General features: G+C 56.4%; 5 protein-coding genes across 5 annotated transcripts; 1 reads left to right on the top strand and 4 right to left on the bottom strand.

The window, feature by feature from the left end:
* Positions 1-8,302: 8,302 nt before the first annotated feature.
* On the bottom strand, positions 8,303-13,400 carry ATP6V0E2 (ATPase H+ transporting V0 subunit e2). The gene is made up of 4 exons (XM_052638803.1): positions 13,250-13,400; positions 11,794-11,841; positions 10,291-10,405; positions 8,303-9,935 (listed from the first exon to the last, which is right to left on the bottom strand). The coding sequence occupies exons 1-3, from the start codon at positions 13,351-13,353 to the stop codon at positions 10,312-10,314; spliced, it is 246 nt and encodes an 81-aa protein (XP_052494763.1). The 5' UTR covers positions 13,354-13,400; the 3' UTR covers positions 8,303-9,935; positions 10,291-10,311.
* Positions 13,401-15,691: 2,291 nt separating this feature from the next.
* On the bottom strand, positions 15,692-19,584 carry LOC128046825 (zinc finger protein 862-like). Its single transcript, XM_052639035.1, has 2 exons — positions 18,215-19,584; positions 15,692-16,593 (listed from the first exon to the last, which is right to left on the bottom strand). The coding sequence occupies exons 1-2, from the start codon at positions 19,575-19,577 to the stop codon at positions 16,406-16,408; spliced, it is 1,551 nt and encodes a 516-aa protein (XP_052494995.1). The 5' UTR covers positions 19,578-19,584; the 3' UTR covers positions 15,692-16,405.
* A 7-nt stretch (positions 19,585-19,591) lies between these two features.
* Positions 19,592-49,706, bottom strand: LOC128046350 (zinc finger protein 862-like). The gene is made up of 8 exons (XM_052638431.1): positions 49,638-49,706; positions 40,959-41,070; positions 39,191-39,295; positions 37,032-37,729; positions 35,428-35,584; positions 21,301-21,408; positions 19,639-20,323; positions 19,592-19,604 (listed from the first exon to the last, which is right to left on the bottom strand). The coding sequence occupies exons 1-8, from the start codon at positions 49,659-49,661 to the stop codon at positions 19,592-19,594; spliced, it is 1,902 nt and encodes a 633-aa protein (XP_052494391.1). The 5' UTR covers positions 49,662-49,706.
* A 4,350-nt stretch (positions 49,707-54,056) lies between these two features.
* LOC128046812 (SCO-spondin-like) lies at positions 54,057-105,423 on the bottom strand. The gene is given in 104 exon segments (XM_052639020.1): positions 54,057-54,079; positions 54,701-54,851; positions 56,234-56,364; positions 56,601-56,661; positions 56,797-56,892; positions 57,203-57,420; positions 57,711-57,757; positions 57,863-58,005; positions 58,106-58,233; positions 58,332-58,534; positions 58,686-58,824; positions 59,194-59,310; positions 59,455-59,613; positions 59,904-60,182; positions 60,489-60,535; positions 60,788-60,912; positions 61,158-61,288; positions 62,242-62,409; positions 63,010-63,354; positions 63,542-63,588; positions 63,678-63,830; positions 64,102-64,348; positions 64,447-64,578; positions 65,433-65,600; positions 65,770-65,979; positions 66,477-66,632; positions 66,778-66,819; positions 67,375-67,598; positions 67,851-68,011; positions 68,565-68,731; positions 69,060-69,259; positions 69,342-69,438; positions 69,685-69,888; positions 70,191-70,361; positions 70,454-70,645; positions 70,758-70,804; positions 71,330-71,499; positions 72,479-72,558; positions 72,722-72,892; positions 72,979-73,185; positions 73,403-73,455; positions 73,975-74,069; positions 74,467-74,612; positions 74,817-74,948; positions 75,237-75,407; positions 75,578-75,624; positions 76,744-76,996; positions 77,247-77,411; positions 77,736-77,909; positions 78,782-78,873; positions 79,004-79,129; positions 79,237-79,366; positions 79,496-79,618; positions 79,751-79,930; positions 80,614-80,778; positions 80,882-81,061; positions 81,716-81,859; positions 82,157-82,327; positions 83,617-83,680; positions 84,426-84,498; positions 84,989-85,127; positions 85,228-85,396; positions 86,368-86,477; positions 86,585-86,794; positions 87,088-87,192; positions 88,061-88,115; positions 88,268-88,421; positions 88,998-89,148; positions 89,240-89,422; positions 89,510-89,650; positions 89,752-89,904; positions 90,046-90,277; positions 90,367-90,458; positions 91,624-91,873; positions 92,312-92,347; positions 92,349-92,533; positions 92,712-92,945; positions 93,146-93,315; positions 93,400-93,493; positions 93,613-93,762; positions 94,078-94,187; positions 94,274-94,401; positions 94,527-94,723; positions 95,600-95,734; positions 96,078-96,334; positions 96,584-96,678; positions 96,799-96,988; positions 97,927-98,161; positions 98,343-98,508; positions 98,692-98,919; positions 99,004-99,179; positions 99,795-99,912; positions 100,819-100,963; positions 101,315-101,555; positions 101,734-101,905; positions 102,189-102,341; positions 102,636-102,715; positions 102,806-102,964; positions 103,556-103,655; positions 103,765-104,009; positions 104,240-104,419; positions 104,542-104,624; positions 105,013-105,171; positions 105,374-105,423. Coding segments are annotated over 104 exon segments (15,456 nt in total).
* Positions 105,424-110,625: 5,202 nt separating this feature from the next.
* ZNF467 (zinc finger protein 467) lies at positions 110,626-116,935 on the top strand. Its single transcript, XM_052639189.1, has 4 exons — positions 110,626-110,659; positions 111,460-111,576; positions 112,559-112,672; positions 115,428-116,935. Exons 1-4 carry the CDS (start codon positions 110,626-110,628, stop codon positions 116,933-116,935), a joined length of 1,773 nt encoding a protein of 590 aa, XP_052495149.1.
* The last annotated feature ends 1,635 nt before the right edge of the window (positions 116,936-118,570 follow it).

Raw genomic sequence — 118,570 nt, 5'->3', positions numbered from 1 at the left:
CACAAAGCTTGCAGAAATAAGAGCAATGGCTATCACAGAATCATCCATTTACTCAAGACATATTTGTGTTCTACTTGATGCCAGACACAGGAGAGACCGAGCTCATCAGGAACTGTCTGTGGTGAGCAAGGGAATCAAATGAAGAAATGGTCAACTGAATGTAAGGATAACTAGACAAAAGAAGAGGGTGCTAAATTAAAAGAAAAGCGGGGGAAAAGGGGGAAAAAGAAAAGAAAAGGACTTCAGTAACTAGAAATATACTGGTTGAGAGTTGCTTGGACTGCAAGGAAATCAAACCAGTCAATCCTGAAGGAAATCAGTCCTGAATATTCATTGGAAGGACTGATGCTGAAGCTGAAGCTCCAATACTTTGGCCACCTGATGTGAAGAGCTGATTCATTGGAAAAGACCCTGATGCTGGGAAAGATTGAAGGCAGGAGGAGAAGGGGGTGACAGAGGATGAAATGGTTGGATGGCACCACCGACTCAATGGACATGAGTTTGAGCAGCTCCGGGAGACAGTGATGGACAGGGAAGCCTGGCATCCTGCAGCCCAGGGGTCACAAAGAGTCAGACACGACTGAGCGACTGAACTGAACTGTACCCGCCCCGCCCCACACACACACATTGTCTCCTTCCATCTCTCTTCCTGGCACTAGCTGTATGGGATCAGGGCGACTTGTAGCTAAAATATATAAAGAAATTCCATAAATCTGTGAGAAAAAGACCAAAAAAGTCTAATAGAAAAGCAAGCAAACAATATGAACAAATTAGAGAAGTCGAAATCCAAACGGTCAACACACAGATGAAGAGAGTCAGGCTCATCAGGTATTATTAGTGAAATGTAAGTTAAAACAAGATACCATTTTACACACATTATCTGGTTGAAAAAATAAAAAAGGCTGACTAACAAATGAAGCCCAGGAGTTCCTGTAACTGTTGTCAGAGCGTAAATAATTGCTTTGGAGGACAATTTGGTAATATCTTGTAACACTGAAAGTAAACATCACCCACAACTCTGCTCTTTACATGGAGACATACATCCTAGCGAAGTCCCAGCACATGTGCACAAAGACCTATGAAGGGATGCTCATTGTAACAGGAGAACCTGGAGTAATGCAAGTATCATCAACAAGGGAGTAGAAACACAACAGGTATATCACCCTGCGCTAGACCTGTCATTACGCTGCGTCAGTCAGCTATGCCACCATGATGCTGCATATCAACACTTGAAAACCCTGACTTAGAACAATAAGCATTTCTATTTCACTCATGTGACTCTGCTTCTGCTGAGGTTTGGCAACACTTGGCTCCAGGTCATCTTGTGGTTGGTCTGTTTGCCATGTTTCTTCTATGGCGTTGGTAGGCGGCCCAGGGAACACACCTCTTAATGAAGACAAAAGCACAAACCACCCGCTCAGGGGGCCACCAGAGCTGGGGAAACCCCAGGAGCATGTACATGCAAGCCCTAGCAACCACTGGTAGAAGAGTACGCCGATGGCAATAACTTCCTGACAGCACTTCCAGCCTGCAGCACAGGGCAGGAAGACAGCACTGACAGCCCGAAGTCAGCTAGTGTGCGTGGAAGTATTCAGGCAAGGGGAGCTGTGGGCGACACTGACTGTGACTATTAGGAGACATGTCTGTTATAGTTTGTCAGCAGTTTCGACTTCTGTTAACAGAACAGGTAATGATGGGGCTACATTGTTGTTCCCATCTGCTTTCCTTGCTTATAAATGATGGGAAGCGTCTTTTCATGCTGAAAAGTCACTTCTACCACTTCTTTTGTGCATTGCCTGCTTGTCTCCTTTCCCATTAACCTGCTGTGCCTTATTGATGACCTCTGTATATGTGTTTGTTGTTCAGTCACTCACTGGTGTCTGACTCTTTGCAACTTCATGGACTGCAGCATAGCAGGCTTCCCTGTCCATCACCAAGTCCTGGAGCTTGCTCAAATTCATGTCCATCGAGTCGGTGATGCCATCCAACCATCTCATCCCTCTGCTGGCCCCTTCTCCTTCTGCCTTCAATCTTTCCCAGCATCAGGGTCTTTTCCAATGAGCCAGCTCTTCCCATCAGGTGGCCAAAGTATTGGAGCTTCAGCTTCAGCATCAGTCCTTCCAGTGAATATTCAGGGCTGATTTCCTTTAGGATGGACTCTTTTGATCTCCTTGCAGTTCAAGGGACTCTCAAGAATCTTCTCCAACACCACAGTTCAAAAGTATCAATTCTTTGGCACTCAGCCTTGTTTATGTTTATCACATCTGTACATGACTACTGGAAAAACCATAGCTTTGACTATATGGATCTTTGTTGGCAAAGTAATTTCAATATGCTTTTCAGTACACTGTCTGTCAGAGCTTTTCTTCCAAGGAGCAAGTGTCTTTTAATTTCATGGCTGCAGTCACCGTCTGCAGTGAATCTGGAACCCAGGAAAATAAAGTCTGTCACTGTTTCCAGTGTTTCCCCATCCATTTGCCATGAAGTGATAATCTTCATTTTTTGAATGTTGAGTTTTAAGCCAGCTTTTTCACTCTCCTCTTTCACCTTCTTCAAGAGGCTCTTTAGTCCCTCTTCACTTTCTGCAAGTGGTGTCATCTTCACATTTGAGGTTATAGCTATTTCTCCCAGCAACCTTGATTCCAGCTTGTGCTTCATCCAGCCTGGCATTTCACATGATTTACTCTGCATAGAAGTTAAAGGGTGACAATATACAGCCTTGACATATTCCTTTCCCAATTTGCAACCAATCCATTTTTCCCTTGTCGGTTCTAACTGTTGCTTCTTGACCTGCATACAGGTTTCACAGGAGGCAAGGGAGGTGGTCTGGAATTCCCATCTCTTTAAGAGTTTTCCACCGTTTGTTGTGATCCACACAGTCAAAGGCTTTAGCATAGTCAGTGAAGCAGATGTTTTTCTGGAATTCCCTTGCTTTTTCTATGATCCAATGCATGTTGGCAATTTGATCTCTGGTTCCTCTGCCTTTTCCAAATCCAACTTCAACATCTGGAAGTTATTGGTTCACATACTGTTGAAGCCTAGCTTGAAGGATTTTGAGCATTGCTTTGCTAGCATGTGAAATGAGTGCAATTATGTGGTAGTTTGAACTTTCTTTGACATTCCCCTTCTTTGGGTTTGGAGTGAAAACTGACCTTTCCATTCCTATGGCCACTGCTGAGGTTTCCAAATTTGCTGGCATATTGAGTGCAGCACTTTTAACAGCATCAACTTCTAGGATTTGAAATAGCTCAGCTGGAATTCCATCTCCTCCCCTAGCTTTGTTCGTAGGGATGCTTCCTGAGGCCCCCTTGACTTCGGACTCCAGGATGTCTGGCTCTAGGTGAGTAATCACACCGTCGAGGTTGTCCAGGTCATTATGACCTTTTTGTGCAGTTGTTCTGTGTGTGTCATGGGTTGCAAAGCATTTCCCTTGTCTGTCATTCACCTTTTCTGCTTTGCAGAAAATCTAAATTTTAATTAAAGTTTATCCATTTTATCTTCATCACTGCTGGATTTCTTTGTTTCCCCTCTTACTTAGACCTTTCCCATTATTAGGTAATTTTTTAAAATTCCCCTATGTTTTCTTCTGGTACATTTATAGTTTCATTTGCATTTGTTAAATCTCTGATCCAGCCGGTAGTAATTTTGTCACCAGGAGGGAGCGAGTCCCCACACTCCTCATTGTCTTTACTCATCTTCCCCTCACAGATTTGCTTTGCATGGTTATCAGGGTGAGTTTATTTTTAGACTTTTCTTCTATTGACTTGTCTTTTCATGTGCTAACACCATTGTCTTCATTTCTGTAGCCTCTCATGTTGTGACTTCACAATACTTTTAAATATCTGGGAGGGCTAGTGTTCTTGTCAATATTCTGCTTTTTATGAAATCTCCTGGTTGTTTCTTAAACATTTATTTTCCCCAAGAACTTTAGATTCAGCAGATCTAGTCTAGTACCCATTCCCTCTTCATCCCCACACCCCCAAAGCATGAGTGTTTTATCAAGAGGACAGTACATTTATAGACTACGTTAAGGACATTTAACACAAAGCACAGAAATACAGCTGCATAAACAAGCTCTGGGTACTTTTTGTGGCACGTATTCCCCAGGTTCTATCTCACACATCAAAGCACTCAGGGTGCTTGCCACTTTCTGCTCCACAAGGTAGATTGGTGTAGAGTCCGTGATGGGAATAAGAAAAGGTGAAGGAAGCTGAGATCCTGGCAGAAAGAAGGGAACCATGAAAGTAGAGTTACTATGTAAAAGTCACGTGATTGGTTGATGGCATTTATTGAGGAGGCAGGCACTATTAACCCATTTATCACACAGTCACAACCTCTACAGGTCTTCCCTGGTGGCTCAGATGTGAAAGCGTCTGACTGCAATGCAGGAGACCCAGGTTCGATCCCTGGGTTGAGAAGATCCCCTGGAGAATGAAATGGCAGCCCACTCCAGTATCCTTGCCTGGAAAATCCCATGGACGGTGGAGCCTGGTAGTCTGCTGTCCGTGGGGTCGCAAAGAGTCAAACACAAGTGAGCGACTTCACTCTTCTCTCAGAACCTCTACAAGGCAGGCACTAGTAGTATCATACCAACTGGGCGATAAAACCAAAGCTCAGAAAGATTAAATAACTTTCACTCAACTAATTACTGGAGAAGCTGGACTTTGAACTCAGGCAGCCCAGTTCCTGCAGCTCAGTCTAAGTGAAAGGGCTCTGGGAGGCTGACCAGACAGAAAAAAAGAGAAAAATTTGTTTGCTGAATCAATTGCTGCAGACCAAGAGCACAGCTGTTGCCCTGGGTATCAGCACGGGTGAAGGCTGCAGGCTATGCCATGATTCTGTTGCAGCAAAACCAGAAATGAGTGAACAGCCTTTGGCACATACCGGCCAAACAGGCCTCCAAAAGTTAAACAACCTTGGGTATTCTTTAGCTGTTACCACTAACAGACACTTGTAGCTGGACTTGTTCTTCACCAAGCTAATTACTCTCTGACTCCATATAGATTACACCCTGCACCTGGCATTCTTCTTCCCCCATACATTCTCTTGTGGCATCCTGCATTTCAGAAAGGTCACAGGCCGATAACTTCAGGGACACCAGACCCAGCTATTGAGTTGCCTGATGCCAGCTGTAGTCACTCTGAAACTTTGCAAGAGGGAAAAAAAAAAAAAAAAAGCAAGACCTTCAAGAGTGTATAAATCCTCTCCCTACTCCCAAGAGAAGGGGACACAGCTCTTCAGGCTCTAGCCTGCTATGCATCCCTTTTGCCTGGCAAAAAATAATAAAGCTACTCTTTTCCATTTCCTCCAAACTTTGTCTCCATGTTTCTATTAGGCATTGGGGAACAGGGAGCCCAGACTTTGGCAACGGTCCTTGTGGCCCCATGCTCCCATTGTACAAGACGGGGAGTGGTCAGGCACAGAGGATCACTCATTGATGTCTCCTGGGTCTTTGTCAGGGGGGGAAAGGCTGACCTTTACTGCAGAGGGAAAGCCTTGCTGCCATCACAGCCCTTAATCCCCAGATCAGGGAGCTGAGGTGGGGGCTGTATGGGTTTCTGAGAATATCCACCCCAACCTTTTTCGGAGCAGATGCCTGCAGGGTGAGCCAAAGTTCAGCTGGGCTTGTGTGACACCCTGTCCCTCACCTTGCCTCTGCTGGGCCACGTGGCACTGGGATTAGAGTCCACTCAGACACCCCGTAATCCCTGAAGGCTTTGGTGCTCCCGAAACTGCTAGATGACATTTCCAGAGGCTCCACGGAGCTCTGACTCTTTATGTCTCAGCACAGAAATACCACTGCATGATTCCAAAACTCGGGTCCTAAGACCTGTGTGGGCCTGCCTAAGAATGACCCAGAGCACTGGGATTAAAAGTCTGGGATCCTCGCTCCAGCCCTGGAGATCCTTTCGTGATGGGCTTGGCTTTAGTCCCAGCATTCTATGGGTCTGTTTGTTCTGGGCGATTCTCACCCAGGTTCATTACACGGAGCGTGCGCTGAGCTAGTGCAGACTTTGGTCACCGGCCCTCACCCTTCTGGCTCCAAGTCAAGCAGAACTGCAGTGGCTGGCAACTGACTCCATTTCTGGAAACCCCAAGGCTTGTAAACAAAGATCATGTCCCGCATGTGACCCTGGAGGTTCTCAGGAGCGGACAGAAACCACCCCCACTTGATTTCTCTGCTCTTTGCATTCCCAGTGTTATCTACACACTGATTTTTTGTTTAAAGCAACCCAAAGGCCCTCATCACAGGCCTTGGTCTAGGTGTTTCATCAGGGAGGGTGGCCCTGCAGCCTGCAGTAACAGACACCTTCATCCTCTCCACTGGGCCGATGGGTGTCCCTACCGTAGACTGGAATGTGCCAGGTCTCAGGATGTTGAGGTGGGGATAAGTCTCGAAGATCATTGGGAAGCCTGGCCTCACAGGAGCATCCAGTTGCCAAGGTCCCTTAGTTCTCCGCCCTTTGGATTTCCCCAGAAATACCTGGCTGTTGCAGTTACATATCGTTCAGTGACATTTCACCCAGGCTCCAGTACCATCTGGAAAATCTTCCCCATTCCCTATAACTGCCACACCCTCTAACATCAGTGCAGAGCAGTTGCACTCCCAATGACAGCATAATCTGGTCTGAGGTCTCCATCCTTTGGGCAGCGCTGCCCTCTGCTGGCCAGCCTCTGTGAGTGCAGCTGAGCTAAGCTTTCCACTCTGCCACTAGGGGTGGGCAGGGGTGTCCCACCCTTGCCCACTGCCCATCTTCAGGGATCGTTTGCTTCATGTAGTGAGTGTCTGTGTCAGAGGCAGTCATTTACTGATTCCCATCCCACTTGGCAAGGGAAAGGGGGTGGTAGGGTACTTCCCGCTTGAAACAAACAAGCCCGTCCACACCCAGCACTAGGAGATTCAACCAGCCTGGCTTGGCTTCTGGCTGCCTAAGCCACATCCCTGGGACAACCTGGCCACGCTGGGTTCCTGTCTGACCAAGCTCTGGGCTGTCAGAAGGATGTACTGTTAGAATATACTGTCTGTTCTAGCCAGTGCCCGACCACGGGCCTCTGACCCCCACCCCTCCGCCCTTTCTTAGTGCATTCACGGTTGTGGATCCTCCTCGGTCCCTCTGGGAGAGAGATGTATCTCCTGCAGCCCAAGGGTGGCTCTTAAGAACCCTCCTTCTGAGATGAACTCAGGAAAGCTTGGGCCCGTGTCTCCTTCTCAGTGGCCTAGCCGCACTTGTGCCTACCAACCCTTTGTGACTTTTCACTCCTGGCTCTGCTTGGGCCCTGTCCACACCCCCCACCCCCTGCTTTCACCTTCCTGCCAAAATGCCCAGATTCCGCAGCTTTCTCATTTCCCTGTCAGTTGTTACAGAATAAAATGTGCTTTCATGGCTTTAACTGATGTCTGATTGTGTTTATTTCTGACAAAACCTGCTCGCCTTGTGGTCCCCCCTCCTCCCTGCACTGAGGTGGGCTGAGAGCTTTGAGAGCCGCAGCATCCACACAGAGTGGGCACAGACCCCGGGAGGACGTCCCAAGCTCTCTCTCCTTGAATGGCTGCAAAGGCAGAAAGGGAGGGAGGGGAGGGGAGGCAGCCTGCTGGGAGGGTTCTGCCTGCCCTGGGCTGCAGAGACTCCCCAGAGAGTGGGGGGTCGGGGGTGGGGGCTCCTCAGGACAGAGGCTGCCACCCAGTTGTTTAGTGAGAACTCAGGGACAGACACACACACATCTCAGGTCTTCAGGCCACAGCTTCATCCTGATCTCCAAACCCAAGCATCCAACCACTTGCTGGGCATCTCCACAGGGAGACCGGGCTCACCAGGACACACAGGATGCCCCAGATCATCACTTCTCCTCTGCAGCCTGTTGCTGACAGTGTTCCAGCCACCAGGTCCTGGGCACCCCTTTGTCCACAGCTCCCTGCAGGGTGCATCTGCCTCATACCTCCTCCCACAGCCCTCACTGGGCCCCTTGATCTCCTAACTAGCCCTTCACCCATTCATGGGGCCCCATCCTCCCCACCACTCTCATCTGGGGCCCATTACGCCCAGAGCAGAGATCATCCTAGAAGCCTAGTGGGGTCACATCCCATGCCCCCCATCCCTTTCATGGCTCCACATTCACTTTGGATGAATCCAGGCTCCTCACTTCTCCCAGTCCCTTCTCCACACACCCCACCCCTAGCTTCCCAGCTGCTCCTCCCGGAGCTCCTCTCTCTGCTCACTCCATCACCCTCCCCTGTGCAGGGAACCATGGATATTTAGGAACACTTAGGAAGGAGGCAGGCCACGCTCCACAAGCTGGGAACAGGCTTTATTGCAGACCCCAGAGGCCGTGCACTCTCTGTAATCACAGCTGGGAGGTGGGCAAAGTTCCACTTGAAAGAGTCCTCCGTCTTCCTCCTCCTGCCAGGCCTGGTTCTGGGCAGAATCCGGGAAGTTGTACTCGCTCTCAGGTCTCAGGAAAACATAGTCCTTGATGTCCATGCTCCAGGGCTGCAGGGCCAAGCAGCTGCCAGGCCCCTCTCCTGCCCCTCAAATCCTCCCACCGAGGAAACGGGGGCTGGGCAGGCAGGGGTGTGACAGGCAGCAAACGGCCTCAGCCAGGACTCGGCTCCCAGACAGGAGTCTCCCCCCCTTTCATTCATGAGTCACTAGACATGGCCACGAGGTCAGCGCCCCACTCCAAGGGGGCCGCAGAGCTCAGCACAGCAAGGGGCCAGACAGGGGGTGGAGGAATGTCAAAGAGAGGCCCCCACCTGAGCGAGACGCCAAGCCCAGAGGCAAGAAATCCAGGGAAGATGTACCACATTCCGCCATTGTGCCAAAAAAGATGCCCGCTGAACAGAATGCCAATCAAACAAAGTCAATGAAGACAAGAGACTGGCTTTCCCCTCCCCAGGGAGGCAGCGTGGCAGAATGGAGTCGGGGACTCGAGTCAGCTCTGGGACTGTCAGGTGTCTGCCCCAACTCTGCTGGGGGAAGTGAGCGCATGGGCTGGGGCCCCAGGCTCCCTCTGGTCCATGCCCGCAAGCTCTGCCTGCGGTCCTCACCAGGCCAGGGGTTCCCAGCCTGCACTGGGAACAGTCCTCAGGGCCCATGGCGCTGCCCACACATCACTCACACCTGTCTGTCTTCGCCCTCCCTCCATCCAGGCGACCTCGAGGGGCTCAGAAATCCTCCTCCCATGGGGAGTCTAGGCCTGAGGTGCAGGGGGAGCTGCTTCAGGCTGAGCCCCCGGGAAGGGAGGTAGCCCGATCCCCAGACAGGGAGGCCCAGGTCAGGGAGGAAGCGGGGAGAGAATATGCAGAGCAGATGCCACCTCCTGAGCAAGCCCCTTTGAGTTACTCGGAGGATAAAGGATGCTGAACATACAGCTTTTCAATCTTGATCCAAATTACTGTGGCACTTTTTGTGTGTGAATGTTTGACTGTTATGTCAACGTTTCCAGAAATTTCACATCAAAGCATGTCAGAAAATCAAAGGAGAACTCCCAAGACAGGCCTTCGCCACGGCCCATCTCACGGGTAAGGACCTCATGCGGGCAGATGCTCCGGGATCACAGAGCTGGGCATTGCAGGACCCAGCCTCCTCCCTAGGGCTTCCTCTCCAGCCTCTGAGCATCTTGGCTCCAAGCCCTCCTCCCCAGGATGCCGATGCCCCGGCCGGCCTTGGGCTCCCCTTTGTAGTACAAGGCAGCCCCCACCCTAGTCAGCTTCCGGCCAGAACCTACTTGGGGAGGAGCGGGCAGAGGGAACTTGAGGGCTGGCTCTGAGTTCGGCCTTCCTGAGCTGGGGAAGGCGGGACTTTCCAGAACCCAGCAGGCCTTAGGGGAGGGGGCCCAGAGGGACCGGACACAGCTAGGGGGACGGAGGTGGGGGGACGGTGACAAAAGGGTCATCAGGGACAGTGGAGCCACGGTCATCTGGACAGCGGGGGCACCTGAAATCACATCACGTGACAGGGTCATGGCCTCGCGGTGGAGACCCTGCCCCCCAGCCCCGCCTTGGGGAGCCGCGGCTCACCATGACCCCTGAGCCCACCCTCCCAACAGATTCCGCTGCCTCCTCGGGGGTCTGGGAACCCACGAGTGAGGCTGGGCCCACGTGCTACCCCCAGGACCCTGATCTTCTGTCTGTGCTGCCCAGCACAGCATGGGGGTGGTGGGGGGGCCCGGAGCAGGTGCTCAGGGGTTTGTTCTTCATAATAAATGACCACCTGTGTCCACATGCAAAGTCCTGCAACCCTGCCTGACCTCGTCCTCCCCACCCCTGCCTGCCCGCCCGCCCGGCAGTACCTGGGGCCGCAGAGGCGACGGTCACTCCCACAGGAAGCGAACGTACCAGATGGTCTCATTCTTCAGCTGGGGCCCGAACAGGGGGTTCAGCTGAGCCAAGATGGCAATGAGCCAGCTGCCAGGGACAGCACAGTGCAGGTGAGCCCGGGGCACCAGGAACTCCGCCATGCACCACGCCAGTGGTCACAGGACCCACCCAGCACATGGACGGTCTGGGTTTCAGAGGGAAGGGTCCCTCGGAGACATCCACACTGCAGCCAGCTCGGGGGCTCAGTCTGGGCACGTGGGTTTGGGTTTAGGTTTGGTTTGACTTGTTTTGTAGATTTATAAGATCCCTGTGTTGGGGCTGGACTCAGGGCGTTAGAGAAGAGGTAAGACGGCCCCCAGGGGCACAGAGGGAAGCCATTCTGACTTAAGATGGCTTAACTGTCTGGAGAATCCCATGGACAGAGGAGCCTGGTGGGCTAAGTCCATGGGGTCACAAGAGTCGGACACGACTGAGTGACTAAACCGCCACCACCAACTGCTCATGAGAGAGGCCTCCCTCAAAACCAGAGCTTGGACTTATTCCTCAATTTGGCAGCCAGGGAGATTTAAACATGGAGCAGGCTGACATAGAAGAACTGGGGAGCAATGGTGGAGTGTCTCTTTTGCAAAAGGGGAGGGGCTACCATGAAAGGCACTTATAGAAAGAGAACACCTAGACCCTACTGACATGGAAATTGACCCCCTCACATGGTCCAGGCACTCGCATCTCTTGGTATGTGTCCTGTATCCCAGGACTTGGAATATAGGACAGTATTCTATATGTACTTACTTTTCCAAGTTTGAAGACCACTGTTCACCCAGTGGTTCTAAATGGTCTGCATCACAAGCACTCAGGGACATGCATTAAAAATACAGATTCCTGGAGGGACTTCCCTGGTGGTCCAGTGGTTAAGAAGCTGCCTTCCAGTGCTAGGGATGTGAGTTCAATCCCTGGTTGGGGAACTAAGATCCCACATGTGGGGCAACTAAGCCCCTCACGCCACAACACAAGACCCTGTGTGCTGCAACTAAGACTTGATACAGACAAATAAATAAATTTTAAATAAAAACACAGATTCCCACATGCAGACTGTGAGAACTGTGATGTAGTGAGTCCAAGGTGGAACCCTGAAACCTGTGTTTTACAATCTCTCCAGGGGATTCTGATGCCCATCGGGGACAACAGGCACCGAGCAGGCCCCACTCACTCGTGTCACAGATGAGACAACCGCAGCCCATGGACATGGCAGAGCTTGTCCAGATGATACACTCAGAACCAGAACCCTGAGTTCATAACTCCCAGCCTGTCGCTCTCTTTGCTACTCCAAACCCCTCCTCTTCTGTGGTTTACAGACTCAGCCTTTCAAGAGCTGAATGCGTCGGTACCAAGACAGAGGTGAGAGCAGGGCTGGGAGAGGAGGAAAGAAGGGAGGAGAAGGGCCCCTGTGGACTAGGAGCTGGGAGAGCAGTACTTACAAGAGGTAACAGCAAACGGCGGTGGCCACCAGCATGGTGATGATCACTCTGCAATGGAAGAGGATGTCAGGTCAGGATGGATTGAAGCAGCGCCCTCAGGAGGCCTCGCCAAGGCCAGAGAAAGAGCTCCTGGTGCCAACCCCTTTCCCTCTGGCCTTCTTGATGCCACCTGAACACAAGGAGGCTGAGATCTTCTTAGGTAAGAATTGCTAGATGGAAAAGAAAAACTCCAAGTGTCACCTCTTGGGAAAGCCAACCTCGACCACATCCAACTTACATTATCAATCTTTCCCTTCACCTATGTCCCTTCTCCATCACCCACTGTTTCCCCATCGTAGAGGAGTCATGTTGGAGAACGACACTGCACACAGCTGCATTTGCAGCCACCCACCGTGGAGTGGTCTCTGGGATCCAAAATTCACTGGGCAAAGGGAAGGAAGACAGAAGACAGAGCAAGAAGCAAGGAGACCGAGGGTCATCTCTGAGGCAGGGTAAGCAGTTACACTGAGAATAGGGGCTGGTTGCCTTGAGTCCCACTCCAAGACTGGAAGCAGAGGCTTTAAATGCAGCAGGAGAGACTTCAGTTACAAGGAAAAACTCACCAAAGTGTGTAGGAGAGCTGATGCACTAAAACGGTTTACAAGGCGAGGCCATGGGACCTCAGCCCCAAGAATCTTGAAAAACAGAGGAAACACCCATATGCAGCCTCCAGCTGAAGCTAACCCTAACCCAAACCAGGCCCTATGACCTCTGCTTGAGGTTGGCGCCAGAGACATCAGCATCTGATCAATTCTCTCAGCATTACCAAGCACCATAGGCCGGTCCCGAGCTGGGCACTGGGGTCTACAGTGGTGAAAAGACAGTCTTCCACCTTGAGGAACTTGTCATCAAAGGGTGAGGGTCCATCACTGCTGAAGAGACTATGAAGCAAAACCGGTGAGTGGTGCCACAGGTATAGAAACCTGCTGGGGGCCCCCAAGAAACACTGACACTGGCAAAAAATTATTCCATACAGTATGTGCCATGCACAACTAACACTTTTATATATTTTGTGTAATCCTCAGAGCAGCCTTAAAAGGCAGGAGTCATCATCACCCCCAGTGACCCAAGAAGAAAGTGAGGCTTGAAGAGGTGAGGGACGCTCAAGGTCACAGCTGGGCAGGAGTGGGCAAGCTGCATCAGTGGCTCGCCACAGACTACCTTCCCAGGCGCGGGGGCAGGGGGCGGCGCGGGCGTAGCTGTCTCCTCCTTTCGACAGCACGACCTTCTCTGCCCTTTGGCCCCGACAGCCCGCCTGTACCCGGTTGTTCGCGACCCAGCGCGGACCCGGGAGGAGGACTGGAGCACCGTGCGCCGGGACCAGTGCCCGCTGCACCGCTGCCGCCTCGCGCCGGAGGAGGGGTGGGCCCAGGAGCAGAGGGGTCCCCAGGGAGGCTGGGCCGCGCGCGATCCTTACCCGCGGTTCGGTCCTTTGGGCACGAACCAGGGCCCGGCGATGCCGATGAGGCCCCAGAACGTGGTGAAGATGACGACCGGGAGGGCGAAGGAATGCGCCGTCATGGCCAGGCGCGGGATGCGGGTCAGAGCTGCGGATGCTCCGCTGAGTACCTGTCGCGGCCGGGCAGGGACGCCGAGCATGCGCAGCAGGACCCCGCCGCCCCGAAAGCGCGAGTTCGGCCGCCCCGCTCGCGCATGCGCGGCAGCTCGACACTCCGGGGCGGAGGCGGACTTTGATCCGCCCCAACGGTTTCCTATAGGAGTTACGGGACAGAGGCATATATGGGAAAAAGCTCTGCTTTATTCGGATAGCACACAAGTTGAAAATCGAACATGGTTTTCTTAAACTGTGTTTTGCACATCTTTGAAACCAGAGAAGTGGACCTCGGCAGACGGACCCCTGGATGGAGGGAACAGGCCCATCATCACCTGGTCCTTAGGTACTTAGCACCCTAGGAACTGAACCTGCGTTTGAGGGAAGCAAAAGGTCTGGAGGAGCTGACCTCCTCTGCGTCTGGCTAGGGCGGGGGCCGGCCCCACCTCCTGCCTGGTCTCTATGGCTACTGAACTCACGTTGTCTGTTATACCGCTGGTCACTGAGCTTGTCGGCCCTCTCGGCATCGCTATGGAGACTACAGGTGGGGAACAAGGGTGGAGGCAGGGCTAGGGCTCTGGCCAAAGGCAGAGAGCTCGCTCCTTCCATACCCAGCGCCCTTCAGCTTGTTTTCTCCAGGCAAAAGTAGGCAGGCTCTCCAACAGTGGGGTCTCCAGGCCCTGGGGCCTGAAAGGCTGCCAGACTCTTGAAACAAAACACAGGGGCCAGCCTGGGCAAGAGGCGAGGGGGCGGGGTCTCTCCATGCTTCGGCCCTGGGGTCCTCCGCAAAATGGCCAGCGTCCTCTCTTCCATGAGCTAACAGAGGGGAGCCAGAGCACGGCTGTGCTCCTTGAGGAACTGGGCGGTGTAACCTCAGATGATAAACATTTTCAGTAGTCCCCCCGCCCAAGGGGCCCAAGTTCCTCACAGCTGGCACTGGAGGCTTCCTCAGGGCACAGATGTGGAGGGGCAGGGGCAGCTCTGGCGGGCCTCCACCGCACGCGGGGTTTGTGCAGTGGCGCTCACGCACAGTGGTGCTCGCAGGACTAATCTCTTGCTCTGAGAAGTCTTAAAGGATGGCAGCTGCCACGGGGAGGATGCTGCAGGAACGTCCGCAATGGGAATCCCGACAGGTCAGGTGGGAGCTATAAAAGCCCCACTTGAAAGGGCCCTTCTCTCTTCCACCCGGCCATTTCATACCCTAGGCAACTGGCCAAGGACGGATTCCTCAACTCCCTGTAGAGCCCCATGTGAATGGGTCGGGAGGCCTGGGCTCCATCTTGGCTGTGGGGACAGTGGCACAGCCAGAGCTCCAAGGGCCCACGGTACAGCTCAGCCCCCAGGACACAGCGTCACAGGTTAAAAGGCAGGAAGCGAGAACAAAACTCCTGGCTCAAAGCTGAAGAAAACAGGAAAGTGATGGTGTAAGGCAGAGTCAGGAACACTGGGAACCATGGGTTCTGCCCATGAGGCACTTGGTACCAACATCTCAGGGGCTCTCAGCACCTTTCGAGGGTCTGCTCGAGGTCAGACTGCTTGGGCCTGAAGCACAGAGCAGGGACCCCACTTGGGGCCCGGCAGCAAGTCAGGACGGAGAACTGCTTCTTGCCTGTCTAAAGCCAGAGAAAGGCCGAAGCCTTCCCTCCAAGCTCCCCTGGTTTCCCACCTGTGGAAAGGAAGGCGGGAGGCAGATACCATATCGTCCTCGGGCAGATAAGCAGCCTAGGCCTCCCCAGGGCAGCTGCCCTGGAAGGAAACATGCCTTACTTCCGGGTGGAAAGGGAGACGGGGAGAGGCAAGGGGAACCGAATCGTGTGGGACACCCTCTGTGCCGCCAGGGTGGTCTCCTCAGGCTTCAGTGAGCCCATGAAGTTCCTGGTGGGCCTGTGGGAAACAGGCCCAGGGAGCTGATCAGGTGGGTCTGTGTTGAAACATTTAAACCAACACCCCTATTGATTCCCAGGCTGGTCCCCAGAGCACCTCTGGGAAGAATGGACTAGACCATTATGCTGAGGGCACCTCCTCCCACAATAAGGACATCGGTGGCAAGGGACAGGGACAAGAGCTGATGACAGCCAAGTCCACTCTGCCTCCTGAGGCCCGTCTTTGCCCACAGAGGAGTTGTCAGCCAGCAGTCCCGCAAAGGCCGGGCACTGACAGGCACTTGGCTTCTCTGCTGCTGTTTCACAGAGAGGGACGCGAAGGCACAGGAGACAGGGAGGGGGCCATCACGGTTGACCCACTGCCTGAAGCAGAGCTGGGGCTGGATCCCAAGTCCCCCAAGTGCAAACTCGTCCTTATGCTCTGCTCCGCAGAAATCCAGGGCTCAGCATGACACAGGGGCTGTACTGGTGGGAAGCGCCGGGCCCCTCCAGGGAGACACTCCTCCCGTCCAGGAGCTGTCGGCTGCTCAGGGTGCAGGGGTTCTGCCTGCTGCATCGCAGAGGCAGGCCCCGCGACGAGGCAGAGACAGCCTCTGACGCAGGTCTCCCATGTGAGGTTGAGGCTTCCCTGCTTCTGTGGAGCCAGGGGGACAGCCCGGAGCCAGGCCGGCCCCAGTCCTGCTCACCCTCTGCCCTCACCTCGTGCCTCAGGCTGTGGGCTGCCCCCTGGATGCTCCCCAACTACCCAGGGGCCGGAGTGCTCCTTAAAGCCCCTTCCCCTAGCTGTCATTCCCACTTCGGAAAAGTCTCCTTGCCACCAGAAGCTGGGGCTTTCATGATGGGATTACGTGCTGAAGCACCTTGAAAGTGAGCTTGAGATAGAACCTCTGTGCATATATAAGTGCTGTGAGGTCCCCCTGGGCCTGGAGAAGGGCCCCGGGAAACAGGTCGTGCACCTCCTAACTCCCTGCCTCCCGGGGTGTGGCTTTAACTGTCTTGTCACTGCCCACATCCCGGTGCTTAGAGTCCCACCCAGTGAAGACTCGGGCGGCCTCGAATCCCAGGGCCTGTCACCACGATCACGGGGCCAGGGCAGCAGGGGGCTCCAAGGAGTGAACCCCTCAGATTCCTGTTCCTACTACAGGAGCGCTTTGGCAGGACAGCCTGGGGCCTCCTGGCCAAGGAGGGGAGACAGGAGCCTCTCAGGAGGTTCCGGGACGCAGGCTGTCAGGACCTCCATCGGTTCCCTGCAGGACAGGCCGGGAGGCTTCTGGGCGGTGGGCTCCTCCCTGCAGAACGCGCCAGTCTTCTTCCTGAGCCCCGCCCCTCGTGTGGGAGGAAAGAGAAGGCACAGTGAGCAGGAGAGAACAGTTCAGGTGATAATCCATCCCCCTCACATCCAGCTGCACCCGAGGGAGGCTGGGGGAGTAGCCCCTGGCAAAACAGACTGGAGGCGGATGAGGACTGCTCTCCGGGGCTCAAGCGAGTCCCACTCTGTGGACTCTTCCACCCAAGGGCAGCGGAGCTCATGGGGCGATTCTGCCCCCAGGGGACCCTAGGCAGAGTCTGGAGGGAGACGTTTCTGATTCCTACAACCGGGAAGGTGCTGCTGGTAACCAGTGGGTGTGTAATGGGCAAGCCAGGGTTGGCCGAGCACAGGACGGGCCCCCACAACGAAGAACTATCTGGCCCCGAATGTCCACGGTGCCGAGGCTGAGAAACTGCCTGGGGAGGAAGGTTTCATTATATAAAAATCTGGCTGGGTTCTCTGTTTGCTTCAGAGGTACAGTCCCATCGCCCTGTGGTTACAACCTGCAGAAGGGCACGGATGAGGGCACCTTCTCCTCCATCCCCGGGGGCCAAGCTCAAAGAGTAACTCGTTCAACAGATGCTGGGTGAAGGACACTATCTCAGAAGCACCCTCTCCTTCTCCCCACTTCCACCTCCCACCTCCCTGCACCCACCGCCTAGCTGCAGGCCCAGGGCCACCCTGCTTCCCACAGAGCCTCTTGTCAACCCTGAGGCCAGTCCACTGCTGATGACCACAGACCCCGAGACAGAATGAGAGTGGAAGCAACAGAACGGAGCCCCGTGCACAGCCTGGAGAAGCTCTGGTTTTCTTTGCTCAGTGACTACTTGAAAAGGGAAATTTCTTGCTTAAGACTTTCAGTAACTGGGCCTCCGGGATAATATCACTTCCCCTCTAACCTAGTCCCTGCCCAGCCTTCCAGGCAAGTTGGGAGGCTCTCCTCATGGACCCCTCCCCTGCCTGAAACCCCTAACGTTCTCCTCCACGCAACACGGTCCTCACGGCCCCTCTGACCTGCACTGACCTCTTCCTGCTACAAACAGGGTCCCCACAGACCATGGCAGGGTGGTGTCCCTGCCAGCACTCATCCAGTCCTTGAGTTAGTCCTGGTCATAGCTGAACCTTTAACGACCACCATGGGTGTTACCCGCCAGACGCTGTTCTAAGCACCATTGTTGTTGTTGTTCAGTCACCAAGTTGTATACGACTCTTCACAACCCCATGGACTGCAGCACCCTAGGCTTCCCTGTCCCTTCCCATCTCCCAGAGTTATTAATTCACTTTACAGATGAAAAACCAAAGTACAGAGAGATTAAGTTGCCCGAGGTCACGTGCTAGTTAGCGGCATGACTAGAACTTGAACCTGGGCAGCCTGGCTCTGGAACTTCCTGCTCTTAGCGCTGCGCCCTGTGGCCTGCAGTGTGGGCGTCCAGCCTGTCTAGCTGAATTATTAAGGTGACCTGTCCTGAGCACCCACTGGTCTAGCAAACAGTTGAGCACGTGACCCCTTAGAGCAAGTCTGTGGTGACGGCTGACTTGAGCGGAATCTACCAGGCTGTCAGCTCAGGGTGGGGCTGGGAAGCTGAGGTTCTCCTCTTTGGCATCCCCGCGTCTAGGAGCTCTGCCATGCATACTTACTTGCGTGAGAGCGGGGCGGCACCGGGGCACAGGTGCAGACATGGCTGAACCGCCGGCCTGAGGAGGTCAGGTACCAGTGCTGGATGGCCGGCTGGGGGTCATACTCTGTGACTGCCACGCCATTCACGGCCGTCATCATGAGCATGTTGATCACCTCGTTGGAGAGCTTGGTCCTCTCGTCGGTCCTGATCCGGTTCATGGCACTGAATCCGCGCTCACAGCAGGCAGTGGAGACGGGCACACAGACCACCAGGGCCAGGAGCCGGCTGAGCAGGGGGAAGCGGTGGTGCCGGGTCAGCGCGTGCTCACACAGCATGGAGAACGGCAGGTTCTGGGCCGCGGCCTTCAGGCCCAGCCACTCCTCCAGCAGCGCCTGCTTGCTGTATCCTGGGGGCAGCGAGAGCTCAAAATACCTGGCCAGGGTCAGGATGTCGTCATTCCCAAAACTGGCCAGGGCCATCCCGCTTGGCCAGGCCTTGGTGTCAAACACCTCCATGTTCCTGAGCTGTGGGGGACGGTCAGCGTCGAACCTCCGCTGGAGGTATTCGATCCCCGTCAGGACAACTCTCTCCCTGTCTGCCTGGAACCGCTGTTCTGCCATCTCAGTCCTCTCCAGCACGATGCCGTGGAGCCGCCCATCCCTGAAGCTGGCATTGAACTCTTCCTCTTTGGGGCCTGCCCGGTGACGGAGGGTCTCCAGTGCCACGTAGGCCTGCCCCAGCGTGGCGTTCACCTCAGTGATCAGAACGATCTCCTTCTGGCACACCTCGGACAGAGGCCGGTAGAGGCTCAGGAAGTCCAAGAGGAAGTGGCAGAACTTGAGGAAATGGAAGCCCTTCATCAGCTTCAGCATGCCTTGGGCCCTGTGCCCAACCTGCCCACCCGCGTCCGCCACGCTCTGGAGGTGCCTGGCCAGGGCGGGCCAGCTCAGGGTGAGCGCGTTCAGCGTGCGCCTCTCGCTGGCCACCCACCTGACCGCATTCAGGTCCTTCAGGCGGACCATTTCCTGCTCCAGGGGAGCCGCGCTTTCCTGCAGTTCATTCAGCCTCTTGTTGGAGGACTGGTAGAACTTGAAGACGGTTCGGATGTGCCGGTCACACTTCTTGACCAGGCCGATGCCCCCGCAGGCATCGACCACGGCCAGGGGGAGCCGGTGGGCTACAGAGTGCACCGGCAGCAGCCGGGGCAGGATCTCCTGCAGCTTCTCCACCAGGCCTCCCCCGCAGCGCAGCGGGGCAGAGCCGTCGGTTCCCAGGCCCACCACCCAGCCCGGCTTCCGGAAGGGGATGTCCAGCTCATCTAGGGCCGAGATGATGGTCTCGAAGTATCCATCAGCCGTCTCACTGTGGAGGGGGGCCAGCATGAGGTAAGACTCCTTCACCTCCATCCCCTTCAAGTAGCGCAGGTAGATGCCCACGCAGGACTGGTCGGAGGCATCCGTGGCGCTGTCCAGCAGCATGCTCAGGCACGGGGAGTTGCGCACGTCCTCCAGGATCTCCTTCTTCAGAGTCTCGGAGATGCACTTGATGAACTGCGTGCAGGCGGTACGGTTTCGGTACTTGCCCAAAATCATGGTCCCCGTGCTCTGGAGGAGCTGCAGGATCTTCTCGAAGTCGTTCAGGGGCCTCGAGTGGTACGCGATCGAGTAGGCAGCGTGGAAAAAGTGCTCCATGTTGGCCATCAGGTCACTGGAGATCTCGGGGACCACGGCGGTCTGCAGGGCATCCTCCCTGATTTCCACGGTGTTTACACAGAGCTTGTGTGCTTTGCTGACTTCGTGGTACTTTAAAGTCTCCACTTTGAAAGGGCCCGTGTAGCCGCGGACCAGCCGGGATGAACTGTCGTGGAGACTAGGCCTTTCTTTGCAAGCTGAGCAGAAGAGTTTGGTCTCTTTGGGGTCCATCACTAACCATGGGAACTGCCCAAACCACGACCTCTGAATTGATCGGGGTCTGTAAGTCCTCTTGATTTTGGCCTGTCTGTCTGCCTCACAAAGGCGGGGCCTGCAGTAGGAAGTACACGTCTCCACAGAAGGAACTGGAAGCCACGTGGACTCTACAGCCGAGGCCTGTGTGTGCGCCTCTCTAACGGCCACCATCTTCTTTTTCCCTTTGGGGCAAATCAGACTGTGCTTGGTTTTGCTGCCGAGGACTCTGCAGCCTCCTATAAGCTAAGACACCCCAATTCAGTAAGTACCCCTTATGCAAAGCAGAGAAGATGGATGGGCTCCACCTTTCTAGAAATCAGAAAGTGAAAAGTGAAAGTCGCTCAGTCGTGTTGGACTCTTTGCGACCCCATGGACTATACAGTCCATGGAATTCTCCAGGCCAGAATAATGGAGTGGGTAGCTATCCCCTTCTCCAGGGGATCTTCCCAGGAGTGGCTTCTCTTGAAACCCTTTCCCATTATTTTCTCTGAAAGTCAGTCTGGCTCCCCACGGGTTATGAGCTAATCCTCATGGTTGCTTCAGCCAGCCACCCCTTCTCTACCCACAAAGCTACCCTGGGATCACGTGACATCAGACGCTCATAAGCTTAATTAACCACCTTGGCCATAGATGCTGTTGGATGGTCTTAATCCTCTTTCGAGGCACCATAAAGAAATGAGGGTAAACATCCATAAGTCTTCTTATTAGCCTGAGAAACAAAGGGGGCATAGAGGTATACACAGTAGCTAAGGGCCAATAAGTTACTGATGGACATATGCAAAACTGCTGACTCCCACAGACCAGCAGTGTTGTCACTAAACACCAGAGGAGCTGGGGGAGGCTCACAGCCTGTGGGTCACATGGCTCCTCGTGACCAGTGTCCACCACGTATCTCCCCCATCAGCTCTACCACACCATCCTGGTTTCACCTCCACTCATCAAAGCTCCTTCCTTTTCCCAAACAGTCCCAGTTTCTCAGACTATTCTATGCTGTGAAGGCAGGGTTAGTTTCATATTTATGTTTTTCTACCCAGGGCCTAACACAGGGCCCCATGTACAATAGATTCACGCGAGTGTGGCTAAACTAATACTGTGTGGCATGCTGTAGCTGCCTGGCCCCCCGACAGACCCTTCAAGCACTCGGCAGGTCAAGACCCACCTGAAGGAGGATGGCCTTTCCCCCACTTTGGCCTGTGTGGGTCCCTGATCCAGGGTGCAGCTCTCCGCTCCAGTTTTGAGATCAGGTCTGGTTTGGCAGCAGCAGGCCCTGTTGCAGGGACAAAGAGTCATAGTGACATCACGGCCCTGGACTATCAAGTCAAGCAACCCACCCGAAAGACCTGGGAAGGCCTCAGGTGTATTTCCTGATAAAATCTATTCAACTAGGGGTGCGATGAAAGCATACCAGTCTGGGGTTCCAATTGATTCTTAAAACCCAAAAAAGGCAGCCAGATTAGGGGTATCCCTTAGCTCCATGGGCCAGACATGGAAGCCATGAGTCGGCTACATACATCTAGAGGGGAAAGGGTGAAAACAGGAAGAAATACAGAGGCCAAAAGTAAAGAAGACAGGGATGATAAAGTCACACAAGAAGTGGGAGAGGGTCACCAACAACTGTCCCATGTACGTGCTTCTCAGAGACACCCATGGCTGGCCTTGGTGCAGGTGGCTACTACACGGGGCACTCGAAAGGCCCCTAATGCTGTGTCTATACCGGCAGTGGGCCCTGAAATCCGCCTCAAAGAGATTCATGTCTTTGGGTTAAGCACTGCCCTTTACTGAAAACATAAAGAGTCTTCAGGGGTATGTGAAAATTTTTCTTTCTTGATTTAAAATAAAATCCATCATCTCTACTTACATGCTTTTTATGTATCAATGTGAATGGGTGTATAAACTTTTCTGGAAAGACATATGCAAGCAACTGGTAACTGTGGGCACTTCTGCTGAGGGACTGAAGAACAAGGTAAAGGGAGATTATTTTCACTATTCATCTTTGGATCATTGGGATATATTTATATGTTTGTGTGTGTGTGTGTGTGTGTACCCACATAATTACTACTAATGAAAATATAATAGATTATTAATCTGTGGTAGACTGAACACATATCCTTCTTCAAACATCTCTTAAATGAGGGCAAAGGAATAATAACAGTAAAAAGAAGCATAAGCCCAAGAGAGACACTGCACTAGAAATGTTAATGCATCTTTAGAAGGAAAGGAGATAAAAGAGAAGAACTAACAGAGCTGAACACCAAACGCCAGCAGAGCGGGTAACAAGGAGAAAGAAGTGAGGCTGACCTCAGAATCCCCACAAGAGCCAGGACCTGGAGGCACCAGGCGCGGCAGAAGGTGGTGGGCAAGAAGAGACCTGTTTAAGTCCAGCTCCTCTCACCTATTCCAGGAAACCGGAAAATACCACCACCCTCCCTCAAGGAGGAGAAGAGAGATTATTCTCCTAAAAAAACTTAACCAGAAAGGTTCTAGGCCCTGGGATGGTGGGGTGAGTGAAAGATGAAGGAGAAGCACTGCAATGCAAATAGATGAAGACAGCCTGGAGACCAGAAGTTGTATTCCTGGGCTCCAGGAACACCAGCTTGGCATACAGCCAAGCGGGAGAGTACACATTTTCTTTAGAGAAACAGAACTGGCCCTCCCCAGCCCCCCTCACCAAAATACCTACGGATCCAGACTTTGGAAGGTGTTTCAGTGAAACATCCACGTTCACAGATGGTCACCCGACAGTGAATGTAACTGAGAGGGTAACAGGCAGGAAGGCCAGGGGTCTCCAAATGGAGGAAATAGGCTGCAAGTGTCAGACATTTCTTGTCTCTCCCTTAGGCGGCAGGAAGAAACAAACTACAAGGGTCAGATTGTTTTCCTTCTCTATACAAAATTAAAAGGAGGTCTCTCTTAAAATTCTGTGTTGCCATGACGACACCTGGTTCCACCTGAACTTAACTTTTCTCAAACCTAGAGCTAACCAATGCATTTTTCTTATGGAAATATTTTTCTTAAGCTATGTTAATGAAACTATGTATTTGCTTTGGAATTTGCCTTTCTTCAAAACAGTTCCAGCTAAGACTAACTTTTTTTCTTTTCTCAAACCTTGGGCTGATGTCATATCAATTGTTTTATGTCTGGGAGCCATCCTATCTCAAAAATGCATATTGTGGGAGAGGCACCTGGTAAAACTCCCTCAGCCTTGTGGTGTCTCTCTTATCTGATTAATAGCTTTGTAACAGACATAAAACAGCTTGCAAAAGACTAGCAGGTGGGCACTCTTTCTTCTCCCTTCTGATGTCCATGTCAGAAGCTTTCTCTATCTCTTTTATACTTTAATAAAACTTTATTACACAAAAGCTTATCACTGGCCGTGGATTGAATTCCTCTCCTCTGGAGGCCAAGAATCCAGCGTCTTTCACGGCTTAGCAACAACCTTTCATAACCTACCCCTTGAGTCCCAGCCATGCACACAGAGATTCCAGTCAGTTTTTAAGGCTTTATTCTTAAATATGAATGAACCTAAAGATATTTATCCAAGACAAACTGTGAACATGAAACAAGAAGGAAAAAGAATGGAAGGTACTAGAGATGGAAGCAAAACAAAATTTCAACCCCTCCCCTAAAAAGGAGAATATTCCCACCAAGAAAAGTCATGATAGTTATCCATGAAAAGAGCAATAAAGACTCTGAGATTAAAAATATGATAGAATAAATTTTTAAAAATTAAATAGAATTGTTAGAAAATAAAATGGAGGAAATCTCTAGGAAAGTAGAAGAAAAAATATAGAAGCAGAAAACAGGAGAAAAAGTAAAAAATAAAACAAAACCAGGGACTCGATTTAGAAAGTCTAATATCTAACTAATAGGACTTGGAAGAAAGAAAAAATAGGAAGGAAGAAATAATACAAAAATGTTTCCTCAAACTGGAAAGTGTTTCCACATGGAAGGGAAGCACCAGATACCTAGAACAAAAGATGATGAAAAAACATTTATATCATTAAGCACTAAGTACTTCAAAACACTGGGATAGACCTTAAAACCTTTAAGAGTGGAAAAACAGGCTGTGTTCAAAGATTTAGGAATAAAAATGTAATTAGACTTCTCAACAGGACCTGTAAAACTTAAAAGCAGTGCTTTCAAAATGCTGAAGATAATCATCTCCAACCTGGAACTCTATACCCAAACCAAGTTAGCAATTGTGAGAGCAGAATGAGGGCATTTTTAGGTATACAGACTCTTTTAAAACATTTCCTCCCATGAACCCTTTTTTAGAAAGTTACTGAAGGATGTGCTCCAATAAAATGAAGACGTAAACCTAAAAGAAACAATAGATCTGGGAAATAGGGGAGAGACAAAAGAAAGTCCAAGGCCACGGATATGCAGCAGGCCTAAAGAATAACTAGCTTAGGCAGAGCAGAGGGATGGAAGACTTTCAGTGATGGACATCTCCAGAAAAAAAGTGAGATAAGTCACAGGCTGTTCGATCATGTGGAAGAAACTCTTTGAAGAGTTGTCTAATTCCAGGAAGAACTTGAGAAATAGTGGTGATAACACAGAAAACTCACAAAATAAAAAATAAGAAAAAATTACAGCAGATGAAACATCATCATATGTCACTGATTAAAAGTAAATAATACATAATCATTATTAGGCAAATAATTCACATTGAATTAACCAAAAAAGTATGATATACCTGTTCTGAGAGGATGGAAGGAAGAGAAGTGGGGGTCTGGGGTGATGTAAGAGGGCCATATCTTCATCCTCCACAGTAGGAATCAATAGATAATATCTAAAATCAATAAATCAGGAATAGCAATAAATATATGCAACAAGATATTAAAGTGTGGTTCTGTCTGCCTGTTTTAAAGTCCCCCTCAAAATAGGAGACAACTCTTTCCCCATTCCAAAGCTAGACCACCGAAGCCCTACTTGGAAAGAATGGCTGAAACACTGGGCTGTAACCCAAAGCTTCGCCACCAAGAGGGAGTCAGAACACTGGACCTGAAGAGGTCAGGGAGTTGGATATTGGAGATGTTTCTGGAAAGAGCTGTTAGGTGTACTGAGTCCCCCACACTACCATGGGGAAGGGTAGAGTGGGGTGGGCTTCTTTCCTCTGCCTAATGGGAATGAGGTATGACCTGCATCTCCTGGAGTTGTGGGACTACTCAGGAACCCGGGCCTAGAAAAGACTGAAGACATAAACTGACCCATGGGCCTAGCTGCACCAAGGCAGGTGGAATCTTAAGATCCCTAACCAGAAAAAAAAAAAAAAGATCCCTAACCAGGATCCCTGATTAAACCTGCATCACTTCAATTGGAAGGTAGATTCTTAACCATTGGACCACCAGGGAAGTCCCTGTCTCTCTGAATTTGACCATTCTAAGTACTTTTTCAGATTATTTATTGTAAATAGAATAACAGTTTTTATCATTTTGCGACTGGCTTATTTCACCTAGCATAATGTTCTCAAGGTTCATTGATGTTTTGACATGTGTCAGAATTTCCTTCCATTTCAAGGCTGAATAATATTCCATTGTATGTATAGATTACATTTGCTCATCCATTCATCCATCCATGGACATTTGGGTTCCTTCCACATTTTAGCTATTGTGAATAATGCTGCTATTCTGTTTTCAGAATATTCTGAAAATATTCTGAAAATAAACCTTGCTTTCAATTATTTTGGATATATACCCAGAAGTAAAATTGCTGGATCGTAGGAAAATTCTTGGAGAAGGCAATGGCAACCCACTCTAGTACTCTTGCCTGGAGAATCCCTTGGACAGGGGAGCCTGGTGGGCTACAGTCCATGGGGTCGCAGAGTCAGACACAACTGAGCAACTGACACATACACACATGATAATTCTATCTTTAGCTCTTTGAGGAACTGCCATATTGTTTCCCACAGTGACAGTACCGTTTTATATTCCCACCAACAAGGCATAAGGATTCTAATTTCTTCACAACTTCATCAGTGCTTGTTTTCCATTTTTTTGATAGTAGCCATCCTAATGGGTGTGAGGTGGTATCTCACTGTAGCACTGATCTGTTTCCCTAATGATGGGTGGTATTATCTTTTCATGTGTTTACTGGCCATTTGTATATCTTCTTTGAAGAAATGCCTATTCAAGTCCTGTATCCATTTTTAATCAGGTTTATTGCTGTTGAGTTTTAGGAGGTCTCTGTATAGTCTGGTATTAATCCCTTATCTATGGTTTGCTAATGTTTTCTCCCATTGTGTGTGCTGACTTTGTATTAGGTTTATGTCTTTTTTTTTTTTTTCTTTTTCTTTTTTCTAGCCATGCCACATGGCTTGTGGGATCTTAGTTCCCCAACCAGGGATTGAACCCAGGCCCTCTAAAGTGAGAGCACAAAGTCTTAACCACTGGACCACTAGACAATCCCCAGGTTATATGTCCTTTGATGCACAAAATTTTACAGTTTTCATAAAGCCCAACTTGTCTATTTTTCTCTCTGTTGCTTGTGCCTGTTAGTCTATGTAGGTAAAGGTTTTTCAATTTTGTTGATCTTTTCAAAGAACCAAGTTTTGTTTCCACTGATTTTTCTCTATTGTTTTTCTATTGTCTATTTCTCTCTGCTCTAACCCTTATCATTTGCTTCCCTCTGTCAGCTTTGGGTCTAGTTTATTCTTCTTTTCCAAGTTCCTTAAGTTGTAAAGTTAGGTTGTTGATTTAAGATCTTTCTTGTTTTTAATGGAAGCATTTATAAATATCCCCCTTAGCACCACTTATTCTGTCCCACATCAAAATGATATGTTGTTTTTGTTTTCACTCATCTTTAAGTATCTTCTAATTTCTCTCATGATTTTCTTCCTTAATCCGTTGGTTGTTTAAAATTGCTTAATTTCCACAATTTTGTGAGTTTTCCAGTTTTCTGTTATTGATTTCTAATCTCATCCCATTACATTTGGAGAAGATACTGTTTGATATCTTTTTTTTTTAATCTATTGAGGTTTAATTTGTCACCACACATAATCTAGCCTACAAAATGCCTCACGTGAATGTGAGAATGTGAATACTGCTGCTGTTTCGTAGAGTGCTGTATCTAGTAGATATCTATTAGATCTAGTTGGTTTATTGTCTAAGTACTCTATTTCTTTATCTTCTCTCTGGTTTTTCTACTCATTATTGTGACTGGGATATTGAAGTCTATAACTATTACTGTAGAACTGTTTACTTCCTTCAACTCTAGTAATTTTTGCTTCACAAATTTTGAGTCTGTCATTAGGTTTATATATATAATTTTATATCTTCTTTCTATACTGATATAAACATATAATGTCTGTGTCTCTTATATGTTTTTTTTTATTTAAAGTCTATTTTTTCTGATACTTGTATAGCCAACTCTTGCTCTCTTTTGATTACTATTTGCATGGAATATTGTTTTCCATGCTTTAATTTTTAATCTATTTGTGTCTTTGGGTACAAAATTAGTTTCCTATGGACAGCAAATAGTTGGATCATGTGTTTTTATCTGTTCTGACAATGTTTTTTGATTGCAGTGTTTAACCTATTTACATTTAAAGTAATTACTGATAAGAAGGGACTGTCATCTTGCTATTTGTTTTCCATATGCCTTAAACTTTTGTCCTTCATTTCCATCATCACTGTCTTCTTTTGTGTTTAGTTTATTTTTGTAGTGAAAATGTTTAAATTCCTTTCTAATTCCCTTTTGTGTATATTCTATAGCTATTTTCTTTCTGGTTACATGGGAATTATATTTAGGGATTCCCAGGTGGCTCAGTGGTAAAGAATCAGCCTGCCAATGCAAAAGAAATGGATTCAATTCCTGGGTAGGGACGATCCTCTGGAAGAGAAGATGGTAACCTACTCCAGCATTCTTGCCGGGAAAATCCCACAGGCAGAGGAGCCTAGCAGGCCACAGTCCATGGGATCACAAAGAGTTGGACATGACTTAGTGACTAAACGACAACAACAAACATGGGGATTACATTTAACATCCTAAAGTACCAACACTCTTAATTTCAATTTAGCTTAACTTCAATAGTACACAAAAACTGCTCCTTTACAACTTTCCCATCTATCTCTTTCTATCATTGATGTCACAAAATTACATCTTTATATATGTGTCCCAAAAAATAAACTAGTAATTCTTTTAAATGTATTAAATTATGTAGAAAATAAGATATGGAGTTTAAAAAGTTAGAAAATACTAGCTTATAGATTAATAATTGTTTTTTTTTTTCCTTTAAATGTACTAGTCTCTCAAATCATGCAGGAAACAAAAGGTACAGTTACAAACCATTGTTATGATAACACCAGCTTTTATAACTGCCCATTTATTTACCTTGATTGAGATCTTTATTTCTCCATAAGCCTTCAAGTTACTGTCTAGTGTCCTTTCATTTCACCTTGCAGACCTCCCTTGAGTGTTATTTGCAAGGAACATCTAGTGGTAAGGAGCTCCCTCAATTTTTGTTTAGCTTGGCATCTCTAAATTCCACCCTCACTTTTGAAGGACAGTTTTGCCAGATATAGGACTCAGTTGACTTTTTTTTTTCATTTAGCACTTTGAATATATCTGCCCACTGCCTCTGGCCTCTGGAAGTTAAATCTGTTTATAATCTTATTGAGGTCCCTTGTATGAGATGTTTCACTTCTCTCTTGCTGCTTTCAAGGTTCTCTTTGTTTTTGAAAGTTTGACTATAGTGTGTGTCTCAGTGTGGATATGAGTTCATCTTACCTGAAGTCTACTGAGCTTCTTGGATATTTGTATTCATGAAGTGAAAGTGTAGGTCACTCAGTCCTGTACAACTTTTTGCAACCCCACGGACAGTAGCCCACTACGCCTCTGTCCATGGGATTATCCAGGCAAGGATACTGGAGTGGGTTGCCATTCTCTTCTTCAGGGGATCTTCCTGACCCAGGGATCGAACCCAGTCTCCCACCCTGCGGGCAGATTCTTTACAGTGTGAGCCACCATGTCTCTGATCAAACTGAGGAGATTTTAGTCATTCTTTCTTTCCTTTTCTCTCTTTTCCTTCTGGGACTCCAACAATGTCCATGTTGGTCCACTTGATGGTTTCCCACATGTCCCTTGGGCTCTGTTCATTTTTCTTTGACTTTTTTTCTGTTTCAGGGGCTCCATAATTTCCATTGTCCTATCCTCAAGCTTGCCGATTCTTTATTTTCCTTGGTCAAATCTGTTTTTGTATTCCTCTAGTTAATTTTTCATTTCAGTTGTAGTTTTACACTCTCAATTTTCTTTCTGGATCCTTCTTTGGTTTTCTCTCTTTATTGATATTTCCATTTTATCCATACATTACTGTCTTGACTTTCTCCATATCTCCCTAAAGTTCTCTGAGCATTTTTAAGACAGTTGTTTTAAAGTATTTATTTAGTATACCTGCCACCAGGTCTTTTTCAGGGACAGTTTTTGTTTAATTTTTTCCTCTGAATGGGTCATACTATCCTATTTCTTTGTGTGCCTTGTGATTTTTTTGTTGAACACTGGACATTTGAATCTAATAATGTGGTAACTCTGGAAATCAGATTCTCCCCTGTCCCCAAGGTTTGCTGTTTTTATTGTTTTGGGTTACCATTATTATTATTTTTTTTAATTTTTTAATCATTATAGGCTATCTGTGTGCCAAATATTAGCCTGAAGTGTAAACTTAAAGTCTTCTCAGGTCTTTTCGAATCCTTCCCTAGTCACGCAAAATCACTGTCTTAATTTTCCTCCTATATGGTTTTGGTTCCTAGTCTCTAATGTCTGGTTTCCAAAAAAAGGAAAAAGAAAAATTAAAGAGGAGGGGTAAGAACCTGCAGCAATGGAGGAGGTATACAACCCTGGCTGCTTACTTCTTTGTCTGCACCTCTGTGATAAGAATCAGCAATCAGTGATCAGAGCACTGACCCCTGACTGATATTTAGAGGACAGTGCCCTTTTGGCCCACCCCAATTCCTGCCAATTGTGTGCAACCTGCTCTAGTCATACAGTATAGCTGCTTGCACTGTGGTAGGAGTGAGAGATGGGCAGCTGCTACTGTGCTAAGAGCTAAAATTGACCAAACTTAACCACCTGACCTGCCTCTTGAGAAATCTATATGCAGGTCAGGAAGCAAGAGTTAGAACTGGACATGGAACAACAGACTGGTTCTAAATAGGAAAAGGAATACGTCAAGGCTGTATATTGTCACCCTGCTTATTTAACTTATATGCAGAGTACATCATGAGAAATGCTGGGCTGGAAGAAACACAAGCTGGAATCAAGATTGCTGGGAGAAATATCAATAACCTCAGACATGCAGATGACACCACCCTTATGGCAGAAAGTGAAGAGGAGCTAAAAAGCCTCTTGACGAAAGTGAAAAAGGAGAGTGAAAAAGTTCAGAAAACAAAGATCATGGCATCCGGTCCCATCACTTCATGGGAAATAGATGGGGAAACAGTGGAAACAGTGTCAGACTTTATTTTTTTGGGCTCCAAAATCACTGCAGATGGTGACTGCAGCCAGGAAATTAAAAGACGCTTACTCCTTGGAAGGAAAGTTATGACCAACCTCGATAGTATATTGAAGAGCAGAGACATTACTTTGCCAACAAAGGTCCGTCTAGTCAAGGCTATGGTTTTTCCTGTGGTCATGTATGGATGTGAGAGTTGGACTGTGAAGAAGGCTGAGCACCAAAGAATTGATGAGTTTGAACTGTGCTGCTGGAGAAGACTCTTGAGAGTCCCTTGGACTGCAAGGAGATCCAACCAGTGCACTGTGAAGGAGATCAGCCCTGGGATTTCTTTGGAAGGAATGATGCTAAAGCTGAAACTCCAGTACTTTGGCCACCTCATGCAAAGAGTTGACTCATTGGAAAAGACTCTGATGCTGGGAGGGATTGGGGGCAGGAGGAGAAGGGGACGACAGAGGATGAGATGGCTGGATGGCATCACCGACTCAATGGACTTGAGTCTGAGTGAACTCTGGGAGATGGTGATGGACAGGGAGGCCTGGCGTGCTGCGATTCATGGGGTCACAAGAGTCGGACACGATTGAGCGACTGAACTGAACTGAACCACAATTTACTTTCCAACTCTTCCCCTGTAAGCTGAAAGCCTCTGACAGATTTCAGAGTTCCAAAATAGCTACACCAGACAGATTCTACCAGTGCAACTGTTGTCCAGGTAAGGAAGCAGATTCTTGGTGCTCTTCCCAGAGTTCTCCTCCTAATCAGGACAGTTTTGAAGAGTACAGTACTGGTCATTTTATTACTTAAAATTAGAACACAAATGTGACTAAAAAGTGATTGGAGGCCTATCTGCTACCTGAGTGTGACAAATCATGGGCCCCGATCAAGGTTTCACCCTATAAAAAAGCCAAAATGGAGGCCACAACTTGCTTTTATTTTTGGCCTCAGCATGCGGGATCTTAGTTCCCTGACCAGGGATTGAACTCATGTCCTCTGCAGTGGTAGGGCAGAGTCTTAACCACTAGACCACCAGGGAAGTCCCAGAGGCCACCTTTTGAATAAACCCCTGGACCAAACACTCATAATCACAGAACCAAATCTTAAACTGTCCTAATTTGCTCAAAATGCTGACTGTGGTCTTAAATAAGATTTAAGTTTCCTTCATGTCAGAGTGACTATACAGCTTCTGAGACAATTAGCTACACACAAGGTAAACAGTGCTACTACCCTAGAGAGAATATAATCACAATAAAAAAAAATAGTCCTTAATTCACATTTTATAAACCAAGCATTACCTGCTGAGAGCCAAACTTTTAACCACTTTGGGTGTGAAGTCTCCCAGTTCATGAACAGTTTGTTTCTTCCTCAATAAAATATTCCTATCAGGAAAGCTCTCTTAATTTTCTTTTAACAATGCAAAGGGTGAAAAACAAAATCCCCAAAGAGGTGACCCAAGCAAGTGGTGATGGAAAAGAATGAAGCTGTTTTAGAAATGCATCCTGCTGAAGTTGGTCCTTTAAAAACAATATCTATATATGTGTGTTTCTTAGGCATAATGAAACCAGCTACTGGAAAAAACAGCTAAAAATTTTTGGTGAGGAGGACTCAGTGATAGAGAATGGTGGGACAGGAACTGTCATTTTTTTTGTTATATGAGAACTATTTCGATTAAAAATATATATAATTATTGGGCTTCCTTGGTGGTCCTCTGGTTAAGGATCTGCCTTGCAATACAGGGGACCCGGGTTCAATCTCTGGTCTAGGAAGATGCCACATGCTGAGGAGCAACTAAGTCGGTGAGCCACGACTCTGAGCCTAGAAGCTGTACTCCATAATGAGAAGCCACCACAATGCGAAGCCCGCCCACCACAACAAAGACCCAGCACAGTCAAAAAATCAAATAGATAAATAAAGGTCTTTAAAAAACATAATTATGAAGAAATATTTTTAAAGACTAACTGAAATCATACATGAGACTGAATATCCCAGAAAATGTTTGCCTCAGTTACGCTCCCCTGAGGATCAGTCACCTCTGACTGCCCACAGCAGTGGCCCCAGAAGTGCTGGAGCCCAGGCCCAGCTCTTTGAAACTATGGCTGAAATGGTGCTAAAAAACCTTTTCTTTTTGTTCTCTTCAGAACAAGTGAAACAGAGGGAATTTGCAAACAGATTCTCCATGTCTTAGTAACAGAAAAGTGACTGAAGAGATATAAATATGGCACATGCACACATGTGCATGTTGATACACACACACACACACACACACACACACACACACACACACACACTAAAAGTCCAGAAAAATGGCCTGGCTTGCAAAGACAGATTCTGATCCTTTCAGGCTACTCTGGCCCCAAGGTTGGCAGGCGGGCTCCCGCACCGGTTTGGAGATGGCCCCTCGGGCTCCTGGCACTGCTTCTCTCTCTCTAGCTCAGCAGGGCCCCACCGGGAGGCCAGATACGGCCCACTGTGCAGCTAGCCTCCTAGATAACACATAAGCCACTCTAACTCCCGCTCATGTCACTGAGGGCTCTCCCACTCAGTTTTCTTTCCACTTGGTGACCTGACTTCTTCTCCCAGCTATGAGGTCCAGCTATCGCTGATGAGCTCACCTGTAGAAAAGGCACTGCCCACCTGAAGTGAGTGACCTGCTACTCCGCATACGATGATACCTTTACTAGTAAAAGCAAGGGTTACCACCTAGTCCCTGTATTGCCTGTGTGTTTCTGTAATGACAGCTATTAATTTCTTAACAGTGAAATGTAACTGAATTTTCTTTTTTGGGGGGTGGGGGGAGCAAGAGATATCACCAAATATGGCCAAAGTTTGAAACCAGAATTTAAAATACTGAAATAAAAGAACAGCTGGAACTCTACATAGTGATAAAGAGTTCTAAATAAGCAAGTCCACAAAAGTAAAGGTTGACAGAGGAAAGCACTAAAATCAAAGCACAAACCTCTTCTTTTCTCCATAATCAAAGTGACTGTCCTCTACAAGTTCAGTCCTATTGATAAGACAACTGGTGGGGCCACGGAGGTTGAACCTAACTTGGAAACTACCAGCTGAAAAGCTTTAGTCGACAACAGTTTAACTGCTGCACAACTGACAGATTAACATTAACTCTGACTGCATCAAATTGAGACTGTCTTTTTAAAAAACAGGTACCATAATAATAAAATCTAAAAGAACAAATCTACTAGTTGTAAGTCCTGATAACAGAAACTAAAGAACTAGCTGGGTTTCCTCGAATGAAAAGAGCACAAGGAAATCGACAGCGCAAATGAGGCCCACCAGACCACAAAGACCCAGGACCTGAGCTGAGCTGACCTGAGCCAATCCCAACCTCTCACCCCAGGGCAGTAGCCCCTTTCTGTACCTCAGTTCTCCCGGAGGAGGCCTACTTACTGAAGATTTCCCCACTTCTGAACATATAGAAGTTAAAAAGAAAAGGATAAAAAAAGCTTAGATGACACGGTCCAGCTCAACAATCCAAGTCAGGCCCACGCTGTGGGAAACACACTGCTATACCCCGGTCACCCCCGTCTTCCCCATGACTTTCCGCAGGGGCCCAGAGGGCAGAGTGCAGAGTGCAACCACTGCTGCTCACTCCTTCAAAGGAAAAACCAACTTCCTGTGAGATTGGAACCAATCTCACCCTCACTCACTCGCTCTCTCAGACACTGTGGATGGTAGTGATGTTCTTTGAAGCTGTGCTTCAAAGGCCTTGGCCCAGGACTCAAGTACAATACCTCTGTCCTCATGAAAGAAACAATTTTTCACATCCTTTCTCAATGTTTGAGGAGCCATTTAAAACTCTGTGAACAATTATAAGAAGTTGTATATTGGTCAAGGATGTACAGAAAATACTCAGGTGCCCAGGAAAGGGCGCTGTGAGCCAGGAACGTGACACCAAGTAAGCCACAAATACTCGGACTCCTTATTCTGTAGAAGTCATGACCCAGGTCGCTGGTGGAATTCCTAAGTTAGGCACGGCAGCCTGTTCTGCAAGGCTTTTGTTACATTATAGGCTAGAATAATAATAATAATTACAGCGTTTAAGATGAAGAGTTGTCTCTTTGGTGCCACGTGAAAATCCGGGCTGCCTGATGGATAAAGGAGGCAAAGAGAAGAACAAGGAGCAGATGCGAGAGGAGCCTGCTCCGGGAAGGTGGCAGCAGCATGTGCGGATCAATCTCCGGGGCCTGTAGCCCAGGGACTCCCAGACCGGCCCTGCCCACCCCGCTGGCCCCGGCATGAAGCAGTGCTGGCTCAAAGTAGAGGTGGGAATCCAGGAGTCCAGCCGGACGCCCTTTCTCGCCTCCCTGCCTCTGCTCCCACCGTCCCCAGCTCTGTCATGTCTGGAAGCCTGGCCTCCTCCTGCACCTGGTTTTCAGCGCAGTTAAAGCACTTCATTCTTTGTAAAGCCTGTCCTTACCCCTCCCTTGGATGCCTGGCCACATTAAGCCACTGTCTCCAGAGGCCCCAGGGTGCTTCCTGAACCTCTTTTACAAAGCTTGTGTTATTTTCTAGTTTCTTATTAAAGCGCTTGTCTCTTCCAAAAACCTGCTTGTCTCTTGGAAGCCGAGCCCTGACTCGTGCCCGTTCAGCCAGCACACTATAGGCGCTCAGTAAGTGGTGGAAGATGGATGACGACGGGTGGGTGAAGAGGAGATAGAGCACAGCACCCCGAGGCAGGGAAAGTTCTGAGATGCAAAGATCTAATCGCTCTCTGCCTACATGCAGGGAAAGGGCAGGAAAGGGACAACAAGGACAAACAGAGCTGCCCTCGCAGGTCCCCACCTCCAGTGATGGCACAGACACAGGAGCTTCTAGGATCTTTACCCAGGGATGCCAACAGCTCATAGTTCATCCGCATCACGTCTCTGTACAGCTCCTTCTGCCGCTTGTCTAGCGTGCCCCACTCCTCCCGGGTGAAATACACTGCCACATCCTCAAACACCACCGGGAGCTCCTCCAACAGCCCCTCCTCAGAAGGATCCTGCAACAAAGAGTAGCAGGCACTCAGTACTCCTCTCACGTTGGACACCCAGCATGATGCTCCGGGGATCCTGCTCACAGCCTGTTTCTCCTGGGAAGCCTGCCGAGAGGCCCAGACGCTCTCTGAGGAATTCAGCTATCCACCTAAAGTCAAAGGAGCAAACGTGTGTGGCCCAGAGTCGGTAGGTAACAACTACACAAACCTCACCATGATCCTAGAAGGAAGAGAAGACCCTTCCTCTTCTCTCTGGGAAGGAAAGGGCAGGGCACTGAGGAAGAGGGTCTCGCAGAGCCTCGTGGCTGCACCCATCCTCAAGAGCACCTTCTACTTATCCACCGTTGCACAGGTGGCCGCTGCCTCTGAGCCGCTGCTGAGGTTCCCCATCGGGATGGAAAGAACAGTAAAACAACAAGTAAAGATGCTCCTGTTCAGTGACTAGGTTAACACACACTTTACTGCTAAAGGAACTCAGGCTATAAAAGGTTAGATCTGTTTATCATCTTCTAATCCTAAACACTGAAGGAACATGAAGGGAAATGAGCTTTGTCCCTTTTCTGGATTCCATAAAAATCCGAACTTACTAACTTTACCTACGATGTTAGGAATAAGGAACGTCTGAGCTCTTCTCAACAGAATGCTAGAAGGGGCTGCTCAAAATGACTTGTAGTAAAACCCCGCTTATATGGGTTGGGCGGAGTTGAGAAAGGGAGATGGATCTGTTTACTCAGAGACTTCAATTAACACAGCTTCCTTGCAGGGCAATTTTCCAAAGAATCAGAAACTAAACCTGCTGCATTTGATAAAACAGGCCTGAGGTGAGAAGTGGAGTCTGGAGGTCTCAGGAGTGCAGCAGGTTGGAAGGAGAGCCCTGGGCTGGCGGCCAGGGGCTCGGGGGGAGGGCAGCACCACCAGCGCCCTTGTTCTCTGGCTACATCTTTGCTCTTGCCCAACAAGCTGAGTTTAACTATGCTTGCTCCACCCCCTCAGTGCAGCATTTAAAAAACATTACACAAAGTCTGAAGAAACATGAGTCCAAAGTTAAAGCTGAAACATATCTTTTACATTGATTATTTAAGAGCTCTGTGGCTGTTACGTGGTTGTGGGTTATTTCTGGAGTTCTGTGTCATTTTAGATTCTGGATAAAGATGGCTTTTCTGAATGTAGCTGTTCTGTTTATGTCAGAAGTTAGAGTATTTGGCCCCATTAATATGTTTTGTTATCTGCCAAAAGGAGATAATAGTAGTAGGGCTGTTGTGGCCAATAAAGGAGCTGATACATGTAGAGCACTTAAAATAAGACCTGGCACAGCTGAAGCATGGCAGCTTATGGTAACATGATAATGTTAGCAGCAGCTATGGCTAATGGAATTGTTCCACCATCATCGTGCAATATACATTGTTGTCAGCATGGAATCCTCCCCCTTGACCCATCATTATAAACATATTACCTGGCCACAGGGTTCAGCAGAGTCATTACATAAAATGTTATCATCTGAGGAACTGTGGATGTCATCAATGATTTCTGTTTGCCTAAAATCAGGGATGCAGTCCAGGTACAATGCAGGAATTGCTCCATTCCCTCCAGGGTCCCCCAGGGCAGCTCTTGAGCTGGGCAGGAGTTGGGCCACATTATCACAGGCTCCCAGAGGCCCTGGGGAGTAAAATATGGGACAATCTGCAGGGAAGAAGGGCCCCTGGCTGGCCAGTATATCACCAGACACCTCCTGGGTGCTCTGGAAACGGGCTGCCCAGAGGGGGTCCCGTGCCGCCAAGGCCTTGACACAGAACACGTGGGCCTTGCTCTTGGCGTGGTATTTGAGAGTCTCCACCTTGAATGGTCCGGTATAACCTTCTATTAATCTTGACCGCTTGTCCCTGACAGATGGGTATTCCCGGCAAGCAGAGCAAAACAGAGCTGTCTGCTCCTCATTCATGACCAACCACGGGAACTGCGCAAACCACGACTTCTGGATGGATCGGGGTTTGGAGGGTTTGCTGCCTCTTCCTGCATAGTCTCCCTGGAGGCTGCCTCTCTCTGAGCTGAAGTAGGACAGACAGGCTTCCTTCTGAGGAGGCAGGTAGAGTCCAGCTTCTCTGGATGGGCGCTGCATGTCCATTTCCTCCATGAAGCCCATCTTGGTTTTTCCTTTAGAGAAAAGAGACAGATGGAATTTTCTCTGAAATCCTACAGGTTGAGTCACTGCAATTCAGATGTGCTCAGATCTACCTTCTGTGAAAGCTGGAACCACAGGCACAAAGTGACCCACTGTGTCCGTGTTCTCTTCTCTCCAGCCCTCAGCCCCCAGGCCCACTTTGCCTAACCCCAAAGAAACAAATGGACTTTAAGAAAAAGTTCCTTTTTTTCCTAATGTAAAGGACAGATACACCTGGCCAGAAAGAGAGCTCTACAATTTGAGCTGTGCAGCCTAAGACAGTGGCACAGCCTTCAGGAGAGCAGACTTATTTACTAGAGACTGAACACTGAACTCAGAGAATGTAGGGTTAAAGAGGTAACTGAAGCAAACACCACTACTCCACACTTGGCAGGAATCCCCCTCTTTGGTACCCCTGCCAGACAGGCATCTGCACTTGGCTCACGTATCTTCAGAGTGAGAGAACGCACCCCCGCCCCACTACTGGGCAGACAATTTTGGCCCCCAGAGAGTTCTCCTTGAGCTGCATCCATCTTGGAGCACCTTCCCCCTGGGAGGGCTACTTCAACCCTCTCACACCACATCCCTTCTGAGAGGTGAACACTCCCAGGACCTCACTAAGAATTTTCTTCTCTAAGCTAAACCAGAAGTTTCTTTATTCACGCCTTAGTTGAAATGCAGCTTAGACACCTCTAACTGCTCTCATGCACCAAGTTCAGATCCCCAGCAGTCAAGGACTTGACAGTATTTGCTCCAGGCCACTGGACCACGAAATGGTCCATTATGAACCCCGGAAGCACAAATCTACTAATAGACTCAATAGGTCCAAAGTTAAGAGCCAAACACAGCAAACACAAACCAAAACAAGTCAGTGTCTGTGAAGTCTAGCGCTCTGTGTGGTCCATCTGAGACAGGCCACAAGGGGAGAGCAATCTTCCCTGATTCCATTCCTGGAGGAAGTAGCTCCACCTCCCCTTTCTCCAGCAGGAGGGGCTGGGTTAATGCTGTCTCTTACACGGTGACAGATGCCATCTGGCCTGGCTCTGGCCAAGCCAGTTCCTGAAGAGGACAGGCTTATCCAAGGAGGACAGCAAACATCAATCCCCAGGAGTTAGCAGCTCCGTTCCTTCACCCGTTCACTCCACATTCAAGTACTGAGCAACTGCTTGCCAGGCATCTTTCCTGGCATCGGGACTATGGTGGTAAATGAGACTGAGGCATGTCTTCACGGAACTTAGACTATATCGTTACACAGAAACATCTACCCTCAGGTAGAAATGCACTACAGGGAGATGAGAGTGCGGAGAACGAGGTGTGCATGCCTTAGATCAAGTGACTGCTGGGGGAGGAGCAGCGTTCATGTGTAACTGGTGCACAAGGAGAAGCAGGGGACGAGGCCAGAGGCCTGGAGCCCAGCTTCCTGCTCCCTCCTCCCGGGACAGGGCTACTCTCACCTGGGTTGGGGCTCAAGTGACTCCTCTGACCTTGGACACTGGCGAGGCATGGCTCTGGCCCTCGCTCAAATTTATAGAACAGCTCCGGGCTGGCAATAGTTGGTCCTGAGTCAGGAACAGAGAAAAGCACTATGAGGTCGAATCCAGGTCACACAGGTTAAAAAGGTTATGGAAACTATTGGTTCAGAACAGAAGCTCAAACTCAAATGCTGAGCGGACCAGACAATAATCTGAGGAAACCAAGTGCAGGGTGGGGAGGAGGGGGAAGCAGGGGAGGCTGCGGATCTGAGCCCAGGTGTGGGCAGCTGCTCAGATTCAGCAGAGGCCATCAGTTAAATGCAGGGTCAGCAAAGCCAGACCATCCCAGTTTTCAAGAGAAGCCAGAAATCATATTTCTATGCGTTCCTCTCCATGGCTAAACACTGACAACTAATTGAAGTATTTTTTTAAATATATAATTTTGTTGATTTACTTTTGGCTGTGCTAGGTTTTCTTTGCTGCATGGGCTTTCTTTTTAGTTGCAGAGAGCAGGGGCTACTGTTGAGTTAATGGTGTGTAGGCTTCTCGTGGCAGGGGCCTCTCTTGCTGCGGAGCACAGGCTCTAGGGTGGGTGGGCTTTGGGAGTTGCTGTTTCTGGGCTCTAGAGCGCAGACTGAACGCTTGTGGTGCATGGGCTTAGTTGCTCTGAGGTATGTGGAATCTTCCTGGATCAGTGATCAAATCTGTGCCTGCTGCATTGGCAGGCGGTTTCTTTACCACTGAGCCACCAGGAAAGCCCCTTATTTAAGCATTTTAAAGAAGTCAAACCAAAAAAAAAAAGAAAGAGAAAAAAGGTGTAGGCCAAATCTGGCCCAGCACTATTTTGCAACTTCTCATTTAAAAGAATCATCAGTTTTCAAACTTTTTAGTAGACACAAAGAACACAACCCCTCCATCCAAAGAGAGCTGAGACTGTTGCCCCCATAAGCCTTAGACAAGGGCCAAAATGAAAAGAAGTAAAGGCATGATGACGGCCATCAGACTGAAATCAGAAGAATATATATGCACATGCTGCTACTGCTACTGCTAAGTCGCTTCAGTCGTGTCCAACTCTGTGCGACCCCACAGACTCCGCCGTCCCTGGGATTCTCCAGGCAGGAACACTGGAGTGGGTATATATGCACACAGACACAACCAACTACAATCACCTCTGTCCATGGTACCGGAAGTCTATCCACAGAGGCAGAGAAAGGACATTCAGAAAATAAAAAAGATGAAAACTATCTACTTGGGCACAAACTTTTAAGTTGTTTCATTTCATTAAACCACTACAACAAGCCTGTGAAAAAGGAAAGCTTGTGAAGAAAGACACCAAGTCTCGACAAGGCTAATGGCCAGGCCTTGTGGCAGAACTGGCACTGAGACCAGATTTCCACACTGCAGATCTGAGGCTTCTTCCACCGCTGCCCACCGCCTCCAGTGTCCTCTGGGCACTGAAACAAAACCCACCTTCCAGCAGCAAGCTCCACAGGTGGGGCTTCCCCTGCCCCCAGCGCCCTGGGATATGCTGAGGCACCCAGGTCTAGCCCACCCAATTCCCCCACTTCTCTTGGCCAGTTTAAGTGGAGAAGAGAAAGAGCGATGTGTGAACCCACAGGCAGTTAAGCCAGATAGAGGATAAACAGTGTCAAGATGCTGGGGGATACATGATCGGATTCCAGACAATTCTCAAGCACGTCACAGTCAGACATGGTTGGGAATGCTGTGGGGAAGTGAACAGGAGCCATACCCAGGGGTGCCACCAGCTTGTCAGAACCACAGATGTCCTTCTGTTGCTGACTCAGCAGCACCCACTCCTCCTCAAGCAAGTACACCGTGATGTCGTCAAACGTCACAGGAGCCTGGAAGGAAAAATGACACCAGGTAAGCACCAACTTCCTCCTTAGTCTTCCACGGCTGTGTTCACAATCGCCTGAGGGCACCCTGGGAACAGAGGTGGGACCTCCTGGGATTTACTCTGGAAACAGATCAGACTGGAGGAGGGGGCACCATCAGTCTACACACAGGAGTGCACCTCATCGCTCTCTCCCACTGAGCGCAAGTCACAGAGGGAAAGAGACCCCCTTCTTCTAGGGAGGGCCACACCCTGAAACCAAAGTGCTGTAACGAAGGCTGACTCTGGACTCTCACAATCCTCTCCCTGCATGCTCCGCACCTGCTGTCCCACAGGACCCATTACTTCTCAGCCAGTGAGTCAGAAACAACCAACAGTGCTTCTTTTTGCAAAATCTTGAACATGGTAAATATCCACTTAGGAAAATGTATCTGATTTCTGAAAATAGTCAAATGTCACTGAGAACTATGCCTGTGAATGTGTCAATGATCAAGATGGGCAAGGCTTTAAAACTGAGAACTACATGCCATGGGGCTTGTAAAGGAGCTCGGTTCCACCCGAAAGGGGCAAGGAAATTCAGAAAATGTTTCCAGGAGTTTTGGATTAAGACAGCAAGTTCAACAAGTACACTGAATTTTGCTTCCTCCTGTGAATTTAAAAGACACCCTCTTCCCATGAAAAAAACTCCAAACGATACACCCACTAGGATGGACAACACAACAAGGGACAATAGCAATATCATTTTGCTAACTGAAAAGCAGATGAAAAAGTAATATCTGAGCAGATCCAAGAAAACTGAATTCTCACCCAACAGTAGACAAATGGAGGAACAACCCAAGTTACACCAATAAATCAGAGGATTTATTGAGTCTCTCTAGAGAGACTCAGGCCCTGGCCGCGCCAGGAACCACTGGCCTGGGAGTGAAGGCAGAGAGGCGAAAATAACAAGAGCTGGGGGAAAACTGTTTGCCAACAAATGCCAGACCCCTTACACAGGCTCCCAGATGGCAAGATCCTCCTTCCCACATGGTCAGAGCTTCCAGTTAGAATTCTGGGTTCCCATTGTTTAGAGTCAGCAAACAACTGGACTATCAAGACATAGCAAAAGGCTCTTTCATGCCTGACAGAGTCCAAAACAGATGGGGGTTGGGGGCAGGGGGAGGAGGAACTGAGGAAATGGATGTGAGGCAGGGAGAAAACAATCTGTAAAAAACAAAAGTATCATCAATAGCCCCAGAGAAGTAAGACACTGCAGCCATGAACCAAGCGGTTATAAGAGAAATAATCAGAAAACACTCAGAATCTGTTGCTGGTTATCCTTTTAAATTTTGTACCACCAATATTTATCAGCTAGTCAAAGAAATAATAAATAAAATTCTCAACAACAAAAAAACCTCCCCCAAAGAAAAACATTTTGGGAAATCACATCCTTGGGGTATTGGCCATTCCAAAGTGACAACACCGAGGGGACTATTTGGTAAGTCCAAATAGTCCAATGGCTATTTCCATTTATAGCAAGTTATAGTACATTTTTTAAAATTTGCCTGTAACTTTATATTCCAATTTTAAGTACATGAAATATCTAATTTCAGCAAAGAAGCTTCTTGAGAAAAACAGTATACATAATTCTTATCAGTCACTATTGATCTGTATATTTAAAAATAATTTGAGCATTTTTCTTGTAAATCAATATTTACTGCAGAAAATTTAGACAGAAAGCCAAAAACAAAAACAAAAAATGCTTTAAGATCATCCACAATCTCCCTAGTGAAAAAGAATGTGTTGACATCTGATATGCAAGTTTCCAGTCTTTTGTCTATGAATATGTATGAATGAACAGTTTTAAAAGCAACAATAGAATTGTACTGCCAATGTGTATGTTTTAAATAACTATTTGCTCTCAGAGTGTCTTCCAAAGCAAAATATGATTATAATTCCAAAAAACTGCTGCAAGCACGCTGCAGAATGGGCTCCACTAAAAGCAGGCAATCAGACAGGAAACAGGTACACACAGGATATGGCCTAAGGAGAGCCAATGCAGGGAAGGGGGTAGAAAACCCTCAAGATTATAACGAAGGAAGATCCCAGGAGGACTACTGCACACCAGGGCAACAGGGCAAGCTGTTCCGATCAGGACAGGTCAGAGTGTGTGACCAAGGGCAAGCAGGGCTCACTGTTCATTCCCACCCACCCTGCCTTCCTGAGGGAACAGGTGGCATAATGAAACCCAACGGACCCATCACTCTATGAGTGCCACAAGGACGAAGGGCACGGCCAGGGCTGAATGTTTAGATACTAAAGAAGTATCTTCCCAACAAGAATGATGATTACCCTGGCCCTGGTACCTCTCTTTTAACCAATATTATAGCAAGAGCCTTGTGATGACTGCAATGTAAAACACACACCTACACAAGACACACAAATCTGCTTAAACAGGAGGAATTTCTTACCTACACAGACAGCAAGGAGTATCCCTGGATGTTTTATTTTAGTGATTCCTACTGTCTATGAGGTAGAGCTCTGAGTTCTGAGCCCAGCACCAAGTGCCCTGGATCTGAGCCTGACTCCCCTTCCTCAGCTCTAGACATTGCCCCACCTGGAACCTCTACTACAGTCAGGTCAGGTGAATATAATTGTAATCACAACCCTGTATGATACCTTTCTTCCCTCCACACACCCAGTCTTCAGATTCCCCGATTCTGCCCACTTCCACCGACTCACTTAAGTTCCTACTCACAGTCCATCTCTTTCTCAAGGGATTTCCTGTCCACCAAGCAAAGCACTTCTGCTTCCCCTGAACAGGAAGACCTTATGATGCCTGGTGCTCGGAAGCCTATGCTGATTATCTTATTTTATAACCACCTTCACCATCACCACCCTTCCTCCCATCACCACCACAGGATTTCATAGGCATTTAATTCATTTCTTCACTGAACACACATTTTATTTGTTTCTGTGTGTGCTTGGAGATCCTAAGCTATAAAAGACACCATATTCGTCAAGGAGAATAAAACCCCTTGGGAGGTGACAGACAACTGTGATATAAGTGCAATAACAAAACTGGGTCCAGAGAGCAAATGAGAAGGGAATAATCACTTCTAGGGGAAGGGGAGGAGGTTTGCTAGAGGTCAGTGACTAGGAACCGGAGATGTTGAGGCAATAAACAAACACACAATAAATACCCCTATCTGGCAGCACCAACATATCTCCCAGCGGACACAGAACACAGTGTTCATCACAGCACCCACACCTACAGAAGAAAGACCCCTGGAGAGATGCTATTTTGCGTCATTCCTTCAAAAAATACTGAGAATCTATTCAGTTCAGTTCAGTTGAGTCACTCAGTCGTGTCCAACTCTGCAACACCATGAATCGCAGCACACCAGGCCTCCCGGTCCATCACCATCTCCCGGAGTGCACTCAGACTCACATCCATCGAGTCCGTGATGGCATCCAGCCATCTCATCCTCTGTCGTCCCCTTCTCTTCCTGCCCCCAATCCCTCCCAGCATCAGAGTCTTTTCCAATGAGTCAACTCTTTGCATGAGGTGGCCAAAGTACTGGAGTTTCAGCTTTAGCATCATTCCTTCCAAAGAAATCCCAGGGCTGATCTCCTTCAGAATGGACTGGTTGGATCTCCTTGCAGTCCCAGGGACTCTCAAGAGTCTTCTCCAACACCACAGTTCAAAAGCATCAATTCTTTGGCGCTCAGCCTTCTTCACAGTCCAACTCTCACATCCATACATGACCACAGGAAAAACCATAGCTTGACTGGACGGACTTTCGTCGGCAAAGTAATGTCTCTGCTTTTGAATATACTGTCTAGGTTGGTCATAACTTTTCTTCCAAGGAGTAAGCATCTTTTAATTTCCTGGCTGCAGTCACCATCTGCAGTGATTTTGGAGCCCCCAAAAATAAAGTCTGACACTGTTTCCACTGTTTCCTCATCTATTTCCCATGAAGTGATGGGACCGGATGCCATGATCTTTGTTTTCTGAATGTTGAGCTTTAAGCCAACTTTTTCACTCTCCTCTTTCACTTTCATCAAGAGGCTTTTTAGCTCCTCTTCACTTTCTGCCATAAGGGTGGTGTCATCTGCACATCTGAGGTTATTGATATTTCTCCCAGAAATCTTGATTCCAGCTTGTGTTTCTTCCAGCCCAGCGTTTCTCATGATGTACTCTGCATAGAAGTTAAATAAGCAGGGTGACAATATACAGCCTTGACGTACTCCTTTTCCTATTTGGAACCAGTCTGTTGTTCCATGTCCAGTTCTAACTGTTGCTTCCTGACCTGCATACAGATTTCTCAAGAGGCAGGTTAGGTGTCCAAAATGCAGTACTTGGATGCAGTCTCAAAAATGACAGAATGATCTGTTTGTCTCCAAGGCAAACCATTCAATATCACAGTTATCCAAGTCTATGCCCCAACCAGTAACGCTGAAGAAGCTGAAGTTGAACGGTTCTATGAAGACCTACAAGACCTTTTAGAACTAACACCCAAAAAAGATATCCTTTTCATTATAGGGGACTGGAATGCAAAAGTAGGAAGTCAAGAAACACCTGGAGGAACAGGCAAATTTGGCCTTGGAATGCGGAATGAAGCAGGGCAAAGACTAGTAGAGCTTTGCCAAGAAAATGCACTGGTCACGGCAAACACCCTCTTCCAACAACACAAGAGAAGACTCTACACATGGTCATCACCAGATGGTCAACACCAAAATCAGATTGATTATATTCTCTGCAGCCAAAGATGGAGAAGCTATCTATACAGTCAACAAGAACAAGACCAGGAGCTGACTGTGGCTCAGATCATGAACTCCTTATTACCAAATTCAGACTCAAATTGAAGAAAGTAGGGAAAACCGCTAGACCATTCAGGTATGACCTAAATCAAATCCCTTATGATTATATAGTAGAAGTGAGAAGTAGATTTAAGGGCCTAGATCTGATAGATAAGAGTGCCTGATGAACTATGGAATGAGGTTCGTGACATTGTACAGGAGACAGGGATCAAGACGATCCCCATGGAAAAGAAATGCAAAAAAGCAAAATGGCTGTCTGGGGAGGCCTTACAAATAGCTGTGAAAAGAAGAGAGGTGAAACACAAAGAAGAAAAGGAAAGATAGAAGCATCTGAATGCAGAGTTTCAAAGAATAGCAAGAAGAGATAAGAAAGCCTTCTTCAGCGATCAATGCAAAGAAATAGAGGAAAACAACAGAATGGGAAAGACTAGAGATTTCAAGAAAATTAGAGCCACCAAGGGAACATCTCATGCAAAGATGGGCTTGATAAAGGACAGAAATGGTATGGACCTAACAGGAGCAGAGAACCTATTACATGCCATATACTGCTCCACTATTCTAGCTGGGGATATAGCAGACAGTGAATGAGCAAACATGTGAGTAAATAAATGTGAGAATTTTACATACAGTGATAAGGACCGGGAAGAAGATGAAACAGGATAATGGTATAGAGTGATGGGGGAGTCTTTGACCTCTATCCATTCTTCTGCCAATGACAAGCAAGACACCCCACACCCAATCCTATAGGCCAAGACTGCCTTTACTTAATAAATATCACAAAATAGCATCAAAGGAAGATTCTAGTAACAGACCAATAATACCTCACATGTACCCCCCATTCTTCCCGCTTTGAGCTAAAAGAGTGATATAAAGAATGGAACTTTCCCTGGCGGCTCAGACAGTAAAGCATCTGCCTGCCGCGCAGGAGAACTCAGTTCAATCCATGGATTGGGAAGATCCCCTGAAGAAGGGAATGGCTATCCATTCCCGTATTCTTTCCTGGAGAATGCCATGGACAAAGGAGACTAGTAGGCTTCAGTCCATGGGGCTGCAAAGAGTTGGATACAACTGAGTGACTAACACTTTCACTTTTAGAATCGCACAGTTCTTCTACCCAGGCCTTAGTTATCATCAATCATTTGCAATGCATCTTACATGTCTAGTTTGTTCTGTAATCACTTTATCTTTGAATAACATTCTCATTCCCCAAGCTAAAAAAACTGATACATCTGGAAAGGGTGTCCTTTTGATATCCTGCAATCAAGATTGGAATCAAGAATGAAATTTCCAGTCCCCAAGGGTTTCAAGTAGTGATTGGGCCTGAAAAGGATTTCCCTCATAGCTCAGTTGGTAAAGAATACGCCTACAATGCAGGAGACCCCGGTTTGATTCCTTGGTCAGGAAGATCCCCTGGAGAAGGGATAGGCTACCCACTTGAGTATTCTTGGGCTTCCCTTGTGGTTCAGCTGGTAAAGAAGCTGCCTGCAATGCAGGAGACCTGGGTTCAATCCCTGGGTGGAGAAGATCCCCTGGAGAAGGGAAAGGCTACCCAGTATTCTGGCCTGGAGAATTCCATGGAAGTCCATAGGGGTGCAAAGAGTTGGACATGACTAAGTGACTTTCACTTTCCTGAAAAGGACATATTTGTCTTCCACTTCCCAAAACATTTGTAGTTTTCTCTTCTTATACTAAAGATTAAGAAAGTCTACAAATGGACAGAATCACTTGAAATCAACCTCAAATCACTAATTTCAATTTGCAATGCCAATTGTTTATAGCCCTTCTTTCCCACTAACATTTTGCTTCCCCTGTCCAAAATCAGGTTCAGTTTAAACTAAACCTCGGATATTACCTGAGGGCAAGGGCCATTTCCTTTACTTTTTTGGTATCCCCTAAAGCAGGACTTGGGGCTTCCCAGGTGGTGAAGTGAAGTCACTCAGTCGTGTCCGACTCTTTGTGACCCTATGGACTGTAGCCTGCCAGGTTCCTCCATCCACGGGGTTTTTCCAGGCAAGAATACTGGAGTGGGTTGCCATTTCCTTCTCCAGGATATCTTCCCAACCCAAGGATCGAACCTGGGTTTCCTGCACTGCAGGCATACTCTGTACCATCTAAGCCACCAGGAAAGCCCTCCCAGTTGGTGCTAGTGGTAAAGAATCCACCTGCCAATGCAGGAGCCGTAACAGACAATGGTCAGATCCCTGGGTTGGGAAGATCCCCTGGAGGAAGGCATGGCAACCCACTCCAGTGTTGTTGCCTGCAGAATCCCATGGACAGAGGAGTCTGGCGGACTACAGTCCTTAGGGTTGCAAAAAGTCAGACACGACTAAAGTGACTTAGCATGGCACAGCACAGCAAAGCAGGGGCTCCCCAACCTCCAAGATCTAATGCTGAATGATCTGAGGTGGAGCTGATGTAATAATAATAAAAAGTACACAATAAATACAATGTGCTTGAATAATCCTGAAACCATCTCCCACATCTGTCACCACCCTCCCCCCAACATTATTCCCCTCTGGTCCGTGGAAAAATTGTCCTTCAGATAACCAGTCCCTGGCACCAAAAACGCTGGGGACTGCTGCCCTAAAGTGCTTAGTATGAGGCTGGCAGGCAGGTCATCTTCAATCTTTCTTTGGTTACGTTGTTGGGCTTTATTGTCCTGGACTGTTTATAGGTTGTTACATCTGGAAAATGCATTGTGGAGAGGACTGAGTAAGGAAAAGATGCTTAGGCAAGGAGTAACTTCTTTTGTAATTCAAAGTCTTTCCCAGTCTTCCCAGGAAAAAGTACAGCATCAAAATACCCTCCTGATTCTTTCTCTCTTTTGTCTGTGGGGCCACCTTGCCGCGCTTGTCCATGTTACCGAGGTGAAAAATGCAGGAGAGTTCCTGGAGGAAAGTGGTCATTTCATATTTATCCTGTACTTCCAGAATCTCCGTCAACTTAAATCCCTAACCACAAAGGCTTATTAAATGAGCAATTTTTTAAAAAGAAGAGACTCAATCCGCATTCGAAAATGTTTGCTGAAGACATTCCTCTTTGGGCAGAGAAGAAACTCTCAAGAACTAGCATCAAACAATATCCAGAAAGATCTTAGTCCCCAAAGTCTGCTATGGTCTCCAAGTCAAGAGCATGCGACCACGCTGGTCTTTGCTGACAGACTCTGAACCCTTAGCAATCCTGCCAAACACTTAACTCTATCTTCAAGCATTCTTCCCCATCTTTTCTTACAACTCAGCTTCTTGTCCAAAGCCTGAAGAAAAGTTTATGGGATATGCTTCTCAGAAATACTCAGATACTCCACGAAGTAGAAATTGGCAAGAAATACGCCAGATGCCAAGTCTTTTGCTTCTCAGCCCTTTCTTGGGAAGAGGCATCTAGGCAGGGCCAAGCCCTCACCCTGCCCTCCCCTGGCTCCCAGCAGTGGTGTCTTATCCAGCCTCAAAGCCTTAAAACACCACAGGCCTCTAAATGCTAACGTTGGGAAAAACGGGAAACCCTTTCGCATTACTCCACTAAGCGGGTCACCCACCCAGCACCAAAGGGGGCGACCACTCGGCAGAGCGCGGCTGAGCCAGCCGCGGAGGGAGGGAGCGGAAGGCTGCGCGGGACTCGCCCGGAGAGCCAGCGAAGAGGCGGGCGAGCGGGCGAGTCCTTCCCTGCAAGGCTGGCTCATCTGCGCGGACTCCGCCTGTAGCGCCTGCCTCACCGGAGCCCAGACCTGGGACCGACGGGAGGGGAGTAGCGGCCCCCGGGCCCTTCCAGGCCTACCTTCCCCGACTCCCTGGGCTCCATGGCCCCGCTTTCGGTGGCCCGTGCCGCCCCCGCCACTGCCGCCAGGCCGCCCCCTCCCCCCGCGGCCTGGCATGAGGAGGCCGCCGCCGCCGCCGCGACCACCAGAGGGAACCCGGATTCCCGGAGGGGAGGGCGCCGGAGAGGGAAGGAGCGCGGCCCGGGGCCGGCAGTGCCTCCTCACAGGGGGCGGTGGCGCTCCCGGCTCCCGGAGAGGCGCGCGGCCGGTACTCGCGTCGCACCCGGCGAACCGCTTTACGGCAGCCGCCCAGCCCGGGGCATCATGGGACGCGCAGTCCAGGCTCAGTAAGCGGCTCTGAGAGCCGCTTGTTGGCTTCGGGAATACGGGGTCTCGATCGGACAGAGCGGTTCGCTCTCTACCCTCCCCACTCTCCAAGGCCGGATAGTAAGGGCAGAGTGCTCTGACTGGGCTAGTTCCCTCCCATTTTAGCCAGTAACTGCAGTTGCATAGGACTCTCCTGTCGGGGTGGTCTGAGGAATATGAAGGGACAGAGGGTAAATACAGAATCACTGGGCATTGGAGCAGAAGCGTCCAACCTGGCTTCCTCCCTATCCACCCCGGCTTCCTCCATATCCACCCCATTCTGGAAGCAGAGCTGGAGACCAAGGTTTGGTCCTGGAAAGTGACCCCAGAGAGCAGACCTTGGGACTTGAGAGGATTAAGCAGGGAAGAGGAAAAATTGATGGATGGATGCGTTTTCGAGGTCACTGCTGTGGGTATTGGGGGCTTCATTCCACTTCTAAGAATTATACAGAATGCCCCTCCCCATAATAGTCCATTGAACAATGGGGGGAGGGGAGCTCAGCATTCACCCATTGCTCCCATCCCCAGAAGTTGAGAGTTGCCCCAAGAGACGGTAACTGCACTCCGTCCTCACACTTGTACTTCTAGCTGTGCTTGTATGGAGGCCAGGTGGACACTCTCTGTGGTCAGAAAGCCCTGGGGCAGAAAGCAAAAGAAGCTTGAAAAGAAGCTGCTGCTGCTGCTAAGTCGCTTCAGTCGTGTCCGACTCTGTACGACCCCATAGACAGCAGCCCACCAGGCTCCCCCGTCCCTGGGATTCTCCAGGCAAGAACGCTCGAGTGGGTTGCCATTTCCTTCTCCAATGCATGAGAGTGAAAAGTGAAAGTGAAGTTGCTCAGTCGTGTCCAACTGTTCGAGACCCCATGGACTGCAGCCTACCAGGCTCCTCTATCCATGGGATTTTCCAGGCAAGAGTGCTGGAGTCGGGTGCCATTGCCTTCTCCGAAAAGAAGCTATATAATGGCAAATCAGCGCATGAACAAGAATGCTCAGCATCACTGGTCATTTGTTGTTGAGTCACTAAGTTGTGTCCAGCTCTTTGAGATCCCATGGACTGCAGCACACCAGGCTTCCCTGTCCTTAACTATCTCCCAGAGTTTGCTCAGATTCATGGACATTGAGTCAGTGATGTTATCTGACCATTTCATTAGTCATTAAGGAAATACAAATTAAAATTGCAATGCGACTTCATATCCACTGAATGGGTAATTTTTTAAAAATAAGAAAGACTAATAACAACAAGTGTTGGAGAGGATGTAGAGAAATGAGCCCTGGTACATTTTGGGGCAGAAGTGGGGATGGCATAGGGACAGGGGAGGGAGATGTAAAATGGTGCAACCACTTTGGGAAACAGTTTGAAAGTTTCTTAAGAGGTTAAACTTACCATATGACCTAGCAATTTCCACTGCTGGTATATACTCAAGAGAAATGAAAACATGACCACACAAAGACTTGTATAGGAATGTTTATAGCAGGTTTAACTGTTTATAGCATGAGTTTGAGCAAGCTCCAGGAGTTGGTGATGGACAGGGAAGCTTGGTATGCTATATTCCATGGAGTCACAAAGAGTCGGACACAACTAAATGACTAAATTGAACTGAATTGATAGCAGCTTTATTCATAGTAGACCAAAAATAAGGAAGTACTCAACTGTCCATCAACTGATGAATGCGTTGATAAAATATGGCATATCCACAGAATGGATTACTATTCAGCAACAAAAGGGAACAAGCTGCTGGCACATGCTGTAATATGAAAGTGTGAAAGGAAAGGAAAATAAAAATGGAGTTGGTATTGCTAAGAGAGCTAAGGACATGTGACTTATTCATTTCTCAGCCTGGGTGGAATCTGATCTTTTGACTTGTTGGCTTGGGGAATACAGGGTCCAGAATACCTGCCAGAAACTCAAGATACACCAGACCCCTACCCTAAAACAGGATCATCTCTTTGCTTCTTGGATCCACGGACAAAGCAATGTTGCATGCTATTTTAGTTAACAATAATTGTTGCTGCCATCAAGCCATCAACAACTGTAGCCACAGCTCCATGTGTACCCTGAGGGGATTCAGGATGGAGGAAAACAGGGTACTGACCCAAATAGTTAAGACGCATAGGTAAGGGATAATTTCAGTGAACCCAGACTCTTGCATCTTCCCATACATAGAAAAGCACTATAATCATTAACTGGAGATATCAGTATTTTGTGATTAGCAATAATCAGTTGACATTCAACTACATTTTTAATCCTCAGAAAAATCTTCTATATATTCCTCCACTGTCTCAGAGTTCCTCAGAGCTGTCTGAGAGGCTGTCTCCCAAAACATAGTCCTCAGTAAGGGGTCCAAATAAAACAGGCAATTTTTAGGTAGCGTGTTTTTCTTCCATTGACAGGTCTTCTTTAAAACGACTCCTGATTCTTAGTATTAGTAGTGTGCTCAGTTGTGTCTGACTCTTTTTCAACCCCATGTGTAGCCCACCAGGCTCTTCTGTCCGTGGAATTTTCCAGCTAAGAATACTGGAGTGGGTTGCCACTTCTTACTGCAGGGAATCTTCCTGACCCAGGGATTGAACCCTTGTCTCTTTCGTCCTCCTGAATTTGCAGGTGGATTCTTCACCACTAGTGCCACCTGATTGCTTATCAACTATTTTCTGACTCACATCAGACTCAATCCACTCCCTCCAGGCAACTTTAAACAACCTCATGGCTCTTTGTTTTTATTAGCCCCCAAGTCTTTCTCTTCCTCAGAACACTCCTTCAGGATTACCCATATCCATGTCTCCTGAATTGTAATTCTTAAGATTCCCAATAAATTTATTTGCAACCTCCTGCATTATTTATTTTGCTTGACAGATTAATCTCAAAATCATCATGCTAATACAAAGGAGCCAGACATTTATATGAAGTCTCCAGAACAGACACATCTCAGTTCAGTTCAGTCACTCAGTCATGTCCGACTATTTGCGACCCCATGGACTGCAGCAGGCCAGGCTTCCCTGTCCATCACCAACTCCCAGAGCCTGCTCAAACTCATGTCCATAGAGTCGCTGGTGCCATTCAACCATCTCATCCTGTCGGCCCCTTCTCCTCCCACCCTCAATCTTTCCCAGTATCAGGGTCTTTTCCAATGAGTCGGTTCTTCGCATCAGGTGGCCAAAGTATTGGAGCTTCAGCTTCAGCATCAGTCCTTCCAAAGAATATTCAGGACTGATTTCCTTTAGGATGGACTGATTTGATCTTATTGCAGTCCAAGGAACTCTCAAGAGTCTTCTCCAACACCACAGTTCAAAAGCATCAATTCTTCAGCGCTTAGCTTTCTTTATAGTCCAACTCTCACATCCATACATGACCACTGGAAAAACCATAGCTTTGACTAGATGGACCCAAAGGCACATCTACTAAGGTATAAAACAATTTAGTGATTGATTACCTGGGCCTGGAGGTGGGAAGAATGTATCGTAAATTGGCTTGAAATGATGCAAATGTTCTAAAACTAGCCTGTGGTGATGTTTGTGTGTGTTTTCTATAAAAGTCAACTTTTATAAAACTTTGTGTGTTTCCCATAAGTCATCGAAGTGTAAACTCAAAATGGGTGATAGGATCTAAATTATATCTCAATAAAACTTTTCAGAAGGAGGAAGAGAAGCAGACCTCAGCATGAGATGAATGTACCTTGCATGAGAATGCTGGCCAGAGCTGCAGCTGCTATCAGATGGGGTGACCTGGGGCCCTAGAGATGTCTTGTACCAGAAATCTTAAGACTTTACATCCCAACTGCTAAAGATGAGGAATCTGAGGCTCCGATATGGGAAGTGACTTGCCCAAGTTCACTAGCATAAGCGATTCACAGAGGCTTCCCAGGTGACAGTCCTTGTGCAGGTCCAGGCCAGGACTCAGAACCCACCCTCCTACCCCCGCACTCCCCAGCCCACCTCCCCTCCCCTCTGAATCCTGGGATGCAGACTCTGTACACGGGCTTGCTGCCAATGTCACTTTATTTGAACTAGAGCAGGGATGGGGTGGGGGGGGCATGGGAGGAGGGGTCATGACGGCCAGTGCTCATCCAGGGAAGCTGTCAGCGCTCTGAGAAATCACCTCCTGGAGGACAAATAAAAGGGAGACGCGCTGTCAAAAAAGGCAGGGTAATCGAGCTGGGAAGGGATGGGGCTGGAGAGAGGGTGCTGAGCAAACTGGCAGGAGAGGAAGGGAGAACCGCCAGGAGGAAGACCTCGGTCACAGTGAGCTTCTGCCCCAGGCGTTGTCAGCGCCCTTCCATCTCTTTCTCACCCGCCACACTGTGTGGTGGCCTCGGGTTAACGTGTACCAGGTGTTTATAGAGAACCTGGCACTTCGCGTACAGCCTCTCACCAACTCCTCCCAACAAGCCTGTGAGGATCGTGACCCGGGTGTAAAGATGAGGTCATGGAGGCTCAGCAAGGAAGGAAATGGATGAGCTGGGATTCGAACCTGATATGCCTGACCCCGAACACCTGGGCTTAAGTGTGATTGGAGAACAAACTAAGAAGAATGCTAAGAAGGGGAATGGAGCAGAAGGACTCGGAGGAGGAAATTCCCGCGAGGAGCGGTCAGGTAACTGGCCCGGCCTGGCCCGCTCCTGGCCTCAGGTAACCCCCGACCCTGGCCTCAGCCCCGGCCCCGCCCCTCAAAGACCCCGCCCACCAAGAACCCCGCCCCTCCGGGAGCCCCGCCAAAACCCACCCTGGCAGGCGCTGCACTGGCAGCTGTGAATGACCGGCAGCACCACCAGCTCTGTGCGGCCGCCGGGGCAGCGCAGGTTCAGGATGCGCACTGGGTTCTCAGGGTCTAGGCGGTAGCTACAGCAGTCACACTGACTCTGCAGGTACGGCTCCTGGGCGAGAGGGAGGGGGTGGCTGAGCTGGAGAGGGGCAAAGAGGAGTTTGCCCAAGCCAGCTGCCTTCCCTGGCCTTTCCTATCCAAGAAGAGCGGGGTGCAGGAAGAACCAGATCCCAAGCTCTCAGCTCCCAGACCTCCTCGCCAAGTAGGGAAGCCAGGTGGGGGCGTGTCACCACCAAGCCTCCAGTTCTCCAAGAAGCCCACCTCCTCCATTCCAGGCCCCACCCATCTGAGCATCCAACAACGAGTGCTTTTTAACGCGTTCATCACTGCATTCTGGTAGCACGGGGAAAAGACACGGGTCTACTTCTAAGTCTAGTTGAAGAGGCAAAGTAGTAATTTCTGAACCTACAAATAATGAAGTCCTCAACTGCACAGTCCAATCCTAAGTGCAAAGTGAGTTCTCACTCCAAAGCAGGCACTCTTGCTTTATGATTATACAGTAACTCTGTGAGTCCTACTGAACGTTTGATTTAATTTTATGTGTAATCCTAACTTTATTTTTAAGTAGGTCATACATTCACACAATACCAAGTTAAAGATCTACAAAAGAAAAAAATTCTTCCTCTGATTCTATCCCACTGTCACTTACTTTTTCCTCCCCAGAAAAAAAAAAAAAGTATTAACTGTCCTCTCCTCACTCTGGGTTTTTTTTTTCTTTTTAAAAAGTGATTTGAGAGGCATTTCCAGAAGGTTTCAGGAGTGCTCCGGGGAGCAGGAGAGTGGTCACAGGTTGAGGACCAGGTGGGAAAGCACCTTTGTCTTCCAGGCATAGGTGACTTTGGCCAGGTAGGCTGAAGCAGGGCCAGGAGCCGAGTGAGCTCCACTCTGGCTGGATGCTGGCCAGGTTGGAGCCACAGCTCTCCAGGCTCAGGGCTGGGGAAGTCAGGGTGACACAGGGCTCCTGAGGAGGTCAGCATCAGGAGGGTGAGCGCAGAGCAGAGCTCTGTCTCAGTCTTCTGGGCAATGTCCAGGACAAGACTACCATGGATAAAATCTGCCCTTCAGCCTTCGCTCACTGTATCAGAGGTTAACTCAGCGCCTCCCTGCCCTTCTCTGTTGTCCTGGCTGGCCTGTCTTGAGGGGTACAGTGGGCTGAGAAGTAGGTGCCCAGGGGCTGTGCGGGGCCACAGTAGGGAGGAGCGAGACAAAAGCGAGACAACCAGGAGGGGCAGGAGGCAGGCAGCAGGCTCCAAAGCCCAAGCCCCACTGAGGTCACTGGGCCACCTGGCTCTGATCAGCTGTAGGCCTGGGAGATGACTCTGTCGCTCGTGTCCCCTGGGCTCTGCCTAGGTTCTGGGCTTGCAGCCGCAGGCCCTGGGGGTCTGCCAGTTGAGCTGCCTCCCTGAGCCAGCAGGCCCCCCACCCTGTACTCACCTCAGGCAGGACGTTGGTGCTGGACGGGCAGTGCCCGCTGCAGTAGTTCACTTCCACCTGCTCTAGGTAGCAGGCGCCCTTGGTGAGGTTGCGAAGCTCCGTGAGGTGCCGGCAGGAGACGGGCTGCTCTTCTGTAGGGGAGGGGCAGGGCAGGGAGCGGACCGTCACGAGGGGACTTCATGAGGCAACAGAGCGTGGACCCAAGCAGGGCAGGCTGGGTGGAGGTGGCCTGGTATTGTGACGCAGTGCCGGGGGGTCTTCACTCTGCTAATCTGCATGGTGGGCAGGACGGGGGAAGGCAGCCTCCCCAGGGCAGGGGGTGGGGTGGGAGAAGGGCCCAGAGCAGGCAGGAGGTGACCCAGCATACCCAGAGCCTCCTGGCGGCAAGTGGGACAGCAGCTTCCAGGCTCCTGCACGGCCACCTCACCCTGCAGATAGAGGGGGCACTCTAGTCTGCTCAGGAGGAAGGCCCAGCGCCCCACACTGCCTGCTTGAGGCCCTGAGACCACCCTTCAGGGAGGGTCCCAGGAAGGAGCCCGGGGCCACGGGGCTCAGGTGGGTACCTGGGCACAGGTGAGCGGGGGGCAGTGCTGGGTGCAGACACTCTCCCCGCTGATGCAGCGGCAGCTCTCACAGGCCTCCTGCCACTCGGATCCCGGCTGGGGAGGGGAGGAAGAACTTGCTCTCCACCCTCCCCTCCCCACTACAGACTTTTCTGTTACCCGGCCCCCAACCCCAAGCCCACCCAAGGGCCTGGCTAGGGCAGTGGCCTGAGACCAGCATCAGCAGCAAGGGTTTCGGGAGGGAGGTGGGCCCCTGGGGGCCAGAGATGGTCCGAGTGTGCCAGCCGCTGGCCAAGCTGCCTGCTGCTGCAGGTCCAGGTACAGGGGTAGGAGCCAGGGACAAACCAGTGGCCCAGAGCTCTGGGTCAGGAAGGGCCAGGGGGCACCGAGGGCCGCGGTGGCTCACCGGGTGGGAGCGCCCATGGTGCCAGCACTCGCAGAGGTCCATGGGCACGCAGGGGCCCTCCTGGCTGCGGAAGTGCCCACGCTGGCACACACAGCCCGGGGCCTGCCTCCCACTGCAGTTGCCCTGGGTCTCCGTGGTGTTGGGTTCCCGGCACGTCTGCTCACAGGGCCCCAGCTCCCCGGGGGCCGCCTGCTGCCAGGTTTCTCCAGGGGGGCACTCTGCCAGGGAAGACCACCGATCCCACCACTCAGGTCAGCCCTGGGTCCAGCCTCCACCCTATCCTCCCACACTGGACATCCCGGGTCCCTCCTCGCTCCTCAGCACTGCCCACTCAGCTCCAGCAGCCTCTCAGTCTCCAAACCCACCTCTCTGCTCCTATCCACTCTCCCATATAGTAGTGGGGCCCAGCTTGGTGGCTGGGGGTAGCACAGGCCCCTCTCCCCTCATCAGGGGAGCCTGGCCTTGGCTTTGGAGGGACCAGCAGGAACCTGGGCAGCCCGCATCTCACCCTGACAGTCAGTGAGGGAGCAGCTGAAGGCTCCACCTTGGCAGACGCTGGGAAGACAAATGCTCTCTTCAGATGCCCGCCATGCCCTCCTCCCCACCCCATTCTCAGCACCCCATCCCCACGCTCTCCCCACCCACACTCCCGGCCCTCACCAGTGGGTGCAGTTCTGGGTGAGCAGAGTCCCTGGGGGCAGCTCTCGGTGCTGCTCTTCAAGAGTCAAGGTGAGGCCCCAGGGCAGAGAGAGCTGGGTGCAGGGGCACTCGGCAGGGGGCACACACGTGCCGTTGTGCAGCAGCTGAGGCAGGGCAGGTTCGAGTTACATGTGACCACCACTCCTGCCCCCCCCACCAGCCTGGTCCCCCACTCGAGAATCAGGGCACAGCGCCCGAACCCACCTGCCCTCTGGGACAGTCACAGCCAAGCCGGCAGGGTTCCTGCACACAGAGGGTGCCAGGCTGCAGATGCGAACAGAGGCGCGGGCACGAGACAGCGCAGGCACTGAGCACCTGGCCGGGTGGGCACTCTGGGGGTGGAGGGGGAGCAGAGAGTGAGGTGGAGTCCAAGGGGGGTCCTCAGGATGGGCCCCAGGCTGGGCAGGCACCCACCACCCTGAGCACTCACCAGGGCAGGGCTGCAGGTTACAGTCCTGCCGTTGCTCTGTGTCCTGGGCCTGGCACAGTGCCCGCCCAGGGCCCTCCTTGCAGCTCCGATGTCGTTCGGTGGTGCCCCCACCACAGGGAGCAGAGCAGTTGCTCCAGGCTGACCAAGGCCCAAGGGTTGGACACTCGTGGGAGGAGCACGCCAGGGACCCGTTGACACAGGTGCTGGGGGCAGGGGTGTGCAGAAAGGCCTCAGAGCCCTGAGAGTCAGGGTGAACAGCCTTTGCTCCCCAACAATGCCCCATAACCTTGAGCTGGCCCTAGCCTCCCACCCAAAGCTCCCCATCCCCATGTGGCCATTGGAGGGCAGTCGTACCAGTTTCTGCAGTCCAGCCACACCACCTCAGCCGGGGCCAGTGCCCAGGAAGCGTTGGGGCTGGGGAGGCCACAGCGGCAAGAAGACACAGGCACACAGCGCCCATCCTGTACCAGTTGGCCAGGGGGACAGCGGCAGCCTGGGAGAGGGGGTGGGGGGACAAGCAGGATGTGGCAGGCGCACACAGGGAGCCCTCTCTCACCAAGAGGGATTCCAGGGGCTGGGGCAGCCCTGGTGTGCCCTTCCTCCCACCCCTCCTGCAGGATCAGGCCTCTCTAGGCTGCCCCAGAGCACCCCTAGGACACGGCCCGTCTTGACCAAGGCTCGCTCAGGCAGGACCCCCAGCTGGTCACCAAAAGTGACCCAGGGATCCACTCTGCTGCCCTGTAACTCATGACCCAGCCGTCCGCCCGGCCCAGGTCACAAGCTCTTGGTCACATCTTGACTCTCAGGAGGCAGTGGGGTTCCCCACAGTCCCTGGGCCGGGCGGTGGGCATGGCCTGGCCACCTGGGCGACATGGTCCCTGCAGACACTCCACACGGTCCCAGAGGTCGATACAGCTTCTTGGGCACTGGTTGGCACAGTCAGGGGTAGGCACGGTGTCCTGGGCCTCGCAGCTCTCTCCTGCAGACCAGAAGGTCGGAGTCTGACCTGGGGTGTTCTCGAGTCCCCAGCCTTCCATGGGCACCTCCAGGGGCTGAGGCAGCAGCCCCCACCCCACCCCAGAGGCCACATCCCTGGCCCCTCCTTCAATGCTGGAGCCATTACCTGGGCAAGGCCCCATGTTACAGCTCTCAGTCTGAGCCCATGGCCCCCGGCAGCCTCCTCCAGGGGGGCTCCCGTCCTCTCTCCAGCGCAGCCGGAATCCCCCACTGCAGGGCACCTGGCAGGGGCTCCAGGCCCTCCAGGGACCCCACTGACATAAGTCTGGGGAGAGAAAACAGGAGTCAGTGCCCAGGCCCACCCCCCGCCCCCTGGCTCCCTCTGCAGCCCTGAGCCCCCTTCCTCCTCTTCCAGCTGCTGCTGCCCCCTCCCAACCTCAAATCCAGCGGACCCTGGAGTCTAGCAGGAGGATGAGCTGACCAGCTAAGGGCCCTCGAACAGACATGAATAGCGGAGCCCAGCCCTACCCAGCCAGGCCCCGCCCCTTTACAGGCCCCGCCCACTCCCAACCCTACCGGCCAGGCCCCGCCCCACGTGGCCCCCGCCCCCATCACCTTGGCAGGCTCCAGGGTCTGGACAGAGGCGTTGTTGGCTGAGTGGCACAGTGCAGAGGTCTGGGTCCCCGGCCCACGGCCTCCCCGTCTCAGGGTCCAAACAGAGGCGGTGGCGGTGCTGCTCTGAAGCCAGCATGGGGGCTGAGGTGGGGGACAGGCCAGCTGTGTCCTGGGGCCAGCGCTCTTCTAGGGCAGTCCTGGAGGCAGGGGCCAGCAGGCCGAGGGGCAGGCAGGGCCCACAGGGTGACCACTCAGACCAGCCGCTCAGAGGCAGAAGACCTAGGAAGGGCGGCGTGTGAGCGTCCTTCCCAGGGACTCCCCCCACCAGACCCCGAGACCACAGTGGATGGGGAACAAGAGGCTCGTGTTGTGACCAGAAAGTTCTGGAAACAGGAGAGCCTGAGTAGGGGGACCGACCATCCTGGTTTGTCTGGGACTGTCCCAGTCCTGGAAATGAAAGTTCCAAGTCCCACTCCCACCCAGTCCTGGGCAAAAAACCACCCCCACCCAAGTCCTGGGCATAAATCCAGCCCCCTACCCGAGTCCTGGAAAAAGAGGGACAGCTGGTCTCCTCAGTCCAGTTACCTTGACAGCCTTGGCTGGTGCACTGCAGCTCCCCACGCCGGCATTCACTGTGGGAGGGGCTGGTCAGGGTGGGCTCCAGGAGGCAGGACCCAGCCCAGAATGGTGGGTTGGTGGGTGTGGGGCTCATGTAGGGGTAACCTGGGCTTTGGGCTCATTTGGAGCCGGGGGAGGCTGGGACCTTGGGGCTTTGCTTGGCCTTCTCTGCAGGGGTCAGGCTGCCCTGCGGAACCCCTCCTCCTCCCTGGTCCAGTCCTTGGTCCTAGGCCTCTGGTGCCACCTCCCTCACCCTCAACACTCACCACGCTTTGCAGCCCAGCTGCAGGCGGTCCCCGGGGGCCAAGGTCACCCCAGCTCCTTCGCCTGAGACGTGCTGGCAGTTACACTGTTCTGGGGGTACGCAGCCTCCAGCCTGCTCCAGTAGCCCCTGTGCAGAAGGGGACAGGGGACAGGGCCCTGTGGCAGTCATCTTGTCGTTACCCTAATGCCCACCCATGCCTGGTCCCCAGCAGGTGCCGTGCGTGCTACCAAGTCAGTGGTGTGGGCAAACGGCCGCCTGGCAGAACGTGCAGTGCTATCTGGATGAGAGGTTCGGAGGGGAGGGGAGGAGGTGCGGGAGAATGGACAGGAGACCCCTCCTCCTGGGGCATCTCCCCTGGCTCCACACCTCACCTCGGGGCAGTAACAGCCAGGCTGGCAGGGCGGCAGGTCTTGGCAGAGCCGAGGGCTCAGGTATGTGGCACAGAGTCCGGTGCAGGGGGAGCCGCAGGCCTGGAACTCAAAGGGAGGCGCGCAGCTGTCCTCTGCAGGGGGAGGCAGGCAGGCAGGCAGGCTGGTGCGGGGTGCAGCCCAGAGACACCGTCTGCCCCCCGAACCCAGAGGGCACAGTGTGTGGTCCCATCACCTCCCCTTGAAGTCACCTGGTAAGAGTGCAAGATACTGCCCCCCTACGGTAGTTAAGGACAGACCAGTGTTGCCCCATCCATGCCCACTCAGTTCCTGTAGGCACCTCCAACTGTTTAGACCCAGGAGAGCCAGCGAGCCGCAGAAGGTTCAGGCCCTGGCGGGTAGTTCCCGGGATTGGCAGGTGGGAGGCAGAGGGGTGGAGACGGAGGGCAGCTGGAATAAGAAGTGGGCAAAGACCCACCATGCCTGGGGCAGTTACCAGTGGACACAAGGCCACAGCTGGGGGGCTTCCCTGGTGGCTCAGTGGTAGAGAATCCACCCACCAATGCAGGAGGCACGGGTTCAACCCCTGGTCTGGGAAGCTCCCATGTGCCAAGGAGCAGCTAAGCCCATACGCTACAACTACTGAGCCTGTGCGCTAGAGACCAAGAGCTACAACTACAGAGCTCATGTGCTGCAGCTGCTGAAGCCCACAGGCCCTAGAGCATGTGCTCTGCGACGAGAAGACACCGCGACGAGAAGACCAAGCACCGCAACTAGAAAGCAGCCCCCACTCACTGCAACTACAGAAAAGACACACACACAGCCACAGCTGGGCCTGTGGCTGCAAAGTGGGAAAACCGCGGTGAAGGCTTGTGGGGCGGGGTGGGGGCGAGCACCCGAGGGTGAGGCAGGGAGCAGCTGGAGCAGGGTCCTAGCCAAGGGCAGGGTCTGTGCAGCCACGGGCAACCCCTCTGAGGACCTGGGCACCCTGAGTATCACTCTAAGAGGAGCTGGCGGTGCCCCCTGGGGACCCCGGGAGGCCCCTGCCAGGGTTCGTCTCCCCCGCTCCTGGTTCCCGGGGCCTCACCAGAGCAGTTTCCGATGAGGCAAGGCCGGAAGTGGCCATCCAGTCGAGTGCAGAGGGGGCCCGCCCCGGCCTCCCCGGGCGCAGGTCGTTGGTGTCGGTAGCGCTGCTGGACCAGCACCTCGCATGAGCACCGCGTCCAGCCACTCCAGCTGCTCCACACACACTCCTCTAGGGACCAAGCAGGGCTAGGGCTCAGCCACGGACCCCTCTGAGCTCCCCAGCCTCTCCCCCACCTGCCCTCCCCTCTCATCCCAGCCCCAGCCAACACCCTGAACAGGCAAAGGGCCAAAGGAAGCCAAGAATTCCGAAAGGTCTAGCTGGCGGGCTTCCCTGCCACCCAGCAGTGAGGGTCACATGCCACAGGGCTCTAAAGGACTGATGGTGGGAAGAGGGAAAAAACTGAAAAAAGTCTTGAGAAGAGGTGCGTGCATGCTCGGTCACTCAGTCGTGTCTGATTCTTTGTGACCCTACGGACTGCAGCCTGCCAGGCTCCTCTGTCCATGGGATTCTCCAGGCAAGAATCCTGGAGTAGGTTGCCATGCCCTCCTCCAGGGGATCTTTCCAATCCAGGGATCAAACCCAGGTCCCCTGTGGCTCCTGAACTGGCAGGGAGATTCTTTACCACTGAGCCACCTGGGAATCCCTTGGGAGAAAATAGACATATGTTTTGGGGAGATAATCTGGAAGTTGGTTATAATAATAAACATTCTCTGGATCTTGCGCAGGTAGGAGACAGAGAAGGGGGCTTCGCTTCTGACGCACACTCACCCAGGCAGGGCCCTGCGTAGCAGGCCTGGGTGTCCAGGCGCAGGGAGGTACTATTGCAGGCAGGGTCAGCCTCGGCCAGCGGGCAGTAGCAGGACGCATTGCGGGAGGCCAGGCCCAGGCCGCAGCTGCGGGAGCAGGGCCCCCAGGGGCCCCAGGAACAGGCGTCTGGCAGCGCTGGGCAAGGCCACAGCCCACAGCGCTGGCTCTGGGCATCGGGGCCCAGGCAGGGGGAGCCCCCTCGGGGAGGGGCCAAAGCCACGCAGACCCGGGTGCGGACCTGGTTTCCGCCTCCACAGGAGACAGGGCAGTCAGCCCAGGGGGACCATGGCGTCCAGGCCCCCAGCCCTGCAGGAGGCAGCAGGGAAGTTAGTGAAATCAGAGGAGCAAAGAGGCAGAGGGTTGGATGGGACCCTCAACACACAGGGGCCGGCAGTGGGCGGGAGAGAAACACAAACAGAGCTGATAGACGGAGGGCGAGGAGGAAGGCTAGTAGGGCGGCAGGGTTTGGGAATGACCCCCCCCCCCCCCAGACCTGCACACTCAGCGTCTTCGCATATGATGCCCTCCGGGGTGCAGGAGCTGAAGGAGGAGCCCAGACTCAGGGACGCTGCTGCCCAGCAGGATGGCACCCTCCCCTGTCTGCCCCCCGCCCCTGCCCCAGAGCTTACCACTGCTGGCATCCATCCTGCAGCCAGCTGTCCCCCAGGGAGCGGAGGCGGGTGCCCTGCAGGCACAGGGGCGGGCACGGGGGCTGAGGGCAGGGCTGGCTCTGGGACTGCTCCTCCCGACACTCCGGGGCCCACGAACCCGATGTGGAAGACCTGGGTGGAGCCCCGGGGCGGAGAAGGTGAGAGATGGTCCCGGGCCCTTCGTCACACCTCCCACCGCCCCTGGGGAAGCCCAGGGTGGGTGTGGAGGTGGCTAAGGAAAGGCAAGGATGACCAGGGACCAAAGCCAAGGCCAGGTCACGGGGTGGGCACAAAGTCACTGGCAGGGACAGGATCCAGGAACCCTGGCAGTCCAGGAGGCCGTGTCCAGGCCGCAGGAGGCCCCGGTGGAGTGAGGTGACACAGGCCTGGCACTGCCCCATACCGGAAGCGGCTCTGCTGCCCTGCAGGCCCACACGAGCGGCTGCAGGGACTCCAGGCTGACCAGCGGCTCCAGGCGCAGTGGGCAGGAGGCGGGCAGGGCTGGGCCGTGCAGAAGAGCTGCCCCGCCCCGCACGTGCAGTTGTTGCAGGCCTCCTGGTGCTGGCTCCCCGGGGCCCAGCTGTGGCCCTGGGCATCCGTGCACTCGCAGTGCTCGAGGGGCACACACCCACCATCCTGCTCCAGGGACCCTGCGGGGAGATGGCCCTCCAGAGCTGATGCCCACGCCCTAGGGCTCCCGTCTGCCTTCCCGCTGAGCCACCCTGCCGTGCCCTAAGGGAGCACCTACCCTTGGGACAGCGGCAGCCCTGCTGGCAGGCCTGGTCCTCCTGACACACGATCCCCTCCTGGAGGTCTGAGCAGCGGCGGGGGCAGCGGTTGGCACAGCTGACCACCTCCATGCCTGCAGGGCAGCCCTCCTCTGAGCAGATAGGAAGACCAGAGTCAGGAGGCCCTGAGCCTTGGGACTCGGGAACCCTCCCCCTGCCCCATGGGGGCCACCCTGACCTCCGTGAAGCCGTTATGACCCGTCCCTCCCCCAGGCTCCCCAGGAAACCTGGGGTCCTGGGGAGACCCTGGGGGTCCTGGGGACACTCTGAGTGGCAGTCAGTTCCTCTCACTGTGAGTGCCCAGCACCTAGCCTGCTCCTGAGACGTGTTTGCTGAGATGGACTGAATGGGTGCGTCTAAAAGCCAGCATTCTCACCTATGTGGCTCCTTTGTGTTCATCCAGAGAAGGATGGAAGGGATGGGGGTGGTCATCAGTGTGGGGGGTCATCCTAATAGAGGTGGTGGGCCTTAGAGTGCAGGGTCCATAGGGTCAGTGAGCTTGGAAGAACCAACTTCAGAAGGAGCTGGAGCTCAGAGTGGGTGGCGGGGGTGACAACCTGGCTGGCTCAGTGGACCTCCCAGGCACCAGGTATCTCAAGACTGTTATCCTCAAACCCCCTGAAACTCTTGACCAGGTGGTTCCAGGAACTGAAGCAGGGGGGGTCACAGCTGAGAGGATGAGTTCTAGTCCTGCCACCATGGGGCCGGTGGGGGTGGGCAGTGGGGGCGGATTGGGCAGCTCAGCCCTGGCCACTGGGAGTCCTTGCCCAAAGCCCAGGCCCCACCACCATCTGCCCTTGCAGGGCTTGGTTTCCTTCACTGGCCGATGAGGTAGCAGCCTGCCCCCCATCCACACTGCACAGTGACGTGGGGGGTGAAATTAGAGGAGGGGGTGGGGAGAGCTTCGCAGGGAGCAAGGGCAGGAGGGCTATCACCGCTGCCGTACCACAGGGCGCGGGATTGCAGAGCCGGGTGTGGTGGCTCTCCCCAACACAGGGAGCGCCGCCGTTCTTGGGTGGGGGGCTCGAGCAGCTGCGGCTCCTCAGGGACCGGCCTCCTCCACAGCTCCGGTCACACCAGGACCAGGGGCTCCAGCGTGACCAGCCTCCGGGCACTGAATGGGTCAGAGAAGGGCCGCACAGGGGTCTGGCTCAGGCAGGGACCCCCACGTGTTCCCCGAGCCTGGGGCGAGGTCCCATGCTGGAGATGGAAGGGACCGGGGTGGGGTGGGGCCCTGATGCTAAGGAAAGGCAGACCCGCCAGGCGCTCACCGCCCACCGCACCTGGGCAAGCTCGCAGGTTGCAGAAGCGGCGTTCCTGGTAGGCTGTAAGCACGTCGGGGCACCAGTGTCCACCAGGCCCTGGGGGGCGGTAGGCCCGCAGGCGGCGCTGCTGGCCCACCCCACAGCTGCGGGAGCACGGCTCCCACGGGGCCCAGGTGGTCCAGGAACAGTTCCCAGCCACACAGCCGGGGCCCGGGCACAGGGGCAGCTCTGCAGGGGGCACAGCACGCTGCTGAGCTGCAGACAGCCCCCTGACCCCCACCCTCCCCGCCCCAGCTCAAGTGCCAACCTCCTCAGCCAGGGCTGGCTATGCCCCATCCTTCCCCTCTTTCAGATCTGACTCTGACTGTCATGTGGCTTTGGCAACTGGGCCTCAGTTCCCCACTCTCGGGGAAACAGTGGCGCAGGGCGGGGAGACAGTAGTCCCAGACTCCCAGGGTGGCTGAGGGATTTGGATGGGACCTTTGTTGGGGGGAGTGTTTGGTACCCACATAAGTGAGGATGGGTGGAAGGTGGCAGGGCTCCCCAACAGCTGTTGGGGTTCACAAAGAAGGCCCAGGGTCAGGTTGAGAACTCCATATTTGCACAAGGAGTACTAGATGTGGGGCTTGGGGCTGGATGTTGGCTGCGGTTAGAATGACGCATTAGAGGGGAGGCTCAGGGTCCAAATCCAGGGCAGGGTCACAGGTCAGGACCGGAAAGCGCACCTGTGCAGGAGGGCAGGTTGCAGGGGCGCTCCTGGGAAGCAGCACCCCCAGTGCAGTTCGCCAGGCAGAGGCGGCTGCGGCTGCGCCAAGTGGGGTGAGCCGGATCTGTGCAGGTGCCAGAGCAAGGGGACCACGGGGACCACAGGCCCCAGCCGCCTTGGGTGGGGAGAGGAGACCCCCAGGGAGTCAGCCCTGGGCTCCTGGGCTCGAAGCAAGGCTGGGGAGGGAGGAGGCCCGGGGCTTGCTCTTCCCAGAGGGAGGGGTGCAGGGAATCGGGGTGGGAACCTGGGGAGTCTGATACCTGGAAGGCCTGTCGCTGGCTCCACTGTGGACCCTGCAGCCCCTGTGCCAAAGGAAACCTGCTCAGAAGTGTTTCCCAGACAGAAGTGCACGAGGCCCAAGCCCCAGGGCCGGTGGTCAAACCTGTCGCTCTCTGGTTCAGCCCCGACACCCCAGGCCCCAAGCACAGCACCTGCTCACGGTAGCAAGGCCTTTGCTCAGGCCATGCCTGATTCCTGACGTCCCTTCCTCCAACGCTCGTCTGAGTCCTCTCCATCCCTCAGACCCCCTCAGATGCCACCTCCTCCAGAAAGCCCTCCTAGACCATACCCCTAGGAGAATTCTCAACCTCCCCCATTTTCCCGAGCACACGCACTCTCCTACAGGGCACACCCCCCATGCCAAAATGGGTTATCTGAGCTCCTGGACTCCAAGGTCAGGGTCCTCACTCCCCCACCCAACCCCCAACACACATTCGGCAAGAGTTCCAGAAATTTGGTTGAATGTGTCTGAATAGAAGAGAAACGCTGAGCTAGACCCAGAGTGGGGACAGGGATGGACAGACAGGAAAGGACCAAGGGCCAGCCAGACGCCTCCCACCCCGCCCCACTTCCCTTACCTGGGCACTCTGGGCTGGGGCAGTGCTCGAGGTCCCAGCGGGGCCCGCGGCAGCCCTGGCCACCAGGAGCGGGCGTGGGGAGCACACATTGGCGGCTGCGGGCGCGGGTGCCCAGCCCACCACAGGAGCGGGAGCAGGGGCCCCACGAACCCCAGGGGCCGAAGCCCCCAGCAGCCTTGGAGCAGGCCCCCACAGAGCAGGATAGCTTCCCGCGCGCACAGGAGCTGGGGAGAGGGTGTGAGGATGAGGGGCCAGAAGCTCGGAGAAAAGGGTGCTGGCAGACACATCAGCCCCCAAGGGCAAAGAGACAGAGCTAGGGTGAGCCCAGGGTCAAGCGGCCAGGGCTGGGGGGTGCAGGGCCACCCAGGGCCCCTCGACACATCCTCTCACCCCCTAACCCGCAAATCCCCCCAAATCCTCTACACGCTCATCATCCCCCTCAAATTCCCCCCACCTCAAATCTCTCACACCCTCACCAGTTGTGACAGCCTGTACGGAGACTCTGACCCGAGCCCAACTCATCGCCAGGCCCAAGAAGCTGACCGTTCTCTCCCAGAACAGACAGGTGAGCCCCCGGGTCAGCGCTGGCAACTTGTAACCCCTGAAGCCACAAGGCGGTGAGCACACAGGGGCACTCCTAGGATGGGGGAGAAAGTGCAGGGACACGGGCTGGAGCCACCTGCCAGGGGCCAGTCCTGCCCCACCCCCACCCCCACGGACATCCTCAGAAGTGGGGTGGGGAGGAGACGGGTGGGAAGGATGCTCTGGACAGCTCTGGGCCCTAAGACTGCACTTCCAGTAGCAAGTGGGACTGTGTATCTGCGTCAGGGAGCTGACCATGAGCAATGTAAGGCTATGGCTTGACCGGAGCTGGCCAGGCACCTTCCCGATCAGAGCACTTAGCCAGGACGCGGCAGGGTCAACAGAGGCCATTTACAGGATGGGACCCACGAGAGCGGAGCGAGGGAGGCGGAAAGGGCCTTAGCCAGGAACAGGGACACCTGCGTTTGAGTCTAACTCTGCTGGGAACTGTCCCCTGACTCGGTGTGTCCCTTCCCCTGCCCGGGGGCTCAGGGTCACCAGCTCTAAGTCAGGACACTTAGAGGCTGTCCAGAGGCCATGGGGTCTTCAGAGGTGAGAGCTGACGGGGGAGGGGAGGGCCCTGGGCTTCTGGCAGGGGGAGTCCTAACCTGGACACAGGCTGAGCGGTGCAGGAAGGTGCCCTCGGGGCAGTGACAGCCCTCCTCGCAGCCAGCAGAGAAGCAGCCCACCTGCCCGGTGACGTGGGCGCAGGAGAAGGGGCACCCTTCGCTGGGCTGGCACTCGCGGTACAGACGCCCGGCTGGGCAGCCTGCCTCTGAAGGGGACCCTGAGTGAGCACCTGTGCCACGCTGCTCTCACAGCCTCCTGTGCCCACCTCCGCTCACCCCAGTGCCCATCCCCTCCAGTGTCCCCCCAGAGGCGTGCAGACCACACCCTCCCTGGGCCGGGCCCTGGGTCACGCCTGCTCCTACAGTCTCCCCTGCCCCCCACATCTGCCTGCTTCCTCCTCTATTTGCCCACCACTGGCCTGGGTGAGGGGTGGCATGTGGCGATGGGGTGGGAGAGGTCAGAAGGCAACCTGTGAGTCAGGGTCAAAGGCCAGGATGGGGATCAGGAGTGACAGAGCCTGGGCCGGGGCTCACCTCTGCAGACCTGGGTGCGGCAGGTGCGGCTCTGGCGGGCAGGCCCTGGGCAAGGGGGCCGCGGGCAGCGGCGGGAGCGCAGCTGCTCCCCTCCACCACAAGAGACGCTGCAGTCCTCCCAGGGGCCCCAGGAGCCCCACAGCCCCGGCCCTGAGCAGGTGGGCACCTCCTGGCACTGAAGGATGCCCGCCACGCAGGTGCTGGGGACAAGGGTGGGCAGTAAGAAGACAGGGCCCTCCTGCCCGGCTGGCAGCCCAAGCCTCCCTGGCGCTCTTGGCTCACCAGTTGTCACACGGCCCCGTCACCACCTCGCCGGGCTCCAGGCTCTCCCAGGAACTGAGCCCAGACCCGGCGGAGCGGCTCTGGTTCTCAGGGATCCCTGAGGGCACAGGAGGGGAGGCAGGCGCTTCAGATGGCTCAGCCAATCACCAACGCTGCTCAGGGCTCTACCCCGCTGTCTCCACCCACGGGGACCTGGGTCTTGGCAGGCGGAGGACACAGAAGCCCCAACGGGTACCAGCCCTGGAATGTGGGAGTTGCCCATACTGGCCCCCATGGGCAAAGTGGCAGGGGCCAGGCGGGAGGGCGCTGCTGTGCTCGGGGGCAGGTTGGGGGAGGCACCGACCTATGGCTCCAGGCTGGTACTGGCAGCGGCACTGGGTGGGGGGCACGCAAAGGCCATCCTGGGACAGCTGGCCAGGGGGGCACCCACAGCTGGGCTGCTGGCAGCCTGTCGAGTCTGGCTGGCACTCAACCCCAGGGGACAGGTCCTCGCAGGAGCGGGGGCAGGGCTGCCCACAGGGGAGAAGATCCTGGCCACCCGTACAGTCTGCAGCAGGAGGGAAGCAGAGAGGGTGGGTTTGGGGGGTCCACCCTGGGAGGGGGGCATCCCAAGAGTTGGGTGACCAGCCCTCCCTCCATGCCCACCACCTGCTAGGACCTTCACTTGCCCAGTTCCATGGGGTGGGTGCCCTAAGGGCTCTCCCTTAAAGAAAGTGGCATGCATGTGTGTATGCAGTGGCTGGTGGGGGGGGGGGAGGCGTCAGATGCAGGGGTTGAAAGGTCAGAGGTAGCATCTCCCTAGCCTTACAAGCCACCACCACCACCCGCCATCTCCACAGAAGTCCTCACCCGTGCACTGAGTGGAATTGCCCTGACAGGGGCGACTCTGCCTGTGGCCCCCAGGGCAGGGCCGGCCTCCCTCAGAGGTGGGGGGCCAGCTACACGCTCGGCTGCGATGGGACTGCCCCAGGCACATGTCACAGGCAGACCATGGTCCCCACGGGCTCCAGGCTCCATCCACTGCGGCAGAAATACAAAAGCATCCCTTTGCCTTGGGAGGCCCAAGAGGTCCCAGCCCACTGGGATTGGAGCCGCCTGGTGGGGCGTCTCACCTGGGCACTCGGTGGGGCTGGTGCAGGTCTCCCTCTGATGCTGGGCCCCCACCTCCCCTGCCTCCCCGGGGCACGGGGCCCCGCCATGCTGTGGAGCCGGGCAGCTGCAGGCCCTGGAGCGGGTCCTCATCTGGCCCCGGCAGGGCTGGGAGCACGCCGTCCACTCCAACCACGGGCACCAGGCACCAGGCACTGTGGGGGTAAATGGTGAGCCCTGGGGTGCAGCCATCCCTCCCCCGGTCCCAGCCCTCCCTGCACCCCAGGATACTGCTTTTTCTCACCTCGCTCTGAGCAGGGTACATACCTGGGCAAGGCAGGTCTGTGCAGGTAAGCCGGCCCTCAGAGCAGGTGCTGGGCGGGGCATGCAGGCACAGAGAAAGAGGGCAGCTCACTCGCATCGTGCCCTCCACACACGCCCCTCCCCGTCTGCCTCCCCTTCCCCTCTCCCCCACCTCCAGCCTCTGAGGTCTCAGTCCCCCTCCCTACTCTCAGCACCTCCAGCCCCTGCTCCCTGACCCACTCCAGACACACTCAGGTGTCCTGCAGACTCGGCCCTATGGGGAAGTGACCGCAGGTCATCTGCAGCTGAAGGAGGTCAGACAGCAGGAGGAAACACCACACCGCCACCCCCTGCCCCCTCAAAGCACAAGCCCAGCTCTTCAAAATCTCCCAGGTTCCCGGAGCTGGCTGCCTCAGTTTCCTCACCTGTCGGACCAGGGATAGGGTACCTGCTGCATCTTCTCAGGGCTTGTGGGAGCCTAGCTTGCATCAGTTGAGACTGGTAGAGCTCAGGTGTGTGAGACACGGAGTGGACTAGCCCTGCCCTCACCCATGGCATCCTGCCCACACGCCGCCCCCGCCCCCACCGGCCCTCACCAGTAGTTGCAGCCGTCAGGCTTGGCCAGCTGGGCGCCTGGACGGTGCCGCTCCCCAGTCAGCAGGTCCAGGCAGCTGCAGTGACCGGGCTGCACGCAGACGGTGCCGTCGGCACTCAGCACCTGGCCTGGGGGGCAGTAACAGCCGGGCTGGCAGCTCCAAACGCAGTGCTGGGGGACAAGGAAGGGAGGGTCCGGGTCAGTGGAAAGCCGGAGGCCCAAGGGGACTGCTGCGGGATGGAAGGGGTGCCTGGGAGCCACGATGAAGTGGAGGAGGAGGCTGGGGGCAGGGAGGGGCACAGAGGAGAGGAAGTGCGATGCTCCTGGTCATAGCTGTCTTTTCTAGACACAGTTTATGCTGAGTTTCCACTGAAGTTTCTCCTCCAGGGAAGGAGTGTGGGGAAGGGACAGCCTGCGAAGAGCTTCCCTGAATGGAGTATCCTCCAGACGTTGGGCCCCGTGGAGGGTTGAGTGGGGACCAAGGCAGATCTCCTAGGACGGAGGGAGCCGGGGACCGGAAAGCTGGAGGAATCGGCGGGCATTTGGGACGGCGCCCGGAATTCCTGGGAGAGGTCGGGACCAAGCACCGTGTCCTGGTCCTCCCGCCTATGTGTGGAGCCTCCCGTCCCCCTTGGACAGGCCCAAGCAAGGCTTCTCAAAGCGCCGTCCCTTTGCCCTAGCTGTTTGCTCCAGCATCTTTTGACTCGAGGCCGCTTCCTCACCACTGTGCAGGCGCCACTGGACCGCGCCCACCCCTGGCGGCAGCCGGCCTGGGTCCCTCTCCATGGTCCTGTACTGGCCCCGCGTCCCGGCAGGCGCCTGCGCACTCACGCACGCACAGGGTCAAGGTCTGCGCACCAACGTGCCGGGGCGGGGGGCTTCGGATGGATGATCCATCAAAAGGACTGCCCTTTTCCTGTGTGTTCCTGCTGTTTCTATCATAAAATGTGTCAACCGAGAAACGTATATGCTGTGTAAGGACGACAAGGGATGCTGGATGAGGCTCACTCCTGCTGCTCTCTAGAATCAGGAGCCAGGCCAGCTGGGCGCTGACCCCTTTCCTTCCCTCCAACCGCAGACGGCCCCAGGTCAGAGCGGCCACACCCTGACATGCCGGCTGGCAACGTGACCATCAGGAGCCCAGACTCACCACGAGGTCATCGCAGGAGCGAGGGCAGGGAGGGCCACAGGCGCTGTACTCCGCTCCTTCGATGGCGGTACAGTTGGTCACTGCGGGGGGTGTGGGGGGTTGGGGGGAGGGCACCAGGTGGGTTGACAGCTGTGCGGGTCACTCTCCCGCCCCCCCCCCACCTCCCTGTTCGCCTCCCCAGAATGCCCCCTGCAGCTTTCCCATCTCTCCTCCTTGACCCCCACTGCCGTCCCTGGCAGGTACCTGGGCATGGCAGAGCCTGGCAGGCCGCCCCCTGGGCCCGAGGCCCCTCACAGTAATCCCCCAGGCCCTGGGGTGGGGGCTGATCACAGGCTCGGCTCCGGCTCCGGAGACCCCCTCCACAGCTCCGGCTACAGCTGGACCAGGGTCCCCAAGGGCCCCAGCCTCCAGCTCCTGGGGAACAGAAGAGGAAGCAGTGGCGAGGGGCTGGGCTTGACTGGGGCAAGGCAGTGGGTACATCTGGGCTCCACAGGACTCACGGTCACACTCTGGCAGGAGGCAGGGCTCCTCCTCTGCCTCAAGGCCTGGGCAAAGAGGGGGCACCGAGGCCAGCAGGGGTGGCGGGGCCATGCTGGATAGCGCCGCACTGGGGGGCCTGGTGCAGAAGCGGTGTCTATGGCGCCGGGCTGGGCCACAAGAGGCCGAGCACTCGCTCCACGGGGTCCAGGGTGACCACGTGGGCTGACCTGGGGTGCACAGCAGGGAGAGGCAGGGAGGACAGAGTGATGGAAGGCTGAAGGGGCCCAAAGGGCGGGGAGCAGAGTTCGGTGCACAGGACAGGCCGCCCCTCCCTGCCCCCCTCTCCCAAGGGCTTTCCTCCCCAGTGCTACCCCCGTCCCACCCCTGCACAGACCCACTCTGGCGGGGCAGGGGGAGTGAAGTCAGGAGAGGCCCCCTTCTCACCCTCCTCACAGGGCCAGGAGGTGCAGTTAGTGATGAGCCCAGAGACACAGGAGCTGGTGGAGAAGCAGCAGACGGTGGGGGAGCTCTTACAGGCTGAATGCGTCCCCTCAAATTCATGTGTTGGAGCCCTAACGTGTGAGCGTGACTGCAGACTTATGACCTTGTTTGTAAACGGGGGATCTTTGCAGAAGTGATCAAGTTAGAATGGAGCCGTTAGGGTGACCCTTCTACAAAGGTACAGACAGAGGGGATGTGAAGACCCAGGGAGGAGACGGCCACGTGAAGCAGGTGAGAGGGATGCAGCCACAGGCCAGGGGAGGCCAGAAATTGCCCACAAACTCCACGAGACGAGAGAGACTGGGAACGCCCCAGCAGACGGAGATGCGTGGGAAGAGGGAGACTGGTGAGGAGGGGGCAGGCGAGGGGCACACCCAGGCTTGCTGAACACTGTGCCTGCGGGAGGGGGGCGTCTCTGTTTCCCATGGAGGCCAAGACTCCCCCACCCCCTAATGTAGAGGAGAGACAGAGGGTCCTTGGGGTCACAGGGCCATTGCAGGGGGTGGCAGCCTCACCAATTCTCACATGGACGAAGCACAGCACTGCCTGGGGGGTGGAGGCGTCCCCCGTAGGTGCAGGGGCAGTCCCGGGTGGGCACGCACACGTTGTTCTGGAATCAAAAACCCCCCACTGCCTTCTGGTTTCCAGCGCAGTCTGCCCACGCTCCCCAAAGCAGAGCTCAGCACCCACCTGGCAGGCGCCCACCCTCAAATGTCATGGATGCTCCTTCCAAACACCCTTTTCTTCCCAATTTCCAGTATTGGGGAAATGCACACCAGCAGGTGCAAGGGCCAGGGGGAGGGGCATGGACCCCCGATTTCTGGGAGAAAAGACCTGATGGCCACTCGCCCAGGGTCACGTGCTGGTCATGGGGCTGGCGGAGCAGAACCACGTGCCCCGAGTTCAGCGCTCCATCCTCAACCCTGCAGGCTCTCCCTGCCTCCTGCTCCACACTCTTGGCTTTGCCCCTGCCCAGGCCCTGAGGAGGCCAGGCAGGGGACACTCACCAGCAGGAGCATCCCGGAAGGGCAGTAGCAGCCAGGGTGGCAGGGCTGGTCAGCCCCTCTCGGGGCGCCGAGCTCTGCACAGGACGCAGGCCCCTGGGCACAGTCCAGCCACCGCTTGCCTGGGGGGCACACACCGGGCACTGGCCCTGGGGGACACAAGTTGACAGCTCAGCCAGGCACATTCAATTCCCCCCTCAGGGGCTCCCCCCCGGGGGGGACACATCAGCTGTAGCTGTGGTCGGGAAGGTCATGGGGCTGCCCAGAAGCTCCGGGAGAGGAGTTCCTGGGGGGACAGGGAGGAGTTGATGGAGCTCTGGGAGGGGTAGGGAGGAGAAGGTGGGTGCCCTCACCCGCACAGGGCTGCAGACCGCAGGTGGAGAAGTCCATGGGACTGGGCCGGCCACTCCCTCGGGTGCGATTCCGGTAGCCGCCCCCACAGGGCACGGAGCACGGAGACCAGGGGCCCCATTCCCCACCAGGACCTGGGGTGACACCCAGGTCACTGTAGGCCCTGCCTGTCACACCCAGGCCCCCGGTCACTCCACACCCCGGATCCCAGGCCACAGCAGCTTCACAGCCACCTCCGGACACCTCACCCCTCCTCAGGAGGCCTCAGGACTCCACCTGGAACAGGGCCTCCAACGAGGACCCCTCTTAGAGCTCCCGGGGAACCACACCCTCGTGCCATCTCCTTGGACAGGCCCTTGCACCTGTCCCGGGGTCCAGGGCAGGGAGTCCCCAGGTTTGAGGACCCCAGTCGTGGCTCTCACCTCCGCATGGCTGCAGGCTGCAGAATTCAGCCTCCATGTTGGGGCCCTGGCATGCAGCCCCCCCAAAGGCAGCTGGGGGAGCCGTGCCTGCCCGGAAGCGCCGCCGAACACCCACGTTACAGCTGCGGCTGCAGAGACTCCATGGGGTCCAGGGGCTCCAGCCACAGGCCACTGCCAGGGTGGGTGCAGGGGAGAGACACAGGATGTGTGAGACAGGTCAAGTCCTCCCTGGACCCCAGCTTCCTCAGGGCACCCCCAACACCACCAGGTTGATTACTGAAGGGACCAGCATCCCTGAGACCCAACCACTGCCAATTCCTTGGCCCCGAGCATGGGGGTACCTGGGCAGGGCTCCGAGGCACACACCATCTCACCAGATATACAGGTGCTGCAGAGAGAGGACCCAGGGAGGCCACAGTCAGCCTTCCCCTTGCAGCCCTATGTACCTGCCCCCAGGGAGAAGAGGCCGGGACGTGGTGTCCACCACACAGAAGAGGAACCCAAGGGTCTGGGAAGTAAAGCAAGTTGCCCTACGTCCCACGTGGTGTTCATGAGTGACCAAGGATTCTGACCCAGCCTCCCTGCCAATTCCACCCTCCATGAGCTCCCTGACACCTCTAGGCACCGTGCTGCCCTCTGTCCCATGGTTTTATTGCCTTGATAAAAAGAATTTGCCTTTTTGTAATTTTATTCCATTTATGTTTATTAAACACTGTAGAGATGATTTTGAGTGACTCTTCCAGGCCAGTTAGGAGCTACTCAGAAGGAGTAGATACTAGTTTGAGTCTCCTGGATTTCTCTTTTGAAGTTTTCCTCCTTCTTGTTTTTCTCCAGTAAATGTTTCAAAACCCACTCATCAAAAATGTTGACATATCAGAAAAAAAAATCTAAGAGAGAAAAGGAAAACGAGAAAGGGGCAGGGTAGAGAGGAAGAATGAAGGAGGGGATTGGGGGAGGACCAGAGCATAGAAAGTAAAAAGGAAGATAAAAATGAACTGAATAAAGAAAAATAATAACAAAAAAAGGAATGGGGTTAGTGCCCCCTCTGCTGGCGGAGTCCTGGTATCAGCTTTGTGAGGGGCGCTTTAAGGTTTCGGAGCAGATATCAAGTGGGTCCCAGGAAGTCAATTATACTCAGGAAAGAGAAACGGAGGCAACTGGAAGGAGAACGTAGACCTGCTCCCCTAACTCTAGGCTCTCAGTTCAGTGGCTCAGTCGTGTCCGATTCTTTGCCACCCCATGGATTGCAGCACGCCAGGCCTCCCTGTCCAGCACCAACTCCCAGAACAACTCTAGGCTCTAGTTCCATCATAAATCGCCTCCCTCAACTGAGCCTCGGTTTCCCCATAAGTAAACGAGCTGGACAGTTACTACAGACGCCCACTGCTCCGGGCTTCACATCAGGATGGAAGCATGCTGAGCACCCCCGCCACTGGTGGGAGTCCCTGCCCACCCACCCCGTGGCTACGAGCCTCCCCGCTCCACGCTCCTCGACCCTGGTGCCCACCAGTTGCCGCACGAGTCCAGCCGGGCCACTGCTCCAGGGGCATAGAGCTGCCCGCGCAGCTGGCAGGGGCACTGACTCGGAGGCAGGCAGCTGCTGTTGTGCAGGAAGAGGCCCTCGGGACAGGCGCAGCCCGCGGTGCAGACGCCGGTGCACTCCACCCCAGGGCCCCGCGCCAGGCACAGCCGGAGGCACGGGCCCCCCTCCCGGCGGCACTGCTCTGCTGAGCGGAACACCATGTCGCCCGGGCACTGGGCTACACGGGGAAGACAGAGCGGGTCTCAGCAGGGGACACGCCAGAGGGCCCGGGAGGTGGGAGGGTGTGTCGGGGGCGGGGCGAGGGAGCTGGGGGCTGGAGGAGACGGGAAATCGGGCCAAGTCAGCTCAAGGCACAGCCTGTCCTGGAGGCAGAGGTCGGTGCCAAACGAAGGTGGGTGGGGAGAAGGTCAGCAGCCCCCGAGGCCGGCTGGTTGAGCCGGGCAGGAGAACGGGAAGGGGACATTCACCTGTGCAGGGTTGCGTGTTGCAGTCCCTGGTCTGGCTGTGGGGTCCTTGGCACCCGGGGTCCCCAGGAGCCGAGGCAGAGCACCCGCGCCCTCGGGTCTGGACGCCCCCATTACACGGGGCGGAGCAGGCGGACCAGGCGGCCCACTGACCCCAGACACCCAGCCCTGGGAGGAAGAGACAGCCAACAACGGTCAGGGACTTGGCAGAGATGCGGGATGGTCAGGGTGGCATGGGGGGCCCGGAAGTCTGCAGGGTCTAAACGGCAGCCTCGGCCCCCACCACACTCACACCTCCAGGGCTGCCCCCAACACACCTTCAGGCCAGGCCCACCCTGTGCATCCCCCGCTGGGCTTCTGGGGGGCCTATGACTGGGGGCTAGAGAGAAGCTTCTGGGCAACAGCCAGGTTTGCCCCCACCCTTCCCGAAACGTTCTTCTCTTCATCTGTGCCTCACCCCACTCGAGGGCCCCCCCTCAGAAGGTGCCATACCTAGGCACACAGGGGGGCTGCAGGGCTCCTCCTGGGTGGCCTCTCCTGGGCAGGACATGTCCCCGGGGCTGGGGCAGAGCCGGGAACGGCTGCGCAGGGCTGGGCCTCCTCCAGGGATGAGGCAGCTCCTGGAGCAGGCGGACCAGGGAGCCCAGCGTGTCCAGCCCGGCACCTCTGCAAGGAAAAGGGTGGGAGATTGCATGGGGCCCTGCAAGCCAGGGGTACCTCAGGACAACCAGGGTGAGGTACCAGAAGCTACAGGGGCAAGAGAAGGGCTCGTGAGGGTGGGCGTGGTCTCTGCCCCTGCGGGACTCCCACCAGGTCTCTCAGAGCTTAGCCTCCTGCTGAATCTGGTTTGCGTAAACTCTGGGAGTCGGTGATGGACAAGGAGGCCTGGCGTGCTGCAATCCATGGGGTTGCAAAGAGTCGGACACGATTGAGTGACTGAACTGAACTGAATCTGGTTCACTAGGCCCCCACCTCTATCTGGGGGCCTGGCAGGTACCTCCACAAGCCCACGCCCAACCTCACGTTTTCTTCCAGAGCCTTCTAAACAATGGTCCTTCATTCAGCCTCAGTGAGGAAATCCTAGAGACCCCTCAGCCAGCCAGCTGCCATTCTCCAACAGCCCCTCCTTCCTTCTCCTGCTCAGAACCTGCACCCAGATCCCCTGGGCCCCCAGCTGCACCCCAACTTCCCTGCTCTCACCCTGCCCAGTCTCCTGCTCACAAAAGACCCAGAGACCTCCGCTGGGATGGCTCTGGGGGCCGCCCCGGCCGTGGAAGGAGGGCAACAGTCTTGGGCTCCAGGAGGTCCTGAGTTAGCTCCCTCTTCCTGCACCCAGCCCCCAGGTCCAGTCTCATGACCCCATCCTGCTGTCAGACACTTGTGCCCCCCCAGGCCTTCATCTCCTCCCGGGGGCACCTCCTGAATGGGGGGCTTTGCTGACCACCCAGGACTGATCACCCAGCAGAGTGACCAGCAGGCTCAACCCAGCCGCGCTCTCCTGGCAGGAATCTGGAGGAAGGAGGGTGGCGGGGACCCACCTGCCCCGCACGCCGAGTAGCAGGCCTGAAGCTCCTGCCTCTGGCCCTCACACGGGGAGCCCCCCGAAGCAGCCGGAGGGTTGGAGGGGGACCTGAGGAGAGAGGCAGCTTGGGCACCGCTCCCCGCCCCGCCCCTCGCCCCCCCCCACCGCACCCCGAGGCCCTCCGCTCGCCCAGCGCCGCCCCATCCCTTCCAGTTCCATGGCCCCTCTGCCCGCACACCTGAAGCGGGCCCTCACGCCAGAGCCACAGGAGCGGTCACAGGGACCCCAGGACGACCAGGCTGACCAGCCACAGGGCACGGGGCAGCCCCCTGGTTCACACAGCAGGGCCCCCTTCTCACACACGCTGGGGGGATGGCGGGGGTCGAGGGCGGAGGTCAGGACCGGAAGGCGGGGAGTGGCCCCTGACCCCACCCCGGCTCCCCCACCTCCACGACAGGTAGGCGCCCTGACCATCGGCTGCAATTGTCCAGGAGGAAGGGAACCCCTGGCTGCTGTAGCTCTTCGCCCACAAGGCAGGGGCACTCGGAGAGGGGCAGGCAGCCCGCGTCCTGGAGAAGGAGCCCGGGGGGGCAGCGACACCCTGGGTGGGGGAGGGGGCAGCAGGGAGGAGTGGAGACGGAGGGCTGGTGGGCCTGCTGGACGCCCACACTCCCCCCACCACCCCCGAGGGCCTTGCCCACAGCACCCCTGCTTGCTGAGTGCGCCTCACCCTCCAGACAGAATCCGCTGCAGCTCCTGTTGGCCTCAGGATCCAAGCAGGAGGGTGGGCACAGTGGCACCAGCCCCTTCCGGCAGAGCTCAGCACTCACATGCACGCGGCCCTGCCCGCAGTCTGGGGGATGGGAGGGGAGGATGGACACCAGGCAGGAGGCACTGAGAGGCCCAGCGACGGGTCCCACAGCCCCACCCCCACCCCGGGGCTCCCCCCTCAGATGCCCCCCTGCCCCAGCCCAGCTCCTCTCACCTGTGCCACCTGCACAGGGCTGCAGGCCACAGGGTGTCCTCTCTTGCCGGGCCCCGGGGCAGGGGGCACCACCATTCTTGGGCGGGGGGTCCACACAGCTTCTCCGACGACTCCGATGGCCGCCCCCACACGAGACGCTGCAGGGCCCCCAGGCCTCCCACTCAGCCCACGCCCCAGCCACTGCGAGGGAACGGGAGGAAGAACGGGGGTGAACCAGGCGGTGAACCCCAAGAGCTGCCACCCCGCTAGAGAGCAGGGCCAAGGGGCTGAGGAGTCTGGGCAGTGGCCAGCGGGGTGGCTTAAGGCAGCGCTCCGAGGACTCCGCAGCTTCTTCTCGTGTCCCAGGAAAGCCCCCTTAGGTGGGTAGGGCGGGTGATGTGTGGAAAGGCCTCTGGGGATCAAGGCTCTGGTCCCGGAAAAGGAATCCCGGGGCGGCGCGCCCCCTGGAGGCAGCGGTGAGAAGCAGGGTTACAAGGGCTGCCTGCTGGCCGAGGAAGCCCCGCGTGGGAAACCCTGGATGCAAGGATGCGGCGGGCTGGGGCCCCTCCCTCGGATCTGCTGAACAAAAGCGCCGCGGGGCCTCGGGCGCAGAGCCCGGGACCAGCGGGGACGCCTGTTCACAGCCTTCCTCTGGGGCAGCGGCTCCAGTTCCCACACTCTGGCAGGAAGGGGGCCGGGCGGGGAGCCGCCTTTGGACAAGCCCTCAGGGGGGAGACGAGGCTGGGATGTCAGAGGGGTTGTCCTCCTAGAGTCCTGGAGCCGGACACACGGGTCCCAAGGGGGAGCAGGGGCATCTCCTCGTGAGGGTGTCCCACCTTTGGGGGGGGTGTTGCGGGGAGGCCCTGGGAGGGGAGGCCGGTTACCTGGGCAGGCCTGCACGAAGCAGGGCTGGCTGCGGAGCCGGTCCGATGGGCAGCTGCCCCCAGGCAGGGGCGGCCGCAGCAGCTTCCGGCGCTGGAAGGCGAGGCCCAGGCCACAGCTACGGCTGCAGCTGCTCCAGCCAGACCAGGACGACAGGCCACAGTCCACTGCAGGGACGGACAGGTGGGCCTGGTTCAGAGAGGGGCTCACGCGGGAGCAGGCCCTCCCCAGGAAGCACCCTGACCTGACCCGGACCAGCCTCGCCCCTACCACAGCCACTCTCATCCGAGCCGTCCTGGCAGTCCAGCTGCAGGTCGCAGCGCCGCTCAGAGGGCAGACACTCCCCACTGCCGCAGGTCAGCTGGCTCGGCGAGCAGAGGCCCCTGGAGGCCGGCAACTCTGGCAGGGCAGTGGTGGGCACGGTGAAGGGCATGGTGCCCGCTGCCCGTGCTGGAGTTGGGGAAGGGCAAGGGCACAGGTGATTCTGGCCGGTGATAAACCAACCCCTTCAACCCCAGGCCCAGCGCAGAACTGAACCTGCTGACCCTAGCCTGGCCTTCCCTTCCTCCTGATTCTTCCCACACCCACCCAGCCCAGCACCCGGGCTTCCCTCTGCTATGAGTGGGGTGGTCTTCCGTCCACACACCATCTCACAGTCTGTTTGTCAACAGCTCTTGGAGTGTCCCAAGAGAAGCCAGAACAGTTCACTCCCCAGGTATCCCTTCCTGATGGATTCCCCCTGGAGTAACTGGCTAACACTCCATCCTTCCCGTTATTGGCTAATACTTGATCGCTCTTCTCTTGATTGAAAACTAGGCTTTGAGCATAGTGGTCTACTTTGATGGATGCACAGATGGATAGATGAACAACCTCCAAGGTCAGAGAGGTTTTATAAAACACCTATCCCAAGCCCCCCCTTCACCAACCCCTAAAACACACACTGCTGGTTGTTTTAACCCATTCAGTTTCCTTCCACTCCCCGTGGCCACTAGACTTTCCCAGGACCTTCTCATATATGCCAGAAACGGAGGCAGGCACCTCCCCAAACCTACAGCCATCTTGCCATTACCACCCACATGGCACTAGACTCTCCAGGGTGCTCACCGCACTGCCTCTCATCAGAGCCATCCAGACAGTCCTCTCTCCCATCACACAGCTGCTCCAGCTCCACGCAGCCCAGGACCTCGCAGGGCACCTGGCCTGGGCTGCACCGCACGGGCGGGAAGGGCCCTGGGGTGGTGCTCCGTCCTGCGGGCGCCACCGCAGCCAGCTGACCGGCCATCGCCCCCTCCCCAGCCCTGTCCTCTCTCCTCTGTCACCTCCTACCACCCCCCAGCCTCCCTCCTGACATCCGCTGTGCCCTCCCTTCCTGCCCCTCGTGGGATTACAGAACAGCAGGGAGCGGTCTCAGGAGACTTGGGTCCTAGGCTTGATCCTCCCAAGCCCCTGAGCTCGAGCCATGTGACCTGGAGCAAAGCAGCCAAGCTCTCAGGGGCTCAGTTCCTCCATAGGGAAGCTGTCTCTACAGGGCAGGAGGCATCTCACCAGCAGGGACCTCGGGTGTCATCATGGGGTGCAGGGGCAGCATCGTCACAGCTGCCATTTCTGGTCTCAGGGCCTGCACTTCCGGTTGGGAGGTGGGGCTGGGGGTCGCAGTCTGCACAGATCCCTCAGGACTTGGGTGAGGTTCGGACCCAAGACTCGCTGGCCCCTTGCCTAGGGGAGCAGGAGGGAGGGGGAGCCCGTCAGTTCCGTCCCTGAGATGAGGCTGACGTGGGCCCTCCAGAGGGTTTTCCAGGTCTCGGGGTGGTGACAGGTGACACCCCACCTTCCGAGGGGCTTCAGATCAAAATGGAAAGGGGACTCGGTCGTCCCAGGGGCACAAGAAGGGTTTTAACTGAACGCAGAAGAAAAGCTGAGTTTTGAGTGAGATATGTACTCTCCACTCACAAAGACACACACAGCAGCCTCCAAGTGAAACTCACTATAAAGTCAACGTTTATGGAGAAACACAAACGGCAGCAGGAACAGCCGCCCGGCCAGAGACTCAGCACCAGCCCTTCGCTGCAGGTACAGAGAAATCGGCCGGGAGCCTCCTGGCAGCTACAGGGAAAAGAGGGATGAACCTATTTTGTACAAGAGATTCATGCTTAAGAAGACAGCCTTTTTTCTAGAACCAGACTTGGGATGAGAGGAGACTTTGTCATGGGAGTCTGCATTCCGTGGACCCGAGCAATGGTTCAAGTGGCTTCATCTGCTTCTCACAAGAGACACAGAAGCACCGCTAGCCAGGCTTCCGAATAGCTATCCTCAGAACTTTCTGGAAGGGACCATAAGTGCTCTTGGTCTCACAGAGGGGGAAACTGAGGCTCTGGGCAGATGGTGAGATGGGCCCAACACATCCCAAGAGAGAAGGTCACTCCCAACTGCCCTGATAGCCCTCACCGACTGCCTCCCCAGAAGACGGCTCTCCTGGGCCCTCGTGCAGGTGAAGGGCCAGGCGGCCATGGTTAGGGGGGAGGGCTGGCACACAACGGGAGCCCCTTCCTTGTCCTATTTAGGACCCTGCTAACTGGGTGACCCTGGCTTCCCTGTGCCCACTGACAGACATCTGCTGCCTGCAAACGCTTCTGAAATGGGTGCCTGGCTGGGTGAGTAGGGGGGTGGGGGGTGGAGGGAGTGCTGGGCGGCAGCCCACAGACAGGCCAGGGGCCTGGGGAAGGCAGCCCCCCACCTGCAGGGCACATGCTCAGCCCCGGGAACCAGCCAGAAGCCTCACATCCTGGAGTCCAGGACGATGGGCAGGGGCTGGACCTGGCCAAGGAGTCCACAGGGACCATGCCTGCCTCCCTGAGCCCTCCTTGCTCAGTCAGAGGACAAGAAGGGTCAAAAAACTGAACTCCAGAAGGGTAACTGCCCCCTGCCCTGAGAGAACAGGCAGGTGGCAGGGGTCGGGGGTGGGGGGTGGTGAGGCCAGGAAGGTGGCCTGGAGTTTGGGCATGTACCTGTGGGGGGCACGGGTAACCCCCGCCCGGGATGCCAGTGGTCAGCCTCCGCTTCTGCCAGACCCTGCGAAGAGAGGAGATGGTCAGCTGCCAGTGAGGCCCCAGCCCGGCAGTTCAGCCTGGTGTCCAGCTTCTCATCCCCTCCGGGGGTGCACTCGGACCCCCAGCTCCAACCCCCTCCACGGCTCAGGGCAAGGCTGGGGTGTGCAGTCTTGATGTCGGCTCCATACCGCCCAGGTGCCAGGAGTTCAGGAGCTGTTCTTCCTGCCCGCCCAGGGGGGCCACTCCAGCCCTTCTCTCCAAACCTCCATCGCACCCCCAGCACCCACGCGTGTGCCCGAGTGCTGAGGTCACTCTCCCTTCTGGGGTCCCCACCAGGCTGTTCTCCTGTGGGACAAGTGCCTGGCCCCCATCTCTACATTACCCCCCACCTCCCATCCTTCAAGCCTTGTCCAGGAAGCCTCTGGGGCCTCTGGGCTCAGGTTGGCTCTGAGCACCTGATGCCCTGGTACCGACCTGTGGGTATCGCCATGCTACAGGCACATGGGCCTCTATGCCTCTCCCATCTCCTTGACTCCTCCTGGCCCGGCGTCCACCCAGTGCTCCCAACACCCTCTGGCCCCCAGCCCAGCACCAAGCTGGCCCCAGGAGGCTCAAGGCTGAAGCCCCGATGGAGAAAGGAATACCAGGGCTGCACAGGGAGGCCACGCTGGCTGACAGCGTGAAGGGAGCGAGGACCAGGGTTGCTGAGATGCTGGGGTGTCCCGGGCCCTGTGCCCCACCCACTGGGCCCACGTCTCCCCACACACCTCGCTGGGCTGAGGGGGCAGCTGTCCAGGTTGGGTGGAGGAGGGCGCAGAGCTCCAGGCTGTGGACTCGATTCTGAGAGAAAAATAACCACGGGGGCTCCAGGGGCCCTCCCAGCTTCGGAAGCCCCATCCTGGCAGGGGGTCATCCCTAGGCGGGCCTGGGGAGGGCACTGCCCACTGAGACTAGACATGGGGATGCCCTCCACCGTGGTCCCAAAGGTCAGAGTCCCCTGCACGGGTTGTAAAGCGGAGGGCTGGGTGTCCCCCGCCCCCCAGTGTCTGCCTCAGCAGGTCCGGGCTGCAGCCTGAGAGTCTGCATTTCTACCAACTTCCAGGTGATGCTGATGGCTCTGGTCCAGGGACCACCCTCGGAGAACCACTGATCTCCAGCTCCAGGACAATGGCACAGAATCTCACGTGGGAAGAGGCCTCCAAAGGCACCCAGCTGAAGCAACTCAGCACATCCGGGCCCACGGGCACTTTGGGTTGAAGGTGGCACAGGCTCCTCCCACAAGGCTGGGTCCCCCCACCAAGGCTAGGCTGAGCGGCAGGGCGCCACATACCTGCCAGCGCCTGCGGGCGGGGGCACGCAGCCCTCCTCATCAGAGCCGTCCTTGCAGTCCTCCACACCATCGCACGGGGACCCCCTGGGGGTACACTCGCCACTGGCACAGCGGTGCCCAACCCCTGGGCACAGGGGCGCTGCCCGATGGGGACATGACGGGGTGGGGGGGATGGCTGAGGGCTCCTGCCCATCCCTCCTGCCCACTGCCATCTCTCCCTCCCCCAGCCCAGCCTGTACCTGGCTCACAGCCCAGCAGCTCCACCCGCAGGGGGCTACCCGGGTTGGCATCACTGCGGGGGGCAGCCTGACGGTGCCCATCAGAAGGCCACACCCGGACGTGCCGCGCCTGCACCATCCGGGCAAACATCCACACTGTGGAGGCGCCATCCCAGTTCTCGGGGAAAAGCTACGAGCACAGGGGTGTCTGCTCAGGCTGCCACCGTGACCCTGCCCAGTGTGCCCCCCACCGCCCATCCCCCCAACCTCCATGGCATGGCATGGACCAGGCCATCCCAGCGCCCATGGTCTCCCAGCATGAGTCATCCAGGCCCCTCAAGGCTGAGGGGCTCCGGTCCTAGTTTCCTGAGGGCAGGGTGCCCACTGCAGTGTCCCCAGGGCCAGGCCAGTGCCCACACGTGGCGAAGAAGGTGAAAGTGAAGTCGCCCAGTCATGTCCAACTCTTTGTGACCCCATGGACTGTAGCCTACCAGGCTCCTCTGTTCATGGGATTCTCCAGAGGATCCTCCAGACCCAGGGATCGAACCCACATTGTAGGCAGACGCTTTACCGTGAGCCACCAGGGAAGTCAAATACTTAAGAGCAAACATCAGTCTCCCTGAACATAAAGATGTCAGTCGCTCAGTCGTGTACGACTCTTTGCAAACCCATGGACTGTAGCCCACCAGGCTCCTCCATCCATGGGATTTCCCAGGCAACAGTACTGGAGGGGGTAGCCGTTTCCTTCTCTAGGGCATCTTCCCCATCCAGGGATTGAACCCAGGTGTCCGGCATTGCAGGCAGATTCTTTACCATCTGAGACTCCCTGGGGAGGATGCTAGCCCCAGGAGGGCAGAGCTGTGCCCAGCTGCTCTCCGCACGCCCTGAGGCCCTCACTGAACTTGCTGTCACCCCAACTCCCTCCTTCCGCAGTAGGGCTTCCCACAGCCGCCCCCAATCTGGGCCACTTCGATTGTGCCCTTTCAACTGCAGCCCTTCTGCCCCACAGATCACTGTCCCTGCTACTAACAGGTGCTGAACAAGCCTCTAAAGTAGGAAATGTCCCTCCAGAAACAAGAAACCCCTTGGGAACATAGACTGTGGGCCCCACACAAAAGGGCATGGTGGGTCACCGGTCCAGGGGGCCCGAGCGGGCAGTACCTGGGGTGCGGGCTGAATGCCAGGCCGGATGTCACGATAGCTGTGCCAGTGTAGACCGTCACTGCTGACCTGGAGCCAGTCTGAGGACCCAGCCCCCTGCACCATGATGCCTGAGGGAGGTGCAGGGGGCAAAGCTAAAGCAGCGAGCGCCACCCCCAGCCTGCCATCCTCCACCCCTTCCTCCTCCAGCCCCGGCCTCTACCGTCTCCCCACTGACCAGTGAGATTCCTGGGCTGGAGCAGGTCGAGCTGCAGGTAGTGAGGCGGGGTGTGCCCCTGAGTATCAGTGTGCTCCATGGGGCTCCAGCCTGGCGCCCCCGGGGCAGGCCTCAGGACGGCAGCCCAGGCGGGGTGCTCCAGATGCTGGGACGAAGCAGGCAGGCTCCCTTCTGGGAGTTGGGCCAGGCCCAGGGGTGAATAGCAGGGATCTGGGTGCACAAGAGAGGGGCTGGAGCCTGCTGGGGCCATAGTTAGGAAGGCACAAGGGGTGCTGTGGAGGGTTGAAAGCCTACCCGGTTGACCTTGTAGGGTCACTGGAGGCTGGTCCAGGGAGGGCAGGGGTAGGGAGGACACAGGTTGGGCTGACGTTCTAGATCCTTAGGCTAACCGTCCTCCCCATGGGAGGCAAGAGGTATAGTCCAGTGATCCAGTCTCCCCTCCCAGGCTGGACAACCCCTCAGCAACACCCCCCTTAGGCCTAACAACAGCCCGTGGCCTTTACCTCCGGGGGGAGGCAGAAGGTAGGTGATCAGAGGGGCTCCGATCTGAGGGCTGGGGGTCGGAGCGGGCATGGGAGTGGCCATGGGGTGGGCCGTCTGGTTCTCTCCTGGAGGCGGGGGAGGAGAGACACAGGCTCACACCAGGCCCCGGCCCTCACCTCTCTCCACTTGGTGGAGCACTTTATCTCCCAAGACTTCCCTGGGAGCTTTGGCAACAGCGCCCCCCTCCCACAGCTGGGAAAGGTCTATTCCTGAGTGACTCGGGTTTTCGCTTCCACCGAAGATATTTAGAGAACACAAACTAAAACCACCTGCCCAAAGCCACTTCAGGGGCCAGGACCGAGCGGCTGCAGTTCAGTTCCTCATCAGGGCTGCTGTCGCTAATAGGGGACCTTTGTGGGCACCAGAATAGGGCATCTTTGGATGGAAGAGGTCTTTCAGGCTCAAGTCTGGTCCCCATTCGCCATGTAACTTGTGCAGTCAGCCACCTGTGCCACTGTGCAGGCAGGTGCTCTCCTACTCTCAGCAGCCTGTAGGTGCACTTTTAAGATATGGAATCTGGGCCCCAAAGTGCATCTGTTTTTGAGCCTTTGTGTTCTGTTTTATTTATGACTCAGTTTCCAAGTAAAGACGATCTTGAAAAGTCCAACTTGGTCACGGTTGCTCTTAGAGGGAACAGGAAAGGAGCCAGATCCAGCCCATCGGAACCAGAGAAAGGAAAGTATCTCAAGGGTGACCTCGTGGGGAAGGTCAGAGGAGGCGGGCAGAGACTGAGGCCCAGCCTTAGGGGCCCCCACCCCCACCCAGAGGGCCCCTTCCTTGCCCAGCGTCCACCACCCAGGCTCCCCTCACCCTGAGGCTGGGGTAGCCAGTGCCGCCCCCACCCCTGCCCCCCGGGACTCCGTGCAGCCACCTCTGACTCCCTGCCATCCTCCTCCCCCTGGAGCTCCTCTGCCGCCCCCCAGACCCACTCACCAGGCGGCACGCAGCGGCAACAGGACTCCCCCACTCCCTCCACCAGAACCCAGTCCTGCAGATGCAAGAGCCAGGCTGGACATGCAGAATTGGCCACCTGCCCATCCCCGGCCCCCTCCATCAGCCGCCGCCCACAATTCTGGCCTCTACACACCGCTCCCCGTCCCACCCCTGCTGCCCACCCAGGCGCCCCCTGGCCCGCCTCACCTGGGGGCAGCTGCCCAGTGGGCAGTAGGGGGAGCAGCGTGCTGAGCCGTCGTGCAGACACTGGCAGACCCTGCAGGGGGCTGCTCGCCAGCGCTCACCCACGCGGTGGACCCGGCCATCCTGCTCACAGCCTTCACAGGGCTCTGTCTGGCACCTGGGAAGCGGGGGGTCGCCCCTCACCTGGTGACCAGCCCACCCTGGCCTGCCTGGGGGAGGCGTTTCCCAGGACTTGGGACTTTCGGTGATAACAAGTCCTGGAAAGTCCTGGGCCACAGGGGACACTTGATCATCCCATCACCCTGACCCCACCCCTGAACCAGACCGACTGCAGCTGACCCAAGAGAGGGCTGTGGAAGCAATCTGTGCCAAGGCCCTTGGCCAGCAGAGCCAGTCTCAGAGGGGGCTGGGCAGGCAGATATGGCTACTCGCCCCACACGCCTCCCCCTAGGTACCTCCAGAGGCACAGGGTGCAGACCAGAGGGTCCGTACCCACCCCCGGACCTGTGGGATCCCTACATCCCCCTTTTGGACCCACTGGGCATAAAACTGATGCAGAAGGCCAGGGGTCCCCAAAGATGTGCTGAGAGTCCTGGTGTTTAGACTAACAGGGGCACACAATGGGGGTGGTCCTCATCTGGGCTCCGGCCCGTGGAAGCACCTCGAGTGAGGAAGGGCACACACGGCAGCTTCCCAGATGGGAGCTGGAGGTGCAGTTCCTGGGGCGCAGTACCTGCGGGCCTTGCGGTGGAGGCCCCGGCACTGGTGCCCTCGACCGGCCGGGCGGGGGTTGTTGGGGCTCCGGAAGGACCACTGGATGCTCCGGCTCCCACAGGGGCCCAGGCACTCAGCCCAGGGGGACCACGCTGACCAGCCGCAGTTCACTGAGGAGGGGGGCCACGAGTCAGGGCTGGGGGAGGCAGGGCAGTCTGGGGGAGACCAGAGCCCCTCCGGAAGGCTCGGGGTCGGGCTCACCCGTGCAGTCTGGGCTGGGCTGGCAGCGCCGGGGCCGCCCATCCTGGCAGACGCAGAGCTGGCAGTCTGTCTTGACGCGCTGCCCGGGCCAGTAGCGGCCGCCATCCACCAGGCAGGGGCACTGCCGTGGCCACACGCACTGCCCCCGGGCACCCAGCACCTGCCCCGCAGGGCACCAGCAGCCTGAGGGAGGCCCGGCGTGAGGCCTCCCTGCAGAGAGCTCAGCTGGGTGGACAGGCCCCCTTCACCCCAGGTCCAGAGCCCCCTTACCTGGGCCGCCACAGGGCCGGTTGGTGGGGCACGCGGCCTGACCAGAGATGTCATCACAGGTCAAAGGGCAAGGGGCGCAGGCATGGAACACCAGCTCCCCAGAGCAGGGGACGCTGGGGCAGCCGTCCTGAGGGCAGGGTCCTGGAAGGAGGTCATTGCAGGTGGGTCCCCATCGGGGACAAGCTACCCCCACCACCGCCCCTCCACCCTCCCTCTGCTGTGCCCGCCTCCCGTCCACTCACGGGTCTCCCGGGTGCTGGGAGGGCCTCCGGGTAGCATGGCACATGTCCGGCCGCCATTCTGGGGTGGGTGGCACTCCCGGTGGCGAGCCGTGACTCCCCCGCACGGCTCAGAGCACGGGGACCAGCGTGACCAGGAGGTCCATGCACCGTCCTCTGTGGGGGCCGAGGGCCAGCCAGCGGGGTGGGGAGCGGCTGTGAGGCTGCGGGGGCCCGGCGCCCTCCTCCTCCTCCCCACTGCTCTCCGCAAGCCCTGCCCGCCACGCTGGGCTCCTGGCGTCCAGGCACGCCCCTCACCTGGGCAGGCAGCTGCGAAGCAGGCCCGAGTCTGGCGCTCCGGGCCGGGGCAGTGCCGCAGCACCGGGAGGCTCGGGGGCAAGCAGCGGCGACTCCGGCCCTGCGCCCCGGGCCCACATGTCCGGCTGCACGGCTCCCAGGGACTCCAGGGCCCCCAGGCCCCACAGCCCTGCTCCTCTGGGGAGGGCCCTGCCGTCCCCGCCAGCTCACAGTCGGGCTGCCCGTCGCACACCTAGGGTCAGAACAGTGGGGTCGGAGTGATTCGTGCTTTGAGGGCACCGGGGGCTCTGGCCTCCCACACCAGCCGCTCCCCAGCCTCACCTGCTGGAATCGGATGCAGAGGCCATCCGGGCAGGAGTATTCTGGGCAGGGAAGCCCTGTCTGGTTGGGGCCTCCTGCGGCCCACAGCCCCTCTGAGGGAAGAGAAGAGAAAACACTTAGGTGGAAGAGGGAGCCACGTCCCCGGCCCGCATCAGACTTGGCCTCCACCAGGGGAGGCCCACACTGTCCTCACCCCGGGGACAGGTGGGGAGCCCATCCCAGAGCCGCTGGGGGTTCGGGCACAACTGGGGAGTCAAATCACAGGGGGAGAGACTCCTGCAAGGGGACAGCTGGGTGGAGCCCGCAAGGGGTAGGGCTCCAAAGGCATGGAGGAGTTGTATGCATACTAAGTCACTTCAGTCTTCCAACTCTGCGACCCCATGGACTGCAGCCCACCAGGCTCCTCTGGCCATGGGGTTCTCCAGGCAAGAATACTGGAGTGGGTTGCCATCCCCTCCTCCAGGGGATCTTCCCGACCCAGGGATCGAACCCTAGTCTCCAGTGTCTCCTGCACTGGCAGGAGGGTTCTTTACCACTAGTGCCACCTGGAAAGCCCAAAATGTTAATCTCAGTCATGTCTGACTCTTTGTGACCACATGGACCAGAGCCCAGCAGGCTCCTCTGTCCATGGGCTTCTCCAGGCAAGAACACTAGAGTCAGTTGCCATTTCCTTCTCCAGGGGATCTTCCCAACTCAGGGATCGAACCCAAATCTCCTGCCTTGCAGGCAGATTCTTTTACCCCTGAGTCACCAGGGAACCCTGGAGGAGGCCAAGTATGAGACAAAAATCACAGGGGGCCCAGCCTGGCTCAGAGACACCTTTGGGAGGGTGCAGGAAGGCAGGCCACAGGGAGGGGAGGAAACGGGGCCTATGGACAGCTCCCCCCCACCACCACCCCGGTGGTCAGGACAGTGAAGGTCTGACTTGCAGGGACACAAAAGGACCCCCTAGTTTTGGTGGGGAGAGGCTGAGGGGAGCCCCCCAAACAGGTCCACCCCCTGCGGCAAAGCCACTCAGGCCTGCCCTTTTATCAAAGATAGAAAGCCCTTTCTACTCTCTTCCTCCGCGCCCTCCCCGGGCTGCGTGGGCGGGAAGACGTTCTCAGAGAGTTTCTCAGAAGATATTCAAGGAGCACAAAACTCGCTCCAGGCTCGGATGCCTTAGACCTAAGTCACTCTCTCTAGCAGGGGCGCCTGGGTTGGGGTGGGAAGAGAGGGCGACCCGCCCGCCAGTGCGTGTCGCGGCCAGGCTCTCACCGCAGGCTCCCGGGCCCTCGTCCGAGCCGTCGGGGCAATGCGGGACGCCATCACACAGCTGCTCCGCGGCCACGCAGTGCGGGCCGCGCGCGCAGGGCGCGTGGTGCGGCGCGCAGGGCCGGTCGCAGCCGCTCTCGTCGCTGCCGTCGGCGCAGTCCCCCTCGCCGTCGCAGCGCCAGCCCCGGGGCGCGCACTCGCCGCTGCCGCACGCGAAGTCCAAGGGGCCGCAGGGCAGCGCTGCGGGGACGTCCTCGCTAGACCCCGGTGGGGCGGACCAACTCCCCGCAGGCCGGCGGGCCCTTCCACCGCCGCCGCCCTCTCCAAGCCCCTCCGGGGTCCCTCCCTGCGCGCGGCCCTCCCCCTACCTTCGGCCCCTCCCCAAGTCCCGTCCCTCCCGCATTTTGATAACCGATTGGTTTTCCTAAAGCTCTCCCCTCATCCAAGAATTCCCAACAGACGCCACGGCCGTTTAGAGGCGGCTTTGAACTCCTGGGAAGAAGGTTTGGACTCATTTCGGTCCTCTCTCCCTTCGCCTCCTTCATTCCGTTGTCTCCAGGCAGCTGGTCTGTGCCTTACTCCTACCCCCGCCCCCAACATGTGCCCCTAGGTCTCCCCCTGAGACCCTGTCCCCTCCCTCCCAGGCCTCAAGATGCCAGCTTTCTAATGTCCTTTCCTCCAGGAGGCTCACCAGGGCTGACGCTGGCCAGGGGGGTAGGTGCAGTCTCCCAGGAGACAGCAGAGGGGCCAGGCAAGGTACCAGCGGGGGGAGTGGGCAGAGAGGGGAGGGGGCAGTGCCCAGGCCCCTCGTCAGCTCCGTCCAGACAGTCCCAGACTCCGTCACACAGCCGGATGGCCCCCAGGCAGGTACCATCGATGCAGGACACCTCTCCAGGGGCGCAATCCAGCTGCCCTGTAGCCAGAGAGAGGGGCTGGTCCCAGGGTACTGCTCCTCAGGATGCCCTCTCTCACATGCCTGCAGGTGCCCACTTTTCAGCCAGAACCTGCACTGGTGAAGGAGGAGAGGCAGGCAGGTGGGGGCTCACGAGACGGATGCCTGGTAGGCTGGAGCCGGGATAGGGACCACTAACCCAGGCAGGACTCCTCATCAGCAGCGTCCAGACAGTCGGGGTGCCCGTCACAGAGCCGGGCCGGGGGCACGCAGTGCCCATCGGCACAGGCCAGCGAGTCCTGGGGGCACGGGCAGCCCTGCTCATCACTCCCGTCTCCACAGTCATCCTGCCCATTGCAGAGCAGGACCAGGGGCAGGCAGCGGCCGGAGCTGCAAGACACGTGCCCCTCGCCACAGCCCAGGGTGGCACAGCCTGGGGCAGAAAGGGCCGGCAGGCTCAGGACACCCACAGAGGCTCCCAGAGAAGCCCCAACACCAGAAACCGGGGTTGAACCCTGCCCACAAGTGGCTGGCAACTGGACCCGCAGCTTAGGAAGCAGCCCTAGGACACGTGCTTTCATTGGAGGCCTGACCGACCACTTGTCACTGCCGCACGCCACCCAGGACACTCACCCTCCTCGTCTGAGCCATCGCCACAGTCATCCTGGTTGTCACAGAGCCACCCGTGGGGCACACAGCGCCCGCTTTCCTGGCATGGGGTCTCTCCCTCCGCACAGCCAGGCTCGGGCTCCACACAGCGGCCGCCGTCGTCCCCACAAAGCCACTGACTTTCCCGACACGTGCTGAGGACAAGGCATCCAGGTATCAGCGGCAGCGCTGGGGTTGGCCAGCCCAGGGCACGGGGGCACACCCCACGCCCTGCTCACCAGTTGCCACAGTCCTTCTGCAGCACCGTGCCCGGCGGGAAGAAGCTGCCCCCCCACTCGCACGGGCAGGCAGCCAGCTCCAAGCAGATGCCTCCTGAGGGCACAGACGGCAGGGCTCCAGCCAAAGAAGCACGCCGTCACCACGGCCTTGTGGCCCCTCCGCACCCCCCTACCCAGAGCCCCCTCCCCTCTGCCCACTCTGACCCTACACACCGTGTAGCAGAGTCCCCTCGGGGCAGAAACAGCCCTCCACACAGGTGACGGCCCGGCAGGGCCACCCAGGCTCGGGACGGTGGTCTTGGCACGTGGCAGGGCACGTGGGGCCACAGGCCTCATACACCTGGCCCCCCTCACACTGCAGAGCTGGGTGGGGAGGAGAGAGGCCTGGGTCACTGCAGGGCAAGGCCCCAAGAAGCAACAGCAGTGGGCGAGCCAGCCCAAAGCGAGGCGTGGAGGGGCACCGGGGTGTATGGATGGGGTGGATGTCTTGCTGGGCACCTGCCAAGGCTATCTGCGACAGAGCAGTGATCTCAGCATGTTTGGTTCACCTAGGACAGCGTCTGGCTCATAGTCAGCACTCCAGGAATGAATGAATGGCTCTCAGGCCAGAAATATCCCCAAAGGAGCTGAGCAGGTGGCGAGACGGGGTAACGCAAACCGAGGGCTGGGCACACTCACGGCAGAGCTCCTGGCTGCGCCAGCGCACATGGATCCCGTGCCGGGCACACTCGTCTGCGTAGGTGGCAATGGCCGAGCAGAGACACTCACAGTCGCCCCCCGAATCGCAGCTGTGGGAGGGAGCGGTCAACCCCACCACCACTCCCCCGCCAACACACCCACACCCACCCCGGGTCCCCAGGCCTGCCCCTCTCACCCGCAGGCATCATACACACACCGCTCGTAGTGCGGCTGTGGGGGCACCTCCACGTGGCACCGGGCAAAGAGTGGCTGCAGCACTGCCCCGCAGCGGGCGCGGGCCCAGCCGGCCCGGTGTGCATTCACCTGCAGGGATGCCCCCGTGGACCAGCCAGACCCCTGTACAGCACCCCACCTCTGGAACCACCCCCCACCCCGGCTTCCAGCAGCTGCCCCCTTCCACCTTCCCCCCCTCTCCGACCCATCCTCACGGCACAGGGGTGCAGCAGGTCCCCTGGCTCCGGGCAGAGAGGACCGAGGCGCCAGGAGTGGGCAGCCAGTTCAGCGGTGGGCTCCAGGACCCCCTGGCGGCTCCGGAGGTCGTTACTGGCGTCTCCATCGAAGTCTCCACACAGGCCAGCCACCCTGCCGCGGAGCTGGGGGGACAGCTGCACCAGGACCCGGGTACCTGGACACAGAGTGTGGCAGGGGGGCTCTGGAGACGGATCTGGGGGCCTTCTTCAGGGCCGGGAGTGGGGAGAAGACCTGCTGGAGGTGGTGCTTTAGTCGCTCAGCCGTGTCTGACTCTTGCAGCCCTCATGGACTGCAGCCCGCCAGGCTCCTCTGTCCATGGGATGCTCCAGGCAAGAATACTGGAGTGGGTTGCCATGCCCTTCTCCAGAGGATCTTCCTGACCCAGGAATCAAACCCGGATCTCCTGCATTGCAGGCGGATTCTTTACTAACTGAGCTAAGGGAGTGGGGAGAAGGCCTAGGCGCCTATATCATGTGGGCCAGTTTGACCATCTGACAAGGGTACCAACCCCTCCGTGGGGGAGCTGGCTCCCTCGTGTTTGGGGCGGATGCTTGGCAGTGACAGACGTGAGACCTACCTATGCGGGGCTCAGGGCAGGAAGTAAGAGCCTCCTTTCTTAACTAAACTCAGGTTGGAGGTGGGGTATGGAAAATCTCCAGAGGGCAGATTCCCGAGTCCAGGACCGACTGTGACACCCTCCAGCCCCAGAGGCATCACTGCAGATGACTTTGCCCACACTGGGGGCCGTTTGGATTTCCTTTGATTTCTCAGTAACAAGTTATTTCTAAATCACCCGCTGCTTGGGGTTGGGGGGTGGGCTGTTAGGAGATTTCATTTTATTTCTTCTCTCTAAAACTTGCTGTTTTTTTTTAACTGTTTCTTTTGGTGAGGAGGTATTGCTTTCATAAGGCAGAAAGATGTAATGACGAAAGCGTAATTTGGAGACTCCGATCAGATGTGTGCAAGAGGAAGACTTTGCGGGGGGGAGCTGCAGGGCGTGGGTCAGATGACTGGGGGGTGGGGTGCTCACCTCCATCCCAGAGCAGGGTGAGGCCCAGGCGGGTGCTGAGGAGCAGGAAGAGGCCAGCGGGGCGCAGGCTCAGCCCGGGGCCCGAGTAGACCTTGGGAGGCGTCACACTCACCCCATTCACTGTCACTGCCCTGCCTGTGGGGGAGCAGAGGCATTCAGGCCCGGCCTCGGGGTCCAGGGGCTCCGAGATCCCCATGAGGCCCTCCCAGCCTCCCTCCCCTCCAGACTTTCCTTTGCTTCTCCAGCTGTGTGACTTGGAGCAAGTCGTTAGACCTCTCTGGGCTTTAATTTCCTGGAGCCTTCCAGAATCAGGATTCCCAACCAAGAGAAGAGTCAGCAGCTCCCCACCCTGGGACTGATGGCTAGCAGTGGGGAGATGTGGGAAACCCCAGGCCTCAGCTGTCCCCGCAGAGCTGTGACGCCACCCGGGTGGGGGCCCTCCTCCCTGGCCCACGTCACCCTTCAATGTCACAGCCACCTCTGAGCATGTGCACGACGGTGCCCTGTAGCCGCACGGTCAGCGCCTTGGTGCAGGTGAGGCCGCTGGCCCCGCAGGGTAGGTTTTGGGCGGAGACCGTGAACTGGCCGCTGGCCTCTCGCACCAGCAGGTACTCGCAGGCCCCGGGGAAGGTGAGGGCCAGCCCGTCAAATGTCACATAGTGAGGGGCGCCTGACGCCCAGCACCGTCCATCGCACCGCTGGCCCGTGCAGTGCCACTGGCGACCCTGGCACATGCTGTGGGCAACGGGGGAGAGGAAACCATCAGGAAGACCAGGACCTGGGGTGGGGGGGTGGGGCAGGCTAAATGCCGGGGAGGCAGCAGTCCAGATTCCAGGCAACGCCAGACAGACGCTCAGGTCAGAGAGATGCTGAGAGCTTCCACTGTCCAGGCCTGTCTGGATATCCCACCCCACCCATCATCCCAACCCCCAGCCAGGGGTCACTAGTCGCAGGGTCACAGGTCACAGGGCAGGGCCTACATACCACAGGTTGCAGTCCTCCTGGATTGTAGCGTTGGGCAGGTACCACTGGCCGCCGTGACGGCACGGACAGAGCTCAGGAGGCACGCAGCGCTCCTCCTAGCAGAGGCCGGGGACAAGGGGCTCCATGGAGGACTGCCTGGTGTCCCCTTCCTGCCAGCTACACCCAGCCAGGGGCCAGGGCAGGGCGCTGGCTAGCGGAGCCCCTCCCAGACATACCAGCAGCACGGTGCCTGGGGGGCAGACACAGCCCCTCGGGCTGCCTGGTGGGCAGAGGCGGTCTGCGTCAGGGCTGTCACAGGTGAGGAGGCAGGCTCCAGGGACATAGACGAGCTCACCGGGGCAGAAGGCCCGGGGCGGAGCGCAGCGGTGAGCAGTGCAGTTCCAGAGGCCCCTCTCCTGGCAGACGCTGCCGGAGGTTGGGAGGCAGGGGAAAGACCTCACTTCCAGGCCCCTGACCTGCCCTGGGACAGCCTCAGGATCCCAGGGGGTCCAGAGCCCCTAACCTTGTGGGAAGGTCCAGCTCCGATGCTAGAGACCTGAGTGTCTCACCCCCAACCCCAGTTGCCCCAAGCACAAGAAGTGTGACAAGCACCTGGCCACACCTGGGATTACACACTGCCAGCCTGCCCCAACACCAATAGGGGCCATTCTCTGGGCTCCGGGGAGGGGCCAAGATACTGAACAACTCTACTCCCAGTACCAGTGGGAAAAGGCTTTCACTGAAGTCTCACCCACCAAACCCCGGACTCTGGCACAGTGTCTGTCGATCTGGAACTTCTCTGTATGTCCTAACTCTTAGAGGAGCCTCTGGACCACACTCAACTGGAATTCAGAGACTTGTGTTCTGTCCTTTGTCATTAACAAGCTCTGTGCTCTGCAAGCTGTTTAGCCTCTCTGCACCTCAGTTTCATCGGCAAAATGGCAACAATTCTTCTACTTCCTGCTTTATTAGGGTATTGGGCTTCCCTGGTGGCTCAGCAGGCAAGAAACTGCAGGAGACCACAGGTTCGATCTCTGGGTGGGGGAAGACCCTCTGGAGGAGGGCATGGCAACCCACTGCAGCACTCTTGCCTGGAGAATCCCATGGACAGAAGAGCCTGGAGGGCTACAGTCCATAGAATCCCACGACTGAAGCAACTTAGCACGCACACAAGAAGTAAATAAGATTAAATAAGGTAATGTACATAAAGGTGCTTTATAAGCCCTAAAGTGCTCCACAACCGAGGGATGTGATCAGCGCTCTGATGGGCATGCCATCCTCCCCACATCTGTCACCCTGTTTCTCTGAGCTCCACCTTTTCACCCCCAAGCTCTTTGCCTCCCCCCACAGGTCTCCGCTCTCACCAGTGGTTGCAGTCCTTCATAGCAGCACTGCCAGGGGCATAGCGACGGGCCCCAAGCTGGCAGGGGCACAAGTTGGGGGGCACACACTGGCTCTCGGGGTCCCACAGCAGTCCCAGGGGGCAATTACAGCCGGCCACACAGCTGTCCAGCTCCCCACAGTCTTCAGGCTCCCCGCAGTTGTGACCACATGCTGGGGCACACTCCTGGTACTCCTGGCCACCGGGACACAGGACAGCTGGGCACAGAGACACATGCAGGTCAGGGGCTGCTCTGCCCCCCTGCCTCCAAAAGAAAGCAAAGCCAGCAATCTGCAGAGGTCAGAGATCCTTCTGGGACCCTTCCCTGCTGCAAAGCCCCTGGATCCCCCTGAGCTGGAAGGAGTGTAAGGGTCCAGCTGGCTGGCTAAGCAGACTCACGGCAGAAGGTCCGGTTTCTCCAGGAAGGCAGGGCACCCTCCTGGGCACAGCGCCGAGCATAGGCCGCGAGCACGGGACACAGGCAGTCCCGGCCAGGGGCGCAGCCACACACAGCTGCCAAGCAGCGCAGGTGGAACGGCTCCCTGTCCACCAGCCCGTGGCACTCCTTGGAGGGAGACGAGGAAATGGGTCAGCTCCTCCCCATGGATTCCCCACTGCCACCTCCCGGTGCTCAACAGCCCTGGCATGGCTCGGAGCAAGGCCCTCCTAGGAGCCCAGAAGGATGGCAGGGCAGGTATTGATCCCATCTTACAGGGGCAAACAGGGCAAGGGCCCCCAAGCTGGCTACCTGGAAGGTTGGGCCATGCAGGATGGCACAGGCTACTTCCGCGAAAACCTGGCGCTCAGTGTGGGTGCTGCAGGGGGAAAGCAGGGTGCTGGCCTCCAAGGAGCACGTTCCCTTGCCTGCCACCTGGAACTTGCTAGCAAAGGCGGTGATACTGGTCTCCACATCGCCGGCAGGGGTCAGGAAGTCATCCTGCTGATTTCGGGTGAAGGTGCCGCACAGACCCTGCACCTGGGCCACAGGAGTGGGCACAGGACAGTCAAATCCAGGCCCACAGCGGCCAGGCCCAGCCACTCACCTGCCCTCTGGGCATACCTGGTGGGCGTGGTGGGGGTCCAGGGTGATGTAGGCTGCAGAGTCAGACATTCCCCAGAGGATGCGGGCACCAGGCCAGCGCAGCAGCAGGAAAGAGGAAGAGGCCCGGGAGACACTGAGGCCCCCAGCTGTACTCCAGGGCAAGGCCACGTCCTGACCGTCGACCAGCACAGCTCCTGGAATAGGAGGTCTGTGAGGGGGCCACCCCCAAAGGGCTGGGCTAGGCCGATGAGGTGGAGGGAAGGCACATTTCGGGATGGGGCTGTTAAGAAAGGGAAGGACCCAGGGTAGGAGGTGGGGAGCTCCGTCTCGGTGGGCCACTCACCCTGAGCAAGGGGAACCGAAGTGACCCCTGGGAGGTCACCCATCCCACCCGAGCAACCCCCATGGGACCCTTAGCACCCACTTGGCTTTTGCCCTTGGAGTCAGTGTGCAGGAGGAGCTGGGAAGGGCCTGCCTGGACTAGGTATACCGTGAAGCCTTTCAGCTCCTTCAGAACCCTTTAACTGTATTTTCCCCTGAGATGGGCCGGGCAGAAGATGCCTGGGAAAATTGCCACAGGCCTTTCCGCATCTTCCAGAGATGGCAGAGTGAGGGGGAACCTGAGGCAATGACCTCGGTTGTGGGAGTCTAGCTGGAGAATTTGGGTTCAGGAACCACAGGGCGGTGTGGACAGAAAGTGCTGGAGAGAGGCGGAGTCCATGGGAAGAGGGGAGATGGAAGGAGGCCACTCCGGAGGGCTGTTGGGTGCAGAAGGCCTGGAAGGCGGGGACCCTGAGAGCTGGGGCTACCTGAGTCCCTGAGCTGGACGAGGATGTCCCCCAAGGAGACAGAGATGGCCTGGAGGCAGCTCCCAGCGTCACAGTCCCCGTGCTCCAGTACAATCAGCAGCTGCCGCTTGGCAAAGTCCTGGGCAGATGGTGAGGAACGTGGTGGGGGTGGGGCGGGAGGGTTCCTCCTGGGCCTTCTCCTGTTTTACTGGACGCCCATAGCCCACACTCGGGACAGCTCCCATAGAACTGTGCTGACCACTTGCCAGCAAGCCACACTCTGTGAGGTGAGGGGCTTAACCCGCACCAAGGGCTAGCATGTGTGACTGTGTGTGTGTATGCATGTGCACATGTGGAAGTGTGTGTGACTGTGTGTACACACATGCACATGTGGAAGTGTGTGTGTGACTGTGTGTATGCACGCGCACATGTGGAAGTGTGCGTGTGTAAGCACGTGCACATGTGGAAGTGTGTGTGTGTGCGTGCGCGCCCATGCACAGGTTCGGGCAACATGCCTCCTCCCCCTCCTCCCTGTGGGGACATATGCTCACGTCTCTTGAGTCCCCTTCAGGGTGCACACGTATGAGAGCGTCGCAGGAGCCCCTGTTTGTGTCTACGTGTGTAAGAAGGTGCCGGGCCGGAACCTGGGAAGTCACCTCACTTTACCGGGGGAGGAGGGCTGGGGACGAAGGCGGACCCTTCTTTACTTGCTACCCCCCGCCGGCCCCGGGGTCGTTTTGCAGGAAGGAGCGTGTGTAACAAGCCCAGCCGTCCCATCTGTGAGAAGGGGCTGTGCGGGTGGGTTCTGCGTGGCGCCCCCGACGCGGGGCGGCGCAGACAGCGAGACTCCCACGGGAACCTGATGCGGCGGCGAGAACCCGGCAGGCTCCGGGGTGTGCGGCTGCCATATTCCCTGGACGGCCGTCTCGTTTATTCAGCGGTTTCCTTACAGTCTCCCTCACCCCCATCAGCACCCCTACGAGGGCCCCCAGGGCTCTGTCACGACCCCACGCTTCCGCTCCCGCCGTCTGCCCGCGCTGCACACCTGCACCAGGCTGAAGCGGCAACCGGCGGGGCCGCGGAAGGAGAAGCTCCGCCCATCGAAGGTGACGTAATGCCCGTCCCCGCCCACCGCGCACTCGGCGGCGCACGGCGCCTGCGCGCAGAGCCAGCGGCCGTCCCTGCACACGCTGTGGGCACAGGGGCGGAGAGACGGCGCTCGGGGTCCGCGCCGCCGGGGGTCGGGGTTGGGGACGGTACCGAGCTGAAGACTCCCACCCCCAAACCCCCAACACTTTGATCCCCCGGCACTCCCTCCCCAGCCTTCTAGTTAGGACTAGAGGTCCGCTGATGGAGGTCGCCCGCTAGGTTTTTAAGCAGGACGGTCAATTATAACTTGAGAGGTCACAGGTCACTTGCGAAGGAGGCTCTCCCAAAGCGGAGGCAGGTTGCAGAGCAGATGGCATAAGAGAGGGGTCAGAAGGGACCCACAGGTAGCCCTTCAGCCCCCGCGAAAGGGCCCGCCAGGCCCACGCACCCACCACGGGTTGCAGAGCTGGCGCACGACATCCCCGGGCTCGTAGCGCCGGCGTCGGCGGTAGCAGGGGCAGCGGGCGGCAGGCACACACAGGGCCCCGTCCCAGAAGAGACCCGGCGGGCACTCGCAGCCGCTCACGCACTCTTCCCCGCAGCTCCGCTCGCTTCCCTCGCCTACTGCCGAGCAGCTGGGCGGGCAGGCCGAGGCGCAGTCGGAGTACAGCTGGCCCCCCGGACACAGGCGCTCTGCGGGGTACAGGGCTGGGCTGTAAGACCCAAGGAGTTCCCCGCCTCCGGCCAGAGCCCACTGGTGGAACCCCACCTCAGGGAAACAGGAGCCATTCGAGGGCCCTCGGTCAATCCCCCGATTCCACAGAGAGGGGAGGCCAGAGGCTGGGCAGAGACGGGCAGGCAGCCGCCCTACCGCAGAAGCCGGGCTTCCTCCAGCGCACTGCGATGCGCCGCGCGGCACAGTCCTGGGCGTAGCTGGCCAGGGTGGCGCACACGGACTCCAGCCGCTCTGCCCGCCCACTGCCCGCTGGGGCCCCAGCACAGTAGGCGAAGAGGCAGGCCTCGTGGTACTCTGCAGGGGGGACCTGCCAAGACAAGACAGCCCTTCAGCAACCAGCATCCAGTGCCTCCCTCCTTTTGCTTCTCAAACGCCCTTGTTTTAGGATCAAACGGTGAACACTGCAAAGGACCTTAGAGACAACATATTGGGGCTGTCTCATCTCCCAGAGATCAAATCAGGCAAGTGGGGCGGGTGCCCTGACCCATGCCCCAAAGCAATTTGGTGGCAGGACCAGGGGCCCCGTTTGACACGGCCTTAGCACTCCTCACGTCTCTAATGCCTGATGCCACCTACACCCCCATCCATACCTGGGTGTGGCATTCTCTGAATGGGCCTTCCAGCAGCTGGTGGCACACATCCTGGGCTTCAGCCCGAAGCCGGCCAGCCTCCGTGTCCGTCTCTGTGTCCCTCAGGGGGTCCTCACAGCCTTGAGCTGCCTCCACTGCATCCAGACACCCAAGCTGGGGACAATCAGAGTCAGGCCAAGGAGCCAGGATGAGGGATATTAACCAGGACATCAGGAAAATGGCCATTGCCCTGGCAGCTGGTTCAAGACCCCGCCCTCATGGCTACCAGCCCAGACATCCTGGGACTGTGGAGGGCAGCAGAGTGGTAAGCCTAAGTGGATGTGGGGGACCAGGATCACTGTGAATCCACAGGCAGGAGGTTAGATAACTAGCTAGTGAACCAAAGCTTGCTGGTGAGCAGGTGGGTGAGCAGGCAGAAAGCGAGGGAACCCAGCACTGCAGTCTCACCTCTGAGTCTGGGAGTCTCCAGGAATTCCCAAAGGTGGCAGCTAACGCAGCCAGTCCCCTGCCAGGCTCTAGGAAGTCATCTGGGGGAGGTTGAGGCAGAACAGCTATGTCTGGGAACTCCTGTCTCCCCTTCCTCCCCACAGCAGCAACCAAACCTCACCCCCACTCACCCTCAGGCCGGCCATTGTAGACCCCACAGAGGCCTTGCGTCTGTCCCTGGAGCTCTCGGTCCACAGAAATGGAGACAGAACTGGACCGGTCCAGCCGCACAACAACCCCCAGGCCCCCCGACAGCACCAGCCAGTCCCCTTGCCACTGCAGGCTGAGCCCTGGGCAGGAGAAGCAGGGAGTCACAGTCCAACCCCTCCCACCATCACACCGGGGCTCAGATTGCCCTGGGAAGGAGAAAAGGGCTTCTCACTATTCTAGAGAGTTCTGCACCCTATACCTTTTAAAGCAGAAGCCACTGGTTTCCCATCACAGACCTCTTTTGAGAAGTTCATGAACACTATGGATGTGCTCTTGAAAATAAACTACAGGTAAACTACAACACACACACATACACACACACACCCCTACCTCACTCCCCAGACCCCAAGCAAGACAGAATTCTGGGAGGAGCCTGACCCATCTAGAAGCACAAAAGCCCTGCCTCTGAGGCCTGGGTGCAGGGGTGAGTAGAGGGACTTTCCCCAGGTCACCCTGTGAGGAGGCGGGTTGCAGGGTTAGGGGATGAGGACCACGACCTCCTGGCATCTCAGCGGGCTCGCTCATCTCCAAATGCTGACTCCCAACAGCTGTGGGTGCCCACCCAGTTGCCCAACTTCAGCTGCCCTCTGACCCGCGCCCTGAGGATGGACAGACTGTCCCAGAGAAGCAAATGGGGCCCTGGGCCACCTCCTGGTGCCCACCCGCCTTACCAGGGAGAAGCTGAGACGCCCCCTCGGGTACCAGCCGCCCGTTCACAGAGACGTTTTCACCCCGGATCAGCACCTCCTCTGGTCCCATCATTACCCGGGCCTGCGGGGGGGAGGGGGGTGGTGACACGTCGAGGAAGTGTCAAAGTCAGTGGCCCTCCTCCTCCTGTGTCCAGCTTCCTCTCTGTGTCTGGATCCATCTCCCTCCTCACCAGCTGACAGTGCCCAGGCTGGGGACAATGCCCCCTGGGCTGGAGGTGGACAGCCCAGGTGGCATCAGCTGTGCCCGCCAGCAGGTAGGTGCAGCGGCCCAGGAAGTGGAAGTGGCGTCCGTCGAAGGTGCGATAGTGGAAGCCGGACCAGGTGGCGCAGGTGGCCGAGGGACGCTGGCGCTGGCTCCAGAGTTGGGCCACGGCCCCTGCCAGGGGCTGCAGGATGGCTGGGGAGGGCGTGTTGCCTGGGGATGATACACTAACAGTGACCTCTGAGCATGGGAAGGGGGGCAGAGGTGGTCAGTGCACTGTTACCAATGATGACCAAAGGTGGCAGGCGGCTTGTCTGAGCAAAGAGGGCAGTGGGCTCCACAGAGGGACCCAGAGCTCAAGAATTCTAAGTGGGGTGCCTGTCGGGGAGGGGGTGCTGGCCAGGGCTGTGCCTTTCATGCAGGCTGGAACTCTGGGGACCCACCCAGTCGTCTGTGGTTGGAGCAGCGGTGGCAGGTCTGGGAGCGGCCATCTCGCCAGCTGTGTCCCCAAGGTCGGGCACAGCACTCCTCCAGGCTTCCTGCAGAGGCGTTCACTGAGCCTGCCCCCGGGTTGCACAGCCAGGTGGCAAAGCAGTGGCCCTCAGGGCTGACCTCTGCAAGGGCTGCGGTGGACGGAAAGAGAGAATGGGGCGGACCCAGACATTCCGCCTGGACCTGGCTTCCCTTCCCAGGCAGCCTGCTGCCTCCAGGAAACCCTGGATCTGAGCTGATCTTGGACACTTACCTAGGGTGCAATGGGTGCCCCCCCAGCCTGGGCAGCAGGCCCTCACTGTCCGGTTCCAGGCAGCAGGCCGGGTCTCTGGGGGTCTGGGTCCATGGAGCAAGGGGAGGGAACAAGATGGCAGCGTTCAGCCCCATCCCTGGGAACGGCCTGGGACATCGCCTCTGGTCACCTGCTCTCTAAGAGGCTTTATTGTGTAATTTTCCATTCTTGGTGTCAATTTCCAAAGTGAAAATGATCTCAGGAAGGCGGACTGAGGGGCAGGCAGAGGCAGCAGGCATCTTGACCCTGCCTGGTGCTGCCCACGGATGTGCCCACTCATCCATCACCCCGTTCCCCCACTCGGCCCCCCTTGAGTCCACCCCGGACCTGCTTGCCAAACGCCTGCATCTCCAGGCCACCCCCAAGTCCTCCCCCGCTCTCAGGAGGTCACCCCAGTGCTCTCGCCAGCCCAGTGGGCTCCTCGTTGCTCACTTGTAGACGGCACAGAGCCCCTCACGGCCACTCCAGGTCAGGTCCAGCCGCCAGCCCCGGCGCTGGTAATGCTGGAGGCTGGCACAGGGCACCAGGTCCTCCTGACGGGGGGTGACTTCCTCTTCCACCAGGACGGTCTCTGTCCGCTCGCACCATCGCCTGCCCACGGACGGGGACCAACAGCTGCGGCCACCATTCCCCTCTGCCCGGGAGGCCCTGTTCCGCAACCCCACTCCCCGGGAGAGTTTACCGAAGAGGAGGCTGACTTAAGCTGGCTGAGGGGGACGAGGAGGGAGTCTGGCCACCCCAGAAGGTCCTAATCTCAGGGCAGGAGGAGAAGGCCCCAAGGTGGGCTCCTTACCCATTAGCCAGTGCCCATGCTGCCCCAAAGAGGAGGGCAGGGAGCAGCATGGTGACCCCCGGTCACCTGTCGGGGAGCTTTGAGGCTCTGCAGAGGCCGTGCTGTGGGAGGGATGCAGAGAGGCCAGGCCAGGGCTCCCTGGCCCCCACACGGTGGCGGTTGCTGCAGCCTGGCCTCGAGGGTCCAAGGCAGCCTGAGGCAGTGAGGGTGAGGCCTGAGAGGCTTGGGCAGGCTTTATCTCAGCCCTGTGCCCCAGAGCACCAGCTGCCCAGAAACAGATTGGACCTGCCTACACATGGCACGGTCCCCTCCAATGCCAACTCTCCTTGGAAACAGTGCCCTTCCTGGGGGTGTGTGTGTGTGTGTGTGTGTGTGCGTGTGCGTGTGCATGTGTGTGTGTGTGTGTCTGACACTCTGGGCCTCTGATAACCCACACTCCCTGGAAAGAGTGCCCTTCCTGGGGGGGGTGTGTGTGTGTGTGTGTGACACTCTGGGCCTCTGGTAACCCACACTCCCTGGAAAGAGTGCCCTTCCTGGTATGTGTGTGTGTGTAATGAGGGGTCACAGCCAGATACTCTGGACCTCTGACAGCCCACACTCTCAGGCCCTACCACCAACTACTGTGGACATGGACAAACCACACTCTTTCTGGGCCTCAGTTTCCTTACTAGTAAAAACCTCAGGGCCTCCAGGAAATCATGGGGGGTGGGACAGGGGCTCCATGAATACTTTGAAATTATGTGTGTGCATGTTTTTCTGATGACAGTTCCATAACTTCTATTAGATTCTCAAAGGGAGCCATGACCCCATACCAGGGTTGAGTCATAAGGCCACGGCCTTCCAGCCCTCAAGTCCAGAGTATGTGAGCCTCTCCCCTGTCCCTTTTCTGTATCTTCTGCCCGCCTCGACCCCACAAACCAGGCACTCCAGAAATGAGGGTCGGTGAGCAGAAGGAACGGGGTTTCCAGGGTGGTTGGATTGTTTGGGGCCAGGGGTCCCTCTGTGCAGTCTGACTTCTTACTGAGGGTGATGACGTGTGGCCGGCTGGGTCCACCCTGGTCCCCTAGGATTCATGGGATCCAGAACCAGGAAGCTCAGGCAGGGCAGTGACAGCCAGCCTCAAAGAACAGTGCTTGGGGTAGGAAGGGGGGACGGCAGGAGGCAGAGGGCCCCTGGAGACAGCTCTCCCAGCCCTGGGGGCCAGGCAACCGGATGGAATAATCTGGAATAATCGGAGCATCCGGTTAGAAGCCAGCAGCAGCTCTCTCTCCAGGGGAATCCTGGTTACATCCTGGTTACCAGTCCCCAGGGGGATCCTGGTTACATCCTGGTTACCGGTTACCAGCTCCCAAGGACACCCAGGCCAGAAAGTGGCTTGGGCTTGGTATTCCATAACCTTCCAGCCCCCAGGCCTGATGTGCCTGACTCTAAACATCCCACACAGTCACTGCACCTGTGGGGATATGTGTGTGTGGTGGTGGGAGGAGGAGGTGGCTGCCAGGAACCAGAGCTGTGCCAGGCATTCTTCTGGGCCAAGAGGGAATGCAGTGAATCTCTCCAGGAGCTCCTGGATGGGGTCTCTGGAAAGGTCCCAGGTCAGGCCCTGGACACCCAGCTGTCCCCAGCTCTCACACACGCCTACCTGGACACACCCCTCGGCACCTCACGCGCTCACACTCTGCTGCAGGTGTTACAAGGATACTCGCGGGTGCTCTGGCCCTGCACAGGCACACAGCCGTGTGCTCTGTTCCCAGGGCCATCCTGCAGTCTAGAGAGCAGGCCCGGCCCTGCTGGCTGCAGCAGCGCATCCAGAAGGGAAGGTAGAAGGGCCCTTCACAGCTGACCTCGAGGAACCCTGCACTCCTCCAGGTACCCCCTGTCCCTGTCTCCCTCATCCTAGACATCAAGAAACATTGGTGTGGCCCTGCGGCTCACCATGCCTCTCTGTCCCCTAGGATCCCCTCCGGGTGACGAGGTGGGGACAGTCAGGGAAGCCTGCTCTTTGCTCCAAGAGCCAACCTCCCTCCCCATGCCCTGCTTTAGGGAACCTGAGGAGACTGGAGAAGGAGGTTAGGGAGGGAGGCCTGGGAGAACCAGCCCACAGTTTAGATGGAGAAGGATGGGATATGGGGAGCTTTCAGGGACTGGGGTGTCCCAGTGGCAAGGCTGCAGAGAAATATCACAGCCCAGGGCAGGGACCTCTGAGGGTTGAGGGCATCCCTCCAGCCGGCCAGGAGGCTCCGGCCCATCACGCCCAGGGGACTAACCCCACCCCACCCCCGGGGGAGGCAGGGGCTTCCCCTGGATGATGCCCTGGCTTCTTCAGGCCTTCACAACGCACGACTCCGGCCACACCCCTGAACCTCCTCCCCCCACCAGCCCTGCCTTGTCCCAGGTGACCTAGTTGGAAGCCCTGACCCCCATTTCCACTCTGAAGGTCAAGTTCTTCGCAGGCACCGGGGCCGGCGCCTGGTCTCCTTCGGGCTCGCCTCGCGGCCCCGAAGGACTGTGGGGTGGGGGTGGGGGGAGCGGGTACGAATCGGGGTGGGTCCGAGCGGCAACCGCTGGAGAGCGGGACAGGGCCGGAGCCTCCCAGACCGACCCCACCGACCGACAGTCGGGGGACTCGATCCCCAAGGCCGCCGGAACGCAGCGAACGCACACGCACTCCTGGCGGGACCTCGCGATTCAAAGACCGCAGCCCAGACTCTGGCTCCCCTCCCCCGAGCAGGCCCCCTCCTCTCCCCACAACGCCTCACCTCCTCCCCCACCCCACCCCCCGACGCCCCACGCGCCACCTTCCCCGGGCTCCTCCCTCCACGCCTGCCAGCGCCCTCCCTCGCCGCCCGAGTGCCCGTCCTCCCCTCCCTCCTCCCCTCCCCCATCCCTCTCCCCCACCCCTTCCCTTCCCTTCCCTTCCCTTCCCTTTCCCTCCCCGCTCCTACATTCCCACTTTCCGGCACCGACCGCGGGCCGTCGTTGGTCCAGACCGTCACCTGCCCGCCGGGACGCCGCTGGGCACCCCCGCCTCCCACAGGGCACCCGGTCCCTGACCCGCCTCCCCTCTCCCCTCATCCCCCGCCCCCCGCCGCTCCCCCGCTCCCTCTCCCTCCGCGTCTTCTCCTCTCCCCCTCCCCGCGAAGTTTCGGGGCTGTCAGTCTGTCAAGTCTCTGGGGCCGTCCGCACCCGAGCTGCAGAGCCCGCGAGGGGGAGCAGGAGAACCGGGCGCCCGGGTCGGGGCCGCGTCGGGGCCGGTTCCCGCCGCACCCACAGCCGCCGCCCGCGCCGTGCAGGTGACAGCCCCCGGGGTGCGGGCGCCGAGAGCTCGGGGTGGGGGGGGCGGCTGGGAAAGGGGGGCCCCGAAGGCACAGGAGGGGAGGGGGCCGGGGGAGAGCTGGGTGTTGAGACGGGGGAGGAGGAGGGCCTGGCTGGGGTCGGGGGGTCAGGGTTCCGGGGAGAGCGGAGAGACCGACCCGGAGGGCTGGGCTGGCGCAGGGGACCAGGGGCCGCGTGGGGGTCCAGAGTGGGGGACGGGTGGGAGGCCCTCGAGGAGAGGAGGGGGAAGGCTCAGGGGAGGGGGCCCGGGGGAAGGCAAGGAAGGGGAGGCGCGGGGACCCGGTGTTCGGGAGGGGCGCGAGAAGGGCGCTGACAGGTGAGCCCGGGAGCCCGGAGCGGCAGGAGCGAGGGCCGGGGCGCGGGGCCACACGGGGGCGGGGAGGTGGGAGGGATCCCTGTATTGGGGTGGGGGGGAACTTGAGAAGTCGGCGGGGAGCAAAAAAATGGGGTAGGGGGCCACCGAGCGGGAGGGGAGGGGACGCGGAGGTGGGCTGGGAGGCCGGGCCGGGGAGGGGGGCGCAGCGCCGGGCACAGGGGCCAGAGTGAGCGGCCCAGCCGCAGACCCCGAGGTTTGGGTGGGGGGCGGCTAGAGAAGGGGGGGGGGCTCGGGGAGCGGACGGGGAGGGGGTGGGGTCCGTTCTGGGGAGTGGGGCTCCGGAGGGAAGAGAATCGAGAGGCTGCCGGGGAGGAGGAGGGGGAAGGGAGACGGGGCCTCGGAGGGGGAGGGAACAGAGGTGAAGAGAGGAGAGGAGAAGGAAGGGAAGCCGGGGTGGGGGAGGAGAGGGCCGGGGAGGGGAGGAAGGAAAAGAGGAGGGGGAAGGAAGGGAGGGAGTGTGCGATCGGGAGGGGTGAGGAGGCGGGGGACAGGCAGGGAGAGCCCGGAGCGGCGGGGGAGGCGGCCCGGGCCCCGGGGAGGGGGAGGGGAGCGCCGCCGCGGAGGCTGCCCCGGCGGAGGGTCAGGGGGGCGGTGGCAGCGGAGCGCAGACCCGAGCCGGGCCGGGAGGGGTGGAGCCGGCGGGCTGAGGGCAGGGGCGGGGCCGGGGGCGGAGCTGGGGAGCCAGCCAGCTCCCGTGGGGAGAGAGGGCGGAAGGCGGAGGGCGAGGGAGAGGGGAGGGGTGCAGGGACCGCTGCCAGGGAGGCTGTCGGGGGTGGGGTGGAGGTGGGGAGGAGAGTCTGCTGGGGGATGGGCAGGGGAGCCGCAGGAGCCGGAGCCGCCGTGGGGGCTTTGAGGGTCGGGTGTCCGGGCCTCGGAAAGCCCCGCGGGGGAGGGACGATGGTCTTGAGGTCGGGTTCTGGGGTAATGCTGTCAAGAGCTCTTTCCTGCCTCCGGGGAGGACCCTTCTCCAAGGGCCTCCCCAACTCGTGGCCCCAAGCAGTGATACCTCCGGCCCGCCCCCCACCCCCACCCCCACCCCCACCCCAGGCTGGCTCCTGTTTCACCAGCTCCTGCGATGACAGCTGGAGGGCCAAGGAGACGAAGTTCCCTGCTCCCCACCGCAGGTCTCCCACCCTCCACCCTCTCCCCAGAGAGTCGGTTGATTCCTGACACCCCCAGGCAAGGGCCCTGGGGAGGAGGGGGTGGGGGGGGGAGCGCTGATGGGCTGGTGCTGGACCCCAGTGACCTGCAGGTGGGGGTGAAAAGCTGATTTCCAGAGCTGACCCCGAGCTTAGCTTGTAGAAATGGCTTCAGCGCTTCTCCTCACCTTCAAAGGCGTCTGCTTTCTGAAATCCACGGTCCCTCAACTCCCTCACCGTCCCTGAGGACATCCCCTTCGGAGCCTCTGGGGCTAGCTGATGGGAAGAGGTTGGGCAGAGCCAGGGCCCAGGTGGAAGCTGCAGAGGAGAATCTGAACAAGGATGTATGTTCTCCTTAGGGTCGGTGGCCGGATCCCCAGGAGGAGTCACCCTGGGTTGCCATGAGAGAGACCTTGGAGGCCCTCAGCTCCGTGGGTGAGCCGGCAGAACTGGAGGAGCTTGGGTTGGGGGCAACGGAGTAGGAGGCTTCAAGGGCATACCATGCCTGTTGTTGTTCAGTCGCCCAGTCGGATCTGACTCTTTGCGACCCCATGAACTGCAGCATACCAGGCCTCCCTGTCCCTCACCATCTCCCGGAAGTTTGCCCAAGTTAATGTCCATTGCATCGCGGATCACTGCCTTGTCATGGCAAAGGGGCTTGCATAACACAATGAAGCTATTAGCCATGCCCTGCAGGGCCACCCAAGACGGGTGGGTCATAATGGAGAGTTCTGGCAAAACATGATCCACTGGAGGAGGGAATGGCAAACCACCCCAGTATACTCGCCATGAGAACCTCATGAACTGTATAAAAAACTTACCAGGCCTGCTGCTTCCCTAATTCAGACCGGAGAGCATCCCCAGGAGGCTGCGACCCTGATACGGGCTCTGGGGGGCTTTAGGGCAGCATCCTTTCTGGTTCATCACAAAGAATGCCTGCCTGGTCCATGCTGGAGGTTGTGCTAGTACTAACAGAACACCAGGATAGTTAAATCTATTCTCTCTCTAAATCTATTCATCTCTGTCCTTGATTTGATGTAAAGCAGCTACTAAGGTTGATATTTGGTCAGGCTGCTGGGGAAGCTGGTTGTCCCTTGTCCGTGAGGGTTAGAGACCTCACTTTCCTTAACCCCCAGGGAAAACTCTTTTAGGCTGGGAAGGGGAAAAGCCACAGTCTTGGATCACCTCTTCTGTATGACATGCTTGACTTGCACCCATCCTTTTGCTTGTAACAGGACTCTCTGTGGGACAGCCGGAGATGACCCCTCAAAGTGAGCCTGGGGAACAGTCCCACGATGCCCAGGAGCGGATGTCTCCTCCCCGGGAAGACAGAGTGCTGGGTACATGCTCAGGTAAGTGGGGACCACGGAAGCTGGCTAAGGATGGAGTCTTCCTTCCTTTGTTCCTCAAATATTTATTGAGCACCTACAAAGTGTCCCACGCTATTCTAGATACTAGAGATACCTCAGTGACCAAGGAGACAAGAGATCCCTGCCTTCTAGGAGCTTAATCCTAGTGAGGGCAGAGGACTGCTACTGCTGCTGCTGCTAAGTTGCTTCAGTTGTGTCCAACTCTGTGCAACCCCATAGACGGCAGCCCACCAGGCTCCCCTGTCCCTGGGATTCTCCAGGCAAGAACACTGGAGTGGGTTGCCATTTCCTTCTCCAATGCATGAAACTAAAAAGTGAAAGTGAAGTCGCTCAGTCATGTCCGACTCTTCGAGACCCCATGGACCGCAGCCTACCAGGCTCCTCCATCAATGGGATTTTCCAGGCAAGAGTACTGGAGTGGCGTGCCATTGCAGAGGACTAGCAGACAACAAATGTAGGAATAAATGCACTTATAACCAGAGTTGGAAGAGGCTTTGCGGGTGGGGCAGGCGGGAGGATTGAATAGAGGGGTGAGAGATGGCCTCATCAGAAAAGTAAGATTGAAAGAGGTGGCTAAGCAGATACAGGGAGAAGAAGCCTAAAGCAGGCGTGGACCTGGCCTTCTGACATCCCCATCTTCTCCAGTGATTTGCCTGGAAACTGAGGCCCATCTGGTAGCTAGGAAGTTCCCCATCTCTCCTCCTAGGGCCTCTTGGAAGCCTCAAGACAGGGACCATTCTTGCTTCTACTCTCTTACACACACATTTCAGAAGCCCCTCACACTTGTGGCTCTTGCAACCTGCACGGCCTGGGGCAGCTGGGAATTCAGCCCCTGCAGGTTTCATATGGGACCACTCCTGCGTGTGGGGCAGAGTTTCAGAAGCCCCTGCCTCCTGGCACCAGGGGGGACCTCTCTCCATCTCTGGTGTCTGCAGCATCCTTGAGGTAGCCTGTTCTCTGCCAGGGCGCGAAGCCCCCAGACCGGAGAAAGGTGCCCCCACGGAACAAGCTGAAGCTCCCTGCAGAGGAGGCCAGGTGTGTGCACCACGCAAGCCTGAGCCCACAGGCTCCTGCCCAGGTGAGTCTTCCCAGCAGTCCATCCCACCAGGGGGCCAGGCGGAGGGAACAGGGGTGTGCGGGCATCGTGTAGAAAGAAAGCCACTCCAGGGCCTTCCAACCCAAGATGAATCAGGCCCTGCCACCTTTCTGCTGTAGAGCTTCAGCACCCAGCAGGAATTCTGCATCCACAGACAACAGGAATCAGAGAGGCTAGTTACCAAAGAGAAATACACTCTCACTTCCACGTCTTCCGGAAGTCTTACTTTCCCATTCTCTCTCCCCCAGTCGATGTTCACACCTGTTGACAGCTTGAATCACCGATTCCCACGAAGACACGTGGTGTCGATGTCGATCAACCTTTTCATTGTCCCCAGACCTGCTCCCTCCCCCAAGTCTCCACTGACCTTGGTGCTCAGAAGAACGGTTGTATTTGATGCATCTCCCCCATATCCATGGTGATCAAACAGTTGGTTCTCTCTCCACAACCCTACCCATCACTTCCTTCCACCACCACCAGCCTTATCACCTCTTGCCTGAGTGATGTCACCTATTCCACAAGGGCTTATTTGGTGCCCACTCAGGCTAGGCTGTTTCAGGTGGAGCAGAAAGAGATGGGCTGTAGAGTGACGTGGTCCTGGGTTCAAATTCCTGCTCCACGTTTTTATAGCTGATCTTGGATAGGCTACAGGAGCCTCAGTTTGTTCACAAGGAAGAAGGGTAACTTCTGCTCAAGGGTTTGGGTGAAGGTTTGTGAGAGTGTACACACGGTGCCTCATCTCCAGTTGGCTCTCAGTACATGGTGGCAATCCTCAAGCTGTCTGCCCTCCAGAGACTGAAATCTGACACCAATATGAGCTAGAAGAAAGAATGAAAAGCACAAATAACGACAAAGCCATGTCACAAGGAAGTGTAGAAGAGTCAACCGTGTTTATATGAGACCCTCACGCATTGGATTTGTCAGAGCTTTTGTTGGTTTGCACCATGTTGAGAGAGGTGTAGACTTCAATTCGGATGAGGCTGGAGGATGGGAAGACATCCTTGGCTGACTTAGAAGTAGGCAAGTTGACATATTAATAACTGGGGTTCTAGGAGACTGGCTTGCCTGAAGTGAGGGGTTTATGCCTGGGAGTATTAAGAGAGTTGGACTGGGTTGGGGTGAGTCTCAGATGCAGCTAGAGCAGACTTTATACTCCAAATAATGGGGAGCTATTGATGGGTCTTTGGTAGCAAAGTTGCACAAAGAAAATGAAAGTGATAGCACAGTATGATAAAGAGCTGTTTGAAAAGGATGGATCGGTAAAAGAAACTGGAAGGAAATCTAATTGTGATAGTTTAAGCCCCAGGCTATTACAGACTTTTAGAGCCAGACAGGAAGGAAGTCCCATCAGCTGGTTCCAAGGCTCTCAAACAAGAGTCACTTTGGGAGCCTGAAAGAAAGGGAACAGATTCATAGGCCTGGGTTCCCTAGATGGCACTTAAAAAGTTCCCCAGGGAGATTATGACATGGCACCCCATTTAGGCACCATGAACCGGTCCATTGCTTACGCCTAAGCAAGCTAACAATCTCAACTCAAAGAAAACTCAATTCAAAAAATTAAGTGACTCAACCGTGGTCACACTGCTTCTTAGTGGCAGAGAAAAACCCAAATGGACCCTCCCAGTCTGGGTCCTGAACTCCTTCCTCTTGGCTGGGTCATCTCAGTGCTCAAGAAGGACAGAGCGCCAGGGGAACCTGTATCAAACCTGCTTCCCCCAGAGGGCCCTCCCTGCGTCTCCAGAGGCTGGCACCATCCATTGGTTCCCCACATCCTATAAGCTCAATCGTCTTCTTAAACCGGGATTTCCCACCTGGCCCTAGCAGTGAAGGGAGTAGGAGCAGGTGGGGGCAGCCTTTGAGAAACCACAGGAAGGGATGCAAAGGCCTCTGGTCACTGGCAAGGAGTTAGAAGACCCCCTGGAGAAGGGAATGGCAACCCAGTCCAGTATTCTTGTCTGGAGAATCCCACGGACAGAGGGGCCTGGCGGACTGTACAGCCTCCGGGGTTGCAAAGAGTCGGACACAACTGAGTGAATCACACAGAAACAAGGTGAGTGTCGAGGCCAGCCCACAGGAGGCTGTATACCTTCTGCTGAGGGCAGCGGAGTAGATCCAGGAAGGTGGGGTGTTTGCTGATAAGCCTGCTAAGCTGCAGTCGATTCACTGGGCACAAAGGGGAGTTGCTCGTCTGCAGATGGGAGACTGTGGTTCCAGAAAGGAGTGGGCTGGACAGCAAGATGGGGGTGCCCCCCTTCCCATGGGCCTCTGAGCCCTCAGAGTGAAAGCTGAAGACTGAACCCTGAGTGAGGGTAAGGGGTGCCCACCATAGAGGCAGGGTCTCCTTAAGGAGGCAGGCAAGCCAAGGAGAAAGCACCCCCCTGGCTTGGAGAGCCTGGGAGGAGGACTTAGGGTGATCCTCCGATTTGGACATTCCCAGGAACTTTCCAGTGGAAGGAGCAGGAGCTAGGCTTAGGGACTTCAGGAAGTGGTGGTTCTATTGGCAAACAAAAGGATCAGGTGAAAGTCAGTCAGTCCATTCTTTGCGACCCCCATGGACTATACAGTCCGTGGAATTCTCCAGGCTAGAATACTGGAGTAGGTAGCCTTTCCCTTCTCCAGGGTATCTTCCCAACCCAGGGATTGAACCCAGGTGTCCTGCATTGCTGACGGGCGCATTCTTTACCAGCTGAGCCACAAACGTGGGGTTTAACAGACTTGCCTTGTTTTGCCCTTTCAGGGGACGAGTGGATGATTCGGAAGGTGAAGGTAGAGGAGGAGGAGGATCGGGAGGCCCACGAGGAGGCGGAATGGCCCGAGCATCTGGCATTACGCCCCAGCCCGTTTCCCCCGTCTGACCTGGGGTCTCTGCCCGCCGCGTATAAGCTGGAGCCAGGGGCCCCAGGAACACTGGGTGGGCTCGCGCTGACGGGCTGGGTCCCGACCGCCTCGGAGAAGCCCTATGGCTGCGGAGAGTGCGAGCGCCGGTTCCGGGACCAGCTGACCCTGCGGCTACACCAGCGGCTGCACCGCGGCGAGGGCCCGTGCGCCTGCCCTGACTGCGGCCGCAGCTTCACGCAGCAAGCGCACCTGCTGCTGCACCAACGCAGCCACCGCGGCGAGCGGCCCTTCCCCTGCTCCGAGTGCGACAAGCGCTTCAGCAAGAAGGCCCACCTAACCCGCCACCTGCGCACGCACACGGGCGAGCGGCCCTACCCGTGTGCCGAATGCGGCAAGCGCTTCAGCCAGAAGATCCACCTGGGCTCGCACCAGAAGACGCACACCGGCGAGCGGCCCTTCCCCTGCCTCGAGTGCGAGAAGCGCTTTCGCAAAAAGACGCACCTGATCCGCCACCAGCGCATCCACACGGGCGAGAGGCCCTACCAGTGCGCGCAGTGCGCCCGCAGTTTCACGCACAAGCAGCACTTGGTGCGGCACCAGAGGGTGCACGCGGCGGTCGGCCGCACCCCGCCCTCTCCCGACGCGCCGGCCTCTCCCACGTCCCCTACCCCGTCCCCCACCGCCTCTTCTCCCGGACCCAAGCCTTTCTCCTGCTCCCACTGCGGCCTGAGCTTCGGCTGGAAGAAGAACCTCGCCACGCACCAGCGCCTGCACAGCGGCGAGGAGCGCCCTTTCGGGTGCGACGAGTGCGCGCTGGGCGCCCCTGTGGACCCCGCGGCCCCCGAGCCCTTGGCCTGCGCGCCCCGAGGCACTCCGGCGCTCCCGGGCATTCCGGCCGGCGAGCGGTCCTTCCTCTGCCCCGAGTGCGGGCGCAGCTTCACCCACGGGCAGCACCTGGCGCGACATCGGCGGGTGCACACAGGCGAGCGGCCCTTCGCCTGCGCGCAGTGTGGTCGCTGCTTCGGCTCGCGGCCCAACCTGGTGGCCCACTCCAGAGCCCACAGCGGCGCCAGGCCTTTCGCCTGCGCGCAGTGCGGCCGCCGCTTCAGCCGCAAGTCGCACCTGGGTCGCCACCAGGCGGTGCACACGGGCAGTCGGCCCCACGCCTGCGCCGTGTGCGCCCGCAGCTTCAGTTCCAAGACCAACCTGGTCCGCCACCAGGCGGTGCACACCGGCTCCCGCCCCTTCCCCTGCCCGCAGTGCGGCAAGAGCTTCAGCCGCAAGACCCACCTGGTGCGACACCAGCGCATCCATGCAGGAGCCGCCCACCCGGCCTCCGGATCTGACCTCTCGAGCCCAGCCTGGCCCACGCCCACCGACGTGACCGCACCCGCGCTCTTCTTCTGAGCTTCGTTCTAGACCGGACCCGGCCTTTCCCTTCTTTTGCTCCCTGGTTCCAGAGACCCATGCCGGACATCTCCTGGGCACCGTGGCCTAGATTGCCCGTGGCCATTTCCCTCTCTTCTCCATCCTGCTGGGGAAAAGCCTGGAAAGGATACCTGGCTTTGACCTTCTGTGTCAGAGAAAGGGCTAAGAGTAAACCCTCGATGGGAACAGTTTAGGCCTGAGTCCTTGCAAATCTTCCACTAAGAGACCCCATGGGAAAGATGATGTTTTCTGGACCACTCCCGACCAAGAACTGAGTCAGGAACCTCTACAGGGGCAGGGAAAGAATGCTGATCTGTGTATTGAAAGTTTCATTAAAATTACAATCCGAAGGTTCTGGGGCTGTGGAATGAGTTGGGGATGGAACCCCTGACTTTTCTCACCCACCCTTTTCTACCTTAGTCCACACACAGACACTCCTTCCCATCCTATGTGGGTAAGTTCAATTTAGCCAGCTGCCAATAATGGGCTTTCTCAAATCAAAATATGATACAGCTAGTTGCTGAATCACTCTCTTACTCCTTGACCTTAGCTCAAATCTGACAAGGAAGAAGCATCGGTATACATTTCTCATGCCAGGGGTCAAAGGCTAAACTGTAGGGAAGACAAAGAGAGGAAGCAGGGTGCCCCTGGCCATTCCCATGGAGACAGGGTGCCACCGAAGTCTCTGGAGCTCCAGGGCTCTGCCTGGGTTTGCAGCTTTCCCAAGGGGATCTCAGAACAGCAGCCCCACCTGCCACTCTGCCTGGCAGCAGGGGGAAGGATGTCAGTGACAGATGAAGGTTCCTGTAAGTTCTCTTTATGATGGCGGCTTGATCCAGACATCTCTAGCTGAGCTGCCCCAGCCGAGGCCAACAGGAGATCTGAGTGACCCGGAGGGGTAGGATGATGGGGCAACGTGTTGAACTTGGAGTGAGAAGTCTTACACTTGACCTTTCCTCAGTCTCTGTAGAACTTGGAGCAGAGCCCTTCATTTTCCTGGGTCTCAGCTTTCTCATTATAATAAGATTGTTGACATTGATGAGGGCTGAGGCTCTTTTCCAATTCTAATGTCACGATCAGCAAGGTAGCACTAGTGGTAAAGAATCTGCCTGCCAATTCAGGAGACATGAAACATGGGTTCGATTCTTGCCTAGGGAAGATTCCCCTGGAGGAGGAAATGGCAACCCACTCCAATATTCTTGCCTGGAGAATCCCATGGAGAGAGGAGTCTGGTGGGCTACTTATCTCATCCTCTGCTAGAGGATGAGATGATGAGATGGTTGGATGGCATCACCGACTTGGTGGACGTGAGTTTGAGCAAGCTCTGGGAGTTGAGGATGGACAGAGAAGCCTAGCATGCTGCAGTCCATGGGGTCACAAAGAGTCAGACACGACTGAAGTGAACTACTTTGTGCCAGGTCCTGCACTAGGCATGGGCAACAATAGTAAGCAAGACAGACAGGCCCCTGCCCTCACAGAGCTTACAGGAAACAGGAGGATTGTGGGGCTAGGGCCAGCACAGAGGGCTTTGCAAATGGCGCCGAAAATCTAGGAAAAGTCAAGGGAGGTTCACAGGTTGAAGACACCTCTAGAGGGAGCCCTGAGGATGGGCGC

The sequence above is a fragment of the Budorcas taxicolor genome, chromosome 4, assembly GCF_023091745.1.
Source record: "Budorcas taxicolor isolate Tak-1 chromosome 4, Takin1.1, whole genome shotgun sequence".
Taxonomy (NCBI): domain Eukaryota; kingdom Metazoa; phylum Chordata; class Mammalia; order Artiodactyla; family Bovidae; genus Budorcas; species Budorcas taxicolor.
Note: the sequence above shows the minus strand (reverse complement) of the source record. Positions and strands in the feature narration are given on the sequence as shown.

Coding starts and splice junctions, on each gene's coding strand:
- LOC128046350 (XM_052638431.1), bottom strand. CDS start 49,661: ATGGAGCCCAGGGAGTCGGGGAAG. Junction 35,585..37,031: donor CTGCTGAACCCTGTGGCCAG/GTAATATGTTTA, acceptor TCTTTGTTGCAG/GATCCTTCTGAGGAGGGGCT. Junction 21,409..35,427: donor TGAGCTGTTGGCATCCCTGG/GTAAAGATCCTA, acceptor TCCCTGCAACAG/GGCCTGCTGCTGCCAAACCA.
- ZNF467 (XM_052639189.1), top strand. CDS start 110,626: ATGAGAGAGACCTTGGAGGCCCTCAGCTCCGTGG. Junction 110,660..111,459: donor GGAGGCCCTCAGCTCCGTGG/GTGAGCCGGCAG, acceptor TGCTTGTAACAG/GACTCTCTGTGGGACAGCCG. Junction 112,673..115,427: donor GCCCACAGGCTCCTGCCCAG/GTGAGTCTTCCC, acceptor TTGCCCTTTCAG/GGGACGAGTGGATGATTCGG.
- ATP6V0E2 (XM_052638803.1), bottom strand. CDS start 13,353: ATGACGGCGCATTCCTTCGCCCTCCCGGTCGTCATCTTCACCACGTTC. Junction 11,842..13,249: donor CCCAAAGGACCGAACCGCGG/GTAAGGATCGCG, acceptor CTTCCATTGCAG/AGTGATCATCACCATGCTGG. Junction 10,406..11,793: donor GCCGTTTGCTGTTACCTCTT/GTAAGTACTGCT, acceptor TGTCCCTGGCAG/CTGGCTCATTGCCATCTTGG.
- LOC128046825 (XM_052639035.1), bottom strand. CDS start 19,577: ATGCTGGCCCCCCTCCACAGTGAGACGGCTGATGGATACTTCGAGACC. Junction 16,594..18,214: donor GCCGCCCCGCTCTCACGCAA/GTAAGTATGCAT, acceptor CTCCCACACGAG/GGGCGGGGCTCAGGAAGAAG.